General features: G+C 42.9%; 1 protein-coding gene across 3 annotated transcripts; it reads left to right on the forward strand.

Annotated features, from left to right (window-relative positions):
* The first annotated feature begins 23,987 nt into the window (after nt 1-23,987).
* On the forward strand, nt 23,988-76,230 carry LOC105479138 (nerve growth factor). 3 transcript variants are annotated; one of them, XM_011736951.3, is made up of 3 exons: nt 23,988-24,044; nt 68,381-68,504; nt 75,341-76,230. In XM_011736951.3, exon 3 carries the CDS (start codon nt 75,353-75,355, stop codon nt 76,076-76,078), a length of 726 nt encoding a protein of 241 aa, XP_011735253.2. In that variant the 5' UTR covers nt 23,988-24,044; nt 68,381-68,504; nt 75,341-75,352; the 3' UTR covers nt 76,079-76,230. The 3 variants fall into 3 exon arrangements, with proteins under 3 accessions (XP_011735253.2, XP_011735252.2, XP_070928590.1); XM_011736950.3 differs by lacking the exon at nt 23,988-24,044 and adding an exon at nt 24,491-24,537; XM_071072489.1 differs by lacking the exon at nt 23,988-24,044 and having other exon boundaries at nt 57,304-68,504.
* The last annotated feature ends 64,890 nt before the right edge of the window (nt 76,231-141,120 follow it).

Consider the following 141,120-nt stretch of genomic DNA (forward strand, 5'->3'; position numbering starts at 1 on the left):
TTAACAGCTCATGTGAGATTCCACAGAACATGGGCTTAATCCCAAAACCAAAGCGACCCAGAACCCCATCCCAGCCAGCCTGAGGCCATACCCTGTGTGGTTCTCTCATCCCAAAGCTTATCCCAGAATTTCTATCACTCCTTGGTGTTCTCCTTGGTGTTCTTTGGGTTCTCTCATCCCAAAGCTTATCCCAGAATTTCTATCACTCCTTGGTGTTCTCCAAACAGAACAGATGTGCTAAATTCCAGGACCCCTCTCCACGGACCGGCAGCCCAATGGTGGTCAATCAGATGCCAACGAAATGAGCAGTGGCCAGTTAGAAGGTGCTGCTTTTTAATGCAACTTTCTCACAATTGGGTTTTCTTCCTAACATTTAGGAATAGTTAGGTGCTGGAGCTGGGCATGGGAATAGAGCCAAGCATTTGAGAGCCAGGAACAGGGCAGATGTCAGAAACAAGAACCAGCAGACGGTCCAAAGAAGGCATCTGTCTGAAGGCCAGGCCGCAAGGTGAGAGCTGCTGCCAGTCACCAAGACAGACACTGCAGGAGAAGCACAGCCCAGAACGTGGCCTCAGGCACTGGGGTTTAGATGCAGGAACCTCTTTATAGTTGCCTGTGACCACATCTGGGTTCAGGCCCTGATGTCTTTCAGAGCTTGAAGCTTTGAACTGAGTCTGTTAAACTTCCTTAATCCTCTTCACCAGTGTGTTAAGTGTTTTCTCCATTTCAAATCAGCATTAGGTGGAACCTCATTGTATGGGCCATGCTATCAATATATTTGAAAAGAGAATAATATTTTGTTAATCTTTTTTTAAAAATGAGCTTCTGGATTCATTGATTTTTTGAAGGGTTTTTGTGTCTCTATCTCCTTCAGTTCTGCTCTAATCTTAGTTATTTCTCGTTGTCTGCTAGCTTTGGAATTTGTTTGCTCTTGTATCGCTAGTTCTTTTAATTGTGATGTTAGGGCGTTGATATTAGATCTTTCCCACTTTCTCCTGTGGGCATTTAGTGCTATCAATTTCCCTCTAAACACTGCTTTAGCTATGTCCCAGAGATTCTGGTGTGTTGTGTCTTTGTTCTCATTGGTTTGAAAGAACTTATTTATTTCTGTATTAATTTCATTATTTACCCAGTAGTCATTCAGAAGCAAGTTGTTCAGTTTCCATGCAGTTGTGTGGCTTTGAGTGAGTTTCTTAATCCTGAGTTCTAATTTGATTGCACTGTGTTCTGAGAGACTGTTTGTTATGATTTCCATCCCTTTGCATTTGCTGAGGAGTGTTTTACTTCCAATTATGTGGCAAATTTTAGAATAAGTGCTATGTGGTGCTGAGAAGAATGTATATTCTGTTGACTTGGGGTGGAGAGTTCTGCAAATGTCTATTAGGTCCACTTGATCCAGAGCTGAGTTCAAGTCCTGAATATCCTGGTACATTTTCTGTCTCATTGAACTGATATTGACAGTGGGGTGTTAAAATCTCCCACTATTATTGTGTGAAAGTCTAAGTCTCTTTGTAGGTGTCTAAGAACTTGTTTTATGAATCTGAGTGCTCCTGTATTGGGTGCATGTATATTTAGGATAGTTAGCTCTTCTCGTTGCATTGATCCCTTTACCATTATGTAATGGCCTTCTTTGTCTTTTTTGATCATTGTTGGTTTAAAGTCTGTTTTATCAGAGACTAGGATTGCAAACCCTGCTTTTTTGCTTTCCATTTGCTTGGTAAATATTCCTCCATCCCTTTATTTTGAGCCTATGTGTGTCTTTGCACATGAGATGGTTCTCCTGAATACAGCACACTGATGGGTCTTGACTCTTTATCCAATTTGCCAGTCTGTGTCTTTTAATTGGGGCATTTAGTCCATTTACATTTAAGGTTAATATTGTTACATGTGAATTTGATCCTGTCATTATGATGCTAGCTAGTTATTTTGCCCATTAGTTGATGCAGTGTCTTCATAGTGTTGATGGCCTTTACAATTTGGCATATTTTTGCAGTGGCTGGTAATGGTTTTTCCTTTCCATATTTAGTGCTTCCTTCAGGAGCTCTTGTAAAGCAGGCCTGGTGGTGACAAAATCTCTCAGCATTCGCTTCTCTGTAAAGGATTTTATTTCTCCTTTGCTCATGAAGCTTAGTTTGGCTGGATATGAAATTCTTGGTTGAAAATTCTTTTCTTTAAGAATGTTGAATATTGACCCCCACTCTCTTCTGGCTTGTAGAGTTCTGCAGAGAGATCCACTGTTAGTCTGATGGGCTTCCCTTTGTGGGTAACCCAGCCTTTCTTTCTGGCTTCCCTTAACATTTTTGCCTTCATTTCAACCATAGTGAATCTGATGATTATGTGTCTTGGTGTTGTTCTTCTCAAGGAGTATCTTTGTGGTGTTCTCTGTATTTCCTGAATTTGAATGTTGGCCTGTGTGGATAGGCTGGCGAAGTTCTCCTGGAAAATATCCTGAAAAGTGTTTTCCAGCTTGGTTCCATTCTCCCCGTCACTTTCAGGTACACCAATCAAATGGAGGTTTGATCTTCTCACATAGTCGCATATTTCTTGGAGGCTTTGCTCATTCCTTTTCATTCTTTTTTCTGTAATCTTGTCTTCAAGCTTTATTTCATTAAGGTAGTTTATATTTGACTGTGCTTTATACTTGACAAAGCACTTTCACATTTCTTCTCTTTTTTGGACCTGATAATTACTCTGCAAGTTAAAAAGGAAAAACTCTGAGGACCATTACACTCCATGAGGACAGGGATTATTTTGTTCATTGTTGCAACCTAAGCACTTAATATGTTGCCTGGTCTAGAGTACATACTCATATATAAATACTTGCTGAATAAAGGGATGAATGAGTGGGTGGGTAGATGAATGGAATTTGCCTTGATTTTCAAGATGGATTCAATTTCCAATTCCACTTACTAGTGAGAAGCCTTGTCTAAGTCTTTAAAGCTTATTTTCCTCATCTATAAAACAGTGACAATGATGTTGTTTCTGCTACCACAATGGAAAAAAAGGACAAATTTACTTAGTATCATTGTGATTAGGAATAAAGCCAGGGCTTGAACAGGGTCTCCTGATTTCTAGGCCATTGTTTGTCCCAGTGTATATGGCAGAGGGAGGAAGAAAACTGTTGAGTGTTAATTTGTCAGGCACTATTTTATGAACATTAAAATCCTCATAGCAGGGCCAGGTGCAGTGGCTCACACCTGTAATCCCAGCACTTTGGGGGGCCGAGGAAGGCAGATCACTTGAGGTTAGGAGTTCAAGACCATCCTGTCCAACATGGTGAAACCACATCGCTACTAAAAATACAAAAATTAGCCAGGTGTGGTGGTGCATGCCTGTAATCCCAGCTATTCGGGAGGCTGAGGCAGGAGAAATGCTTGAACCTGGGAGGGAGAGGTTGTGGTGAGCTGAGATTGTGCCACTGCATTCCAGCCTGGGCAACAGAACGAGACCCTATCTCAAAAAACAAAAACAAAAACAAAAACAAAACAAACAAAAAAAAACTTACAGCAGCTTTATAGAGTAAGAATTATTATTCCCAATTTACAGATGAAAAAAATTAAAATTTAGAGAAGTAAAGTGACTTGCCCAAGTTTCTGCACAGTTAGGATGGGACTAGAATGCAAGTCTACTGACTTCAAAACCCATTTTCTTTCACCACCTGCCGTATTTTCATATTAGCTCACACTAAATCCAATGTTGGAGGCCTCCCAAGTTCCCCATCCACTTTGGAAACAAGATCTGCAATATCTGCCAGTGACTCCCGTCCTGCAGAGAAACAGCCAGCCGAGTGGTCATCATGATTTTAACTCTCAACCAACAAATAAAAACAATCTTGCAAAGTTGGAGTATTTTGGCAAAAAACATGGCTATCCATTGCCACATTCTAGATCATCAAACCACTTCTGCTTGCCTAAATTTTTAATTCCTGACCATTTGAAGAATAGCAGGTAATCGTGGCCCTTATGAGACTGATTCTATGGAATCATTTATGGTCCCAAATAAACTTATATTTATTGTAAGTATATAAAGATTTACTGTGGAAGTCACGGTGTAGGAAAACCTGCAGGACAATGAAAACAGGGTTTAGTCTAAACCTTTTCATAGCCTTTCTATTATCGTAATTGGCTGAGTTACCTTCCATCCAGGAAGCAGGTATACAAAGCAACTTAAGACTCAAAACTCTGATTCAGAATGTTCCAATGTGGGACACACCTGTGCTCAGGAGGAAGGAAAGAAAAATGGGGTAGAGGAGAAGAAAAAACTTTAATCCTGGAAAAATGGAAACTCTTAACATGCGGGACTCAAACATGCTAGTCTCCAAGATGTGTTTCTCTATTAGTTAAGGCTCAGCTACTAGTGACAAAGAACTCAGCCTAATTAGTCTAAAGCCAAACATTAATTTTATGAGTCCATATAACTTACAAGTCTAAATGTTTGTATGCCCCTCAAAATCAAATATTGACGCCCCCATTGTGATGGTATTTGGAGGTGGGGACTTTGGGATATGATTAGGTATAGGTGAAGGTGGGGCACTCATGGTGGGATTAGTGTTGTTATAAGAAGGACCGAAACTTTCTCTCTGTCTCTTCTCTGGGCAATGTGAAGATGTAGTAAGTAGGCTGCCATCTGCAAGCCAGGAAGAGGGCCCTCACCAGAAGCCAACCATGCTGGCACCCTGATCTTGGACTTCCCAGTCTTCAGAACTGTGAGAAATAATTGTCTGTGGTTTAAGCCACCCAGTCTATGGTATTTTGTTATAGCAATGCCCACAGACTAAGACATATGTCCAGCTTCAGGCACGGCTGGCTAGAGGGAGGAATCAAAGCTGTCCTTATCACCTTGTTAATTTGTCCCCTGTATCTCAGCTCTGCTTACTCACCCAAGGCTTCATTGTCAAGTAAAGCTCATACCTCAGTGCAACCCAAGCAGCTCCAGCTTACATTGCCTCAGGTTCAAGTTGGAAGGAGAGCCTAGGTTGAGGTCTCTCTTTCTGTTTCAGAATTCCCAGCAGAATCTCATTGCATCTCACTGGGCCCACTCCTGAACCAAGCTCTGTAGCCAGGGAACGTGATGTGCTGATTGCCTTAGGCCTAGGCCACAGGTGTCACCCCGACCTGTGGTTGGAGCATCACTCAAAGAACCCAGAATAAGGTGAGGCCACCAGCTCATCAAGGGACATGGCGAGGGTGCTGAAGACACAAAGAGCACAGCCTACCAAGTGGCTTAGCAGAGGCTGGGTGGGGGCCGGGCCAGATCTCAAAAAGAAACCCTCAGGACCAAGAAAAGCATGATACAGCAAATAAACAGATCAACACCAGAAAATAAATAGAGCAACATTGGCAAATAAAAAAACTGACTTTTCCCAATAATCTTGTAACTGAGTTTGTTATTGAGCCTTGAAATACTTTAAACTGAATCATAAGTTAAAAGGGGAAATTTGTAGAGATGAAAATTCATACCTTATGTAGCTCAAGCTTCAAAACCCAGAACATGGGACTCTGTAAAAAGGTTGTTTATCCTAGAGAAATGCTTTCTTATTAAATAACGTACAGGTGTGCCTCACTTTACACTGTGCCTGTATTCCTAAAATACTGTGCGTAAATTGAATTCGTGATTCTTTTTTCAAATCTGGGGTACTGAAAGGGGCATTGCAAAATGCATCTCTGATACGTGAAAAATCTCCCTATTTTCTCCGCATGTTTGAGTTGTGGCTTACTGGTTTTTTGTAAAGTGGAGCCTCTTGGTATCCTTACACACACGCGCGCACACACACACACACACACAGAGAGCGAGAGAGAGAGAGAGAGAGAGATCCACTACCCACTGGATATGGAAAAGTAGTACCTGCAGAAGAAGCTTAAAAGATTTTCTTTTCCTCAATAGTCTTTTTCCATATGAGTCCGCCCTTGAGGGAATAAATCTTTAAATGCACTTCCCCAGAACCTATTCCTCCCCAGGCAACAAATTTCATAAACAAATGGCCCTTCGGCAACTTGACAGCAGAAAGACTCCAGGAGCCAATACTCCCGGAGCCAACAAACAAAATTCTGTTTCAATAACGTCTGTTGCCATCAGATCAAAGTTCAGACTTCTGAACATCTCAGTGGTACCAATTAGCACAGCAGTCTGGCTAAGTTAAACAGATTTCACCAGCAGAATCTAATCCAGAGAGGTGGTGTCACAAGGACAGATGCCAAACTAGGCATATATTGTGGACTGTGCTGATTTGTTGATTTGGAAATTCTGTTTGAACTGTTGATAAAAGCTGATATTCAATCAGCACAAACTAAAGTTGTGCTGATTCGTATTTTTCTCTCAAATAAGCTGGGAACTCAGAGGTTTCCTTCGGCCAGGGGAATGCATGACACTTTTTTTAAAAACAGCCTCTTCCAGCAGCAAAGCTCTAGGATATATGAATATGATAATGATATAAAATTCTAAAAGCAAAATGGCAAAAAGACATATTTTTGGCTTCTGTACCATAAGTCTTTTTTCAAGAGAAAAAGGAGGGAGAGCAGATTGCAAAGGACTTACAAGTGCTTGTCAGACCTTATTTCATCATTGCCTGCAACCTCTCTCAGGAAGAAAGCAGAGAGGGTCGTTCCTAGAAGGAGCAGGTAACTCTCTGTTTAATGTGGTTTCCAGGGGCACTGGAGCCTCAAACCCAGGGAGCACCTTCCTGAACTGCTATCTTGATGCCAAGCCTCCTTCCATGGGGGTCACTCTGCTAAAGGCAGCTGTTCTTGGGAAATGCTGGCTTAAAGCCACTAACATGTAAAGCAGTGATATCAGAACCTCTCCTGAGAGGCAACATTGATGATATCACGCATTCATTATGGGAACCATCTCATTTAATCCTCCAAACAACTTTATAGAAATGCATGTTTTATTAATATCTTTTTACAGATGAAGAAATTGACACACACAAAAACATAAAAAACTTCCTTGGGCTACACAGTTTCAGTTTAAGGCTACATAGGGTTTGAAGAAGCAACAGAGTTGGGAAGCCACAGAGACCAATGAGCACAGGTAAGCTTTATCTGCTTCACCACTGCCCCTGGGGCTAAGCCCCAGACAAGTCACAAGCACAGCTCTCTCTGTTTTCCCAGTAAGAGAAAGGGGACCCAACAGGGATGGGGTAGGGCGGGGGCGGAGAGCTCCCAGCAAGTAACCTGCAAGGCAGGCACTGGTGGTTAAGTAAGTAAATCGGCTGACAAATGCCAAGTCCCAAGGTAAAACAGAAAGCAACCCCCTGATTCTCGCTTCTTAGCTCGTGTCATCTGTGAACAGCTCCCATCCCATGGACCTTTTTCACTTAAGGCCCAAAGGTTAAGAGAAGCAACAAACAGGAAAGGGATTCCCCATGGGCCTTGCACAGAATCAGATGTTGGCAAACAGAATCAAGTCCAGAACTAAGAATTACAGTACCTGATACTCTCCCCGGGCCTCCCCTCACCGCTATACACCTTAAAGACTGCCATATGTAACATATTTAGGAACACGAAACATTCTCAGTGTCCTCACTGCCAGGAATTTTCTCTCAGCGTCTACACTTTGCTTTGTAACCCTAAGCCAGTTCCACCATAGAAAGCTCCTGGGCACCCTGGATGGGACAGACCAGGAAATTGCTGACTTCACCCTGAGCTCCCTCAGGCAGATGACCCACCTGTGAAGGTCTGATATGTTGGACCAGAAAGCACTACAACATCCCAGAAATCCAGATGCCCTCCACTAAGATAGTTCAAGTTTGTGCTGTTAAGTTAATTTGTCCAATTACAAGGAAAACTTTTGACTCTGATAGCTCTCTTTGTAATGTCCCATATTTCGAGGGATTAAAATTCCCCCCAATATACCAGAGAGGGTGTACTTCTCAATGGGTTTGGCTTCTACTCAATGGGTTTCAGAATCCATTGGCTCAGTCATTTAGCAAACTCTTATTGAGCAACTACTATGAGCCTGGCCCAGGGACCGCTGCTGGGTCCTTAGCACTCCCCACAGGAGACAGAGAAATCATGACAATAGCAAGTGGCCATTTTTCAAAACGAACAGGCAAACCCGGCACCATGGGAGCAGACTGCAGGGTTCAAGGCAGTACACTCTGCTCCGCATCGGCGCTGACTTTCTGATGACCCGGAGCCACTCAGGTTTTATCTGCACTCTGGGATCCATTTATACTCAGATTCAAAGTGCATCAGGATGCTTCCTGAGAACATGAGCCCAAGCCACCCATCACACATCATCACATCTAGGGAAGTCCCCTCAGTGACGGAGGCAGGTGCTTCAGGGAACCTGAGCATAGGCAGTCTGGCTGGGTGGGAGGAGCCAGCCCCTCTGCAGTCCGACCCAAGCTGAGGCCCAGAGACCTGGAAGGTCATGAAGGGGCCAGAGGAGAGTGAGTGCAAGGCAGCTTGCCGGATGCACTAGTCATTCAAGCAGTCACACTTTTATGTAATAAATATTTCTGCCGTGCCTATTGTGTGTTAGACATTGCTCTGCAGTTCGGGGCTGAAATAGGACAAATATTACTTCCCTATGGAACTTCCATCCCAGAGCAGCAAGTCATACAACAAATAATAATAGAAAATGCTATTACTGTGTGCCTGCTCTGCCTGCTTCACATATTTCACTTTCACCACCAGTCTGTGAGGTAGGTGCTATTACTAACCCTCTTAACTGACAAGGAAACTGGGGCACAGAGAAGCTAGGTAATTTCCTCAAGGGAGCTAGCTAGGAAGTGAAGGAGCCATGGATGTAACCTCTGTAAGTAATACAGAGCTCAGTCTTCAAACAACTACACTGCCACAAAATAAATCAGTTGCTTATGCATTGTATTACATGATGATAAGTTCAGGAGAAAAAACATAAGGCAGAGAAGCAGGATAAGGAGTGCTGGGGTGTGATGGGGAGAGTGGGGTGTGTATTTTTCATTACAGTGGCTGGGAAAATCCTCAATATGAAGGGTGCACTTGAGCAAAGACTTGGAAGAAGTGAGGGACGTCTTGGGGGAAACATCCTGGGTAAGATGTCATGGGGAAGAGCATTCTAGAGTGCTTAGGGAAGAGCATTGCAGGTGTCTTGGGGAAGGGCATTCCAGAGTAGATAGCGAGTGCAAAGACCCCGAGGGCAGCATAACTGGAGTGTTGAAGGAGTGGAAGTGGAAGGAGAGGGAAGATAGAATGAGGTAGGATCAGACAGGTAATGGGGTTTGGGGATGGGGCACACCATGCAGGACCCTGGAGGACCCTGAGGAGGGTGACATGGGCTATCCTCTGAACAAGATGGGAAACTGGTTGCCATTATGCTTTTGGCCAAACATTTCCATTCCTCCCCTCTGGCCACACGATAGGATTGCCCCTTTTCATCCCTTTGAAGCTATACATGGCCATATGACTTCCTTAGTCAACAAAATGAGAGTGGAGGAGATGTGGTCACTTCAGGCAGAAGCTTTAAGAACCATTGTGTGAACTACCCTGTCAGTGTCGCTGCTTTCAGTGACTTCAGGAGTCTCCTTCAGGCTCAGTTCCTGAGGGACTGTGATGAACAGAGCCCTTCTGCTCTACTTGATGGGACATGTGGTTTGAATGAGAAGTAAACTTTGTTGGGTTAAGTCACTGAGATGTTGATGTTGCTTATCACCTGAACATAATCTAGCTCAAACTGACTGATGCAGAGTCCAAGGGAGGGTTTTGGGAAGAGAAGTTTTAGCAGGGTCAATCTGGCTGGAGCTGGTGTTCAGAATAGACTGAAAGGAGACAAAAGTTGGATGCAGGAGCAGTTAAGAGAGTATTGCTATAATCTAGGTGAGAGATGAAAGGATGGTGTATTGGATCATAGTAACACGGGAGGCAATGAGAGGCAATCATATTCTAGATATTTTAGTGGAACCACTAGGATTTGCAAATGAATCAGATATTGGGTGGAAAAGAAAACTCAAAGATAACCTCAAGTTTTTCAGTGTGGACAACGAGAAGGATAAAAATGCTCTCAAGCCCCCAAACCACCTGCTATACACACACACACACACACACACACACACACACACACACACACACACCTTAAAAAAACAAACCCCAAACCCTGTTCCTTATTTGGCAGGCAAAGAAGTTATTCCTCTCAAATAAACATTGCCCTTAACAACAGTTTATGTCAAAATGAACAGACTCACAATAGAGGTTGGCTTATTGTGGATCAATTTATTTTAGCAACTTTCAATTCAAAGAAACGCTTGAAATCACATAGTACAGTCCAAGCCACTCATTTTATCTGAAGAAACTGGGGTCCAGGGAGATAAATGATCTTGCCCAGGTTCATGTAGAAAATGAGTCGAGTTGATACGAAAATGGGTCGAGTTGATATCCAAAGATTCCCGACTGCTAGCGCAGTGCCTTCCCTCCTGCCTCATGTCCAGTCTGGACAGGGGATGCTCCTAGGTGTGCATAGGCCTTGGAGGGGATGCAGGGAGGAGAGGAGAGACATTTAAAAGGAGTGTTACCTTCTTCACTGTTTTGTATAGACCCATCCTGAGCAGGTCTTAGCAAATATCTTCCCTTAAGGTTGCCATTACTTCCGTCACGCTAACCTTGACTTCATTGGTCCTGATCCAAATACCAAACCTGAGAAGAAAAAGTATTAAAAGAAACTAAAAAAATACATCCTGCTCTCTCTCTCTCTCGCTCTCTCTTTCTCTGTGTTTGTGTGTTTGACACCTACAAAGCATGGAACACATTCAGGTCCCTTCTTCACTTTGTCTTGTTTGGTGTCTTCTCGCCCTGCCAGCTTTGTGCCATTCTTCTTGCAAAGCATTCTTTCAGCTGCTCTCCATGGGTCGGGCACAGCTAAAAACAGACAGTGCCAACACATCTCTTCGTATCCTAGCACAATGTATCCTAGCACACTAACTAGAATCATTTGTATTATGCACTTCTATGTCATACTTTAAATTTGCGAGATGCCTGACTATAATTTTTATTAGATTTTTATTATGAGTTGTACCTTTTAAAACAGCTATTTGAAACCATTAACATTGGAACCCTTTTCTGGCTTTTTGCAAACCTTGGACAATGCCCATTTTTAGTGACTATTGTTGTAGACCTGCTCTGAGGTCTAGGGAAGCCAAACCGGCTTTTTATAGTTAGTGATTGGAGATTTCCCAGGGGTGACAGAGTGGTGAGAGGCAACAAGGAGTTTAGACCTGAATCTCTTCTTCTAAGAAGAAGGCAAAGAATAACCTGAAGCGGAAAATGCTACAAAAGACAGTCACAGCGTTAGAGGCCAAATAGCACTCCTCAGAGCCATCGGCAGCTGACATTATAAGGGACAGCTTATAATGTTTACCAGGCCCTAGTATTGGAAAAATGTGTAGAATAAACTGAAATTGTGTTAACTTTTCTTTCTGAAGTTTAAATGAATATCCGCATTACATAAAAGTGCCAAAAAGTATATCAGAGCCTATAAAAATGTTAACTAAGACAGGATGTTTCCAATGAAAACAAATTCATTGGAAAAGAAATGTCCCCATAAAAAGGCATGCTCTGTGCCTCATTTCTCTATTGAGAGATCTGCAAATGCTGCACTTGATGTGCAGGGTAAACCTCCCTTTCTTCCAGTGCAAACCAATTTTGTCTTTCCCTGCATATGTGCGAGCAGTGTGGTGGAAAGATCACTAAAGCTACATTTGGAACAGTGTGACATTGTCTGTTTCTGGACACGCGACCTGTTTCATATATTAACTGCATTCTAAATTCCATTAACGACAATGCCATATGTGCTTTCTTTAGCTTTTACCTCCATATATATCTTTATTCCACCTTAACGGATCCCAGCTGTTATTAAAGAACATGGTTTAAGTCCCATCACAACAAATATTTCTCTACAACGAATGATCCCAAACAATGGCCCATTTCTTGGAATAATTTTACTCAATTCAGTTTAATGACTATATTTGAAGACAAATTCTTCCAAGTACTATACTCAGTTCAGTTCTGCTGATGCAGAGACAAAAAAGAAAGGCTGAATACTCTACGCCAAAGGGCTCAATATTTGAAATGACAAAACTCCAGCACCACAAAGGAACTGTGGTTATGTCTTGAACTAATACAGGATTCCAAGTGGGAATGGTGGTTTTATCCTATAGATGCTTTAGATTATTATTATTATTTTTCTTCTTCCATTTCTGCAGCTTTTTGTCAGAGGCTTCTGGTTTCTAGGTTCCGTTTCCGGGATAGGAGTTCTTCACCTCCAGCCACTCCTCCACCATAACATAGACTTACTTATTTCCAAGGGAGACTGAGGAGGCCTCCTTGTCATCTGAATCAGGTCAATCAGGTCTGACAGTGTGCTATTAGCATCGATACCAAACAACTGATTTGGGATTTATCTATACCAAAGTACACATCAGATGAAGTGTTTAGATCAAGGCTTTGCCACGTCCTGTGGCCTTGGTGGCAAAGTAACCATTTATTTCATCTCTGTCCAGTGGAACTACGTCACACATAAGAGCTTTTCTCCTTGGGCGTCTTGTGCGAGCATTTTTTCCCTCACCACAAAATGTTTTTCTTTTTAAAAAAATGAACTTGTTGCTCCAACCAGCTTGGTTACTGGCTCTGGGTCCAGAACTTGAGGGTAAATGGTGAGGTTGAAATGTGTTTCTAGATTCTGCGGCTTCAAAGTGGTTACCCTTTCCAAACCAGGGTGGGCCCTCTGCAAAACTGTCAAGTTGGCGAAGTCTGCTTCTCCCCTTCATTGTCCCTAGCTTGGTCTGAGCAAAAGGAAAGGCGTCTGTGGAATCAAAGGACCCCCCTGACTGAGCACTCACCATATGCCAAGAAACATTCCAAAGTCCCTTACCTGCACTGTCACGGTTAAACCTCTCCATCCACATCCTTAGCAGAGTTCTTCCTCCTCTATGGAATCCGCTGCTCAGAGAGGTTAAGTAACTTGCCCAAGGTCATAAAGGTAGGAAGTAGCTGATGCAGGCTGGACTCACATGTAGGATAAAGAAATCTCAAAGGCCACAGGCCCAACTCTGCCTTTTAAAGCCTTCTATCAAACTCCAGCTACATTCTTTAGGCTACATGGTACAAGGACATGCTATTTTTTAAAAAGACAATGAAGAAAAGAATTTTGGCAAAATATGTAATTCAGCTTCACAGTCAATATACACACATATAATTCAAGTTATTCACAGTCCTCCTGTGACAGCAGAAAACCCCAGCTCCCACATGCTCCCTGGGACTTACTTGAGCTCGTTGCTGGAGACGTTGCCATTGTAGGCAGCACAGGGCATACGCTTGCTCGGTGGGGCCAGAGAAGCCTGGCTGTCAGGCAAATGCCTTCCCCTAATGCACTTCCTTCTTAATTAAAATAACATTTTGAAAGTAAAGTTATACAGTGTTTAGAATAAACAGTACAACAATAGGTGTGATTAATCTGTCAGAGATCGTATAATGTGATGCTAATAGGAAGAAATAAACTCCTGCTGAAGATCAAAGTCATCTCTGCACATGGGGAACTTTTAAAATTAGAATGCAGATAAATGAATCTCCAACCTAAGAAAAAGAGCTCTGCACTCTGCAGGCTTAAAAAATGAGGGAGAAAAGACAGCCTGAGGACTTCCCACAGCCCAGAGGAGCTGGGAGCCTGAAGAAGGCGTTCTGGTCTGAATCCTCGCCTTCTGTTTTTCCCAAGCATCTGGCAGTCTCTCTTTCTTTAACCTTGTGACAATCACTCAAGCGTCCCTTAGTCTGCCCAAATACTGCTATAATCCCATCAGGCTCAGCCCATGAAAAGGCACGTGTGCCTCTGTGTGTGTGCTGGGGGGCTGTTTGCTCGGAGCTGGGGGGCTGTATGCGTGGAGCATGTGTGCTGGAGCTGTGGTGGAAGAGGAGAGGCACCCAAGTCTGTGCTGTGTACCCCCTACACAGACCCTCTCATGTGCCTTACGGGCAGGTGTCATTTTCATTTACAAGCATTGGACTCAATGAGCGAAGGGGCTGGAATTAGGAACTCAAATCTTATGGTTCTAAAGCCTAGGCTTTTGTTTTGTTTTGCTTCTCTTGGGGAAAGGTGTGTCCTAAGAAAGTATGATTATCCACAGAAAGGCAAATAAAGAATCTAAGAGTGTGCATGTAAACATATTGTTAGGCAGCAATTAAGAATGGAATACCTACTGCATGCAGTCATGGTGTTAGGTGCTGGGGATGCACGGCCCCTGCCACCCCAGACAGTAGCTTGTAAAGGAGGTGGGGAGGCGAAGGGGGACAAACAAGCAGGTAGGCCTTCGTAATATAGTGTGTAGACTGCAGAGTGTTGTGGAGACCCAGTCAGAGGGGATGATGGGGTCACAGAGGAGGACACGTAACCCAGACTTGGGCAGTAAGAAAGTCACATTTGCACTGAGGCCTCAGAAATGAGGTGGGGTTGGCTTAATGAAGGAAACACAGAACAGAGAAAATTCCCAGGAAGAGGAAGGAGCGTGTTGCAAAGGCCCAGAGACGAGATAGAGCATAATTCATGGAAGTCAATACAGCCTGTCTGTGAGCAATCTTAAAATCTATGCAAAATGATGTCAGGGCCTGCCCATTGACCTTGTATTCTTCCGAATATCTTCTTCACTCAATGTACAAACTATCTCCTCCATCTTTTCTGTTAGCTCTGCTGCCCACTGAAATGCAAATACTCCTGCAAGAACCAGTGGACTCCAGTGGTTTCATCTCAAAGCCAGCGAGTATTCTAGGCCATTTACTGAGGGTAGGATTGAGACCTGAAGATGACCTAAGGTCCCTTAGAGCAAGGCAATTTTTGCCAGACTCAGAATTTGGCAGAAGTTGAAGTCCTGCTCAAAGCAAGCCTTTGTCAAATAAGGGGTGATGCATGTTTCCCATTGGCTATGTAGCAGCTCAACCTGCAATTCCACATGATGGAGGCACATCTTCAGTACCTGAGAGGGGTCCCAGGAACTCCCCACTGGTCCAAAACTGCTGCTTACATAAGAGTAATACGGCTCTGGACTGAGCAAGGCTGAAGGGGCACAGCTAAAGGTCATGGAGGAGTTAAATCAACCAGCACATCTGAGTGATACAGAGAGTCTTCTTAGCTTCCACCATGCTGATAAAAATTGATTTGGTTCTTTAAGAATTTTCCCAAATATTAGTCTGTAAGGTATAGTACTGAGAGCATGAGTTTTGCAGACTGTCTTAGACCATTTGTGTTGCTATAAGGGAATATCCAAGGATGGATAATTTATAAATAAAAGAAATGTATTAGGCTTATGATTTTGCAAGATGCACAGGGAGCACAGAACCAGGATTTGCTTCTGGTGAGGACCTCAGGAAGCTTCCACTCATGGCAGAAGGTGAAGAGGGGCTGGCATCACATGGGGATAGGAAAGATGCAAGAGAGAGGGGAGGGTGGTACCAGACTCTTTCAAACAATCAGAGCTCATGGAAACTAATAGTGAGGCATCACTTATTACCATGAGGACAGCACAGGGCCAGCCATGAGGAATCTGTCCTCATGACTCAAACACCTCCCACCAAGACCCATCTCCAACATTGGGGATCAAATTGCAACATGAGATTTTGAGATGACAAATATCCAATCTATATCACAGACCAACAGACTAAGTTAGCTATTTGCTAGTTTTGTTCAAGATGATTATTAAACCCTCTGAGCTTAATTTATTTATCCATATGAAATGCATTTGTTGAAAACCTATTATATTCCAGGTATTATGATGGGTACTAGAAGTTTAAGGTTCCTGAAAATTTTATAGTTTAGAGGGGATAGCAGATTGTTATCTATTGTACAAATGTGATAAAGAATGCATAGGTATTCTCTTTCACATTTGCCAGTTGTGTGATTTCCCCCCCCCGATTCTGCCGGGGCATATGATTTTCACAGGGTACCCTTGGGACTGCTGCAGCTGGAATGCAAAGGGAAACTGTCCATATACATCTTTAGCAAGACATTTCACAGCAAGACAGTGGTTTTGAAAGTCAGTCATTCTTGTGAAAGAAAAAAAGGGGGAGGGATGCTGAATTTCTTAAGCTCTCACAGATTATAAAGACTTGGAGAGCTTGATCACAGAGTTTTACTATAAGCTATTATGGTAGAGGGAGCTCAGGATGTGACATAAGAGGAGTTCTGGTTGAGAAGAGAAGAAAAAAACACTCTTGTTCAGCCCAGAGAGGAGAAGAGGAAGAAGGAAATGGGAAAGGCAAGGTGGTCATCTGCCAGGGTTCCCAACTGCTCTCACACTTTGGCCTGCACCTCAAGGTAGAGAATGAGTATTATAGAAATAAACAGGTAGGAGGGAACCAGGGAACACTGGAGTGAGTGATCTATTTCCCTGGGTTCTGGCCTCTGGGAGATGCCTCATAGTTGGCATGGTGCCAACATGGTGGACAGTGAGAGTGTAGCTTCATGGGGGGCTAAGTTCTCAGTGGAGACTCTGAGATGATGACACTGGTTGCCTTCAGCCTGTGTGCAGTGTGCAGAAACAGCTAGCCTCAACATCATTCCTGATCTGCAAACCCCATATGTTGCACATACGTCCTTGAGTATTCCATGGGCCCAGCAAAATCTTAAATTGAAGACCCCTGCTTCCCAGGCCACCACATAGGCCCCACCTCTGGATGCTCTATCTCCATAGCCAGCATCATCATTTACCTGTTCAGGCAAATCAGGATTCCAGAGGGCACCCAGGAGACCCTTTCCTCACCCTACCCCTGCATCCAGCCATTCCCCACTCCCTGATGAATTTATACCCTAAGTTTTGTTTGAATCTCTCCTCTGCAGGCTTAGCTCCCAGGGCATGAATCAGCCTGCTGCCATCACTGTCACCCTGACTATGACTACTGGCCCCAGGTGGTCTCTCTGCATTTGATTTCACCCTTCATTATCCATGCCTTCCTCGACCTTCCCAGTGACCGATCCAGCAGTATCTCCTACCACGTCATGTCCCACCAGTTCTGAATCAGCTGCAGTTTCCTGCATGCAACATGCTGTCTCACACTTGCACACCTTAGTTCAAAGTGTTCCCTCTGTCTCAAATGATGCTCTTCCCAGCATTCTTCTCCTGGCTCCTACTCATGCTTCAAAGCTTAACTCAGGTAATATCTTATTTTAAATGATTTATTGAGCATGTGTTTTGTGCAATATGGAGGGCTGCAGAAGCACCTAGAAAGGACACTCAGTCTTAACTTGGGGGATCAGGGAAAACACCTGACTAGAAATGTCATTGAAGATTCTCAGAGCTGAGTTTCAAAGGAAGAGAAAATGGATGGGTGGAAGGAGTTGGGGGAAAGCTAAAAGTTTTTGAAGCACTGAAAACACCATATAGGACCTGTGGGGCTGGCGCTGCTTGTGAAATGAACTAAAATAAATTCACCATGGCAGAGGCTAGAGCAAAGAAAAGAAAGTAGCAAGAAAGGAGGATGAAGGGGGGCTGGAGGAGCCAGATGACACAGAACTTCGTAAGTCTGTTCAAAGAATATGGAATTTATGCAAAGTGCAATGGGATAACAACAAAGGCAAAGGCCTAAGTTGGTTGAATTTCCCATCTCCCCAGCTTCTAGATCCTCTCTTACAGATTTCTTATCAGTTTATGTGCCTGGTGCCCCATTGGATAGTAGGTTCCTATACAGCAGTAATCATTTCTTCTTGATCTTTGTTTCCTTGTACCTAACACAGATTCTGCCCCAGGATAGGATTTTAATAAATGCAATGAGCTCAGTGTCACCATTGAGGGGACAGAGATCTACCCAGGATGTGGCAGAGTTCATTTATCCCAGACTCTTGCATAGGAGCATCACAAATGAAAGTGTGGGGTTCTTGCCTGCCTCAGCACCACAAAACCTTACTTGTCAACATGATACCACGTGACAGGAAGGAGCAGCTGTGATGCTATGCAGGCAAACTTGATCACTGGGGAATCCTGCCCCAGAGGTATCTCTGGGGTGGCCCCAATAGGAATGTACCAACTCCAGGGCCAGGGAGGACTGTATAGTGAAGACCCAGATGGAGGCACACTTGCCTTGGCTGTGGGCTTGTGAGGGACCCTGAGGGTTTGCCCCAGTGGAAGAGGAGTAAGAGAGCCTCAGGGGACTCTGAAGAAAGCACCAGTGAAAGCCACAGGGTCACCAGTGGTTCTTGTGGAGACTGGAGTCAGACCAGTCTGAAAAGGTGGAGGCTCACAGCTGTTTGAATCGGGAGAGCAGAGGAAAGGATCCAGTCCCCAGAGGGCTCACCTGACTCTCCTTGCAGGTACCTAAAGAGATCATTGACTTGGTTGGCACTGCCTGTCTCTGCATCTGTCTCACTCACCTGTCCTGTGCAGATCAAGCTCACCAAAATCACAACTGACTTTTATGGTCCTGGCATACAATGTACATTAAATAATGCACATTTATTAAATAGGTGAAGCAAATTAATAGAATTTAAATTTCATGTGTCTACTGGGTACTACCAGAGCAGGGAGGAAGGAAGTGGGGCAAGGGTTGAAAAACTAACTGTTGGGACTATGCTCACTATCTAGGTGATGAGATCAATCATATCCCAAACCTCAGCATCAGGCAATATACCCCTGCAACAAACCTGCACATGTGCCCCCTGAATCTAAAATAAAGTTGAAATTATTTTTAAAAATTAAAAATAAAATTCTATGTGTTTATAGGCTGTTTTGTTCATTTGCTGAATCCCCAGCACCTAGAATGGGGCTGGCACATAGCGGGTGCTTGAAAATTGTTTAACATATTCACTCCATATAATGAAAAGTAATTATGATTATTACGGCTCAAGGAGGGTCAATCTTTCTCCTAAGAACACACCACCTAAGAGGACAGATGGGCTAAATCTTGCCAGTTCCCGATCATTAAAAAGTCAGGAAACAACAGGTGCTGGAGAGGATGTGGAGAAATAGGAACACTTTTACACTGTTGGTGGGATTGTAAACTAGTTCAACCATTATGGAAAACAGTATGGCGATTCCTCAAGGATCTAGAACTAGATGTACCATATGACCCAGCCATCCCATTACTGGGTATATACCCAAAGGATTATAAATTATGCTGCTATAAAGACACATGCACACGTATGTTTATTGCGGCACTATTCACAATAGCAAAGACTTGGAATCAACCCAAATGTCCATCAGTGACAGATTGGATTAAGAAAATGTGGCACATATACACCATGGAATACTATGCAGCCATCAAAAAGGATGAGTTTGTGTCCTTTGTAGGGACATGGATGCAGCTGGAAACCATCATTCTTAGCAAACTATCACAAGAACAGAAAACCAAACACCGCATGTTCTCACTCATAGGTGGGAACTGAACAATGAGATCACTTGGACTCAGGAAGGGGAACATCACACACCGGGGCCTATCATGGGGAGGGGGGAGGGGGGAGGGATTGCACTGGGAGTTATACCTGATGTAAATGACGAGTTGATGGGTGCAGCACACCAACATGGCACAAGTATACATATGTAACAAACCTGCACGTTATGCACATGTACCCTACAACTTAAAGTATAATAATAATAAATAAATTAAAAAAAAAAAATCTTGCCAGTTCCAAACTGGTGACTTTCCTGGGCAGCAAGAAAAGAGCTGAACTGTCCTGGGCCCACATGGATTTCCTGACCTTTCAAGAAGGGGATCTGTGGGGCACCTGCCTGGCTGAGTTAAGAGCAAGGGTTTGGATGGAGGGGCTGAGAGTCAGAGGAAAGACAGAAACACAGTCCTTGCCAGGGCCTGTGCGGGTTCGCTGAAACAAGAACCTAGGTAGTGCTTTGCATATAACACTCCAAGTGTTGGTGATTAAAGGAGAGGCCAGAGTTGAAACTATGCTTGGAATTATAAAATTAGGAGGAAAAACACCTGGAAGAACTAGAGTGGAGGAGAATGTAAAGCCCCAGGACTGAGCTGTGGGAGGCCCATGAGTGCAGATGGTAGATGAAGAGATCAGAGGTGGCTAGTAAGCCAGGATAGTGCAGTCACAGGGGCTCTGAAAGGAAAGTGGTAGACAAAGGAGGTCATGAATAGAGCGGACTAGGACTGGCAAAGCCAGCTGAGCTTGGTTGAAAGGAGGAGGAGGCATGGCATTTAACAGCAAGGGATTGGGTTCAATTCTCTGCTCAGCCATTTGGCTAGCTATGAGACCTGGAAAGTGACTTACCTCTCAGAGTTTCATCTTTTTTATCTACAAATGAACGGGACCAATTAATAAGGCTAGGAAAAGTGCCTTGCCCAGTATTTGAAATAAGGCAAGCACTAGATAAATGCTGCTGAGATTGTGTTGGTGGTGGTGGTTTTCTTGCAACTAATGACCTTTAAGAAAAAAAAAAAATCATCAGTTCAGTAGGGAGAAAGGAAAGGAAGGGGAGGAAGATGGGAACTATGCTGCAGAAAGTTTGGAGGAGGGGGCAAGGAAATGATGGGTATAGATCAGTTTGCTGAGGAATTTGATAGTGAATGGAAGTTGAGAAATCCAGAGTTTGGGCTAGCAGTTTCTTTAAGAGAGAAAAGGCAAGTGAATGTTCACAAGCAAAAGCGAGGGAACTAGTAGAGATGGAGGAACTGGAGATCTCAAGGAGAAACAGCAAAAGCCAGCAGCAGGACACAGGAGTAGGCAGGAATGGCCAAGAGATGAAAGGGGCACCACTGGCCCTCTCTGCACCCTGGCCTACTTTAGCTCCTTTACCAGCTTTTTACTGTAGCCTGAGTTGGTCAGTTTTTCTCCCAGCCTCTTTCAGGGAGTGTAGTAGAAAGAAGGCTTGCTTAGAAGTCAAAAAGCCTGACACTGGCCACGTGTATTTGGCTGAGCCTTTTTCCTTCCTGAGCCCTTGTTCCTTAATCCATAAATAAGGTGGCTGGATTGATCATTTCTGTGATTCTGTGGCCATGTCATCTCACTAAGCATTATGAAACATATCCTCTTCTGAAGTTCTTCTTCACTCTGATTACAAGGAAGAGGAAAAAAAAATCTTTAAACGGAAGCTATCACTTCCTCCAGCAACTGGGACAATATTTCTGTGTTTCACGTGAAGAAAGAGCAGATCCAGTGATTCCATCCTTGCTGGCAGATCTCTGCTGAGCCTGCTGGTGTTTTAAATAGCACATGCACTTTGTCCTGGCCTCCTGGAATGAAGCAAGGGAGAGGCCAGGGGTTTGTGCTAGCTGACTGTTGCTGTTGATGAGGCACTCAATGGCTGCAGGCTTCTAGATCTTCAGAAATAACAACAATTACTGTACACGCCACAATCTCTCCTCCAAGTCAGCAAATGCATCAGCTGCTGGTTATTTTGATACCCTGGTTTCAAAGCTCTTTCGAGAAAATCTAGTACAGAAAAACATTCTTATCCTCTGCTTGTCTGCACCATTCCTCTGGCCGCTGCCCTCTCAGCTGTTTTTCATTCCTATGAATGTAGCTGGTCCAGGCCTAGAAGTCCTTCTCTCAATGACCCAAAAGAAGGACGTTTCTGCTGGAACCTTCTTGAAAGTGGAAGAGGCAGGGGAAAAGGCACCTGGCTGTGGTCTCTGTGCCAAAGGCAGGCTGATCTGGAACCTGCTGGAAACCAATCCAGTGTTGGTGGGTTGTCTGACAGTCACAAGTGACTCTGACCGTTGTTGGATTCAACAAGTATCAACTGAGCACCTACTACAGGCCAGGTCCTATGCTAGGACCTAGGGAAACTGTGATAAACATGGTCAGGGACTAATAATCAAGCCCCCACTAGAACATAAGCTCTCTGAGAGCAGGTACCACTGCCAGCACACAGTGCCTGGCATATGGTAGGCTCTCAGTCAACAATCTTTGGAGTTTTTTTGTGTTTGTTGTTTACACGTTCTTATTTACTCAAGATCCTTGAAGTCCAGTGACAGAAACAGAGGTAGTTAGGGGCAGAAAGGAGCTCTTATTAAACCAACGTGTGCAATAAGAATATGACCAACAATTTAGGGGATGAGGATGGAGCATATAAGCAAACTTATGCTCTGCTTACATCACTTAAAAATTTCCCCCTTACATACCACATGAAAAAGAACCACAAGTGCCCCAAATCCTTTTGTCCTTCTGAATGATGCCACAAGAACACATACAAAAGCTCTGCATTCAACAATCAAATTCTCTGTTATTCTAAAAGTTTAATTTCATACCCAAATTCTCAGGCAGCTATTATGTAAGGCTTGGGGCTAGTGCTTTCCAAGCAAGTTTATACATGACATGATTGATGGATGAATTCATCCTGTTGTCTGGAAATTCTTTTGTTTAATTGACGATGATAAATTTCCTAATGGATCACCCCGACTATGATACTACTTTTGTAGAAAGGGCCATTCACGGTGTTCCCTGGCCTCTTGCCCTCACTTCCAAAGTGTGTTCATACACCAGCCTGTATCTGAACAAGTTAGAAGTGGACAAGCCTAAGGCTGGGAAACAACGAGGTCACACCAAAGCTAAGGCCCACTTCCAATTGTAGGGCTTTTTGCCTTCTTCGTCCTTCTCAGAGCACGTGTAAATGGAATGAACTTTCTTATGGGAGCAAACGTGAAAATAGAAAGAAGTAAGACTTTAAGACTAATCTGAGCCAAGGGAGTTGGAAATGCCTAGTCAGGGCGTCATCTTGCTCAAGTGCCATCCATTGGGAGTAAAGGACCACCTCAGGACTTAGGACAGGAATCATCTGCTTCACTAAATCCCAGCTCCCCAGAGGGTGCCCTTCTGCTGGGTTGCACTGGCTAGTGTCACCAGCAATAGAGAGATTCTGTGCCTCACCTTCCCTTCCTGTTACTCTCCCCACACCCACTTATCCTCTGTGGCATCCACACCGGGTAGCGGTCCAACCCACCTTTGCTAAAGGAAGAAGTGAAGACACAGACAAGCTCAACACAGGAGGGAATGGGGCTGCAAATTTCCAAAGAGCTGTGAATCCCCTGGAATGCTACAATTAATGGTGCACATTTGGCGACAAATTTGACTTCAGGGGTATTTCTCCCTTGCTAATTTTATGCTGGGGTGGGAACAGCCCTGGCAGAGGGGCAGGGGAAAGTCAGGCAAGCTCCCCTGTCAGGCTGAATCCAGGGAACTCAAGAAATCTTGAAGGGTCAGGAAGGATTTGTGTGGGGCCTGGAGTGTGGAGAGAGGGCCTAAGCAGAAGGTTTGCTGGCTATGTCAGTCTAGGGGTCACAGGCCCGTTGCAAAACTGATGAAAGCTGCAGACCTTCAGCCCAGAAAAGAATATTAGCATTGCACACAGTCGCGCAAATCAGCCTACCGTTTCAGAGGGGCCAGGGACTCCGGGAAGTTCCTGGAACCCAGGGCCTTAAGTTAAGGTCCCTGGTCTAGCTCCTCCTGACTCCTGAAGTCCTCTGCCCCTGTCCTTACGCTGGACTCGCCAGTGCCTGGGGACCTTCTAACTGGTTCTGCAGCCGCCTTCCCTTGTCAGAGGAGCTTGGGCACCTGCCCCTCGCGGAGCTCCCCCTGGGTGCTCACCTATCCTGGGGTGAGGAAGGGTGCCACGAAGAAAAGCTCCCTTAGACGGCGCGGGGAGCAGCCAATGCCTGGGGCACTGAGGGCGACGCCGGGCAGACCAGGGAAGCACTGGCGAAGGGCAACGCGCGGGGGCAGGGCGGAGAGGTGAGGGAAGCTGCGAGGAACTCCGCTTAGCCCCAACCAGTCGGCCCAACGACCCCCGCCGGTGCCCCAGAAAATCCTCCTCCCGGCTTTGCGCGCGCGGCCCCTCAGACCCCAGTGGGTTTCCCTTTGACCTCTGGAAGTTTAAAGTCCTTCTCTGGCTGGGTCTGGCCAGCCCTCCAGGAGCGATCCGACTCTAGTCCTCAGGACCCCCTCCAGCCAGGCACCACCACCCCGCCACAGCAGGTGCGGGGCTGGTGATGGGGAGGGGAGGGATGGGGGCCAGGATTTGGAGCGTGTGACTCAGGAGTACGGGAGGAGGGGCTAAGAATTCAAGAAGCCTGTGTGAGAGCAGCTCGGCGCTCCGGCACAGCAGAGAGCGCTGGGAGCCGGAGGGGAGCGCAGCGGTGAGTCAGGCTGCCCCGAGCCGATCCCGAGAGGGGCGCAGCGCGGGCGCGGGCCGGGGTGGCTGGGCTTCGCGGGAGAGTATGCAAGGATACCGGTCTGGCGAGCTCTCTGGTTACCCCCGAGGCTCCCGCGGACCCAAGAGCAGCCCTGAGAAATGTCCCGAGTGGGTGTGGGGTCGCGGGACCCTCGCGGGAGGACGAGTCGGACCGCGGGAACAGCGTTCGTTCTCGTCGTGGAGTTCCTAGTCCCGGGATGGCCGGCGGTCCAGGGAGCAGCCTTGGCGCCTGCAGAAGCCCACGGCCATGGCAGAGTCTAGCTCGAGGGCTAGAAGTGGATAACGCGCAAGTGAGGGAGAGCGAATGGGCACCGAGAGGGATGCGCCGGCAGCTGGCGCGCCGGGGCGGGAGGAGTGGCGGCCAGCACCGCGGGGGGAGCGCAGAGCGCGCTGGCTGAGGTGAGCGCCGAGTCAGGAAAGTGCTGCGCTGCTCCCAGGTAGGGGGACGAGCGGAACAGGGCGCGCTAGACCTAGGGCAGTTCCCTCAGCGCGTCTCGGAAGGGCTGGGAGTCGTGACTGAGGGCCCCGGGGGTTAACCCAGGAAGTCTGCGAGCCAATACCGGGGTCCGTCCGGCGTACCGGGGCCCTCCACGGAGCCGCGTTGGACAACCTCAGGTCGAGGTCGCCAAGGTTCAGCCGTGCCACTTGGGTCACACGCTTCATCTCCAGCTGTCTGCTGCCAGGTGTGGGAGAAGCGGGCGTGGAAGGTTGGGGCGGGCATCGCCTTGGGTTCAGGCGAGGAGGATCTAGGGGAGGAAGAGAGGACTCGGGGGTCAGGGAGCTGCAACTTTGAGCCAGCAGAAACAAGCAGCTTAGCTCCCTCTAATTACAGACCTCCTTCTTAAAAAAAAGAAAAAGAAAAGAAAAAAAAAAAAACTCCGAGATTCTTAAGGAAGGTGTTTCGTGCTTGAACTTTTTCTTCTGTTGTGATTTGAGAGATTAAAAAAGAGCCTGCTTGCTAGGCTGGTTTTTCCAAGTTGTTCCAGGTTGGAAGTTGTAACAGTTCGAAGGATAATTTATGAGTGTTTCATGCATTAAAGTGTATTACAGCAAAGCCTTTTGGGTGCTGTGGGTATTAAGGAAAACTTAGTGCACGTTCCCAGCTGGAAACCAAAATAGTGCTCTCCTGGGTGCCTCTGCCCCATCTGTCATCCAAGGCCAATGGAAATCCTGTAGAAAAGGCACTTGATTAATTGTCCTGGCTCCATCCTCTGGGCACACCCACTACCAGTGCCAGTCCCCTCCTCCCCAACCCATGCACAGCCAGCTGCACTCTGCAAATGCAGAAATGACAGTGGAGGCCCCATCGGTAACTTCTCTCCAGGGTCTTCAAACTCTTGAAGCTGTCAGTTAAGTCTACTGGAGGGGAATCTTTCCCCTTCTCTAGGCAGTGCAGAAGGGCAGCAGCCATTGGCCCCTGCCAGCCCTTCTTACCCTGTGTTTACAGTTTTCTCCTGAATGTCTGAAACTTTCTCCCTCTGCAGAGTCACAGAAGAAAGGCTATATCAAACCTGATGGGTCTCTTTTGTTGAATAAGTCATATGTCAACCTGAGCAACCCAAATGTTAATTCATGATGGGCAATGTTCCCAGAGGGTCAGAGGAGACGGGCGGGTCTGGGGGCTGAGACTGGCCTAGCTGGAATTGACTCACACAAAAAGTGAACATTCCTCTTGTTGAAGGGGGATAGGGTTAATGCCACATGTTGCCAAACTCCTACCCCACTCTTTCCCCAACATCTTTATGCAGGTAAAGGGAAAAAAGAAGCACCAAAAATGGGAAGCCAAGATCACTGGGGCATGAGAACACTAATTTGGCAGAAGTATAGGAGCACCTCAGAGGATTTTAGAACCAGCTGCTGGCACCACTGCATTTCCAACAGCAGCCCAGGCCCATCAGAGAAATGAACTGGGCCCACTCAGGGCAGTCATCCTAGTGTTGGTGGCTCTTTCCCTACTTTTAACCCTTGCCAAGGAATGGGGTTCTCGCCTTCTCCTATTGCCCACCCCACAACTCCCCTGCCCCAAGGGCCAGTGGGAGCAAGGGATGAGGCTTCACACTCTCATTCTCTTTCAGGGAGAAATCCGTGCCTTGGACAAGAAGGGGGCCCTGGCTGCCGACATCAGCAGGGAGAGTAGGGTAGGGCAGGGCAGGGCTGGAGCCCGAGGGAAGTTTCTCATCATTACCGAGATTAAACTGATGAAAAAAGTCACACAACTTTACTTTTTAAAGAGTGCTGAGCACTCCTGCTGCTCATTCATAGAGTGCTTTACTGCAGCACCCTGCGTCAGAGCAGCAGGGAAACTACGCAGAGATTCAGCCACTGCTCTTCTCTACCGGGCATGGAGCAGGGCCAAGGCCCAGATCCCCAAGCAGATGTCAGTGCCAGACCCGGGACCAGAGACCCAGCCATTTACCTTTTCCCAGTAAGAACTTTCACGGACTTCAGAGTCTAAAACAAGCCTTAGAGACCTTTGCTGGCAGCAAATTCTCTGCTCTCAGGAAGCAATGGAAGGTTTGCTGAGGTCTTGCGCAAAATCTCTGGATATCTGTGTGCAAACAACCCATGCTCCCAGAAAACACCTTTCTGTGAGACAGAAAGAGTTCCTGTGTGTTTCTTTGACTAGCACCTCTGATCTCACAAACCATCAGCTCTCAGGCTTAGCCAGTTCCGAGAAATCAATTCTGTGGTGGACCATTTTGAGCAAACAGTGTCCGCTGGCATCGGGTAAATAAATGAGGATGAAAGACCCTTCCCCAATCCATTCCCATGAGACCTCATTTGATAACAGTGGGGAAACAGTTAAGATCCTAACTCCAAATAGCAGTCAGACCAGGATGATCCTGAGGCTGATATGTGAATGGAGAAATTGAGGCTTTGGGGTCCTCGGTCTTTTATTAGGGTGTGCAGAAGCATGGAAATGTCACTATTTGAGCCAAGGAGAATAAACCTTCAGCCACAAAGTTTAGCGAAGACCAGAAGAATGAAAACATGCAATGGAGAAGACTTTCTGGTGGTTGGTGATGTTTTCATTGCTCCTCTCTGGGCTACTTTACATGCTTTTGAGGCCTCAGACTATGACACAGTAGGAATCAGATTAAAATGTTAGGATGATCCCTTGATTTTCTTCTCCTATATTTTGGGTAAACTTGCTGTTATAGTTTCCTCACTTGGGAGAAGGGAAGGGAAGTAGCTTTGTGACCTTGAGCAAGTCGCTAAACTTCTCAGGCCTCACTTTCCCAACTCACTAGGCAAGCATATGGATTAATATTGTTTCTGAATGGAGCTGTCAGCATTTTGGGACAATTCTTGGTTAAGTGTGACCAATCTGCACAGTGCAGATAGTTTAGTATCCCTGCCTTACCTCCTAAATGTCAGAAGTCATTGTGACAACCCCAAATGCCCCTCATAGAGGGCTAAGTGTATTCAAAGATAATGTTGCTCCCAGTTGAGAAGTCTTTTGGAAATTACCAACAAGGGCCCTATTGTTGGGGTTTCTGTGGTTAATCATCAAATTGGGGCTTCAGAAGTCAATCCCTGGGCTTCATCCTCCAGGAGCCAACAAATCAGACTCTAGGCCACCATCGGCAGGGTCCTCAGTGCTGTAGTCCCACCAGGTGTTATCCTTTGCCTTTTGTGAGTGAAGTGGACTACAAATGACCCATGGGAAAAGAAAACCAGAAAGAGTAAGGTGAAGGGACAGGTGCTATTAGAGCATGGCAGCTTCCTTCTCTGCCATATGTTATTAAAAACACAGGCAGACTGCCTGCCTGTGGAGTCTGTAGCACTGGGAGGAAATCCTTCCCTCCTTTGCTAAGTGGATCACACTCTGGCACCAGGAGGTTCCTTCCCTGAAGCAGAAGCCCCCAGCACTGACCGCACTTCATACAACATGAGTGCATGTTGACATCAAATTAATACAACTGTGCCCAAGCTGCAAAAATAAATGAGAATTGATAATGTGACATTTCATTGAAAAAAAGGCTAGCGACACTACACTCGTTGGATGGTGCTTGTGGCACTGAGTTTATTCTCAAGTAGAATAGCTCGTTATTCTCACCTCTGCCTCAAGGTCTCATTGGGGGACAGAAAATAGAACTATTAGTTTATTTATAGTACATAGGGTTAAAATGAATAATGTCTTCAGAGGACAGGAGGGTATTATAGGAACACGTGCTTTCTGCTCATGCCCAACTCATTACAAGTAGGAGTGAAAATGAACTGCAGAGCTTGGCGCTGATTTCAAATGAGCAAAATAAAAGAAAGAAACAAAAAAAGAAAGAGAGAGAAGGAGGGAGGGAGGAAGGGAGGAAGGAAGGAAGGAAGGAAAGAAGGAAGGAAGGAAGGAAGGAAGGAAGGAAGGAAGGAAGGAAGGAAGGAAGGAAGGAAGTGAGGGAAGGAGGGAGGGAAAGAGAAAGAGAGAAAGAGAGAGTCTTAAGAGGCTCCCTCCCCAAATGAGGTTGATCTGATGATGAAATCTGTCAGGTGGAACTGGCAACAATGCTTTTGAATTGCCTAAGACTGTAGCGAACGCATTCACGTGCGGGAAGTCCTTTTTTTTTTTTTTTTTTTTTTTTTTTTTTTAATTAGTAGTACTATTAGTCAGAGTCAGACAGTCAGGATTTCCCTGAAAATCCACCACTAGGCTAAGCAGATTGAGATGTTTTGGCACTTTTGGCACCGCCTGTGGTGGCTTCTGCAGGTGGAGAGCCCTGCAAATGAAAGAAGCTGGCTATGAAGTCAGTGGGAATGAACCGCCCAAGTGTCACACAGAAGCCCTTCCACAATGGGCAGTGTCAATCCACTACTACAGAAATAGTTTCCCAATAACCACGAAGTATTTGCTATCAGTACAGAAGGGCTGATTTTCCCATCTCCTTTGGCTGTTCCTTCAGTAGTCAGAGTTGGTGGTACAGGTCACCTCCCCTCTGTGTGCCGTTGCTAAGTGAGCCCAGAGAGGATGGTCTCAAGAGCTCAGCCCTTGCCCACGTTAGGGGGTGGAGGAGACTGTCCTGTCTTCAGTTCTTCATCAGTACAGATGGATTACAACCCTCATTAGTAATAGAGTGACTTGCATGTCTCACTTACTCAGTCTAGTGAAATGCCAACCCATTTTTGGATCTGAACAGACCTGGCTGAGAGGTCAACAGATTGAGGTAGTGCCTCATCACTATGGATAACTGTGTATTGAACCCCCATTGTGTATGGGTGATGCCAAGCGGGACAGGCTCCCTTTGGATTATGGAGAACACTTTCAGAAAAAGAAGTTCGACCAATGAACATGAGCTTCCTCCCCTTACCTTCTCCCTTGGAAGGGCTGATCTGAGGGGAGCCCCCACTGCATGGTTGTTTTTTTTTTTTTTTTTAATTTCAGGTAGGATAACATCTTTTTTGTATTTATTTTTATGTATCTGTGCATATAAAGCTTTTCTGCATTGGGAGGAGAAATCTTTTTGGTTGCATTGAAGACTTGTCTAAGAATTTACTCACTGATATTTTAACCTTCTGTAATTAACATTCTCATTTTGATAGAATTTTAACCAAACATTTCATCTTGCGAATTATCTTCACCTCATAATGGCTGGGTAAGAGAAGACTCAACGGAGGTTCTCCTGTAATTTTCTTTCAGAGGCAAACTTCTCCTCAGACTTTTATTTCAGAAATGTTATGCAATACTCTCTAAATAAGGCATTTCTTGAGAATGACCATTTTTGCTGGCAGCTTTAAGAGTGTTTTGCTTCCTTACTCCACATAACAACTCCTCTGTGTCTTTAGGATTTTAAGTGTCTTAGGAATTCTTCAAATTTACAAGGAAAGAAAGAGAAAGTGAATTTTGCTATGGCAGTGGGGCATGTGTGCTCTCCCAGACCAAGAGCCAAGGGTTAAGCAGCTGTTGCTGAATTACATAGAACCCATGGTTAAACGGGAAGATAGTCCTCGCCCCACAGGGGAGGGGGCCCACCATATATCAGGGTACTGGATAGATTTCCTTCTCTCAATTAGCGATCTTATGAATATGCTACCTGGGACACTGGGCACTGTGGGGACTCAAAATAAATATAAATCATGATCCTGCCCCAAGGAGCTTGCTCAGGAGTCATGACTAAAAGGCTTAGTGGCTCATCAGAGAATATAAATGAGCTGAGGCCAGAGATTGCTGGGGCTGTGAAAAACCAGAGAGGCTATGCCTCATTGTTAAGGGACAGGCCAACCATGGCTCTAAAGGATTGTAGGTCCAATATTGCCAGATATTTTCAAGAACTTTTCAAGAAAAGCCAAAACTTTGAGATTGAAAAGCCAAAACTTTGAAATTTCTTCCCTTTCCACACATCAGTACAGACCAAACAAAACTTGTCTGCAGGCTTTTTTATCTTCTTATCTAAATTAACACACGGAGCAATTGCAAGCAGTATCAAAACTGGAACTAGTAGAAGTACGAATTCCGTGACTATATGACCTCCAAGAGGGAAGGGGTCTGGATGTCAAGAAGACTTTTTCAGGGAGGCTTCTCGGAGGGGAGTGAGGGGTTGTCCCATAGGCAGGTAGGATTTTACAGGAGTCCTGGCACGTAGTCAGATAGAACCGGATTTAGGTCCAAGTTCACTTCTCATTAGCTCTGTGAGCACATAACTTCACCCCTATAAGCCTCAGTTTCTTCATCTGTAAAATGGAATCATGATGCCTACTGATTTTTGAGGGCAATTGTGAAGGGGAAAGGAAAGAGTACTGGAAAGTTCTTACTGCTGAGTCCGGAATGTAGCCAATGTCCAGTAAGCTGAGGCCCCCTTCCCGATGAGGACCCCCTCATTGAGTATTGCAGACAATTGCTTTTCAAGGATTTCGAATTGCTTTTTCTGACCCAGGAAAAGCACAGGAGGTCTGGGTTATTTTTCTCCTCTCCTGCCCTCTTCTTGCTTCTCCCTGAGGCCTGTGGCTGCTTGCCCACTTGCCCTTTGTCAGAATCCCAACCTTTAAAACCCTGACCTGGGCCACAGCAGAAAAACACAACCCTACTCAGTAAGGAGGAGAAGTACTCCAGGAGGCTGTATAGACACGCACGGCAAATATTTAAGGAATTCTTAGGAATAAAAAAAAAATTCGTAAATCTGGATTTTTGCATGAGGCCATCACAAGAACATGTTTTCTCAATTAGCGTGCACATTGCTTGGAGTGAAGTCACCACGTCCACAGCCCATCAGGGCTGACTCGAGCTGAGCCACCTGATCAGACTTCACTTTCCGTGACCTAAATGTGATTCAGCCAACCCTGCCACTGCCCCTAGCTGCTGAAACAAAATCATTCCTGAAATCCTAAACCAGGGTGGAGATGTACATGCTCCTCTGAAAAGCAATCTAATTTCAGATCCTGGTTGTATTCACCCCAAATTGAGAAAGACAGCACTACTTTGGAGGGTGGATTGATAGAGTCCCCACAACACCTTGCATGTTTCTTTTCTGTTACCATTTATTGTTAGATGGCGACTGTGTGTAGCCTTTCAGAACAGATGAGTTCTTTAGGTTCTGAAATCAGAGAAAATAGTTTCTTTTGCTAAAGCATACATCAATTGCCTAAAATATTAGCAGTCAGTGCCTGAGATCAGTGATTATATATTCTGGAAGGTTTCCTGGACTGACTCTTTTCCAAGCAAATGGCTTTGTCAGATATTTGTAATTTCTGAAATATTTTATTAATGATGTCCTCTTGCCAGAGGGATGGTCCAGAGTATACAATTAGCTGCATGCCTCAGGAGCGAGATGCTGCCCAGCATCCACCAAGATCAAGCAAGAGTTCAAGGACACTTCTAATCAACTGCCATAGAGCAGAGAAAAGAAAATGTTTTCACAAGTTGAAGGCCGGGTGTGTGGCTCATGCCTAGCACTTAGGGGGCTGAGGCGGGAAAGTCACTTGAGGCCAGGAGTTTAAGGTCATCCTGAGCAACATAGTGAGACCCCATGTCTACAAAAATAAAAATAAAAAAATTAGCCAGGCGTGGTGACATACACTTGTAGTCCTATCTACAAGGGGGGTCAGGTGGGAGAATCACTTGAACCCAGAAGGTTGAGACTGCAGTGAGCCATGATCATACAAGTACACTGTAGCGTGGGCAACATAAGTGAGACCCTGCCGAAAGAAAGAAAGAAAGAAAGAAAGAAAGAAAGAAAGAAAGAAAGAAAGAAAGAAAGAAAGAAAGAAAGAAAGAAAGAAAGAAAGAAAGAAAGAAAGAGAGAGAGAGAGAGAGAGAGAGAGGGGAAGGAAGGAAGGAAGGAAGGAAGGAAGGAAGGAAGGAAGGAAGGAAGGAGAGAGAGAGAGAGATGGAGGGAAGGGGAGGGGAGGGGAGGGGGAAGGAAGGAAGGAAGAAAGAAAGAAAGAAAGAAAGGGAAAGAAGGAAGGAAGGAAAGAAAGAAAAGAAAGGAGGGAAGGAGGGAAGGAAGGAAGGAAGGAAGGAAGGAAGGAAGGAAGGAAGGAAGGAAGGGAGGGAGGGAGGGAGGGAGGGAGGGAGGGAGGGAGGGAGGGAGGGAGGGAGGGAGGAAAGAAAACAAAATACAGGTTGAGACCCATCATCAGGTTACGCAATCAACTTAGTGTGCAACTCTCATTAGGGAAAAAAAAATGAAAGAGAATAGAGTAACATTTTCAAAAATTAATATGCATTGCATATAGCAAGGGAAAATGTTTATGACACTTTTGTTTTAGTTATACTGTATATATGTACATATACATATATATGCAAACTGGCTCATAATAGAAAATGTGTTTTTTTTACTATAAGTCATAGTCAAAAAAAGTGTGAAAGCCACTGGCATAGACAACAGCATGATTCCGAACAGTGGATGCCTCTGAAGCCAGGCAAGCTTGGGGTTAAGTCCCAAGTCTGTGATTTGCAGTTGTGTGATCTTGGGTAACTTTCTCTAAGCATCAGTGTCCTCATCTGTAAGGTGTCCTCAGCTGTAATTCTTGTACAGCTGTTGTGTACATTAAATGACAAAGATGTATGAAGTACCAGGTTCTGTGACTGCCACCAAGGACACCCTCAGTAAGTGAGAGCTGCTGTCATTATCTGCCTTCCCCTTGCCTGTTCCTCCTCCTCTTCTTCCTCTCCTTCTCTTCCTCTTCCTCCTCCTCTTCTTTTCCCTTCCCCTCTTCCTCCTTCTACATCCTTCTCCTCTTCTTTTCCTTTTCTACCTCTTCCTCCTCCCTCTTTCTTATCTTCTTTGTAACTACTCAACCTCATCAGAACTATTGACAATGTTTTTATACCTAAGGTTTGCTTTTTCTCTAGCAAACACAGCAAAGAAGCAACAATAATCATATATTGTCTTTGGCCCTACATTCTGCACTGTCTTTCTCCCATTTCATGCTTGCAAAGCCATCGTTCTGTGATTCTTTTCCCCAAGCATGACCATAACAGTAATTGTCCAAGGGGCACAGGACATCCTCCTCCCTGTCACTGGGCACTGACAGGGAGTAGCATGGCCTTTCCTGGCCTTGCCACTGGAATAAACGCTTTGGTCCTAGTGTGGGTTCAGTGACTTTGGAAGGAGCTTTTGTTCCCAAAAAATCATATCCTTCCCCTTTAGTATATTTTTATAAGAACAACAGGGCTAAGATACCATTAAAATGTTGATATTGTCAAAATTCTAAAGAAGTTTCCGCCCAGAGCAGAGAGTCTAACATTTTCCCCTGAGTGAGGCTCCAGGCTGCCACAATGCGGAAGGTTTACATTTCTCCCGTGGTATAAACAGTTTAAAGGCTCTTAATGTGAATGTTGGAGCTGACACCTTCAGGTAAACCCTGATCCTAACTCCAGCCCTCAACCCAATGAGCAATCTATCACTGACCTCAGACCTTTGGTTCCCAGTGGAGGGCACATGAAAGAGTGACTCACACCAAGATTCTACCTTAGGGCCACAAAGGTGACGTGTCCCAATTTTCTTGAGAGCCTGGCTAATGTAGCCTCTGAGAACAGATCAGTGATGACAAACTGCCTACCTCTTAGTTCTCACGTAGGCTTAGCCTGCCCCCATTCTGTATTCACCCTTGTTCTCCCAGGGCTCATTCCAACTCTCTCCTAGTAAAATGCCCTCCCACTGGGCCCCATTTTCACCACTAGTACTCATAGAGGATTATTAGTGACATCTCCTCTCAAATGCTGAATTCCTGTCCAGACTAAAGATTTAATGCTGCTTTTTAGGCGGCTAAGATATCTCTATTTGAGGTTTGCAAGATAGTGGGACAGAAGGCAAGAAAAGAGACCTGCTTCTAGAGATAATTTTCATCTCTTTAAGTGTATCCTCTTCTCTCCACCGCTCATTCCACTATTGCCTGTAAAATGAATGTCACCAAGCCAGTTGCACCTTTTAAATAACATTTATGGCAGAAGAGAGACATTTGTCACATCATGCCCTGCCCCACCTCCCAAGCAGGTGGATGATATTCAGCCAAGCACCAGGGAGCTGGAGTGAACTGCAAACAAGCCAGCAGAGAGATGTTTAAATTCATTGCTGTTGCACCTGTTTTTAAAGGAAAAAGCAAATGCTGACTTACTTTTATTGTGCTCAAAAGGCGGAGGTGAGGAGTGTATTTCCATCCTTTCTGAAACTTGAAATGACAAATGGAATCAATTGCCCCTGAAATGACATGCCACTAAGAATGTTTCTTACTCATGAAACGAATTACCTTTATTTTCACCTGGGTTTAAGAGTGTTGTGTTTGTGTTTTCACAGGGAAAGTGTGAACACTAGAAATGTTTTCATTTTCTATTTTGAAGAGGTCAGACTCCAAAGCCTGACTTCAGATTTCATGCCCATGTGTCAGCATCTCTGTGTCTTGGAAATGAAAGAAAATATTTTGGGGGTGGGGTTTTCAAGTGCTGTTGTTTTTGAACTTTTCCAAAAAAGAGCAGGAGATGTCAGAAAGCAGAGAGCTTAATAAAGCAACACAAATATGTTTCAAAGGTTCTTTTTAAAGCATCTTTATGATTAAGCCAAAAAATAATAATTTTAAGTTGACACAGTGCACAAAATATTCATCTTCCAGTCATTTTGACTTCTTAAATGACTATGAACCTATTACAGAATTCTGACCGGCAATACTGGTGTCTAGAAAAATCTGTTTGTATCTTCTTTCTTTTGTGGTTTGGGAAAGTTATTATGTAAGAAATAAAAACAAATGGCTAAGTCAGGGGTAGATTATTTCAATTCACTAATACCTAGATTTAAGAGATGAGGAATTTATTCCTGATTCAGAATCTTACTAGTGGTATCATTTAGGCAAATTACAGAACCTCTCTGAGCCTCTGTTTCTTAATCTGGAAAATGAGAATAATGCTACTTCCCCTGCATATCTGTTAGAGCTGTTGCATTGGATATGGTTGATGGATGGGGAAACAACTTGGTTGTAGACACAGAAGGTAAGATGGGAAAACCTGGACCAGGAGTGTGAAACTCCAGGTGCTAATGCTGGCTCTGGTCTTAGTTGCATGAGGGATCTTGACAGTCACTTGCTTTGGTATTGAGCAGTTCTGGCTCCTGCTGGTCCATTCCAAATGCAGTAGCAGATGTAGATGCACTCACATAAACCTGGGCAGAGATGAGGTATTCCTGCCATGGTCAGAATGGAGGCCTGTGCCAGGCATTGAGCAGAACCTTGTGAGGCAGAGGCCAAGAGCACCACAGAAAAAGCATGAGTGTGGAAACAGGCTTTCCAGGGTTCTAGTCCCAGGAGTCGTGCTTAAAATGCATGTGATGGAAAGCAAGTTGCTATAGTGCTCTGATTTTCAGTTTGTTCAGCTGTAAAGTGGGATCAGTAGCACTTATTTCCTAAAGATTAACCAAGGTGGCTTTTGCTCAATCATTTTGTTGTCTAAAACTTGGATATAGTACCATTGCCACCACCATTGAACACAAACGAGTGCCTGAGGAGCTCCCCAACTACTCAGTCTAAGGCAGATGTGACAACAGTGCCAGGATGCCTCGGGGATACACATGTCCCTGTTTCTTCTCCTAATGTCCCTTCTCCCTCATTAGTCCTCCTCCCTGGCCTCTTTGCTGGCTTGTCCTTATTCTCTGGACCTCTAAATATGGAGTGCCCTGGAGCTTAGCTTTCCTTTCTAGATCACCCTCTTCCTGGATGATCTCATCCTCCCCAGGCATGAGCTACGGTCTACGACTTCCGGATGTTCATTTCTAGTCTGGACCTCTCCCCTGGGCCCCAGACTCTTATATTCTACTGGCATGTCCACTTGGATGTCTAAAGGGCATCTCAAATTTAGAATTTCTTTTTATCCCCAAACTACTTTTCTCCTAGTCGTCTTTGCTTTAGATAATGACATAATTATTCCCACAGAATAATCTAGAAACCATCCTTGATTCTGCCTTCCCTCTCACCTTTTATAACCAATTCACCAGCAAGTTTGTTGGCTTCACCCTCAAAATGTAGTCAGAATCCAACCACTTCTTACAGTCCCACTGCTGCCTCCTTAATCTGGGCCAGGGTTGCCTCTCACCTAGACCTCTTCCTGCATCTCCTGCCTCTGTTGTCGTTTTTCTTTTAGGCCAATAGCAGCCAGAGTGCCCTTTAAAAATGTAAATTGCAATGGTGTTTCCCAGCTCTGAGCCTCCCATGGATTTCCATTATATGTAGAATAAAATTATCTTGCCATGGCTTTTTTCAGTGGTTCTTAAACCGGGGTGATTTTTCTCCTAGGGGATATTTGGCAATATCTGTGACCACCTCATTTCTGGTGGTCATAAAGAGGGTGGTGGAGGCTTGAGGGGTGTTACTGGCAGCCAGTGGGTAGAGGCCAGGGGTGCAGCAAAACAACATGCACAGGACAAGCACCTGCAACAAAAAAATCATGTGACTCAAAATGTTGATAGTTCTGGGGTGGAGGAAACCTGCCTTATGCGATCTGGACCCTGACCATCTCCAGCATCTTAATCGCTACTCCCCTTGTGGTTGTGTGGTGACCATACTGACCTTTTTGCAATGTCTTCAACATGCCTAACTTTTTACTGTCTTGGGGCCTTTGTACTCGCTGTTTGCTCTATTTGGGACACTCCTACCCACAGATCTTCACATGGTTAGCTTCTGATCAACATTTAGTTCTGCTATCACCTCTTGATCATCCTAATCTAAAATATCTATCCTACCCCCACCAAGCCCTGCCATTCTATTCTCCCACCCTGCCTTACTTATTTTTTAATACTTAATTTTATGATTTGTTTTCTTATTTTACTATCTGTCTCCTCCACAAGAACATAAGATTGAGGGCAGGAACTTTGCTGTGTTCATCAAGGGATCCATTCATCACATAGTAGGAGCTCTATAAGTCTTTGTCAAATGAGTAATTCAGCAAATAACTGACAAGGATAGCACAGACATGGCCTATGACAGAAGGTTAGGAGAAGAGATCAGCAGGATCTAGCATTTCACGGAATGTTTTCCGGAGGAGACCTGCCATGGGCTACCCTGTGAGTTTCCGGAGTACACCATCCCTCCAGATGAGCTGGCCCTAAAATGGAGAAGGGCTTCCTCTCAAGCATATATGCACCCAGCATAGCCTTCTTGTAGGTTAGAGACAGCTGTGGATTTTAACCCGTGATAGGACAGAGACCCAAGCTGTAGGGCTCAGGGGTCCAGGCTCTGATGGAAGAGAGGAATCAGGAAAGAAAGTGAGTATGAGAGAAGCAGGTCCAGGAAAGAGAAGCCGAAGCTCAGGTTGGCTCAGGTCAGGAATGGAGCCCAGTATAGAGGGAAGGGAGGGGCCAGGGAAGGACAAGCAGACAGCTCCAGAGGAAAATCTCTGGGTTGGCTCATCCTGTGGTGGGGAATCAATTGAGGAAGCTATGAAATGGAAAGCAGATAAGGGACAAAATCAAACCTTTCATGTAGCTTGGCAGAGACAGAGTCCTGTTTAGACTTAGTGACCCATATAGAGCTTGTACCACACGAGAAACATGACATTATGACAAACACAGTTAATTCCAGAACAGTCTTGATTTCAAATGCTCTGGCCCATCATCAGACATTGATCTTGTTCTTCAGTTTCAGAAAGTCATGACAGTAACACCACATGTAACAGTGCTTAGCAATGCCAGGTGATGGGTGGATGTTCACTTCCATCCAGGTAAGCCCCTGTGCCATCTCAAAATAATGATATTGATGTCCAGTTCTTAAGGGAGATGAAGTGAGCAGGGCAGGTCATAGATCATATTTCCAAGGTCCCAGGGTTCCAGGTCCCAGGGTTCCAGGTTATACAAATTCTGGAGTTTGCAGATCACAGAGTCTCCCACGGGAGAGGGATGCCTGGTGGCATGTACACAGCTCTGGCCATCCTGGTATTGTCTCCAAGAGAAAGGGTATGGTCAGGGTCTGTGCCCTCAGGGCCACCTCAGGACACTTACTCATAACTCTGGTTCATTTTGCTGCCTGGATCCTTCTAAGGAGATGACTACATGTGATTAGCTGGCCAACACCTCATTTTATTAGTCTGTTAATGTAGTTTTAAAGTAACACACCTAAGATGCAGACAGCTTACTCCAACCTAACAAAAATGTCATTATGAAAATTTACAAGGTCTACAGAGTGATATAATGGTGATGAAATTCAGATGTGTCAAATTACCCTCATGTTTAATTTAGCCTGACTCAGTCCGTAGAAATATGGATTTTCCCACAGACGTAGTCTCATAGCTGCCTGGGCACTGTGTGCTTTGCAGGGCTGAGGCTATGATAAGATTGCCTGTCCCACAGCCTCAAAAGTCATAAAACAGCCTGTGCTGACCATCTTCTCCTGCTTCCTCAGATTGCTGCTGACAGGCCACTTTATCTTTTCATTCACAAAACCCATCTGCCAACTGGTCTTTGGGATCCCCTTCCATCGTTAGGTCCTCTTCTTGGTAGACACAGATTTGATACTCTCAAACTTCTGCTCCATTGAAGCATGATTTCTGGATCTTCATTCCTACTAAGAAATACAGGGCTGATGAAGGCTTAGACCCATACTCATCCCAGGGGCAGATTCTAAGCAGCTGTCATGTTCTCTCAGTTAGAAAGTTAATAAACCCCACTCAGCAACAATGGAACAAGCAAAAGCCTGACCCGGTTCCTTCCTTCCTGCTAACAATGTGACTTGCAATAGCTTGTATAAACTCCCTCTGATTCTCAGCTTCCTGAACTGTAAAACCAGAATAATAATAATACTCCCTTATAAAGTAGTGATTGTAAGAAGAGAGCACATGTAACACTTAGCACTGTGCTTGGTACATAAAAGCTGTTCAACAAATGGCAGCTACCCTCATTATATTATTAAAATCTTGGAAAGTAAGATTTCAGACATCAGTCAATGACTCATGGAAATGTTTTGGAGCTTGAGGTCTTTGTAAAGTGAGAGGGCAGGAGAGTGGAGCCTAAAACATGGGGAGGAAATCCCCATGCAAGGAATGCAGAAGGTCGTTGCCATGGCATCATGGTGACTGACCACTCATTTGTGGGCTAAACCCCATTAAGCCAGCTGCAAAATGGGGGTAATAATAATGTTGCTATAATTATTAAATATGGCAATGCTTATAAAATGGTTAACATAGCTCCAGGCACACGAGCCTCAAAAAATTTAGAGCTGTTGTTATCACAACCAGTCTTCCCTTGCTAGCTCCTCTGTCACCTATTTACGCTGGTCAAGCCACTATTTAGAAAAGTCCAACCTGGGTTCCTAAGGCACTATTTCACAGTTTAGGGGGGGACAGTGCAGCCCCCACCCCAAAGGTCTCTTAGTGTCACAGGGCATTTATAGCCTCCAAAAATCACTCCCACAGATTTCTAGGGCCCACTCCTTGTAGCCTCCAGGTGGCTTTGTCACATGTAAAGGCAATGTCATGCTATGCACAGAAAGTGAATAGCCCCTTTCCTTTCTTACCATGGGCCTGGAGTTGGTCCCACCTGGCTGTCACCCTTCATTCCTGGGATGGTCATGAAAGCAAGGGATCTGTACCCCCGAAAGGAATTTATTCAGCACCAGCAAAGGGCAAGGCGCCCAGACTTAGCTTTTGCCATGGGCCCTGCCAGAAAGTGCTGGGCAGGAACAGAAAAGAAATTCCAGAGACAAGGTTTCTCTAGTGTCCTTGGACTTGGGGAGAAGTAAATTGTAGGGTTGTCTCATTTATGATCAAAGGTACCAAAACTTTATAAAATGCCTTGAGGATATTTTGTCCGTGTTCCTAAGCAAACAGAAAAATGGAGAAACATTTTGGGTCCACCAAAATTGGTAGTTAGGATGAACTCTTACTGCAAGGGCCATGTCTATCTTAAGCTAATTATGCAGCAAGTATGGCTGTGTCCTCACTGTGTGCATGCACTGCTCTGGGCTTTTGGGGGCTGTAAGAACACTTAAGATTTACACCTGCCCATAAGGGGCTTGCCATCTGTTTGGTGCTTCTTATTTCGGTTTTAATTACAAGGAAGACGTTAGCCTTTTGGAAAAAGAATCACTGGGATGAATCTAATACTACTGGGCTGGCTGTCATGCAGATTCTTTTATGGCCCTGTGGCCTTGGACGTGAAAAGGTAATGAAAACATTTCATTATAAGGTTTCTTCTCCCCTCCTGCATGCTCTACCATCTGCCCTTGGCTATGACACACACACACACCTCACACACACATCATGCAAAAGTGGAGCCATTTCTGAGGCAACTGCAAACATTAAAGAACCACAGTCCTTTCAGACTCAAAAATCCATAAAATCCTAGTGTTGAAAGAATAATGAGAAATAATTCAGTCCTTTCATTTACAATAAATGCAAAAAAGAAGGAAAAAAAAAACCCAAAAAGCTGGTGGATGAAGTTCCTTGATTACAAATCACAGTGTTAGTAACAGCCCACCCAGCTCAGGGCTCAGTTCATTTCTTCCTTCCATTCTTTCATCAACTATTTATGAAGCACCAACATTGTACCAGGAGCTGTGCTCCTGGTGATACAATGTACCACTGGTGATACAATGGTAGAAAAAAACCATACATAATTCTCTCCCTCCTGAAGGGTCTTACAGACTAGCCAGGAAGATAATCAGTTGGCATGCAAAGAAATGGCCATTTCCACCTGCTAAGTGTCATGAAGGAGAGTTCCACGTGCTGGTCCATGCTGCATCTTAGTGGGCAGAGCAGGCTTCTTGGAAGAAGGCATGACTCATCTGAGGTCTGAAAAGTGGGCAGGAAAAGGAGAGGAAGGATGCTCCAAAGACAAAGAGAAGTCCTCCAGGAAAATGTCTCACACAGTGGCGGGCTGAAGCCAGCTCACAGAGGCTCACCCCTGCTCCACCATAAGCTTCTCTTCCCAACTCCACTCCCAGTGAGGCCACACTGCTAACCTGGAATTGGCCAAACTGGGGATAATCGCATGGCAGAAAGCAGCAGATGCTCCAAGTTAGGGCTTCCACCCACCTCTGCTTTGTAGAGCCATTTTTTACCAACACTTCATGGGCTTCATATACAGTGGTGCCTGCTTAGCTGTGGTTTCGCTTTCCAAGGTTTCAGTTACCTGGGATCATTTGTGGTCCGAAAATATTAAGTGGTAAATTCCAGAAATAAACAGTTTATGTTTTAAATTGTGCATCATTCTGAACAGTGTAATGATATATTGCGCCATCCCACTCTTTTCTGCCCGGAACGTGAATCATCCCTTTGTCTGCTCTCTAGGCTACCTGCCTCTTAGTCACTTAGTAGCCTGTTTGGTTGTCAGATTGGCTGTCACTCATTACCCACTTAGTCGCTGGTTTGGTTGTCAGATGGACTGTTTCAGTATGGCAGTGCTGGTATTCAAGTAGACCTTATTTTGCTTGATAATGGCCCCAAAGCAGAAGAGTAGGGATGCTGGCATTTTCTCATAATTGTTCTATTTTATTGTCACTGTTGTTTATCTCTTACTGTGCCTAAGGTATAAATTTTATCACAGGTTATGTAGGTTTGGGGAAAAAACATAGTGTTTATAGGATTTGGCACTATTTATACTGGGGGTCTTGGAACATATCCCCTGCAGATAAAGAGGGACTATTGTATTCCACCTGTTTTCAGGCTGAGGGCGACACAAACACTGCCCTTTAAGCCACCATAGGCCTGGTCCTGCTCCTGCAAAAACTCTACCAAATGCCTGTTCCCAGAAAGGCATTGTCAACAAGTGACTTGGACCTTGGGGCTGTTTATTTCAGACCCTGGGCCATCTGGCTTCTCCCAGGATCCAGAACATCCCAGCAAGTTAATACCAGGCAGCTAAGAAAGAGCCTGTTCTTGTGGTCTTCGCCACCCCCTTGTCATCTAATGATATTTATCAACCACCCACGCCTGCTCAGTGCTGTATAAGACACTTGGCCAGGCAGATCTCAAGTCAGGCTTTGACCCCTCAGGAATTCAGGGCCTGGCTGAGGCTGCTAGGCTGACATTGTTCTTCCTTAATATAAGGAAGAACTCAGGCTGTCGGGGGCACAAGAACCAGGGCTGGGTGCCCAGCTGAGGGCGTGGTTTAGGAGATGGTACTGCTGCCATTTTTTGTTTGTTTCGAGGCACCAGAAATGCCAGGTGAGTAGGGGTTAGAGTTCATACTATGTATGATTTGGTCAAGTTTTAAAAACAACTGACGCTACCACCCTTGTACCCCCACTACGATTCCACTTCTCCAAAGAAATTTGCCAAAAGAAAAGGTGAGTTTTGAGTTCTTACTAAGTCTGTTAGGAAGCAAGGGTGAGCGGCAATCCCAGAGGTGGGGGTTTTGCAGTAGCAGTGTCTTTGTTTCCAAACCGTGTGTGTACAGGTGTGTACATTAGTATGTGTCTATGAGTACATGTACACATGTGTGTGTGCTTGTGTGTGTGTAAGCATGTGTTTGTGGGTGTGTGTCTGCAGTGCCGACAGAATGTGGAGAGCAACAGTGTCTGCAGTGATGCAGGGTGCAAAGGAAGCAGCCAGACAGGGCTATGAGATGGAGAATCTTGAAGAAGGCCAGTCACCGGGTCTGGTTAAGAAAAGAAACCAGGCATCCTGGATGGACAGAATTCCCTTCCCTCTGGTCATCTCTCGGCTCTGGAAGGGATTGAGTGACTCCCATTCTTGGCCCATGCTGGAGAAGACACCCCCTGCATTGTGGAACTCAACCATTTACTATCTTGACCTTTAGTCAGACTCAAATGCTGGATACGACCTGTGTGTCTCCCTGCCAGGACTCTAGTGAGAGCCAGGCAGGAATGTGCAGAGTATGAATCTGGAGAGTCTCATGAAGCCATTCAACAGCATCTGGCCGTAGCCCTGCTGTAAGTGACACTTGGACTGACAGTGTGTCTCCAGGAGGCTTCCACCCAAAAGCAAGAATGAGAAGTGATCCAGGTGGCATTGCCAGCTATTGATGGCTAGTCTTGAATTCATTCTGCTTGTCAGCTGCATCTTTGGGAGTGGGGAGCAGGTAGGAGTGGGCTGAGGGGAAAGGCTCTCGGAAGGGCGTACTGTTGGGAGAGTAGGGACCAGCAGGTGGGCTGCCAGGGAGGTAGGGATGTGGTAATGCAGAAAGTTGCTATTTGAAGGCTCTAACAACAAAGAAGAGAGGATGGTTGGAGATCACAGAGTATATAGGGGTGGAGGCTGGTGCAGGGTGAGCAGACAGACTGTTGGAAAGTAGGTGGACATGAAGATGGCCCTTGGCTGCTTTGCAGAGAAGCTTTGCCCCTCTCCCAGGTCTTGCTTCCTCCTTTGCCCTATGCTGTGGCCTGTCGGCACAGCTCACATGCTACTCCTTTTCCTGACACTGCCTTGGAGCCTGGGATTGTCCACTGACCCTGTCCCCACCACTGGCAAAGTATAATTTGAGGGTCCTGGCCCAGACAGTGAGAGTCAGTGAGAAAGCCTGGAGGGGAAGCACTGTCCAGTTCTCGGTAGAGGGACTGTGGGCAGAGTCACCATTAAAGCTGTGCAGTTTGTGTCCTGTCTAGGGCATCTAGCTAAGGGGATGAGTAGGGGCTCAGCTCACCAAACCATGCCCCTGGCAAGGAGCGGCCTCTACCTGAGAAAGGGACATTTCTTCTAATTCACACAAAGCTTACTCAGGGCCTAGCTGCAGCCCCCATTCTGGGAGCCCCTGCAGGCCATGGAAGGGAGGCCCCAAGAGAGAATAGAAATGCCAGAAAAGGAGAGAGAGCATATACAGTGGGGTCCCAGTGGAGGGGGCAGCCTTCGGAACAGGGAAAGGTGAAGACCAATATTAGCCACTTTACAAGTCACCGAGAGCCAGCCTGGGGCTATCATTTTACTACACTGAAATGCTTGTGGTCTGAAGATGAAGGGATGTTTTCCTTATTAACATTGAAATAATTAACTTGTTTATGTTATTATGCTCATTGTCTAAACATTGTTCAATAAAACATCTTATTGCTGATAATTTTCCAAATGTTACAGTAAACACGGGACTCCTGCCAGTGGCAGGAATGCATTTCGAGTTACACAGTGAGCACGGTGTTTGCTTTGCTGCCAGTCACTTGACTAAGGTCTCCTGACTGTAGCTTGGCTGCAACTTCTTATCAATCCCAGGTGAAGAGCACTCTGATAAAGAGCAAATTATTCTCTGTGGTCGGATCCCCAAATACGTGGGTGACAAACACAGTGGCATTGTTTCCTTGACTGAGTCTTGTTTTCCATGTGTGGGAGGAATTCCAGACTTGAGAATTCTGCATCCAGACTTCATAGATTTCTTTTTCCTAATTGAGACAACACAACTAATGATAAAGAACAATACCAGCCTGGCTTTCAACTCCAAAAGGCTCTGGGTCAAAACCTGACCTCCATAGGGATTGGAGAGGGTCCAACAGCAACTACTCTCTTCTGTTGTCAAGCTAGACCACGGGCTCCTTGAGACTAACTTTCCGTTGGCTTCTGGAGCATGGAAACGGAGCAGATGTGCCTGCCTGCTAATGCACTGTAGGATGGAACTGCTCGCCCAGCTTATTGAAATCAGATGCACAACACTCGAGCTGCCCTGCAAACAGATGGTGGCTCCACGCAAGTGCCATCACATTGGAAAATTACAAGAGCCATGACTCCATCCCCTCTCCACCATGCAAAACTGCATTTTTTTTTTTTTACCAACTGGGTAAGAGAAAGTCCTTCTCTTCTCCATACATCCACTCTAAGGGGCCAGGCCCTTGTGAAATATAGCACTCCTAGATTGCTAAAGTAGTAAGAAAATTTGAATACAATGGACAATTCTGGAAGGATGTACCCTAAATATTAACATTCATTATCTCTGAGTAGGAGGGAATTGAAATTAAAAAGCAGCATGGCATATATGGACTTGTACATACTATTTTTAGAAAATTACACCCAATTCCCAAATAGTATTCAACTTGTCAGAAACAAATTCTGAGATTGTTTAGAAATTGTTTTTAATATGCAATATCCTTTAAGAAAATTTTGCCTTAAATTCTAGATAATCAACTATTTCAATTGGTCTGAATTTTAAGTTTAATCTAAATTACATTGAATTTCTTTGAGAATTTCTAGGTTAAAACTGTAATCTGAGTAAAACATTAAGTTAGAGTGAGTTTGTTGGTTGATTTTGGATATTTACACAGGCAAACATATATATATAGCTTCACTTTCCTCCTCTGTGCAAAAATTAAACAGCTCTATTCATAGGGCTATTATGAGCATTAAGTGAGATCATCCATTTAAAATATTTACCACAATACCTGACTATACAAGATATATAATAAATTGTAGCTATCATTAGCTATATAATTTTCATTTTTCTTTTAAAGATGACACCAATTTCTGCAAGAAAACAAGTGGACAATCAACAAGGAGATATCAATTGGCTTATTTTCTGAATAGATGTGAGTGAGAAACAAATATCCAGGGCCCCCACTCAAGTCCTCCAGCCTGCATTGGCTCTTAGATCTCTTCTCAGCCAGCCCTAGAGGTAATGAATGCTTAATTTGGTGTGGCAGGAGTTTAGGACTAGAAAGAACTTAGAGATAACCAGTCTGGGTCATTTAACAGATAGTGAGATTGAGCCCAGATGGGTGATGACTTCCCCATGTCACAGAGCAGCAAAGACAAGACTCTAGGGCCTTGACCGCTCCTCTTTTCACTTTGACAGATGGGCTCTCTGGTTAATATATAATGATATATAATGACATTGACTCCTGCTAGTGCCTTTTACTACACTGCGATATCACACAGTGCATAGCACAGCCCTGGATGCATAGTAGGTACATGATGAATGGTTTGCTTAATCTGCTGATGTGCCAGGTGTATACTTGACAATCTAAGAGACAGGAAGTCAACTAAGACAGAATCCCTTCAGGAAGGTTCAAGAGACTGACAAGGAAAGTTACAGCAGGGGAAGAGGGGGTCTTAGAAAGGGGAAATTTGTTTAACTTCCTCGACAGGAGAATGAGTCAGAAGTTGAATCACGTAATGAACCTCAGCGAGTTCATTCTCCAGACTCCCTATGCCAGACAAGTCCCAATGCTACATATTTACCAAATGTACATTTACAGCTTTTGACTTCTCCCCTAACTCTACATGTCTATATCAACTGCCTATTCCAATTTTCCATGTGTATGTCCAATAAAAGGTATCTCAAATATAGCTATCTCAGTATATAGGTATCTCAGATTTGACACTTTCAAACCTAAACTCTTGATTCTGCCTTCAATCCTGCTCCTGCTTCAGTGTTCTCCATCTCAGTAAATCTCACGTCCTTTCAGCTGGGTGCCAAAAAGCTTGGAATCATCCTCGATCCCCCCGTTTCCTCACTCCTGCACATCACTGTCCATCAGGAAGTCCTTTTGACCCTATTCCTCCAATGTATCCCACTTACATTGTCTTCTCTCCTCCCTTACATTGCCATGAGGCCCCAGACCATCACCTCCCACCTGGATAATTGCAGGAACTGCCTTAACTGATTTTCCAGTTTCTTTTCTTGGTCCCCATTGTGTGTGCTCTGCCAGAGTGCTCCTCTTAAAATATATCCAGTCATATTGTTTTCTGCTAAAAATCTTCTAATCACTTCCCATCTCCTTAGAAATAAAGTCCAAACTCCCCAGGGTCCATAAAGCCCTACAAAAGCTAGTTCCAGTTGCCCCTCAGCTGTCATCTCCTAACACTCTGCCCCAGCCACAGGGGCAGGTTTGCTGTTTTCAGCCAAGCAGGTTCTTGCCTCAGGACCTCACACTGACCATACACTCTGCCTCAAATGTCCTTCCCACATTTCTGCATAGCTTTCTCCCACACTTCATTCAGGTCTCTTTGTAAACATTGCCTCATCAGAAAGACCTTTCCTGACCAAACTAGCGCTTCAACTTATAATTCCAAAACACTTACTGTGCTTTATTTCTTCCAGAACTTATCACCAACGGACATTTCCTAGTAATTTGTTATTTGTCTTCTGTCCACCTCTAGGAGAATTTAAGCTCCCTGAGAGCAAGAATTTTTCTGTTCTGTTCACGACTATATCCCCAGTATCTAGAATAGTGTTTTGGTGCATAATAGTTGCTCAATATCTAGTTGCTAAACAAGCAAGTCAACAATAAACTTTCATTCTGTATTTTAGCTTAGTTGTTTGTGTGCTTATCTATTCCCCCTACTAGACTGGTCTTCTTCACCTGTAATTCCTGCAGTTCCAGGCATGGTGCACCTGCACAGAACAGGTGCTCATTATGTGTGTGTTGAATTAAGTTGAGCAATTACCAAGCACTAGCCACAGATTTTGTGACTTAAATCCAGTTCGTATCATCTACAAGAAGCATGCCCAAAGGGTTTGTTAATTTTTCTGAGAGATAGTCCCAATGTTTCATTAGAACTTAGGCAGCAGCTCTGGGAAGAAGGAGCTACACAAATAGAGCTTTGTGTGATGGGGAAAACAGGGAGGTGCAGTCCCAGTCAGAGCTGTTAGCAGCAACCCTTTGCCAGGCCTGAACATGCAAAGCCAAGCTCTGGGGAGAGTAACAAAAGGGTTGATTGGATCCAAGCCACTAGGTCACAGAGTCCGTCTTGGAGGGGAAGGGTATGCCATGTGTCGGCCACAGAACCATGTAGACAAACTACAGCGAGTCAGACACACCAAGATTTTTGCTCCTGTTTGTTTCTGCTACACTTCTACAGAATCAAACCACTTTGTTCCTTGACTTTGGAATCATGTCCATTTGTTTAAGGTAATGGACTGGGGTCTTCCACCATGCCACCCCCAGGACCCGCACCCTGAAGTCCTGGTATAGGCTGTGCTATAATGTGGTCTTTTTAATAACTAGCTTCTTTGGAAGGAGTTCAGGTGCAGCCAAGTTGTACAAATTTCAGGGTTATAAGTGGGGCTAGAACATGACACAATGTACTCGGAATTATTTTACAAATTTATCTTCAAATCAAAGCTACTTGCAAAAATGGATTCAGCTCTGCCCTCAACTGTTTCCTCAGGCTCAAATGTTTAAATAGAAATAATTTGCAAAATATGTCACTGTCTGCTTATATTTTATCCTCATGGCAATAGAATGTTACTCAACTCCCCAGGTCACTATCAATTATTTTTAAACTGCTTTGCCTTTTACTAAAAACTCTTTAGTATCCGGAAGATTTGTTTCAAAAGCTGATCAGAAAACAAACAAACAATTATGCATTTCAAAGATTTATTAAAGTAAAAAAGAAAAAGCTTTTAATAAAGAAACTTAATATGATGAGTATTTCGCTTTTACCTTTTTAGTGGGTTGTTGCCCATAAGTGATCCTTGTCATTGTAAACTATGCCAGGAAACCCTCCAAAATTAAAGCAAGTGAGGATTTACAGAAAAACAAACAGCAGCTGTCCCAGTTCATCTAAGGGTCTGGGCCAGCAGCCTGCTGAGAATTCATCAAGCCCAATTGAGCAGTTCAAGGCAAAAGACATTTAAAAAATAAAGTACAAACCCCTTGGGAATATTAAGAAAGACTCATCCAAAGTTTTCCAAAGACGTGCATCCGAGGCTCAAACCGTTACAACAGACCAAAGCAGTACTCTCTAAACCAGAACTGCAAAACGGCCACTTATGAAAGCTACTACGTGAGACATCAAAAGTATTCAGGTCTTTCCTTCACACAGAACTAGCTTAGAGGGACAGAACTTTCTTTTTCCTCTCTCTAGAAAATTCCCAAACCACAGTTTTATGGGCTCTATTATACCGATTTTGAAAACATTGGTCAACTCAAAATGCCATTTCCTTTGGATGGTTTAGATTATTCTCAATAAATTTTTGGTATATTGATTCAAATAAATGTTACCAAATCCTCAGTAAAAAATGTGTCCATGGTGAAATAAGTATGACCTCAAATGAAATCTTAGAGATTCCCAATGCATATGGAGAGCTCTGAGTAAAGAAAGCTGTTTCTAATCCAATAGTTCCCAAATATGTTTGACCATGGAACCTTCTTTTTACTAACCCCTTTTGACATTCCAGGGTTGAGAAACACTGGTTTAAACATTTCTGTGACTTCAAGGTCAAGATTAAGGTCTATTTCCTATTGGGATCATTCATTCACCTATTAAGTAGACATTTTGATAGTTGGCTTGTACGGGCCAGGCCCTCTACCTAGACCCCAAGGCAAATAAAAAGAAAGTGCTCAGATCCAGCAACTCTGGTATCTGTCAAGGTTAAGCAAAAGACAAAAATGTACATAAATATCAGCATTTTCATGTGATACAGGCTTCTGTGAACCCCTTCATTGCTGACAGTATGTACAGCACAATTTATATCCCAAGTTGTTCACTAAATATTTCCTGTGCCTTTGTCATGTCTCTTCTGCTATATTGTTCATTACTTAAAAGCAAAGCTCATGCCTTATACTTGTCTAGTATTCTCTGTGGTACCGGGCATGGGATTGGACATGTAGTAGGTCATCCAGTAAATACTGGTTGATTGACTGATTGAGGACTAAACTAGATAATCACTTGAGTCTTTTTCAATTTTGCAGTTCTAAGAGTCCTTTTCAAATACTGGTACAATCTTGAGCCTACAAAATTACGGTGAACCACAAAAGCATTGAATAATTCATTAGCTCTAGTTTACCAAGAGATGTCTTAATGCCACAAAAGTCACAAAATTAATGCATGCTGCCCCACCAAATAGACAAGCAACAGCAAACTAAAGCAATTTACTCGCTACTTATGGACACAACTTAAGTGTTAACTTAAAATTTAGTGATTTGACCTTGTAATCAGAGAACAGTCAAGTTCTGATTTTACATATGGGAATCCTGGAAATCAAGTGAACATTTAGCTATTCATTGTAGAATTTAATACAGATCAGGGTTAGCCACAATTGGTAACACTTGGGGAGTTGTTAATTTCTTGCTGGCAATTTCACTGTAACTTCCCTTCATAAATTTCAGATTTAAGCTTGGCGTTGTCATCCAGACCTTATGCACATTTATTTGATTTACATATGATGAGTGGCTCCTAATAGTATATTCAGTAAACAAACATCACCTCTGATGCTTTATGTATTTGAGAATTCTTCAGAGCCACAGAAATTTAATTTCATAAGTGAACAAGGAAGTGAATTTAGTGAGAATAAATTACATTAGGCTTTATTATGATACAGCAGGATTTCCCAACCTCTGTACTACTGGCATATTGGGCCAGACGATTCTGTGCTGTGGGAGGCAGACGTGTGCATTATGGCAAGTGTGCATCATCCTTAGCCTCTACCCACTGGATGCCAGTAGCACCCCTCCTACTCCCTTACCAAAGATGGCTCTAGACATTGCCAAATGTCCCTTGTGGGAGGAGTGGGAGTGGGAGAAGCCTCTCCTGGTTGAGAGCCACTGATGATAAAAGAACCCCTGGTGACTAAAGTCAGTTTTAAGACTAATGGTAAGTGAATTTTCAATTTAGTGGAGTATCGGTTAGTATGTTCCCAGAGAATGAAAATCAATGCTTATTGTGCTTTGGAACTAGATAAATCTGTCTTCTTTCTAGCCTGCGTGGCTTGGGACAAGTTATCTAGCCTCTCAGAGTCTCAATTCGCTTGTTTGCCCAAAATAGAGTACCTACTTTGCATGTGGTCTCAAGCATAAGTGAGCTATACACTGACAAGCTTCTAGTGTAATGCCTGGCAAGTACCAGGCATGTATTAAATATTTGTGTTCCCCTTCCTCCTCCCCCCACCCCGCCTGTTACTCCTCCCATGACCCCTTCCCCACACCCCACACCCCTTGCCCCAGTGCCTGGGATAAACACAACCAACATATATGCTTGGTGGATTCTTTCCTATTTTTCTTTCCATGGCACAAATAATCAAAAACTGTCATATATACAAACCTTATGCGAGCTTTGGAGAACAGAACAGCCTAAGTCAACAATAAATAAAGGAGAATCTGAGTTCTCAACCCTTAATATTTCATGCCTAAGAACTTCCAATTACAGGGAATATGTCCACACACATTGGACTAATTTATCAGCTTCTTATTCTCTGTCCAACATGGTAAGACTGTAACTTGACCAAACACAGGGGCTGCTCACAGGTTGACCATGTTTCTTACCGACACCCCCAAGCCATCCAATAGACCAGGTTTCTTTCTCAGCAACACTGACTGGAGCCATTGCCCCTGAAAAGGCCCAGGCTTGGCACCATGGTGGGAACAGTAACATGGAAATGTATCTGGTATAGTCCTAAACCTGAAGGATTTACAGAAAGGACACATGGAAGGGCTTATGGACCTTATGTTCATTATAAAGGCATTATAATAACATTACCAGTCATTTGGAAAATGGGAAAGAGAAGAAGGAGATCACCCAAAGTTGTAGCACTCAATACAACTGTTTTCATTTTACATATTTACTTCCAGGCCTGGTTCCCACACACATGTGTTTTCCCTTGGCTGCAACAATTTCACACATATTCTTCTCAACCTGTTTTGCCCCCAAACTGTACTAGATCACAGCATTGTCCCTGATTCTTACTGTCTTCACAGTTTTCACATTTGATGACTGCATAGAAATTCTTGCAGAAGATTTTCCATAAAGCAACTAATTAATTATCCCTTTTTTGAGGAACACTTGATTTCTGACTTTGCAATTATAAATCATTTAGTAGCAGGAAAAAAGTCGTAAATATAGCTTTTTCCCTCTTAGGACGTTTTCTTAGGATAAAACCTCAAAAGTAAGATTAGTAGGTTAAAAACTATGGGCATTTCTACAGTTTTAAGTATAATATTGTCAAATTATTTTAAAATACATGATTCTGTTTACAAAAGCTATTCATAGTTTGCCTAGAATGATGGTTTCCAGCTTCATCCATGTCCCTGCAAAGGAACATGAACTCATCCTTTCTTATGGGTGCATAGTATTCCATGGTGTATATGTGCCACATTTTCTTTATTTAGTCTGTCACTGATGTTCTCACTCATAAGTGGGAGTTGAACAAGGAGGACACAGGGACACAGGGAGGGGAACATCACACACCGGGGCCTTTCGGGGAGTCGGGGGCTAGGGGAGGGATAGCATTAGGAGAAATGCTTAACGTAGGTGACAGATTGACGAGTGCAGCAAACCACCATGGCATGTGTATACCTAGATAACAAAACTGCCATTCTGCATATGTATCCCAGAATTTAAAGTATAATAATTATTTAAAAAGCTATTCATAGTTTATTTCAAAATATTTACAAAATATAGAACAGTATAAAGAATAAAACAAAAATCACCCATAATCTCGTAATTCAACTACTGCCAACACATATTGTATTTCCTTCTAGTCTTTATTCCCTGTGTCTGTCTTTAATATATGCATCTATCTAAAATTAGTTTTATTATAATATTATCAAGTCCTGGCTTCCTAAATGAGCAGGTATGACTGCTCTAAGGCATAACAAAGGGGTCTTATTAGAGTGCAAAGGATGGCTCAAAGGCTACCTGATTGCTTCAGGTATCCCAGTAGCCTTCTCCACTCATTCTGCTAAAGATCACTTATCTTCCCTCCTTGCCAATAGGACTGTCTAGCATTCCTGTTAAATGGAGCCTAACTGATCACATACAGGGACTGCATTCTAAAATCAATGTCTGAAAGGCCTTTGAACTGTAACCGACTTTACCTTTGAAAATCCCTGAGGAAGGAGCCGTGTTGGAGAACCATTAGTGTCTCTCAATAAGTTCAACCAGCTAGTTATTCCTCCAGTGAGAACTAGTTGCTCTTTCTTGGGTTGAGCACAAGACAAAGTAGTTGGCTTACAAGGGGCTATATTTTTTTTTAAAACACCAATCTTTAACACCAATATCATGCAGAATGAAAGTTGAATGGGAAGCAACTCTGACTGAAGAATGGTATATTCAAATCTCAGCCTCACATAGTCATTTGTGGAATGACACTAAGAATCACCCTTACTTTTTAAGTGGTTCATCATTTTCACTCTTTCTTTCTCTCACTTTCTGTCTTCTTTCCTCCCTTCCTTCCTTTCTTCTTTACCTCTTTCATTGCTTCCTTTTTCTCTCCTCCTTTTAATCTTTTTCTGATTACATATAACTGAATCTACACAAGTTTAATGCTCTTATAACAAAAGGCCATGACAGTCATTCATACTGAATTGGACACTGCTCATAACAGGGAATTCCACCACAACTGGCAGCCCATTTCTTTAGTTGAATATCTTTAGAAACCTCATGTTGAAGTAGCACTTGCCTCTCTTCCAGTTCTGCCCGCTGTGTTTCCTGGAATGATGGAGAGCAGCTCTTCTCAGACTCCCTGTGAAAGCCTTCCTGAAGTTCTAACATCCGTACTTCATCCAACCCATTTTTGTTATGGTGTGGTTTTTCAGGTGCCTCACCTTCCTGGTTTGCCTTTAACACCTGCCACTCTGGGAAGAGAATGACTGTGGGTCTTGGGCAAAGCCTATAGCCTTCATCAGCCTGTTCACTGACCAACTGCACAGCAGTGACAGGGGCATGGCAGTGGCACAGAGCAATGGTGGAAGCACATCCCTGAGACAGCCTCTCTGTGGCCCCAGCTCCAGCAGCCTGCATCCCAGATTTATGGATGGCACCTGGTAAAGCATGATGCAAACTCAATGTGAAATCCAAGTACATCATCATCTATCTCTGTATTTGGTTTGGGGTTTTATTAATGACAGAGGATGTGATTAAACAAAGTTTACACTGTAACTAACTCCAGCTGGATCCAAGCATCAATGGGAAACCCCAATTCCCTTGATGTTGTCCTTGTGTCCTTTCTACTCACAATTTCTTTTCCAAGGCATTTTCTCTGAATCTGATAATGGTGAGGTCATATAATCTCATTTATTTTAAGAGACAGTCTGGCACGCCCAGTCCAGTGGCCCTGCAATGAAGGACTTTTGTGTTGAAGATGCTGTGAGCCCTTGGATATGGCCTTATCCTAACCTATGAGATGAAATCACTGTTTCATTCTGCCAAGGCAATGTTATCATTGGGTTTGGGATTATATTTGAAATTTTTCCAGCAGAAATCATATTCTAATAGACTCTAAACTGAAACATCATCATGCATAATCTTGTAAGATTACCAGAAGCCGGTTCAATGAAATTTGGGTTCTTTCGGTAGAGTTGTTGCTTATTATAAAATGGCTATGATTACCTATTCCTTGGACTTTTTCTCTAGGGAAATTCAGGAATCACATCTCACCAGCACAAGCTGAGTACATCACTGTAAGTCTGCTTGTGATTTGTGCAGTGATTTCTTCCTCCTCACCAGAGCTGAGGTTGAGATTATCTTCAAAGTCTTTCCTCAGTCTCTGTCTCTCTGATCTTTCTCTCAGCTTCTCTCTCTCTTGCTGGCATTGCTCCTTTGCCCTTTGGATCTCCCTCCACACCCTCCTTTGCTTTCTCCACTCCCCTCTGTTACTTTCCTGCTTCCCCTTCTTCTCATTTACTCTTTGCTCTCATTCTCTTACTCCCCTCCTCTCTCAATTGCGTCCTACTATAGCGCCAATGTTCTCTTTCTACTATTTCAGTTTTCCTCTACAATAACATCAGGTTTCCTAAGGGTAAGACAAATCCCAGCTCACTTAGTTTGTTCCAGTGCCTATAGGTGTTGGGGTGATCTCATTCCATCTGTTCAGGATTCATCCATTCATGCCACCACATTCAACAAGCTCCAGGATGATGGGAAATGAGACAGCCATTTCTCCCTCTGTCCCTGACCTGGGCTTAGCCCCAGGATGGCTCCTAACTGGAATCAGCAGATCCAGCACCAGGGCCAGGGCCACCAATCATCAGTACCAACATTGTCAGATATCCCATAGTGCCCAGTGGTGACAGGACCAAACTGCATAATTAATGGCCATGTTGTGCTCTTCTGATGTGCCTGCCAAAATGTCACTGTTACCCTGTAGGTGACAGCCATTGTTCACTGATGAAGAGCCTTCCTCTAATTTGCACCATCATACTCACTATTCTTGAGAAGCTAAAAGAAGATGGTGGCTTTATCTCTTTTAAAGAGAGTTTCTAGAGGCAATGGGCTGGTGGGCTAGAGCAACTTCCAGAGTTTCACCCAGTGCTTGTAATGAAAACCACCAATTTGCTGTATACATAGCAATGTAATTCCTAATATTAAGCTATCGACTGAACTCACTATGGCAAATCAGAAGATGGTTCTTTCTCTTCTGGTTATGTTTTTTGTAGTGCGAGATTTTTATTATTCTAGAAAAAGGCCATTTCACCTGCTAACAATGAAAGCAAATGTCTTGCCTAAAACAAACAAACAAACAACATACCGCTGATGGTAACTCAACCTCCTCTTTTTTTGCCTTATGATTTACTTCTGTTATATGAAACACTCACTGCTGAGAGCATGAAGGCTGGACAATTGAATCCTGATTGAGCAACTCACATGAATTCTGGGAAATAAAGTCAACAATTCACAAATTGAATCCACTTCTGAATGTTCATCCACCAAGGACTCTTGACATTCGATCTCTTTGCATTTCTGCTCAATGTTTATTGCTTTCCACTCGTCCCTCAAACCAAAGTCTTTGCTTGGTAATTTCTTGTTTTAGAAAGTGACAAACAGACCAAGCAGAGAAAACACTGTATGTTTTGGACTAAAAATGAAATCATTAGGGTAAGTTTCTATTCTTGTCGACTGGAATTTTACTCTGGTTTTGATTAAGCTCAACAAAGATATTATATTTGATGCTTTCCTGTAAATGTATGAGATGGTTTGCTATTGCATGTCCATGAATGGAAATATTAACAGTCTCCACTTGGCTCCATCAGCCTCTGGCTTGGTCTTCACACCCAAAAAGCCAACCAAGAGAATCACATCCTCAGCCCAGAGTGAGTAGTTTCTGTCTTGCCTGCAGTTTTTCTTCACAGTCTCAGAATTAAGAGTAAGTCTTATCCAAAATACATAAAATTAAATGGAATAGCCACATTCTATTTCTATAAATTTCTCAGTAAGGAACAACTTCACATGTCTAAACATCTATCTTCGATTGCTACATTTCTATCAGATTAGTGAGTCCTTCCAAAATCTGTTCCTTGTTGGTTAGATTACTTCAGTGAGGAGAGAGTATGGGTTATGGGCTCCCTCAAGGGTATAAACAAAGAGAATGTCATGACAGATAAGTAGAGAAGCCAAGGTATTTTACAAACTCAAAAGTGTGTGCTAATTTTTTAAAAGCAATTAGGTATATTCAAGCATAGAAGATGCACAGAATCCCACCTATACATTATCCGTATCATGGAAGCGGAAATCGACACTCAGAACAAAATCCAGAGGACAGAACTCTTGCTCCCTTGAATTGATCAGTGTTGTGAGCAGTGCGGAGTAGGGTTAAAAAGGAGTGAACCACAGAGCAAGGGACCTGGGCTATCGTCCATCATGCCACCCACTCAACAGTGTGACCTTCTACTTCCCCACTGTATTACTGAGGTGAAGTTTCCTCATCTGTCAAATGAAGTTTGACAGAAGTTTCCTTATCTGTCAAATACTAACCTCAAAAGATTTTAATGAGTATTTTAAAAGGAAATAAATATATATAAAGTGCTTAGTATAGTGTCTGGTACATAATACATAATACATGTTATTGATTTTTAGTGGTAGTAGTTGTATTCATTTCTAACCCACAGTTTATGCTAAAGGAGTAATTAACATATTTTAACACATAATATTATATTACATTTAATTTCACACATAAAATATAGGTCATTCTATCCTTATTAATACAGCCTAAGCTGTAGGCCAAAGAAGACTCTTGGGGATTTCTATCCTATCCCTGCCTTTTCTTCCTACAAACCCAAACTCAAACTCACAATTTTGGCATACTCACCCTAGTGACCCAGCAGTCACTAGGAGCTCCCCATTCAGTCTGAACCAGTGACTGAGGAAAAAAGAAGCTGTCTAGGCCTCCTCCTCAGACAGCTGTCCTGCCACTTCTCCCGCTGCGTGGAAGGGCCAGGAGACAGCCATGCTCAGGGCCTGTCCTTTAACTCCCAGAACACCTCTCTTAGAAGTGGGAGTCGTTGCTGTCATGGAATTGGACTAACCAGAGGAGTGCCTCCTTCTGGAGGCTGAGAGGAGAGGTCAGAGAGGGTGTTCCCTTCTTTTAGAGGCCTAAGCACAAAGTCCACTTGTCTTCAGATGTGAAGAAATGGAAAAACTCAACATGGTCTGCAAAAATTGTGTACCTGCCTTTAATAGATTGCATCAGGCAAATGGAAGAGCCTTTCTCATGTTGGAGGACCAAGATACGTAATCCCTTACCTGCTTTTAAAAATATGGCCAGGCGCAGTGGCTCATGTCTATAAACCCAGCACTTTGGGAGGCTGAGGTGGGCAGATCACCTGAGGTTAGCAGTTTGAGACCAGCCTGGCCAACATGGTGAAACCTCATCTCTACTAAAAATACAAAAAAAGAAAAAGAAAAAATCAGCCAGGCATGGTGGTGTACTCCTGTAATCCCAGCTACTTGGGAGGCTGAGGCAGGAGAATTGCTTGAACCCAGGAGGCGGAGGTTGCAGTGAACCGAGATGATGCCACTGCAGTCCAGCCTGGGTGACACAGCAAAACTACATCTCGAAGAAGTAAAATATACTTGTGTGTGTATGTGCACATGTCTATATATAAATGTTCTTGTGACCATTACAGGTATTGCTCTTTTGAGATAATTCTAAGATTTATCAAGGTCTAAACTGAAAAATGTTATAACCAACATTATTGGAAATACAAAGCTGACAAAAGAAAAGAAAAATCTCAGGAGAAAGAAAGGAAAAAACAGCCCCAGAATGAGTGCTAGAAAATAGTATAATGAAATTTATGGAGAATCAGGAATATTGATTTCTAGATCTAACTCTATTCACCAGTCAGTTGGAGGTTATATGGACCTACACAATTCATTTAATTACTCTGGAAGAGACTAAATGACCTCAAGGTTCAGCTATCTTCTGCCTCTGGTGATTCTACTTATGGCCTATGAGGAGGTCTTGGAGAACACTGGTAAAACTTCCATGACTCCAAAGTTCTTCAACCCTTTAGAGGTGATGGGGATGGTGACGATGGTAGTAATATTAATGGCAGTGTTGATGGTGGGGGTGGTAATCGTGGCAAAATGTTGGAAGTGATAGTGCTGGTGGTAGCGATAGGATGTTGGTGGTGAGGAAGTGTTGGGGAAGATGGTGGTGGTGATAATGATGGAGGAGGTGATAGTCGTGATGGTGATGGAGAAAGTAGTGGTGATGATGGTGTTGGAGGAGGTGATAGTAGTGATGGTAATGGAAGAAGTGGAGGCAGTGATGGTGGTAGGGGTGGTGGTGGTTGTTGAAGATAATGCTGCCATGCTTTGTGGATCTAAATTCTATACTTGACCTATCTAAATGCTGTGATAGATTTCAGAAGTGGGCAGAGAGGGAAAGCACTTAGGTCCTGGGACTTAATGAATACAGGTGCACAAAGAGCATTGGTACTGGTCTCTGCCCATAACCATCATATGTGCCTTTTGAAGTTATTCTTCTGTTTGGGACAATGCAGGCAAAACATACATGCTCAGGCAGATACACAGTGTTCTACTGGTTGTGAAATTTTCGGTGTTTGTTTGTTGAGGTTTTTTGTTTTATTTATTAAATTTTAATTTATTTTTGCTTTTTATTCCTCCAAAGTTTGAATCCTTATTTTGAGAATACAGGAATCAGGTCTGTGGAAAGAAGGAAAAGTTGAAATAGCCAAAAAGAAAGCAGGGCTGAAAGTGCTGGACACAGATGAGGGGACACAATACAGGGAGATGACAAAGGGGAAAAGCATCCTCACACGCATGAGATCAAACTGTGGTTTAGGCAGAGCTTAAAAGTAACCACCAGTGTGCAACCACACAGGATAGGTACATGGCCCTGGGACAAAAGGTGAGAGCTGGAGCCAGTCCTGGTGGCTGCAGTGCAGAGGGAGCTGGGGCAGTCAGTCTAGCGCCTACCTTCCTGGGGACAAAAGGCGACACTCTCTAGACCAGACAAGGCAGAAAGAGTCCCTGGAGGGCCTTTGAGGTGCAGCTTCCTTTACAGACAGAGGCCTGGTGCCAGAAACTCGGCTGATTCACAAAGAAGTGAAATGCTAACAAATGGTTTTCATTATCATCATGCAGTCTCCACCCTCATTCTGTATGTGTACTGTGTTTTTTTCTTTCTTTTTTTCATCTTTTCATGGGTTGTAACTAAACAATGAGGTGATTGCCATCCCAGTGGATTGCACAACATAACCAGCGGCTGGGTTGGAGCATAGCCTTCTCCAAGGAAATTCTAGACAAGAAAAATGAACAAGCTGGAAGTAAGGAGGGTGTTTGTTTTGCACAACACCTGTGTACACTTAGGGCTCATAAAGAAGGGTCTTAGATTCTTAGTTCCTCTGAGGCCCACCTGTCAGGCCACCAATGTGGCACTCTCCTTCTTAAATAAAACACTAAATAGCCAAAGTAAAAGGGAGGCTCGCCCAGTTATCCAAGAAGGTGAATTGGGACCACTTGTTATTTCCCAGTATAACATGAAATAATGATTTACTTGGGTTGAATAAACTGGCGCAGCTGTGGGAAGAGTCTTCAATTCCGTTCAATAAACATTCATTAAGTGCCTACACTGGGACAGCCCCACAGATAGAAATACACTTAAGACCTCAAGAAGTTAATCCAGCAGATGCCTAAACTTGTCCCAAATCCCTGGATAACCAAGTATAAATGTGATCATGAGGATATCTTCCACGTTGTATTCTCCTTGTGATTCACTTTTCCTGCAAGGCAGCAATTACTTAAGAAAAGATGCTATTAACTTTACAGTGCCTGGCAAGTTTTAGTGACAGCTAAACATCGCAGCGCTCCGATGAACACAGCCATAGCTGGAGCAGCTTCCTCCCTCTGACTGCGACATGGCTGAAGAAAATGTATCATTTCAAAAACAAATGTTTCAGTTTGTTACTCAGCATCTTTGTTGGCAAATGATTGCAGATAATCGCCCCACAGCTGCAGGCTGAGCAGTCTACAATTGCTCGGTTCCACTGAGCATGTGCATGGCCAGCCATTCCAATCACAACTGGGACACAAAGTGGTGATTTCTTCCTGCCAGAGAGGGCCAGATGGGGGCATGGGATGAACAGGAGGCATCACTTTCTCTTCTGCACCCAGATCTGCCACTAACTAGCTGCCTGATTCTGGCCAAATGTCTTTAATGATATTAATAAGAGTAGCTGATATTTATGTAGCACCAACTAGGTGTCAGGCACTGGGCTAAATGCTTATTCAATTTAACCCTCTCAATAACCCAATATGGAGGGTATAATTGTTCTGATTTTTGAGAGAAGATGTTGAGGGGCAGAGAGGTTAAGTCTCTTGCTGAAGATTGAGAAGTGTGGTGATTGAGAAGGAAAACTGTCTGCTCTCATCTCTGGAATTTCTAATTACCCACAATGTTCTGGGTCTCTAGAGACAGATGCTCTCTGTGAGTCTCTCGTTAGCTCCGGAGTAAATTTCCCCAATGCAGAGTTTTTATTTTGTTCATGTTGTCATTATCAAATAAATCTTAAAAGAAGAAACACTAGAAGACTGGGAATATTCTGAAATATAATTATATGAGAAGCAAGTGACTTTAGAAAGGACAGCAGGTTTTCATCTCTCCTGACCTTTCATCCCGAGATAATGAAAGAGCTAGATGAAACTCCTTAACCTAAGTTCAAAAATCCCTGTCAAATAGCCCTTCATTAGAGGTAACCACCCTGATGGTATTCCAGCATTCCCCATAAGTCATATGTGTTACTGTATAATAGGAGCCCATATGGGACTAAGATAGTTAAAGCCATGCACAGGAAGTAGCTAAAGCCCCCTGACAAACACACACATGGAAGTAAATTCTTCATTTCCAGCTCTTATCTTCGCCTCAGGTTACCTAGGATTTGCATGTGCTGCATGCCTGGGCAAAGCTGGGCTGAGTTATCTCTTTCATGCCTTGAGTCAGATTTTCTGGATGTGAAGTCAGCAGACAAGCCAGGAAATGTCAGTGCAGAAGAGCAAGGGAGCTCAAGACACGATGGCAGCTGTCACTACAGAGTGGTGTGGAGTGGGACGGTATCTGATGTGTCCTCGGACTCAGTTTCCCTTGGGATGTGTTTGGTGCTGACTGCTTGTGATCCATGTTTTCTTGGATGCAGGTTGGTTGAGGTGCAGTGATTTTTGCAGTGAAACTGAAGTCCAGCTGCTCAAACAGAAATGGCCTCATCTAATGGACACTTTAATGAGTAAGGGTGGCATTTTACTTGAATCCTTACATTCAAGTGCCATGACTCATCCCTTATCCCTCCTTAATCCCGGACTGCCTGCCTTTTTTAAAGCACCGGAATCCCATGTGTCAGTTAAGCCAGTATAGTTCCTGGTCTTTTTCAGGGCTATGAATCTTTACCTCGTCTTAATTTCTGAAGTTACATCTGAATCGCATTATAGACTTCTGTGTTGTAACATTTCTTGACCTATTGCTTAGAAAACATACCACACACTGAGAGGAAAAGGCTAGCTCAAGAAGAGCCGAGGACATTTAATCCTATAAAGCAAGTAGAATAAAGGGCTTGGATCTGAGTTAACATTCACTGGCACCGTTTTGCTTTCCTTCGTGTGTTCAATCCTAGGTGGTCATTCAAGGTCTGCAGTAGCCTGGAGACTCCATAGGTGCTGTTATGATTATATGCGAACCTTGACTGCAACCAACCTGAGAGTCGTTGCTCCCAGTACCACTGTCTGCTATTAGTCCCAAGTATGGAAACAACGGACCAGGGAAAGGACAAAAGCATCACTGAAATGAAGTTTTTTGTGTGTGGTTTAAGGATTAGCCAGTTGGAACAAAGGAGATGTTTTCTTAGGATCTCAGAAAAGTTTGAAAAATTATTGGATTGTTTTTGGCACTCAAATATAGATTATAGATATATTACTAGTATTACTAAGCTGATGGGCTATACTACAAGGACTATTATTTAGCCATACATTCTTGCAAAAATATTCTGCCCTCAACTCTGTAACGGAAGGCTGCTGTGTGTTTAGATGTCTTATCTTCTACCACAATAATGTTGTTGTAATTACCCACACTTTGAAAACCTCCCTGGGGTGTGGGACGTTATACAGCTCATGAATTCCTCCAGTCAGGTAAACATGCGGATTGTGTTTCGCCACACACAATAGAAGGCCACTCTCATTCATAGCAAGTGCCCTTTGATTCTGAAGCTGAGGTCAGCCAACCACAACTTCTTCCTACCTATAGCTGTCTCACTCTCCGGGGAAGTGCTAGAAAGGGTTTTGTAATTTACCCACAAATTTCCCAAAGAGCCATAGGACCATTTTTCTTTCAGGAAAATGTGCCAGGGTACTTTAGAATTGTCAGCATTGAAACTTTTCATCAAAAAGAACAGCAATTTCACCGAACCTTAATGTCTTCCTAAGTCGTTGGTATTAATTTCCTATTGGATGTGCCAAAACCACTGGATAGTTAAAACGCATCAAATCATCTTAAAATGGCCAAAGTTGATTTTTCCCTCAAAAAAGAGCTCCTTCTCAGCAAACCTCATATTATATTTCATACTAGAAAAGATTTCAAATTCCTTTTCCCATTGTGGACAGACTCAGGGTAAGGACTAACAGAGGGAGGGGAGAATTGAGGGGAATGGCTACAGCCAGGAAGATCACAGCAGTCACATCAACAATTATTCTTATTTCCTCAACAACATGTCCTTAATGTAAGACATTCCTAGTGAGTTTCCCTATGCACAGAGCTCTCCTTGGTGGAAACTAGCAGCGAGGGGGCTGAAGCTGCCCTGGCATCTTTGATGCAGTGATCAATTTGGCTATTACCAAATAGTGGGTTGGACTATTATTAAGTCCAAGGACCATGTGCTGAAATTTTGAATACCAAAGATTTGGGGACACCTGGCCAAAAAGCAATGGCTAGTCCTCCCATGTGCTCCAAAGCAATGGCTAGTCCCAAGAGCAGCTTGCACTACATTAAAGATGTCAGGGCGACTGCAGCCCCCTTTCTCCTAGTTTCCGCCCAGGAGAGCTCGGTGAGTAGGGATACTCACTAGGAATGTCTTAGATGAAGGACATGTTGTTGAGGGTATAAGAATGATTGTTGGTGCGATTGCTATAGGCTGTAACTATTCCCCTTAATCCTCCCCTCTCTCTGTTAGTCCCTACTTGGAGTCTGTCCACAATGGGAAAAGGAATCTGAAATCTTTTCTAGTATGGAATACAACCATGAAGTTTGCTGACTGAGAGCTCTTTTGGGGGAAAAAAATCAACTTTGGCCATTTTGACATGATTTGATGTGCTTGGTAATGGCCTTAATAATGGTCAATAATAGGCATCACCAGAGAAGATTTTAAGTGGCATGAAAGGAGTAAAACAAACAAAAAGCTTCCAATTCACAAATGTCAGTTATATCTAGACAACTGGGCATTGGTCAGGCAGGAGAGACGGGGGCAACATTCCCCGGAGAGTTTGTCAACTATATTCTTAGACCTTCTTGTGGCTTATAATGTGACCACACATGAACTTTATGTTTTCTGAGATATATTAATTTCTTGATAATGTCTCACAATTACTAGCTTATCAAAGACAATTCCAAACTTCCCATTCATCCTATGCAGCAGGGGTTCCCAGCCCTGGCTTTATATTGGGATCACTTAGGGAGCTTTACAAATTCCCGAGGCCCAGGCAGCACTCCAGGTCAATGAAACCAGAATCTCTGAAGGTGAGACACAGGCAGCAGGAGTGCAAAAAGCTGCCCAGGAGATTCCAAACTACAGACAAAGTTGAGAACCACTGCTATAGAGGATTCAGGGACAGTAGAAACGGGGAGCCAGTGAGATAGATAGAATGTCCCACAAAATCTGAGTGTGGAAGGATTAAGGGGATGGAGATTGACAGTTATCGGGTTTCAATAGCTGCGGCTAAGGCCCATTAGTCCCTGACAAACGATCAGCAGAGGCACAGTTTCCTTAAACTATATATTGATTGGATTTTGGACAGTTTGCCATTAATCTAAGTTTCATGACTGAAATTGACCAAAATATTATCGATTAACCTCAGGGGTCTTAAGAAGAGCCCTCTCTCCCCTAGCTCTACCAGGCTTAGGGTTGGTTGGACATTGGGTTCTGAGATAAGTCCTAAGAGTATGGTCCAGAAGAGGGAAGAAGCCCACAACATACCTTTGACTGTTATATGGAAAGTTACATTCAAGCGGTGGTCTACAGAGTGGAATGGCTCTGGGTTGGTGCTTCGTCTTTGCACTGGATCCTTTACCCCATGAGGAGGAACAAGGTGGAAGCCCTAAAGCAATGGTTCTTAAACTTATGTGACTATCAGAATCACCTGCAGGGTTGGTTAAACCACAGATTGCTGTGTTTCATTCCCAGAGTTTCTGATTCCGTAGGTTTGTGGTAAAACCCAAGAATTCGCATTTCTAACGTGTTCTAAGATATTACTACAATACTGCTATGGAACCACACTTTGAGAACCACTGCTTCAAAGCATAAAACCCAGGACAGGACAAGCTCTAGAAGAGGTACACCAGACTTTATTAGGATTCCTTTGTGCCCTGTAAGAAGGAATAGAATATGATCCTGAAATGAGCTGAGATTTATTTCCATGCATTTATCAAAAGTGTGAGAGCTGATTTCTGTTTAAGTGATTACTCTATGAAAACAGACAGGGTTTTAAAAATAGATATGCATTTGGGTTGTTTGTCCCAATGCCTTGCATTAGAAATTTGTAATATTTAAATTGGATTTAATTTTAGAGCCTCAACCTTCATTAGCATGAGACTAAAAACAATGACAACAATATCTACAAAAATATTTTAGAGTTTCATTATTGTGGACAGAGAATTTCTCTCTGCAGTAATAAACTGCTTATATCAACACAGAATAAGACAAGGCCAAAGGCATAGGAAATGCTGGACACAATTCCAAATATAGCAATCAGATATCCAGATGAGATTGGCAGGAGACCCTGACCCTGGCATGCACCAAGGTGACTTGGTCCAGAAATTGCAGATACAGGGCCAGGGAATCTATTGTGGTTGGCTTACAGTAGATACCCTAAGAATGCAGATCTTCCTAGGAATTGTGGAATTTTTTATTTAAACCAAACGTCCCTCTTCTTCTAGTCATCCAGATTGGAGGCCATCCTAGCTTGTAGTAGAATATCCAGAATATTTCCAGAGAAAGTCACTATTCCTTCTCTGGTTGCTCTACTGATTAAAAGCGGAGGCTTTTTGTGTCCGATAGGAAGAAGTTCAGTAGGCAGGCCCCAGAAGGGTACTGCAAGTCTCTTAGCACCTTCTGATGTGTAAGGCCCATTCTATACTCCTCTCCTCTCCCCTACTCTTGCAATGCCATGGTGGACCTCCACCCAGTTCTTGAACTCTGGGACCTTTCCTTCCCTTCTTCCCTAATGAGCTCTTATTCATCCTTAAGAACCCTGCTCAGATGTTATCTCCTCTATGAATATGTCTCTAACCAGTCTGGCCAGATAAAACCAATTTCTCCTTCCACTATGTTTCCATATCATGTCACATATACATCATACTTAACTCACTGTACTTTAAATGTTTGTTTATATGTGTGCCTTTTCCTATCTCTAGATTACTTGCTCTAGGAAGTTAAGTATTATGTCTTATTCTTCTTTGTATCCCTAGCACCTGACACCTAACACAGTGGCCAGCACAGGACCTGCAAGTTTAAGTGTTTAATCAATGAAATAAATGAATCCCAATTTTGGGGTGAGAGAAAGCACTACTTAAGCATCTAGTAGCAATGCAGCCTGGAAAACATTCAAAGTCATGGAATCTCAGATGATCAGAGCCAAAGGGGACCTTAGCTCTTATCTGTGCCAGCTTCTCATCCTATAGAGGAGAAAGCTCAGAGTGAACTGAATCAGAATGCAGGTGTATGGGTTCCAGCCTGCAACCTTTCAGGTTTAGCCAAACACCCAGATGAAGGGTTTATGGACTAGATGAAACCGTCTTCCCATGACTAATGGGACCAGATAATGTCCACCTCTTACCCTGGGGACATGCCATTCTCCCTCTCCCATGCTAGGTCCAACTCTGGGAGAGCATGAAAATGTTCTTTGTCACAGAATGTAACCTTTTAAAGAGTGTCTGAGTACGCATTTTCATCACTAGCCTTCAACCCCAATTGAGTATTGAAAGATTTTTCTGGTTCTTTCTGGGGTAAGAAGACTATTTTGAGCAGGATGGGAAAGGAAGAAGAATGGAGACATCCCAGGGCTTAATTTCATGATTTCTAGTGGCTTGAAGACCACTTCAGAGGCCCTTGCTACCTCCCCTGTTCTCCAGCTCCTCTTCGTGGTTGGAGTTTGGGGAGCCGTGGTGGCTTCTCTGACATTCGCTTTCATAGCACAAGCTGAGACGGAGTTGGATGAAGGTATGTGGTGGGGATCCACGCTGGACAAAGATACCACAGGGAGGGGAGTTTTTTGGAGTTGAAAAGAGAATATGGACAGGAAGGTTAAGATGTCATTCTAGAACTTTATTGGGAGGGCTTCTCCACCCTACAACAAATTCTGTCATAGACATTCATTCATTTACCCATAAATATCACCCTCCTGTTCAAAGCCCTCTACTCCCTTCCTAATGTCCTGAGGATAAAACCATAACTCCGTGCTGTGTCTCTGTAGACCTGGCTCTTTCTGGCTCTCCAGCTCGTTTTCTAGGTCTCATTCCTTCATGCTCAGAACCTTTGTCTTGTTTCTATCTCAGGGCCTTTGCACTTGTTCCTGCTGCCTGGAATGTTCTCTCCCTCATTCCTTCTCGTCCTCCAGGTCTCAGCTTGAAGGCCATCTCCTCAGAGGACTCCTCGCTGAAGGTCCCGTCTACAGTGGCCCCTCGATACCTCCTGCAGTTTCCCTCTATCATCAGACCCTGTAATTGCCTTCATGGCATATAACGAATCTGGAGATATCTTGCTTATTTACACAAGACTGTAAGCCCCCTGAGAGCAGAGGCCTTGTTTGTCTTATTTACTGCTGCTCGACACCAAAAACAGTGCTTGGTACATAGTCGGTGCCCAGAAAATATTGTGAATGAATGAAGCGCCTACATAGATTAGGTAATAGAGGGGACAGGAGAATAGAAAGCTTACATTGTTTTTAGAAACTACAGCCTAAAATTGATTTTTTAAAATTGTATCAGCTCCATAGCTTCCAATTCTAAAACCTGCTTTTCATTGTGGTACTCTGAGATTCCTGCCTGATTCTGTGAGAGCTCCATGCTCTCTCTCAAATGGTCAGTCTGTCTTATTCGTCACCATTACTCATCTGCATTTTTATCAAAGCACCAACTTGCCCTGGATTGTCAGAGATTTTGCATCTGTATAATGTATTTTAGGCTGGTTCAGAGTTGGATCTACTACGTCTGCATGTGTCAGGTACTGAACAATTTCCATTTTGATTCCAGATTAGGGATCTGCTGGGGCAAGACTTTGGCATGTGTCTAGAAACACCTGCACTAGGTGCAAGATCAGCCATGGATGGTGTCCAGGCTGAAACGAAAAGGTATGGCGCAAGAGTGAGAGGCAAGTGCCACTACAGGACCATGAGAGGCCAGGCCCCGGTAAATTTTGGTAGCCAAATTCTAGCTCCTTCCTGGGCCCTGATGCTGGTAAAATCCCAGAACTCAAGGAAATGGAATTTGTCCTATTGGCACATGCCTCCCCACTGTGTAGGGCACAGGGAATGTGGTGAGGTACCAGTCTAATGCCAGCTCTCCCCCTCCACAGAGTTTTGGTCAGTGGTCGTGCAGTCCAAGGGGCTGGATGGCATGCTGGACCCAAGCTCAGCTCAGCGTCCGGACCCAATAACAGTTTTACCAAGGGAGCAGCTTTCTATCCTGGCCACACTGAGGTAAGTGCCTAAGGGGCCTTGGCCTTGCCAAGGTCCTGCCTCTGCAGCTGCCAGAAGCACGGGTCCCAAGTGACAGAACCTGAGAGGGCAAGTCAGATTGAACTGCTGAGCAGCAAGGGCCTGGAGAAGCTCTCAGTGATGCAGCAAACGCAGCCTGCCTAGCCCAGGAGAGGAAATCTTTTGTGCCCTCAGGTTGGCCCCATGGCCCCCAGGGACATATCAGGAGTCTGAGCTGCATCAAGGGTCTAAAGTCACCAAACACAGGACCTCGAATAGCCAGTGTCAATCAGACCCTCCACACAACTCTCTGGTCCGACTGAGCAGGGAGCTTGTGAAATGGAAGGTTCACAGCCACTCTTTGTGCCCTTGGCTAGTGGAGTGGAGGGGTGTGGAAGAGTTCCAGATCTGTACACAGGAGGTCTGGCTCTGAGTTCCATTTCTGTTTGGCGTGTACCTGTGATGCAATTACTTAATCTTACTACATCTCTGGCTTCTCATTGTTAAAACAGGAATGATATGGCCAACCTCCCAGGTTTGTGTAATGGTTAATTAGAAAATTATACCCAATAAATAATAATTATTACTATCTCAGCTCATTCATGTCAAGGTATGTCTCTAAGAATTCAGATCAGTTGATTTGGTTCCCATTCATGTATCCAGCACACCTGCCCTCCAAGAACCCAGTGACCCCACAGGTGCCGGTACCTGCTAGTGCTTTCTGGTTGCATATTTCTATCATGGGCATTTTAAGAGCTTTTGGATAAAGTCTATATGGTGCCCAGAAATCCAACAAAGCAGATATGAAACAATTCAATATCTAAATATTCCCTAATATCTGGATTTGTGGCATCAGGAAGGTAAAACTTATAATCTGTTGGAATTTTGAAATGGAATTTTCATTTCGATGTTGGGGGATGAGTAAACTCACCCCAGCACCTATCAGTTACAGTGTGCATATGGCTTCAGGCCTCTCTCCTCTAAAAGATAGCAAGGCTGAGCTCAAGTCAGGTGTCCACAGACTGGCCCTGCCACTCACTGGCTGCAAAAGCCCAAGTCACTTAGCCTCTCCAAGGCTCATTTTCGTCTTCTACAAAGTTAAAGAATTAGGCTAGACTTGTGGCTCTCAAAATGTGGTCCCCAGACCAACTGCATCAGCATCATCTGGAAACTTATTAGAAATGTAGATTCTTAGTGTCCTCCTACCAGAGCTATAGAATCGAGCGTTCTGGAGATGGGGCACAGCAGTCTGTAGTGTAACAAACGCTGCAGGTGATTCTGATGCCCTGAAGTTTGAGAGCCTCTGGACTTGAATCTCTGATGTACCTTCCAAGCCATGCCTCCTCCCAATAAATCCTGTCTGGGAGATACTAACGGAGGCTCTGGATTTTACTCTGTCGATGCCTCTCTCTGTTCAGCCCAGCCCAGGACACCTCTGAAGTACCTTGCTGGGGAAATGAGAAGTCACAGAATTCCTCTCACCCCGACCCCCAAGAGCATTCAAGCCTTTACAACTGAAGACAGCAGCCAGTTAACATTTAGAGTGAAGGTCAAGCGTAAAACAAGAAACGACCCTTGACCCACTCTCGGAATGTGGCGAATGAGATGGAGGAGGAGGAGGCTGGATTTCCTTGGCCACAAGAATTTCATCTCTCGCCAACTGTTAGTGACCCGGGTTCACGTATACCATCTCTAGCCCGAGAATCGCTCGCAGCTCTTGGCATGGCTCTCTCCAAGGCAGGAATTCTCTCACTCCCTTCTACAACACATCTCCCCAGGCACGGTTGCCAAGCCTCCCAGTGCCGTCAGCCCTCCTAACCACAAATATTTGGGCCAGTTGCTTAGCTCTGTCCAGCAGCTTCATCACCCATTTAGGTGAGGCCAGAATCTTTGAAGATCATTCACCTAGTGCAAGAAATGTATCCTATTACTGGAGTGTGTGAACCACTGGAAATCCACAGAATGTACCGCTGGTTCAGAAGAGGGCAAGAGAGCGGGGCACCCCATCAGTGGCTGGTTGTAAAGGCATCCCGATGGGCCACCCCACTCTTAGTCATGGATCTTCCATTCTAGGTAGGAGGAAGACAATTAAAGACCATTCTTACATTAAATAGAACATGTTCATTCATGTGAGCCCCTAATTGCATTCTCCCCATCTGATCATTCAGCTTGCAGAGCTCTGCTTAGTAAAGCCACACAGAAGGCTGTCATCTGTTCAGGAGAAAGGCTTCAAAGGGTGTTTTAAAAAATAAATAAATAAAACTTCTCCTCTGGTTCACATCAAAAATAAAAAGAATGTTCTTTTCTAAACGGTGCATTATATCACTAGAATAGAGAATGCACTCAATTTTTCTTTTATCTACTGATCATTTTTTAAAAGAGAGTTTTTGTTTAAAAACTTAAAAGTTTATCGGAACACACTCTCATGAGTGAATTAAATATATATATTTTTAAAACTTTAAACCTAAAATCTAAATGAGAGATATATTTGAGACATATTCAAGTCTTAATGAAACAATCTGCCTGTGATACAAATCTCCATTGTGATTAAATGTGATACCATTTGGTATCTTGACTGTGAGTGGAAAGGTAGTGTTAGAGTTTAGGAACTTTGTGAAGTCAGTTCAGTCAAACCAGCAGATGCAAGGCAGAGTAGAAAACTTCGTAAGTGCCTAAAATGAAAGAATATACTAGTTGGAAGATACCTTAAACATCATCACACAGATGGAGAATTAAGGAACACTGGAGGCAGGAGACTTGTCTAGGTACTCACAGGTTCTTAGAGGTGGAGTTACCTGGGAGTTCTAGGTCACCTGGAGGCAACAAAGATGAGTAGGACACTTTGCTGCCTACAGGGAGTTTGTCCTCTAGAAGGGAGGATAAGAGAATACAACTGCCCTAAGAGAATATAAAGGGAAGGCTTTAAGAGATAGAGAAGGAGCCAGGCATGGTGGCTCACGCCAGTAATCCCGACCCTTTGGGAGGCCGAGGGGGGCAGATCACGAGGTCAGAGATCAAGACTATCCTGGCCAACATGGTGAAACCCCGCCTCTACAAAAAAATACAAAAATTAGCCAGGTGTGGCGGCGTGTGCCTGTAGTCCCAGCTACTCAGGAGGCTGAGGCAGGAGACTTGTTTGAACCTGGGAGGCGGAGGCTGCAGCTAGCCGAGATCGAACCAGTGCACTTCAGCCTGGGCAACAGAGTGAGACTCCATCTCAAAAACAAAACAAAACAAAACAAAAAAGAGACAGAGAGAGAGAGAGAGAAGGTAGTTTGTCTTGGAATTAGAAAAAACTCCCCAGGGGAGGCAGCATTGAAGTTGTTGAAGGACAACAGGAGGATTCCACCAGCAGAGGTGGAGAGCAGAAAAGGCCCTAGGAGGGTAGGGGAGCATACCTGGAAGGGAAGAGTCTGAAAAAGGGCAGTGGTGGGGAAACCCAAGCAGGAACTGCCCCCAGGAGTTTTGTGCGCCCGGAATGCAAACTATGTGAGGGGAGTAGAAGGAGGCAGGATCCCATTGCCAGGCAGAGCAGTCCCTACTGACTTATAGACAAGGGACTTGGCACCAGTTCCTTTGAGCAGGGTGATATGAATCAGAGCAGATTTTAAGAAGCTAAATGGGGCAGCCAGGGATAGAAGGCATTGGAAGAAGAGAGATGAGGGTACAGGACGTCAGGTGGGGAACTGTTCCCATGACCTGAACTAGGGGCCCAGAGATGAGAATGGAAGGGAAAATACAGTTTCGAGAGAATGCTACCAAAACAAAACCAAAAAGGCTGGATGGAGGTCAGGGATGAAAAAGCAGAGGGATAAGCAGAGGTATAGAGCTAATGGATGAATGAATGATGGTTCCAGTAACAGAAAAAGGAAACTGTGAAGAAGCCTGTTTAGGGAGATGAGGAGAGAGGATCAAAAGAGATGGTAGCTGTGAAACTAATAATCAAATGATCCAAAATGGGTCTGTTGCTGTTGTATGCAGAGAAGGAAGATGGGGAGAAGATGGTCCTAATTAGGATTATGAGTATGGAGATTTTCATTTTAGATGTCTTGCATTTAAAATGCCAGTATCTATGGAGAATTGCCTTCAAGAAGCTGGAAGGCAGAACTAGCTTCAAAAGACTAGTTGATTAGAGATCCAGGTATGGGAGTCGATTGCACAGAAATTTCAATGGGCTCCTTAGGAGAGGATGAGCCCACCAAAGGGGAGACCATGAATGAAGTGGGAACTTCGGGTAATGGGGAATAGGGAGAAGTATGTCCCTTATGTCCATCGAAACCTTTTTATTTAGTTATTTTCATTTTCCCCTCAAAATTCTAACAAGTGTTACTAATTTGGATATAAGGGGATGAATTTCAGTTTTCTTTCTTCTCCTTTAATCTATCTAATAAGAGATATTATGTACCGAGAAGAACAAAGAAATGAAACATGAAAAGGAGCAAAAGTAAAGGGTTTAGATTTGCTGCCAACTGAATATTCAGTCCTCTAAGAGTTGTCCAGACATTTATCTGCAAGACCATTAGCCAACAGATCTGGTAATGGTCAAAACCCCAGATATGCCATTGCCTCCTTTGCATGGTCAGCTGGAGAATTGGAGCAAACAGAAGCATTCTTCAAAGAAACCAAAGAGAAAAGAATTTGGTGATTTCCTTCTTGATATCTCACCAAAGAGCTGTCTATTTCCAGCTGAATAAAAGCACAGTATGGAGGAGAAGAATGCGTTGCCTTAAAACAGATTAGAAAAGCAGTGTGTAGCCATATGCACAAAGGCCAAAAGAAACCACGCACTGTGATGGAAAGAAGGCAGATGGTGAGCTTCTCTTGCCACTCCCATTCATTCTTTCATTCATTCTCCTTAATTTTTGAGTACCTACTACATGCCAGACACGGCAACTGGCCCTGGAAATATTGAAATGCAAAATGTGCAGCTTCCAAAGCACTCTCAGGGAGACAGACAAGTCAATGATTATCCACAACCCTAGGAGAGGTGATAGGGTTATGCACAAACTGTTGTGGAATACAAGGGATGGAGTGCCCAGATACACAAGTGGATGAGACACAGCTCCACCCTCCAGTACCTCACAGTCACGGTGAGACAATAAAAATGGCTTTGAAGGAGGTCTGAGAGAGGTAAACCCAGCAGTAGAAAACACAAAAGACAAAGTCCTTGACACAAGAAGACGGAAATAACTCATAATTTACACAAATTTTGTGAGAACCTACTTCATCCTAACAATGACTCTGGGAAATAGTGTTTCTTGCCCACCTCCGATCAATGAGAACACTAAGGCTCTGGGAAATTAAATGGGTTTCTTCTGCTAACAAGTAGTGGAGTAGGAATCCGAACAAGGTTTTCTAACCCCCAGACCCAATGCAGAATTCTTGTCATTGCACTGATTTAGTAGAAGAGAACACACCACACACACACACACACACACACACATGCACACACACATATGCACATACAATTATGCTATTCTGAAGTGCAGAATGGAAAGATATCATTTTTGGTTAGAGTGGTCTGAAAAGGCTTCGAGGACTAGGTGGTATCTGTGTGGAAAGGAAGTAGAATGATCCATGAGAGTGGGAAGGAGAGATGGGAGAAAGGATAGAATTGGAAGTTTGCAGAACACTCTTACAGGAGATATTTCTAATCCAACCAAGAAGATCTATGGAAGCTTTACAGAGGAGCTGATGTTTGCTACACATCTACAAGTATGCACAGGAGAGCCACAGAGGCCAGTGAGAGGCCCTCTAGGAGAACTAATTCTACAACTACTTGACCAAGTGGGGGGATTATTTGTGGGGTAACTGCAGTGCAGTACAGAGTCCTCTTGGGGACAGATAGATCCATACCATTTGATCTATAGTCACATAAGAACAAATAATAAAAAGAAAAGACATGTTTAAGAGTGAAAGAGAAAGGCAGGGAGAAAAGAAGGAAGGGTGGATGGAAGGACAGACTGGCTTAGTAAGGGGTCGACTTTGGATTCTATTTCTGGTTCAGTTTTCATTTATGACTTCAATGCTTTAGTGTTAGTTCATTTTCTGTGAATCAGTTTCCTTATATGTGAAATAAATATGATAAATCCTAATCGAACTCACAGACTCATGAGAAGATAGAAGTGAAAACATTTTAAAAACATTACACAAAGAGGAACTATTATGTGGTCCACAGTTATATATGTGGGGTAGTGTCTGAAGAGGTGCCTGGACTAAGTTGGTCCCAGAGCCACAAGGTTTTTGCCAAACATGATGCTTTGTGAATTCATAACAAGGGCTCCGAGTCACCAGATCTTAGAGCTGACCCAGTGCACTGTCTGAAAGGGGGTACCCAGTGCTGAGGCTTCAAGACATGTCCCCAGCAGATCTCCCCAGTGCCTTCCCAGAGGATTCAGAACTGCTGAGCAGGACAGCACCATCACATCAAGGCACAAGTGCCAGGGAGAGGTGTCAAACTCTCCCCACCGGCCTCCCTGGTACACACATGGACACTTACCACCTCCCTCAGCCTCCTTAAGTGTCAGAGAACTCAAAGGATTCTGTTGGATATTTCCAAGCTCATACTGAACTACTGGGCAAAATTCCAGGGGCTCTGTCCCTTCCTGGAGAAGCCTGGATGGGGAGACCACACATCCATACTGCCTGAGTCAGCCCGGCTTATGCCTGTTGTCCCGGTGTAACCATTGCTAGCACACCCTTTCCCTCTCAGAAATGCCCCAGTTTGAATGAAATCTCTTTGTGATCCCCGTGGGAGGTCAACTCTGAGGGACCCAGAAACTGCCTTTTGACTGCATTTAGTACTCCATGGAGTCACCCTCATTTCTTTTTCTTTCCAGGTGCATAGCGTAATGTCCATGTTGTTCTACACTCTGATCACAGCTTTTCTGATCGGCATACAGGCAGAACCACACTCAGAGAGCAATGTCCCTGCAGGACACACCATCCCCCAAGCCCACTGGACTAAACTTCAGCATTCCCTTGACACGGCCCTTCGCAGAGTCCGCAGCACCCCGGCAGTGGCGATAGCTGCACGAGTGGCAGGGCAGACCCGCAACATTACTGTGGACCCCAGGCTGTTTAAAAAGCGGCGACTCCGTTCACCCCGTGTGCTGTTTAGCACTCAGCCCCCACCTGAAGCTGCAGACACTCAGGATCTGGACTTTGAGGTCGGTGGTGCTGCCCCCTTCAACAGGACTCACAGGAGCAAGCGGTCATCGTCCCACCCCATCTTCCACAGGGGCGAGTTCTCGGTGTGTGACAGTGTCAGCGTGTGGGTTGGGGATAAGACCACCGCCACAGACATCAAGGGCAAGGAGGTGATGGTGTTGGGAGAGGTGAACATTAACAACAGTGTATTCAAACAGTACTTTTTTGAGACCAAGTGCCGGGACCCAAATCCCGTTGACAGCGGGTGCCGGGGCATTGACTCAAAGCATTGGAACTCATATTGTACCACGACTCACACCTTTGTCAAGGCGCTGACCATGGATGGCAAGCAGGCTGCCTGGCGATTTATCCGGATCGACACGGCCTGTGTGTGTGTGCTCAGCAGGAAGGCTGTGAGAAGAGCCTGACCTGCCGACATGCTCCCTCCCCTGCCCCTTCCACACTCTCCTGGGCCCCTCCCTACCTCAACCTGTAAATTATTTTAAATTATAAGGACTGCATGGTAATTTATAGTTTATACAGTTTTAAAGAATCATTATTTATTAAATTTTTGGAAGCATCCTGTGTGCTGACACTGGTTATTTTTCCCAGTAAAATCATCTGCAAGTCTCAGGAAGATGCAGGGGGGAATTGTCTGAATTGTCCAAAGTACTCCCTGGCTCCTTCTAAGGCCCACCTGTAACCCTTACCCCACCCCCAGCCAGTGCTGCAACTTCAGGAAAGGCTAACTGGTTTCAGATATTAGAATAAGTCAGGCACGATTAGCAAAGGAAGACTGCTGGATTGCAATTTTGTTCTACATTCCAGAGCCAAAGCTACCTAATCATTGGATTACCTGCCCACCGCCTGGAAGCATGGGCTCTGGTCTCCTCCCTTGGGGAAGTTAGTGGAGCCTCATCAGGAGGCAGATCACCACTGGGCACGGGGCTGCCCTGGCCTCAGAGGCACAGTCTCAGTTCTGGGGGCACTCGATAGATAGGACGAGGCTTGCACCAAAGATCTGTGCGCTGCTCATTTGTAGGGGAAGATGTGCCGTCTGGAAGAGTTGTAACAGAGTAATCTCATGAGGCCTGTCAAAGTAGATCTGGTTTCATGTTCAGCTGGCCTTAGTACTCATGGCCACTCCTCGGTTTATCCCTCAGCAGCCTCCTGCAGAAAGACTTCATTACCCCAAGAAAACATTAGTGCCTCTGACACTCTTACAACCTACTAACAGCCACAGTAGCAACTTCCAGGGGCCCCAACATTGGCCCACAGCCAAGGAAGCCAGAGATGGGAAAGAACTTCTGAAAACTTCTTTATTCTTAATTGGATGATTTCCATAAGTGACCAAAGGTGACTGGGGCCGTGAGACCTGCAGAGAAGTGGGCGGGGCAGAAAGACTAAGTAAATGGAGTGAGAACCAAATAAACCGGGAGATGTGGAAGACAGGTGGGCCGGCAGGGAACAACGGCTTTCTGCTTCTCCCCAACAGGGGAAATGAAACAAGCAGGACAAAGAGAAGGCCAGAGAGGGGTGTGAGGAAGGGGAGGGGAGGACAGAGCAGCAGGAGGAGGAAGGTGTGATCTCTCATCTTTACCAGCACTCTCCAGCCTCCAGGAAAGTTAGCAACCTGGGTGGTTCTCGTGGGGCTTTGTGAATGTGTTCATCAACACTGATTCCATCCAGAGCATCTTAGACAGGAGTGAAGGTCACAGAGGGACTCCAGGGTTCGCTCCACCTAGCCTCACACAACCCCCTTCCCCTGCAACTTTCATTTTGTATTTTCCCTGAAGCCACAGTTTTGCCCCAGACAGAGCAGTTGTAGTAAGACAGACATTTTCCCCTCCTAGCCGTCCTGTCTCCCCCCGAGGATGAAATGCCTACACTGGTTTTCAAGAGAACAGGCCCAAATTGTCCATCCGAGAAAAGAGCAAATGGTCTTATTCATTCCCTCTGTAACTCTCGCTGTCCTGCCCCACCCCCAACCCCATCCAAATAGGGCAAATTAGAACCGTAGGGAGCTTTGGCATGAGAACCATTTGATTAGGGTCGAAGCATGATGAAATGTGCCCTGTTTTTTTCTGTCACAGCTACTGCAGTTGGAATAAAGATTTATGTTCAAGAAACACCAGCTAGAACATTCTGTGCTGAGATTCTCGGTGAGATACAGGGCTCCGGAGGGAGCCCTCCCAGTGATCTATGTCTGTGACTTTTTACTGGGGTCCAATGCCAGTGGCCTCGCCTATCCTAGGTGCCCCTACAAACAATTTCTGGGTGCCTCTCTTTGTCTTAGAACTGGACTTTGGACCTGGGATGTGGGGAGAGAGGAGTGGAGAGGGAGGCCTTCAGGAAGCTCCCCATCAGGAAGGTGGGCTTGTGAGCAGCTACACCAACAAAGAGGGTCCTGGAGTGCTGCCCGCAGCACTGTAAGACATTGGGACATCTAAAAAATGTCTTTGGCTCCCCTGGGCCGCCAAGAGGGAGGACCCTCTGAGGGAGCCCGGAGGCTGAGGCCCTCACTTTCATGTAGGTTGCTCTCCTGGGTGTCCGGTAAGAGGAGGGCCCCTCACCCCAGGAACACCACCACCTACCCAAAGGCAAAATCTGCTCTAGGCGGAAACACTGGAGTCCCAGCCTGGGAGCCAATGTTTTCACACAATATAAGGGATATCAGTTTGGCTGATCAGTGTCGGAGCCTTCCAAAAACAACCCAGCGCCCGGTGGTTTCCGCAGCTTGGGCTCTGCTCCCACACGCGGGGGAGCTCTGGCTTTCAGACCCACCCGGGCTGTCCCAGAGAGGCTGACCCGGGTCGCCAGGGCCCCAGCCACTTGAACACTTGGAGAAAACAGCTTCAAACCGCCCACTATCCTCTGCTGAGGAGCGGCAGCGGCACATTTTGCAAAAGTTTCCTTCCCGTGCCTCACTGAGATTTTTCTGCCTGGGTTCCCCAAAAGCCCAAAAGGTGAGAGCAGATCCGTCTCCCCTCGGCAGCTTCCTTTGGTGGAAGGCATCCTCCACCATGCTCAAGAAAACTAGCACCCGCCCTGGCTGTCCGCCCTGCTAGCAAGGCTCAGGCCCCGGCCTGGGAGACCGCGGGGTGCCTGGCTCTGGGGTACACTCAGTCGTCCCTCTGACGCCCTCCCCCAACCAGAGGGCCAGCCTCCCCAGCCTGACCCCCTTCCCTGCTAATAGAAAGCCCACCATGGGGACAGAGTTTCAGCAACAACGCAGCAGCTATTTTCATTTCCGTGAAACAGCAGTGTTCCTCCTAAAAGCCTTACCACTTTCTCCTCAGCATCATCCACATCATGGGAGGAGGATCCGCCCAGAGCTAGAGTAGAGGACAAAAGGGCACCCGGGTCTTGTGTCTGCTCCTTGGAGGAGAGACAGCTGGGCAAGAGAAGCGGAACCGAGTGGAAGTGTGGGCTATGGAGAACCCAGGGGCCTGGGAGTCTTTCTTGCGCAGGCCTGAACGGAACAGTGGGAGGCAACGGGTGCTCAGAGTCGAGGTCACCAGCCAAACCCAGTGCCGAGGGAGCAGGCCAGTGTCATGGTACAAACTCTGGGCTTGGTGTCAGCAGAGCTGGGTTCTGGCCCCAGCTCCCCCATTTCTATCTGTGAAACTTTGGCAAGCAACAGTTCCTCTTTGAGCTCAGTTCTTGCAGCTGTGAAATGAAAATAATCATTCCTATATCCCAGAGTTGTGAGCAAGAAGCAAAACCAAGTATCTGAAAGCAAACAGTCAAGTCCTATACAAGTGTTAGGCAAAGTAATTTATTCCAAACTTAACAATTCCTGTGTTGATTATAGGAGAGAAGCAGCCATGTTGGTGCTCACTGAATATTTGTTTATTGGCACATGTATGGACTGGAGAAGGGAAACCCTCTGGTCAGTGGACATCATGGAATATAGATGTGGCATAGCCAGGCCATTATAGATAATAGATAGATAGATAGATAGATAGATAGATAGATAGATAGATAAGGCATAGCCTGCTTTTACCAGGAGGGTAAAAGCAAGAACAGCAGCTATTCAGCTTCAGATGCCTGAATCCGAGTTCAGGTAGGCCACCTGGATTCTAGTGATCCCAGCATAGTGGTAGGCTTTGGATTCAAACAAGTATTTCTGCTAAGGCTGTGTAACCTTAAGCAAGTTGCTTAACATCTCTGACAATTGACATATAGAAACTCTGATGATTTCTTCACCTGTGAAATATGGATGATAATAGTGCTTTTCTCAGAGGGCTGAGAGATAATTTAATGAAATAATATATATAAATATACAAAACTAGCTAACACTTACGAAGTGTATAATACATTTTCGTTTTGAAAAGTAGATTAGCTGAGACCCCTAAAAGCATGTTAGAATAGAGTGGAACAACTTTCCACAAGGCAAGGAAGCTTATGGACAGTTTTATAGATGTATCCTAGGTTTATTCTGTGACAAGCAATGCTAATAGTGACCTTAGCATTTATTAAGAGCTTGGTATGCGCCAGGCACCACACTAAGCACTTTATGTGGATTAGCTCTGAGCAAGCCTCTGGGTTCTAAGACTGAAGACTATCTTAAGGCAAGCGGCGGGGAAGGCTGTGCTTTCTGCTTATGTGTATCAATGCCAGAGAAGTGCTCCACTGTTCTCTGGGATGTGTTTACTCCCCCAGCCCTTGGCAAGTTTATAAACCATTGGCTTTGAAAGTTTCCACGTGTCAAGCACGTGGGATCTGTTTTGCTCTAATTCACTTGGGTTTGCAACTGAAAAGCTCTGACCTTCCCAAAGTTCACCTGGGTGTGTGAAGATGGCTCAGGGGGCCCAGGGCCAAGAGTAAGTTGTGCAAATCTTCCCTCTACCACAGCAGCCTGCAGAGAATCCCTCCAACCCAGGGCTGCTCCTTAAAGTCAAGGATGCAGCACATCTGTGTTTCTTCAGCACCTGGACCCACTCTTGCATGTGGCAGGCAGTCAATGTCTTAAGGAAGGGAAGACAGAACTTAGTTTCCATCTTTTTCTCTATCCCCAGCATCCCCACCCTGTCTCCTCCTATCCCCTGCACGTACCTTGTGTCAGCCATACATGCGTTAATGGTCTCAGTTGAAAACAGGGTCCTCCCTGAGGCATGTGAGGCATCTGGGTAGTTTTCAGAGGCTGGTGTCAAGAGCAAGATCAGACCATCAGGGATAAAGCCTGGCCTCACCCATGGCTTGGCTGAGTGACACTGGACAAATTACTTCTCTCTCTGCACTGCAGTTTTCTTATATGTAAAATGTAGGTGATAATAAGAGAACCTACTTCATTGTATTGTAAGGCATTTGATTCAATGTTTGGTACATAAGAAATCACTGTATATTGAAACATATGTAAATACACAGTACACACAGCTATATACACATATTTGCACAGATATAGACACAATATACAAACGTACACACACAAGGATAGCGTGTATGCATATGTGTGTGTGTATGTGTGAATAATCCCTGGAAGCTGAGAAGCAGCCAGGAAGTGCTCGTTCTACACTCACATGCATCCACACACTGACTTAAAAACACAGTGTAACATACAAATCCATCCAATAAGCATTCTAAATGATGACTACTGTAATAAGAAGTAGCCCAATGGAAAGAGTAAGCCAGGAAAGACTTCCTGGAGGAAACAACTTCAAACTGCGCATGGAAAATAAGTTGAGTGAAATTATTGTCCTATGCTGAGACTTACTCCAGAATTAAGAACAGGGTAAAATCCAACCAAGAGGCTGCCCAGCCTCAATGGGAGAGAGATCACTAATAGAAGTGAGAGTCTCTGTCTATTCTTTCACTTCGTTCTGAGCTACAACTGGCAGAGGAGTTAGCTTCTCCTGCAATTCCAGACCTTAGAAAAATTCAGAGAATAATCCTGTGAAATCCTGTAGGAAAACGCAGTTAAAGTCCCCATATGGTTTTCACAAAATCTTGTCTCTGTTAAGACCAAACACCAAAAAGCTGGTCAAATATCTTCCTGAAGATGGGGCCTCCTCTAGCCGTATCAGCTGGGTTTCCTTGATCCCCAAAGCAAGAAGAAAAAAAAGGCTCTCAGAGTAGGTACCGTGCACCCCTGGCTCCAGGGGGAGACTTGGGTTGGAGAGGCCAGCCAGGCGCCTTGGCTAACATTTGGTGCCACAGCTAAGTGCAGTCTCCAGCTTAGCAGCCTCTCCCCCTTTATCTCGCCCCCACTGTTCCTTTCACTTTGACATAATGAAAGTGCAACTTGCACACTGTCTCGAGATTGCATATGATAATTGGAAACATGTGTCTTAGCTGGCATACCTTCAAAGGGCTTTGGAACTCTGACTTGGGCCGTCTTCTGATTGCAATAGCAATCCCCCAAGCTGGCTTTCCAGTCTTCACATTCCTTCAGCTGCACCTTAGTATTAACTCTTGCCAGGAGAAGGCTGTTGCAAGCAGAGCTCATTCCTGAGGGTCTGTAGAGGCTGGCAATAATGGTTTCCTGAGTGCACAGCAAGGTTCTAGGCTTGGCATCTGGGCACTGACTTTTCAGAAAATAACAGCAAGAAACAGCAGGTCCATTTTCCTTTTTGCAGAAATGGCACATTGATGAGTTGTCACCGAGGCAGAGGCCTGGGTCTTTTAGAGTATTGCTTGGACTCTCAAGGGTTGTGATGCTGAACCCTATGTAATCCAGCAGTATGCTTTTTTCCTGAAGAAAATATCAAAATGTCATTATGTCACCAGGAGACTCGGCGGGAAGTATAGAATCAATGGTGACTCCACTATAATCACCCCAAGCTGTGTGATGGACAGGTAAGGCCAAAGGGACCTTATTCAGTTCAGCAGACACTGACTGCACATCTGTGATATGCAAGGTGCCATGCTAAGCCCAAAGTAGACAGAGGAGTAAGATGGGGCCCCTGTCCTCTGGGCCCTTACATCCCAGTTGGAGATTGAATAGAGGATTGGGTGTTACTTTCAACTTTCAGTCTGGATATACCCAGAGACCACATATCCACAGCACATACAGGTAGCCCCCAACTCCCTCTGGTGTAGGCAGCAATCACCTGGCCCACCCCCACATACACCTTGGCCTCCACCTACTTATTGATGACTTGCTCCCACTCCTGTCTCAAACCTACTGAGTTCCAAACTCTCAGCTGGCCGTGCACCCCTAACCCTAATCCTGCCTTGAGTTCTCTATGGAAGTGTTTCTCAAACTTTCAGGTTCACGTGAATCAGGTCTGATTCAGTAGGTGATGGATGGGGGACTAAGATCCTGCATGTCTAACAAACCCCCAGGTGACATACACAGTGCTGCTCTGGGGACCGCACTTTGAACAGCGAGGTCCTACACCACACATGGCTCCCCAGTGGTCTCAATCTGTTCTTGCTTAGGAACTCTGACAAGGCTCATTTCTTTGGTTCTCAGGCCAACTGGCCTTAGACAGAGCAGTCCTGGCTTGAGCTCCACCAATGGGAATCCAACCTCTGCCTTTGGTAAGGAGAAGTCAGAAAGAGGCCCATCTGACTAACATCATACTGGGGAAAACGTGGTGTGGATGACAACCAAGTCCTAAGAAGGTAGGAACCTATCCCAAAAGGAAGCTGGAGGTGGAGACGCGGGTAGGAAGGAGAGGGTGTGTGTCAGGCCTTGAAGGTATATTTGACAGAGAGGCAGAAAGAGCAAGGCACCTGCCACACAGCACCAGCCTTGGTCCCATTCGTAGAAAAAAGACATGGTGGCAAGCAAAGCACTGCAATGGAGACCTGAGGCGGAGTTTTTCCTTCTTGAAATAAATCTGAGCAAGCATCCTCTCTTCTCTTATCCTCAGTTTCTTCTTCTTCTTGATAGCAAAAGATAGAGTCCTCCTCCTCGGTGTCAGACATCTGGGACTGTCCTAAGGCTTCCCAGAGGGGCTGTTTTTACTGCACCCAGGACAGTTTACATAACACTTACATCAGCAATGGTTGTAAAAATGAAAAATGTCACAGTTCAATGTGTAAAACAAGTAGCTCCCATCAGTTTCAGAGTTTGTCTTCCTTCATCTTTAAGTAGATGAATTCCGTAGTCAAACCATGTCAGGAGTCATTTGAAGCATTTGAAAACCCCAAACCAGGCCTCCTGATGGCCATGTGTGGAGTTTCCACCTCAGGCTCTTACCCTCAAAGGGCAATATACAGTTTATTTACAGTTTGTCATATTTGAAGAATGTCCTTTAAAAATAACAACCAGTTATATTCCTTCTTTCTTAAGTTGGCTCCTTTCTCAGCCCATAACAGTTGTTGCTGTAATCACAATCTCTCTTTTATCCATTAAATAAAAATATCACTATTTTGGGCAAAAGATCATGAACACAATAAAAATGAGGCTTATGATTGTCATAAGAGAAGTTTAGCTAGAAAAAATATTGCAAAGAATTCAAACCACCAGAAGTTTATCAGAACAGATGGCCAGCAAGTTCTCTTAATTAATAGTTGCTCTAAGCAATAAAATCAAAGTAAATGTTGCCTGTGTATACAAGAAATCACATATTCAGATCACCCAGTGAAGTTCTTTGGTTTACATTTAGGTATCTCGTGCCACAGATATGCACAGATATGCACTGGTGGTAAATATAAATTTATCTCTGGAAAATATGTTGTTTCAGAGACTGTTTGAAGTTTTCGTTTTTTGTTTTTTTGCTTTTTTTTTTTTTTACTTTTATTTTACAACATGATTCTACACAGAGCAATAGCCAGAAGACCAAAATCTGGGCAAAACTCCCCCTAAATCAGTCTTGCTCAGTTTTTCCAGCAGCCTCTGGATTCAGCACAGGCAGGGATTCCAGCTGGGAAAGCTATCAGTTTGCTGCTGATTTTCTTCTTCTGTGCTTACCTTTCACTTGGGTCATTTTCCTGATTTTTCTACACATGTTCCAGGAAGCCTTCCCTCAGCCTCCTGTCAGACAAGACTTCTTCCCATTGAGCAATCACACAGGATAAGATTCATGGCTGGGGAAAGTGATGATAGGACTGAGGTCTATGAGCAAGAGGGCCCAACATACATCAAGGGGCTTGGATGACTCGTGGTAACAAAAAGCAAAACTCTATTCATTGAGAGATTTATTCTACATAGACTTTAATCATGGCTTTATTCAGCTGTGGTTTGTGTGTATTTGGTGAGTCACAGAGGCTTTTAAGAGGAAGAGGCTTTTCAATATTTTTCTTCATTATAAAAGCTTTATCTTATGTAAAGCAATAAAAACACAATTAAAATGGAATATCCAGATTCCAGTGGAATGAGGGGAGAGTGTCAGAAAAAGAAGGTGAGGAAGACAGGCTCAACCCATTGACATATACAGACCATCTGGAGCATGAGGTAAATCTCAGTGCTATTTTCTTTTAACAAAGACACTGCAGAGTTCAGGTGGCAAATAGTGGCAGGCTGAGGAGAACACAGTGAGCACTACTGCCCTCAACACACCCACACCAGCTATGTGTTTATATCTGCCCATTATTGGCTGGGGGTAAAAAAAATAAAAATAAAAAATCTTGCTCCATCTACTCCATTAGCCCATATTGGCCCAAACTACAAATTCACCTGTTTGTTGTTTTTTAGATTTTTATGAATTTATGTTTAGTGAGGGAGAGGCAAGTATGGCAGAGAGGTTAGGAGAATAAGGTACAAGAGCAGAATTCCTCAGTTCAAATCCTAGCTTCCTTGCTTAATAACTATGTGACCCAGAGCAAGTTACCTAAGCTGTGCTTCTTTATCTGTGAAATGGAGATGATCCTTTGCCTCAGGGTTTAATATCATCTCTGTAAAGTGCCCAGAATATTGTTAGTTGACAACGTTACCTTTCTCTCACACAGGAATGAACTCTATGGCTTCATTCCATTAGGGAAGCCAAGAAGGACTAGAGAAAGAAAAGGTAACCTACACATCATCAGTTCCAACCCTGAGAAGGAGAGGTAGTTTAGTCCATGCTGAACTAAACATCTTTCCTCAACATTTCCACCTTTCACCCAAAGTGTTGTTTCTGGAACAATACATGGAGTTGGCCCATGCCCTTTTCTATGTGACAGATCTTTGAAAATAGCTATTACGTCCCCACCTAAGTCTTTTATTTCCCAGGCTAAGCATTCCCGAGTCCTTCGATTATCCCTGGATGACGGAGTTTCCAGGCCCCTTCCCATCATGGCCAGCCTTCTCTGGACACACTTTAATTTTTCCATGTTCCTCTTAAAATGTGGTGTCCAGAAGGAAACACAATACTCTAGATGTGGACTGACCAAACACTAATTACAATGGGACTATTAACTCCTTTGATCCACATAGTATATTTCTATTAATGGAGCCTAAAATTACACAAATGTTTTCGGTGGCCACATCACACTACGTTTTCATTTTGAGTTTATGGTAAATTATAGCCCCTTGGTTTTTTGTTTTGTTGCATTGTGTTTATTTTTTACTACTGTATTATTGAACCAGGACTCTTCTATCTTGCATTTTGCCAGTAATTATTTCGGTTAAACACAGAAGTCTGACTGACTAAATGGTGAGAGTTAAGGTCTTTGTGGGCAGGAACTATGTCTAGCTCATCATGGCATTCCCGAGTCTAGCACATTGCCTGGTTTATCCATGTGGTAGCTGTATCTTCTACCTCTTGCCTCCCATCGTGATGACAGCTTAAGGAATAAAGGCACAAAGAATGTACCAGGCAGAAGCTCAACCTTTACACTTAATTCTAGCATTAACCCCAAATCCCTATGACATCTCCCACCCTGGCAACCCAGAGTAGAGCACCTTTGTAGGACTTTTATGCCCTTACTTGAATCTGCCTATATGATGGCAAACTCAACAGGGAAGAAAGAGGAAAGGAAAAAAGCAAATCGAAAACAGGGGGTGAATAAAAGAGTGTTTGCTCAGTCCAGCTCCATGTCTATTTGCCTGTCCTTCCCACCAAGAACTCTACCACTTCAATTTGGGGCATCCTGTGAGAGGAGGGGGGATCCTTGAGCTCCCCCTAGAGGTTAGAGTATGGGACTAATAAGAGATGTTCAATACTTAAATGATCACTGATGTTGCATTCTTTCTGAATCTTAGATCCAGTATTCCAACATATTGATCAGTCCTCTCAACTATCAGATAATTGTGAGTTTAAGAAGGATTGGGCCAACCTGGGGCTTCTAAATGAAATACTATTGCATGTGACCTTGGTCCAAGGAAGTCACTGCAAACTCATTTTGCCTGAACATGAACTTCCTTACCTTGTTTGCTTGCTCCTGTCAGCTTTGGACCCCAGGCAGCCTCCCACTCACTTCCAGGCTTTGTATTTGCTTAACTTGGACTTCAGATTTATTACTCATTCACTTGGTCATCCAAGTCCAGGGCTGCATAGGCGCTGGGAATACACTAGAGAGATAAATCAGGCATGGGAATTATAATCTAGTGAAAGAGGAAAGTAACCCACAAATAAGTGAAGTTGTAGCCAAAAGAATCACATAGGGTCCTGAGCACCACGATAAGGGGCTCTGACCTTATCGAGGAGGAGAAAGTGATGTGTGAGATGAGAAATGAACACAGTCAGCTAGTTAAGGATGGGACTAAAGTGAAGGAATTTCCAAGTAGAGGAAATGGCCTTCTGCAAAAAAAACCTGGTACATAAGGGAGCCCAGAAAGTACCAGAAGCTGAAAAGAGGCCAGCATAGCTAGAACAGAATGCAGAGAGGAAGCTCACAGGAAGATAAGGCTACAGAAGAGAACTGCTTGGCTTGTCACCAAGACCTGCCTCCAGATTAACTGTGACCATGACCCATGCCTTTTGAGCATGACTGTCACATCATTCTTTTTTTTTTCTTTGAGACAAAGTCTTGCTCTGTCACTGAGGCTGGAGTGCAGTGGCGTGATCTCAGCTCACTGCAACCTCTGCCTTCCGGGTTCAATAGATTTTCCTATCTTAGCCTCCTGAGTAGCTGGGATTACCGGCATGCACCACCATGCCTGGCTAATTTTTGTATTTTTAATAGAGGTGGGGTTTCACCACGTTGGCCAGGCTAGTCTTGAACTCCTGATCTCAAGTGATAGCCTGCCTTGGCCTCCCAAATTGCTGAGATTACAGGCATGAGCCACCATGCCCGGCCAACTGTCACATAATTCCTAATCTTCCTTTTCCACTCTATCTGCCAGAATTTCATGAAATACACTGTCAAATACTTCAAGGCAATCAAAATACACTATGTGCATATCATGACCTTGATAGAGCTGTGATTCCATTACAGACCATAGCCATAGTATATCAAGGATGATTGAAGATTGTTTGTTTGCTCTTCTTATTTAACAGGGAATGTTTGGACATGCTTAAAAACATAGGAAGAAGTCAAACAGGGAGAAACAATGGGTGCTAGAGAAGATGGTAAATAGAGGAAAAACAGATTCCTTCATGAGGAGACACTAGGTGCCTCCCTAATATCTTCCTATGAATAGTTTCACTTATGTCTTTAAAATCATATCATTCGGCAATACTTTTTATTTGTTCAATGTTTTTTCTTGTAGGTAAGAAATATCAACTGGTGACCAAGCAAACAGAAGCCTATTTTTCTCCATTCCAGGATTATTGAATACCAGCTACACATCTGTAACCAAGCAGTAGCACCCTCTACTTTTATTGTTCATTCGTCTAATCACCCGTTCTTTCAGCAAATATGTATTAAGTTCTGTCTATGTGCTAGATATTGGAGCTAAAAATATTAATAAAACAGAGTATTTGTCCTCAGAAGGCTCACCAACAAGTGGGAAAACTATACAGGACACAATTAATGAGTGATGAGTAGATGCAAATGTAAACAAATTTTAACATGAGGTGAGAGAAAGCTCTTAATTCTGTGTATGGAGGAAAGGAAGGCCTTTCGTGGAGGGGTATTTGAGCTAAGACTTGGAGGATGAGTGGGAGCATATTACCAGTGCAAGAGGAAGTCCGAGGTAGAGGAGACAACATTTGCAGAGTCCTGGAGACAAAGAAAAATGTGGAGTAATCAGTAGCTGAAAAAAGGTAGTGTGGATAGAGTCTGAGGTGGCCTTAGGAGTCCAGAGAAGATGAGGCTGGAAGAGCAGGTAGGATTCACTCATGATAGGCAATGAACTCTGTTTTCTACAATTTAGATTTTATTGGCTAGGCAAATGGTGAAGCTCCAGTTGGCATTTTAGAAAGACTGCTCAGGCAACCATGTAAAAGATAAGTTCAACCATAACGACCTGAAGAGAATTTTAACTGAACTTGACATCAATAACTGGTTGGTTCATCTACATTTGGCAGTATACCCACAGTGCTGCCTTGATTTGTTTGGAAGAATATCTAAACCTTAATTAGAATCCAGAATCTCTGAAAAAGATGGCTGCGGTTAGCTCAGTTTTTTCTTAATTGTGTTCTACAGAATGCTAGTTCTATGGAGTATTAGTAGGTGCTAAGGGGTATGGGGGTAGAGGAATGTCTACCAGTTACATTTTAGGAAATTATACTTAAGGTTATTACCCTTAGGGGATAGAGTGGCATTATGGGTAACCCAGAAAAGATAAAGCAGAGAAAATGCTTCTATGTTTCTTCAGAAAGCATCAAAGAAGACATATTGCAGGAAGCTATAGACACAAACATAACCTCTTGCTTCCTTCTCTGTGCTTACTTTCCTTGGGCTAGTGCTAAAATGGGCTGATATTGATATTCTCTGAGCACACAAGTACTTGTTGCAGTTTTAACTTCAGCTGGGTGGCAGGGAAAAAATTAATTTATGATTTGAGAATTTGTTGTGCAGCTGACTAACCCTCCCCTAGAGAAAGGGCCAGGGTGTGTAGATGGTATCAGCCAGGCTGATCAAGGTGAGGAGAAGACTCAAGGGGTCAGGATAAGTCAGAGAGAGGAGGGACCAGGGAAGAGATGAGAGAAGAGATCCAGAACTTGAGTGTTAAGCTGTGACCATGGGAGAATGTTTGAGTATCAAGATAGAGATGTTGAATCTGACATTAGACCTGGGCCTGAAAAAATCAGTAGGATATTCGGTCCCAATTAATGTAGAGACATAATAGGAAGCTGGGAACAATATGTGAATGAAACAAGAAGGTCTAGGCCTTTCTCCGTGAATGGAGACGGGTAGCTCGCAGCATCTTTTTATGAGGCGCTGTCTGTGTGATATGGAAGTGCGGGGCGGGTCACTGTGCATTAAAGGCACAGCACCTGGGTAGGCAAGGTCATACCCCTGGACTATAAGTTACTGGGCAGGAATCATTTGATTAATTTTAGTTCCTGTAGCATCCAATACAGAACTTGACACAACAGTAGATGCTCAGTTAAGATTTATTGAACAGATGGCTAAATAAATTCTATAATTTAAGCTTTCCTCCACATCACCAACCTATCCCTACCTCTGTGTTCCAAAGGAGATTCTACTTTGACACGGTGTTTCTTTGTAGAATGACCCTCTGAGTCTTTATCCCAACAGAAAGATACGAAAACCTTCATTAAGATGTAGGCTTCCTATTTCATTAGAAAAATGACACCAGTTGGCAGACCTATTTCTGGTGGAACACCGAAAGTGGCACAGGGTCTGAATGTTTGTGTCTCCTCAAAATGTATATGTTGAAATCTAAACTCCCAAAGTGATGCTATTAGGAGGTAGGGCCTCTAGAAGATGATCAGGTAATAAGGACAGAGCCCTCATGAGTGGAACTAGTGCCCTTATTTAAAAAGCCAGAAAGAGCTGCCTTGCCCCTTCCACCCTGTGAGGGAACCGCAAGAAGGCACCGTCTGGAAGGAAGCAGGCCCTCACCAGACACTGAATTTGCCAGAACCTTGATGTTGGGCTTCTCAGCCTCCTGAACTGTGAGAAATAAATTTCTATTGCTTATTAGACATGTGTGTTAAGGTATTTTGTTATAGCAGGCCAGACAGACTAAGAGTCTTGCTAACCACTCCTCTCCCTCTTTTTACTTCATTCCAACACTAGGCTGGACTTCTGGGAAATGTACACTTAACAATGATTAAACAAGTGATTAAAATGGTAAAGCTAGGTAAGCAGGAAACATGGGCCCAGAAGACAGCTTACTGAAGAGGGACCGTGGGAAAAGTTTAGCAGTGCTACCAACTTAGGCTTATTAAGATCAATAATTTTGTTAGGCAAGTCAAAACCATAGAAATGGTAATATTGTGTTATTTTGTTAATTTTTGCTTTTTCCTAGCTTCTATAATCATGAGAAGAATTTGAGCATGGTTGTCTTTTCACAGAAAGGGAGGAAAGGGGGTGTAGGTCTTGAATGGTGTGTGGTTCACACTGTGGCCAATCACTACGCCAAGTGCCCAGGCGTAGAGTCATATAACTCACAGGCAAAATGCCAGTGGGTCGAGAGCATAAGAAATCTGATAATACCCGCTTCCTACAGAGCAGCAAATGGCATTTCAGAGCAATGTTCATGGTGTCATCTTTTCCAAGGTTTATGTACTCAGGGAAGATGGAGGGAACTGCTAGATATATTTGCAGGAATATGAAAAAGACAGAAACAAGGGTGGCTGGCACTCAACGCAAAAGCAAGTTGATTCTGTTACATAACATTGTAAAACTACTTAATGCGAATGCACTTAATGCCCTAAAATGTACACTTAACAATGATTAAACAAGTGATTAAAATGGTAAATTTTATCTCATATGTATTTTACCATAATAATTTATTTAATGAGCAAAGAGAATGAGGGGAGCAACTTGATTCTTTATAACCTGCATAGAGGGAAGGGATCTATGGTGCAGTTGGTTCAAAAACATCTTTATTTGGTTTTGGATGGCAACATAGGAGTCTGCGTATGTGGCTGGTAATGTTCCTATATGTTCACCTTTCTCTTGGGCACACGCTATCTGATAACAAGAGAAGAAAGTGCTGCAGTGCACTGAGTATCATGAAAGGAGGAGCAAAAGCTACTCCTGGCCATGTGTGATCTGCAGAGTGATGGGCAGTAACTGTACCACCACTGGGCAAAAAGGCCCAGCTATTTATGCACTGCCCACACAGCTGATACTCAGCCGAGCCAATGTCCATTTTCCTCCCCTGGTCCATAGCATGTGTGTGGGGTCCAGCTAGGGCTGTCCTGGAACACAGTAATAGGCAGAGACTTCCGCATGCTCACACCCAAGGTCTTGTCCTCAGAAGCTCTGTCAGTCTCTGCCTCGGAAAGGCTGGCCAAGGAATGTTCAATTCAGAGGCACTCCCTGTCCTGCTCAAAGATGAAACAGTGACAAAAGTGACAACACTTTATGTCTGCAGGGTAATTTATAAGAATAGCCTTGCAAAATTATCCAGCTTCAGTTGGTGTTTGTCACTTGCTGCCTAATGTCTTCAGTCCAACATTAGTGATAGGACAATATCAGGTCTGGCCAGGAAAGGGGCTTTGTAGCCTCTCCCTTCTTCGTAAAGGGGGCCTCCCTTCCAACTTAAGAAACATTAGTCAAGCATCGACTGTGTATTCTATGCTAGATCCTGGGACCACACAGAGAAATTAGATAAGACCCTGAGGTCAGGGCATTGCCCTCCCTCAAACCTCAAGCCTCATGCTTCCTAGTTGTAACCTTCCCTAGAGATCTGGAGCCCAAAAGATGATTGGTTCCCAGTCAGTCCCTTGGCAAGTATTCACCCTTTGCCTCCTCAGGAAATCTCATTCCATTGCACTGTCTCCCTCTGGCCTTAGCAGAAACTAACACTTCTTGAGGACACTGCTCCCCTGCCTCAGTCAGTTTGGGCTGCTGTAACAAAAATACCATAAACTAGGTAATTCATAAACAACAGAAATTTATTGCTCAGTTTGGGAGCCTGGGAAATCCAAGATCAAGGTGCCAGCAGATTCACTTTCTGGTGAGGGCTTGCTCTCTGCTTCATAGATGACACCTTCTCTTGGTGTTTTCACATGACAAAGGGGCAAACAAGCACCCTCAGGCCTCTTTTTTAAGGGCGCAGTCCTATTTATGAGGGCACAACCCTCATGACTGAATCACCTCCTAATTACCTCAGCTTTTAATATCAGCACATTGGGGATTAGGTTTCAACATGTGAATTTTGAGGAGATACAAACATTTACCATAGCACCCCCCTACCACTCTCTCTGTGGTTTCTCATTCTTCCATTCCTCATTTACCTCAAGCTGAGGTAGGGGTAGAGAGGCAGTAGCACTGGGCACCCATTGCTGCTTCCAGGCCATCAGTCCTCCTGCCTCCTGTGAGAGTCTCTTCTCCTTTACGACTTTACTGTGGTGCCCCACTCCTCCTCATGCCACCAACTGTGAACCTCCAAGGTACTGAAGAGAACTTAAGTAACATTAAAAAAAAAAAAATTCACTATCATCAAGTCCTGGAAATTTAAGCTCTTAATTTTCTTAGATCTGATCCCTCTCTTTCTGCAACCACTGCCCTGTTCAGGCCTTCATCATCTCTTGCCTGGAACACTGCTATAGCTTCCTTACTACTGTATCTGTAGCCAGTCTTGTTGCCCTAGTATCTACCTCCTCTCCTTTCTAAAACAGAAATATACCCATCGTACTTCCCAACTGATTGTGACCTCATGGTGATACTAACATGTATTAAGGGCTGACGTCGTGTGAGACACTGGGCTAAGTGTTTGATATGTTACTATTATTGACCCATTTTACAGAAGAAGAAACCACAGATGAGAAATAGTCAAGATCACATAGCAATAAACATCTCAGATGAAATTCGCAGACATAACTCTCCAACTCTAGAGCCTAAGCACTCAAATATCATGTGTCATTAATGTCTCTGCTCCCACCAAGCACAAGGGAGGATTTAAGGAAGTCACTGCCTGGCCTCCATAATGTTAGAAGCAGCCATGTTAGCTGCTTTGGTCAATGAGAAGTGAGTGGAAGTGATGTGGCTCATGTCCCGGTGGAAGCATTTCAGCCTGTGTGTAATTCTCCATGCTCTCCTTCTCTGCTGTGGTGAACCCCAAAACTTTGTGTTGAGATGATGGAATCATACAATGATAGAGCCCTTTTCTGCCTGGGTCCTGAGAGACCAATATGAGTTGAATTTTCCATCAAGCCACAGGATTAAAGCATAAACTACAAATAAGCTTTTGTTTGGTAAACCTTTAGGCAATTGAGATTTGGTTATGCTAAAGAGAAAAAAATATATACTCACAGTGTAACTTAGCCTATCTAAATGAATACAAATATACCACCTCACCTCGGTTCTAATAACCAGGCTCTTGTCTTCTTGCAAACTCCTTCTCACACTTCAGTTTTTAAGTAATTGGACTTACTAGCTCTGCAAATTCAAGTAAGTCACTTACTTCTCACGATCTTAGTTTCTTCCGCTACGGGGAAGTAGAAGGTTGAATTAAATTTTAGGTAACAAACACTAACAGAGAGTTGGCAGGTACCAGGCACCATGCTGGATGCTAGTTGATACCAAACCCCCGCTCCTATATCTGGTAGATAGCATGAATCTGTCCTGACCAGCTGCCTAGGACGGTCCTCCAGAGACAGTCTGCTGGAAACAAACCTGGAGCAAGTCCTGGCTCTGCTACTAGCCATGACACCTTGGGCAAGTTATTACTTAACCTGTCTGTGTCCATTGCCTCATTTAGTCAAACAAGTATATTTTTTGTTACCTATCAGGTCCGTTGGGAGTGTTAAATAAAATAAAGAGTGTGTGTATAACTCCATGGTTAAGTCTGTTGGTGATAGAAGCAGACAGATCTGGTTCTAGTTATAGCAGTCACCTCTTACTTGCTATGAGACGTTGACCATGTTACTTAGCCTCTTTGTACCTCAGTTTCCCCATCTATGAGGAGAGAATAATAATGGGTCCCTCTACCTCATTGGGTTTTCGTGAGAAATATTGAGCTCTTGGCACATAGTGGCACTCAACAAAAGTTATTTTTTCTTAAGAAAGCTGCTTTACACATGCTAGGTTGCTACATATCTATATATCAAAACTCACCACAATTATTTATTGAATGGGTTTTTCTTCTACCTTGAAGACAGGGGCTGAGTCTTGTTCCTCTTGACCTCTACAGTGCCTGGAAAGTAGACGAACTAAATAATTGTTTCAGGATTCAGCCCGAATACATTCATCATGTTTTCTATTCTGCTCTTTCTATCATCCTGAAGAAAACTCAATCTCTTGGCCTTAGAAAGTCACAGACTCATCTGGGGGACTGTTCAGTTGTCAAAGAAATCAGTCTTCAAAATGAAAGGGGAAGGAGCGAAAGGGGAGGGAGCAAAAGAGTGACGAGCTCCCCAAATTGCCTATGTCTCTGGGTTGTGTTTTTCTGCAGTCTGAGAGGTTTTGTTTTTGATTTAAAGAAACAAAACAGTTTCCAAGAAAAACTCCTTTTGCTATGATTCAAAACCATTTAATTTGTGATATTATTTCCTCTGCTGAGCTTTCAACTTTCTACACCCCTCTGGGGCTGAATAGCTCAGGGGCTGAGCGTGCTCTTGCGTATGTAACATGGTGCTTCTCTGCAGGCCACCACTGGCTGCAGAGCCCTGAGACGCAGTTCACGGAAATAAATCACAGTCCCTACGGGCTTTATCCAGATGGACGTCAACAGCATCCTTGCAAGTGGACCCTCCCACGCCTCTTAATCATGGGTTTTTCCCTGGGGAAAGTGTAGGGTCATCTGTGACTAGAGTCAGCACAGCCAAGCTCAGGGCTGTCAGATGAGTGTCTCTGCATGGTTTTGTGGCAACAGTTGGGATTGCCTTATAACATCTCAGGGAAAAATCCCTGGAATCCCAGATAGAGTGTCTTTGTCCTCACAGTTCACAACCATAGAGAGCACCTGCCTTTCCTCAAAGCCCCTCCATGCTTCAAGGTGGCCAAAAGAAAGCTTTTCCTTCACCCGCTGGCCATGTCCCATGTCTGAAAACTGTTCCACAAGTGGCCTGGTGCCTTTTAAGGCTTTTCTTGAATGGAGGGAAAATTCTACCTGGATCATGGAATTCACTGATGTAAATTCTTCCAGGCGGGAGAAAACCGCCCCCTTCTCCACACCAGCACAGCGAGGAGCAGGGCTCAGGCACCAGCATTTTCCTCACTACTTGAGAGCCTCTTCAGACCAAGGGAAGGATGCTACATGAAAAATCGTTTTAAAAAATCTACATGAGGCTGAAATTTCTAGAATAATTTTCTAAAAAATGGACTATTTGACTTGGAATGGAATGAAATTGTCACTGGAATTGTTTGAACACCAGGCAGAAAATATATAGAGAAGATTCAGACAAACAAATATTGACATTAGTTGGTTCGTTATCCCTTTCAATCCCAATATGCTATAATCGAAGGAAAATATTTTCGCTTACCAACAAATACTAAAAGCCTGGTAAGTGCACTGTACTCCTTGAGGTACCATGAGACATGAGGGGATGAGAAGACACAGTCCTTGTACTTAGCCTTACTCAGGAGGTAAGATACCTATATCAGGCAGGATCACTTAACTGATGCTAATTTCAGAAACTTAAAACTATAAATGCCTAAATTCCCATGTATGTGAGGTGTCTTTCATAAGTCATGGAGGAGGCAGGGCTCTGCTCCACATCCTCTTGGTTCGGGGACCCGGGCTAACAGAGGCTTAGCTTTGGGGAATGCCCCGGGTTACTGCAACAACCGAACAACAATATAGGGCAGTATGTAATCAAGGACTCAGTGAAGAAAGTGCCACATTACAGTTTGATGAATGAATGAATGAATGGGAAATTCAAGTGAGTTCAACATTAAAAAGAAAGACTTAGGATGTGGCTACACCACTGAAAGGGGAGAAGTAAGTAAATGGGAGGCACAGAGAGGAAAATACCATCTCCAGAAGAAGTGAAAATGACAGAGCAAAGTGGGAAGGAAACTAAAATTTATAAATCACCTATTATGCTCCAAGGGCTCTGTAGAAAAGTTTACATTTTATGATCCTCATTTTACAGATGACATTGGGTCTCAGAGAAATCATAAAGCTTATTCTCCTATACACATACTTCTAATAAATACAGAACTGGCTTTCAAATATAAGTATCCTTGGCTCCAAAGTGTGTGAAATTTTCTACACCACAAGAATGTAATAAGCGTTATATTTTTCCAGGACCATGAGGAGGCTGGATTGTCTAAAGCAGCCCTAGGGAACAGTGAAAGATAAACTCAGAGAATTTTGGCTGTGGGCTGAGTTTGGAACTGATCAGTAATCAATAAGGCATCACTGACATTCAATTTGTGTATATATTACATGCCCCTATTACTGTAACATTGCAGGAGTTTTCAGTATTAATAAAGTATTTCCTCCCTTCTAGGACCATACAAAGCCTTAGGAAATAAGAGTTACCCTGTAATACAGGCAGAATCTGCTGCTTCATAGCACAAACAGAAGTACAAAGGGTAAAGATGGGAAACACACTCTACATGCAGGTGTAAGTGGCAAGGGAAGAAAAGGAGACAGGTGGTCCTGTTGTTCCCAGGAAGCTAAGGAGAATGGCCAAACCCTTAAGTGTAACTGTGCCTTCCCCAAGCCACACTGGCCGCAGTAGGACCCAATACAAGAATAACACTTCTCACCAGATATTCTCTATGATTTATTGCATCACTAGGGTGTATTTCACCCATGCTCTGAAACCGAGCCTTCTTATCTACCACAGAAATGGCCCATCATCTTTTTCCTTGCATTCACTCCTTCCTCCCTGCATTTTCTTCTTCCTCTAACTGAATTACAGTGTCGATTGACCTGGCTCATTAACAATGATAATGATAACAGTAACTTCTAACAATTACAAAATACCAAAGATATGGATCAGATACATTGTTTCATTTACATCTTGCAACACCAGATGAAGAACCCAAGACTCAAAAAGATATGCATCTTATCCAAGATCACACAGGTAGTAAACATCAGAGCCAAGATTCAAACCCAGATCTTTCATTCTGCACAGTACTGCCTGGAGACTGAGGGCTATTTCTTAGAGCGAACAGAGCACAATGCCTGGCACAGAGAAAGAAAAACAACCAATGTTTATTGAAAGGGTTAAAGGAATAAAAAATCAGACATTGAAATCACATTCCGGTAGTGACAAATATATTTTCAAGAGTGAGGAATGCATGTTAATGAATTAGGAGATCTGAGTTGGTGAGACAGGGGTGTAAGAAATGTCGATGGTAGGCACTGGAGTCCAGAAAGTGGAGGTGGGATTTGCTGGCATCTGTAGCAGGCAGCACAGTAATTCTTTAAACAGTGGGGCAGGACCTTCACTCCAGTTGTGTGTAAGAAGGCAAGAGGTGGATGGGGCGGGAGATATGGTGGTAAAATGAGAACCTGGACTGGGGTGGAGACAGTGGGAAGAAAAGTATCAGATACTGCAGTGCAAATCAGTGGGATCTGGTGGAAGATTAGACATAGGTGATGAAGGAGGAGGAGTAAAGGATGACTCCAAGTTTTCTAGGTGGTATAAATTTGGCAAGAAATTTCTTGCCATTGAAATATTCCATGGGGCATATTCTATAATATTGCTGTGTAATTTTTTTTTTCTTTTTTGAGACAGAGTCTCACACTGTCACCCAGGCTGGAGTGCAGTGGCGCGTTCTCAGCTCACTGAAACCTCCGCCTCCCAGGTTAAAGCGATTCACCTGCCTCAGCCTCCTGAATAGCTAGGATTACAGGCGCCCACCACCAGGCCCGACTAATTTTTTGTATTTTTAGTAGAGATGGGGTTTCACCATATTGGCCAGGCTGGTCTCGATGTCCTGACCTCATGATTCACCCACCTCAGCCTCCCAAAGTGCTGGGATTACAGCTGTGAGCCACCACGCCTGGACAATACCGTGTAATTTTACAGATCTTTACCATTTATAAAGAACCCCTGCACCCACTGCTTTACCTCAATCTATTTTACAAATGAAACAAGTAAGACTCAAAGCATCTCAAATAGGAATTACCCGCCCCAAAGCCCTCCTTTCACTTTGGTAACCAATTCTTTTTGTACAGACAAATGGTTAGGAACAAAGATATCCATGTAGCATGTATAACTCATTAAAGGACTTAAAGGAACTTAGTTCTGGAACTTAAAGGAAAAAAGTTCTGGAAGAAGGAACCAGACAGTGTGTGTGCCCTGTTGAAGACTGAATGAGAGGTCAATGCACACTCAGCATTCAGTTGGATGGTTTCCTGTAGGATACAGACAGACTTGTAGACTCTAGGAGAAGGACGTGTGTCTAGCCTGAAACCAGGGACTATGGTCTCAACACCTCTGAAGAAATGAAAGTCATGAGATAAAAAAATCCTGACAGGAGGGGAAAGGGCTGCATAATGTTGCAATCTTTAACAAAATAAAATAATCATACGTGGTTGGTTAGCCAAACTCAACATCCTTTCTGCAAACCCTGTCTTTCAAGCAAGGGACACAGAAGGAAGCCTTCAGGATTAAGAGGGTGAATCTTAAGTCCAGCTTCTATGTGGAGAGCACTGTTGTTCATGAGGTTTGTGAAGGTTGGACAAATAATGACATAATCCCTTCAGATGGATAATAACTAGCAGAAAAATAAGAGACATATTCTTCATACTCCCAACCCTAAATGAAACACAGTGTTTATCAATTCCTGTCAATGTTTTTTTTAATTCTTTTTTCTTCCTTTTTTGTTTAATCACTGTGTATGAGAAGTTAAAAAATAAAGACACTTTTAAGGTTTAATTTAGAACACTTGGTATGCAAAGCCGTCCCAAAGAATTCATTCTGACCTGTGGCTGGAAAACAGGGTGCCTTGGTTAGTTCTTTGTATCTAACATATTGGAAAGTTTGTTCACGAGTCTGTCTTTTCTACAAGAATAAGATCTCTCTGGTAGTCAGGTACCACACACTTAGCAGATAGCAGCCCATAAATATAAAAACTCAAAAACTTAATGTGGAATGACAAAATATTTTAATTCATCTGTGGAACAGAAATTAACCAGGGTTACTATATGCAGTTATCAAAACTATTCTTTCTGTTCCTGCTCAAAGCCAAGTGGAAGATACACACATTCTATGCCAGCAAGTTCCTACCAAGTTCCTCCTCGATACTCTCTTCTAAGTTGCCTCCCGAAGAACAGGGGCCAACTAGAGCATCATGCTTGCGAGGGCATTGAGATTATGTAACTTTGCAACTATCCCTCTCCGTAAGTGTGTTCCCCAAGAAGCTGCCATAATATGAGTTTTTCTACACACACAAAAAGCACTGTGGCACGGGCGGTGGTGAGTATGGCCTATCTCCACCCTTGCCATGGCCAGACCTGTTAATTGCCTTGCAATTATCCTCAAGTCATTTCATATGGGTCAAATTATTTCCTACTCTAGATGTTAAGCTTCCTGAAGATGTGGGCCTTGTTTTACTGTTTAAATGTATTATCAGGGTCAGGAACACAGAAGCCTTAATTAAATGTACCCTGAAATAAGAGAAGGTAGGGGCGGAGAAAAGGCCCCCGTGGGTGGAGACAAAGAGTTGGGTCGAGGGTGGGCATTCTCCTTTGTGGTAGAATCAGTTGTCTGTGGCCCTGGATTTCAATAGCACAGGAGTTCTGGTGATCTCCACGAAGAAGTTAGGGTCAGGCCATGGAATTAAAACTGTTCTTTACACAAACACAAGAACCTTTTAAAATATTTAATTGAAATGGATTGCCACATTTGTTGAAAACAGTTCTTCACTTAAAAAAAGCAGCTTCAGACAGCCTGTTTAGATTTCCAAAACATCTGTGCCTGTAATGCTTGGAAACTCACACTCCAGCGCATGGAAGCTGTCTCCAACACGTCTGCTGCCAAGCTGCTTAGAAAATAACTAAAGAAGAAGAATCAAACAAACTCTCCAAGTAAGTGTTCCCTTTCTACAGCATGCACACTTGCTTGCTTTCGCTTTTATTTTATTTTCTCCCCAAATGGCTTTGTTTGCAAGGCCTTCTTCATGCTGTGAAAAGAGATGGGCTAGAGGTGAGTGGACTGGGGTGTGACAATGGGTGGCAGCCTCTCTCACTGCCCTCTTTCCAGGAATCAGTAGACCAACTCCCAAATGCTCCTATGCATTTTCCTCCAGACATAACATAAATTCTTGAGAAATTTTCTTCAAAGAAATAATTCTCCCAAACCTCCCAGACCCACGGAATGGCAAATCTCAGAGTCAGCAGGGGCCTTTGAAGGCATATACAAAGACACCCCTCCCCACGCAGGGATTTTCTTGTCACCAGGCTGGCCTGGCTAGGGGCATCTCCCCTCCGTGGGGGACCCTCCAATAACAGGAGCTCACCACTTCCCAGGAAGTCCAGGTCTCTTATTCGTGGTCACTTCTCTACATTCACCCAAATTGCTTCCCTGTAACTCAAATCATCAGACCTGCTCTACCCTGTGAAACTTCAAAGGATAAATCAAATCAATTCCTCTTTTCCATGGCAGACATTCAAATATGTTAAAAGAATTGTCAGGCCTCCTTGGAGTCTTCCCTTCTTGGGGCTAAATAGTCCCCATTTTCTGAAACCAGCCTGCACGTGATGGGATTGTGGGGCCGTTCCCTAGTCATTCATGCAGCCCCACCAGATATGCTCCCACTTGAAGATAGTTTGCAGACAGGCAGGACACTCCCTCAAAGGAATGAAATCCTCTGAATGTGGTCTGCTGACTACAGAAAACACTCAAACCATTACTTCCCCTAACCTCTGTTCTTTAGAAAACCATAGCATTCTGTGGTTTATCCGTGGGTTTCTCCCATGTTCCCCTCCATGTATTAACTGCTTTTAACTCACCTTCACCCTGTCCTGGACTTTGTAGATTTGTTGAGGCATAGAGCTGAACTTGAAATTTTTTTAGAGCTTTACCTCTGAAATTTTTATCTTCACAATTTAAACGCTTCATTTAGTCTGTTGAAATTTTTTTGTACCTTGACTTTGTCGTCTAATATGTCATCCATCCCTCCCATCTTTGGGAAGAAAGTGACTTCTGTGTCTTAATCCAAGCCCAAGATTTTTTTAAAAAGGTGTATATATGGTAGGTTCCAAAACAGAACATATAATAATTACCAACATTTATTGTTTTATTGTTTACCATAGGCAGGCACTATTAAATCCTTCTCATGAATTTACACATTTAATCTTCATATCAATACTAACATATAGGTATCATTAGTAGCCCTCATTTATTGATGAGGAAACTGAAGCATGGAGAGGTTAAGCAACTTGCCCACAGTCATCCAGCTAGTAAATGGCAGAGGCAGGATTTGAGGCCAGGCAGTCCAAGTTCAGAGCCTTTGGTGTTAGCCACGTTTCTATATTGCCCCTGCTCGCAGACATCAAGAGACTTCCCTCCACCTTGACAGCAGTAGTCCAACAACCAATGCTCTTTAGGAATAACTGGGTTGACCAGCTAAAAGGCCAATATTTGTACTATAATTTAACCTATTTTTGTTCATCCTTCCGTAAGTATATTATAAGAAACTCCATCACATGGTTTCCTGAAGTCAAAATGTACTGTCTATAGCATTACCTGGATATGCAGGTTCAACCACTTGTCAAAGAAAATGAGTTTAGTTTGGAATGATTTGTTCTTAGAGAGCTTGTGCATGTACTAGTACTTGTCTGCTTTCTGGCCCTTTAAGCCTGCCTAGCTTGCCCCACATCACCACCCCCGCTGTTCCTGGTTATTGCAGAGGGCTATTCTTGCTTATTCTAGTCTAGTCCATTCTTGCTCCAAAACCCTCTGATGCCTAGTTTAATTACTTGGTGTTTGAATCCCACCTTTGATCCTTTCTTCTCATATGGTGTATCTATGTTTTTATTTTATTTTATTTTATAAGTTCCAGGATACATCTGCAAGTTTATTACATAGGTAAATGTGTGCCATCATGGTTTTCTGTGCCTACCTACCCATCACCTAGTTATTGAGCCCATCTCGCATTAGCTATTTATCTTGATGCTCTTCTTCCCCTTGTTCCCATAAGTATGTTTTATAAAACATTCTTTCTACCAGATAATAGGTTTTGGGTTTTTTTAAGGAGTATTCTTGGGTTAAATAAAATTAAACTATTTTATTTACTGCAGAGCCTTTCGTATGCTAATGTGCATTGTGAATTTCTGGCTAGAGTGACATTCTGTGAAGAATTTCAAATTAGTTGGCCGGGGAATCTGTGCTCTCTCTCCCTCTCTCTCTCTTGCTCTCACTCTCACTCTTTCTCATTCTTTTTCACACACACACACACACACACACACACACACACATACACACACACACACCCTGTGTAGAGATATTAGGAGTATGTTATATAATATGGGTATATTTGAACACCAATAACTACTTCCTTGTCTAAATGCACACAAATCACCTGTTTGTGAATGTGTTCTAGAATTCTGTCAAGGAAACAGAGAAATCTAACCAAGTGGTATTAGAATCTATATTTTCCTATTTTCTGAAAGAACACACTATTTATTTGTCTCCATGTGAGTGGGAATAAACTCCTATGCAGCTTTTTAGGTCCTCTAGGATACATTTTTTACTGAGCCTGGAAGTTTGAACTGAAAGTGACTGAGTGATCTCTTATTTCTTCTTTCCTAAATCAGGCCTCAATGTCCTCTTAACAGTCTCTGTGCTTCCCTTTGTAGATTGATTTTTTTCTTGCTCCCATTTCAAGTGTTGCTCAAGCATCATGTTCTCAAGGAAATAAAGCCTTTGCTGACCACCTTATTTTAATTTTCAACACCCTCCCAGTGGATTCTTCTTGCCTGCTGCACAGATAAAACCAATTTACTGAGATAGCAGTCTTGCAATAGAGAAAGAGTTTAATAAATGCGGAACTAGCCAAGTTACAGAACAGAAGTTATTCCTGAAATCAGCCTCCCCAAGAACTCAGAGGCTAGGGTTTTTATGGATAATCTGGTGGGCACGGGGCTACGGAATGAGCACTGCTGATTGGTTGGGGATGAAATCACAGGAGTGTAGAAAATGGACCTTGTGTGCTGAGTCAGCCTCTGGGTGTGCTGAGTCATCCTCTGGGTGTGCTGAGTCAGCCTCTGGGTGGGGGCCATGGAACCAGTTGAGTTACAAGTCACAGGTCTGGGTGAAGTCAGTCAGTTGCCAGAACGTGCAAGTCTGAAAAACCAATCTTAGGTTCTAAAATAGTGATGTTATCTATGGGAGAAATTGGGAAAGTCACAAATCTTGTGACTTCTGGCCCTGAGCAGTAAGGGATTATAGAAAAGCAAGCTGGAGAACAATGGCTGCTTGTCATTTAACTATGCCTACATCTTAGCAGAATTTGGGCGCCCCCTCCCCCATAATCCTAGTCTTGTCAGCTTTTATTAGTTTTACAGAGGCAGTTTCAGTCTCCAAACAAGGAGGGATTCGGTTTTAGAGAGGGACTATTATCATCCTTACTTCAAAGCTAAACTCTAAATTCCTTGCACTAAGGCAAGTGAGCATAGTACCAGGGTCTTGAGCAGAACTCAGCAGGATGGAGCAAGGAGTTGCCTGGCTGCCTCATCTCATTAGCACAACAGAGTGGAAGTACTAGGGGGGGTGGGTTAGACAAAGCAAGGAAGAGAGTCTTCCAGTGCCTAGAGCTACTTGCTACAGAAATTTTAGGCAGAAGCAGCAGTCAGTTCTCTTCCTTTCATCAGCCTTGTAGTAGAAGCAAAAAGTGCATCACTATGGAACAGGAGTGGAATTTCTAAGATTTGAGATCCTAAGAGAGAGGCAGACCATACCATTAGTTCTTTGGTCTAGGCAAATTCCCTAGAATTTGATGACTCTTCAGTATCCCTCCTACTCCTTCAGATGTGGAAGAGCCAAAGTCTTTGTTGTGGTCTGAATTTTTTCCCCAAAACAATCATATGCTGAAGTCCTAACCCCAGTACCTCAGAATGTGACTATATTTGGAGATAGCGTCTTTAAGGAAGAAACTAAATAACATGAGGTCATTCACTAGGGTAGATCCTAATCCAATAAAACTGGTGTCCTTGTAAGAAGAGGAAATTAGGATACAGATAGGTACAGAGGAAAAGACCATGTGAAGACACAGGAAGAACATGACCATCTACAAGCCAAAGAGAGAGGCCTCAGAGGAAACCAACCCTGCCAACAACTTGATCTCAGACTTCTAGCCTCCAGAACTGAGACAATACATTTCTGTTACTTAAGCCACCCAGTATGTGGAACTTGTTATGGCAGCCCTAGCAAACTAATACAGGCTTTCTTCTCTTAGAATAGTACTCCCCAACCTTGACTGCATATTCTAATCACTTGGGGAGCTTTAAAAAGATTGCTGTGTCTGGGTCTCACCCCAAAACAAATCAGAACTGCTGGAATGGGATCAAGCATTGATATTTTTATCAGGGCTCTGGAGCACTGCCCTAGATGGCTCTAGATTTATAGTACCACCCATTATTACACACTGATTTTCAGTTGGGGTAGAAGAAGGAAGCCAGGGACATGCCTCCCAGGGCAATAAAGACACTTTCACAGACTCCCTGGTTGAGAGTTACTGCCCTACCATCTGGCAAATAGCAGATATCAGATTCTTTATACCATGGCCTCACCATTATTGAACACTTAATTTTTCTTCATCCTTAGTAAGAGTACATCTTTAGAAATTATTTTTTCTAGAAGGTATAAATAGGTATATTTTCTGAGTCCTTGCATGTCAGAAAATAGCTTTCTTTTACCTTCACACATGGAAGACAACTTGGCTGTGAAAATGCACTTGAGTCACAGCTTTTTGGTGTTTACATACGTATACATTGCTCCACTATCTTCCGGTAATTAATGTTGAAGAGTACACATCTAAGGACAGCTTGATCTCAGTTCATTTGCAGTATATTGTTTTTTCATATTGTCACTTGGGGAATTCTTTTCTTATTCTATAATTCAAAATTTTGGTCAGAAAAATCTAGCCAAGAATCTCTTTTCATTGATGTTGTTTTCCCTGGAGCACAATAAATATTTGTAATCTATATACACCAGCCCTTGTTCAGAGCAGAAAAAGGTTATTCTATTTTTTCTATTGCAACCTTAATTATTTCTTCTGCTCATTTTCCCCTTGACTCTTCAGAAGCATCAGTTATCCAAAATGTTAGAGCTTTTATTGGTAATTACTTCATTCAACAAACATTTATTGAGTGTTATGGCATCCACTATTGATTGCCTATCTAAAAGCCATTTCCCTTTTCCTAAATGCTCATGGAACCCCAATTTTTTTCCCAGTATTTGTTCTTTTTCCAAATGACTTAGGTTAATCCTGCTTGATACAGGCTAATCATGGTGTCTCTGCAAATTTTGTCAGTTACTGATTTAGGGAGTAGGTTAGGTGGTGGTTTATGGACTCAGTTTTTGCCAATCATGAGAGAAAGTCTCCTTGAGGGGCTTTTGGAACATATGTGATAATTTCATAAAAGAGACACAAGAAAAAGCCAGTTCTTTTTTGTTTCTGGATACCCATCAGGGACCAGGGAATGTAGCCAACTTGCCAATAATGGCGGTGTGAAAAGGTGTAGAGAATCTGAGCTTTTAATGATGTCATTGAGCCACTCAATCAATCTTGGGCCCACAGTACCTCTGAAATTCATGATATATAAGATTTAAAAAAATCTTATTGTTGTCTAAGCTAAGGTTTGGCAACTTTGCATAAACATTGTGTCCTTTACAGGCCATATTTTCTCTGTAGCAACTACTCAACTCTGCCATGGCAGCATAAAAGCAGCCATAGACAAGACATAAAGGAGTGGCTGTGTGCCAATAAAACATTGTCTTAGTCCATTCAGGCTGCTATAACAAAATACCATAGACCAGATGGCTTATAAACAACAAAACTTTATTTCTCACAGTTCTGGAGGCTGGGAAGTTCAAAATCAAGGTACTAGCAGAGTTGGTGCCTGTTGAGGGCCCAATTCCTCACTCATGGACAGCTAGCTCTCTTTTTGCTATAGCCTCACATGGCAGAAGGGGTGAGGGTCTCTCTAAGGTCTCTTTTATAAGGGCACTAATCCTGTTCATGAGGACTCCATCTTCAAAACCTAATCACCTCCCAAAGCCCCACCTACTAATACCATCATCTTGGATTTCGAAGTATGAATTTTGGGAGGCAATAAACATTCAATCCATTGCAAACATCATTTACACAACAAGTAACAGCCTGGATTTGACCTGTGGGCTGTGATTTGCTGACCACTGGTCTAAGATATTTTGAATAGGACTTTCTGCTAGACACAACTGACTCTACCCTGAAGGATGCAAATACTATGTTGCAAACCCTGCCTATACTCTGAGTGATACATCACGAATCAGATAGAGTTTATGAATATTACAAACTAACCTCCAAGGCAAGAGAGGGAGAAAAGCAAGCAGGTAGTCACACCAGAATGTGATAAATACTCCAATAGGGTAATGCAGGTTGCTGTGGGAACACAAGAGAAAGGTACCAACCCTAGTTCTGGAGATGTCCAGGAAGGATTGAAAGAGAAAACTGGACCTATCCACATCTTTCATCTTCTCACATGAGTTTTATGTCTTTGTCTCTTTTATCTATCTTTTGGAAAATCTTCTTAAATTTGTTCTTCACATTATTGATACAATTTTCTAAACTATAAAATCATCTTCCTTTTGCTCCCAATATGGATTTAAACTCTACTCTTATATATTAATTTTCCATAATTTAAAAATTATCTCAGGCCCTCCAAATTGATTCTATGCTCTTTTTTTGTTTCTCAACCTGCTGATTTTTCATCCCAGCCTGTTGTCTCCTTAGAATTTTCTGCTCCTCTGCTATAGAAACTACGTCTTCTTGCATTTCACTGAAGATCCCAAATAATTTGCTAGAGTTTTATTCTGAACCTTTCAATATATCATTTTCAGAGGAATGTTCTTTCACTCTTCAAATAAAATACATTGTACCATATGTTAATATATAGTATGTGTGATTTATGTCTACTATACAAAAGTATGTATTAAATAAGTACACATGCAGGCACCTCTTTGTTTTAAACATAGAATATGATAATGTCTTAGTTTGTTCCTGCTGCTATAACAAAATATCTTAGACTGGGCAACTTATAAACAACAGAATTTATTGTTCACAGTTCTGGAGGAAGTTCAAGATCAAGGTGCCAGCAGATCTGGTGTCTGGGGAGGACCTGTTCCTCATAGATGGTGACTTGTAAGTGTCCTTACATGGCAGAAAGGGTAAACAGTCTCCCTCACTTTCATAATGGTATTAATCCCATTCATGGGGCTCTGCCTTTATCACTTAATCACCACCTAAAAGCCTTATGTATTAATACTATCACATTGGAAATGAAGTTCCAACATATAAATTTTGAGGGAACAACAACATTTAGGTCATAGCAATCAGTGTATTTGAAAGTCCATGTAAGCCTTTCCTCTTATCCCTGTCCCTGAAATAACTGAATTTGCTGTTAATTATGCTCTTGCTTTCCTTTATATGTTTACCATAATTAATATATCCCCCAAAATAAGTTTGTTTGCCTTTTTAGATTTATATAAATTGAATCATACTACATGTATTCTTTCATGATTTTTTAATTTTTTATTCAATATGAGGTTCATCTCTATTGGTGCGTATAATTGTCGTTCACTCATTTTTACTTTTGTATAATATTTCATTACATAAATGTACTATGATTTATTTACCCATTCTAGTGTTGATGGACTGGCATTATTTCCGTTTTTGCTGTTGCAAACAATGCTGCAATCATAGTCTTGTTCATGTTTCCTGGGGCACCCGTGCAAGTTCTCTAGGAAAGACACCTTGGTGTAGAATTCCTCTATCACAGGACATTCACATCTTCAACTATACCAAGGAATGCCAGATGGTTTTCCCATGTGCTTAAGGCAATTTATACTCCAGCCAGCAGTGTAGGAATATTTTTCTTGTTCCACATTCTTAAAATACTTAGTATTATAAGATTCTTTAGTTTTGGAAAATATAGCAGATACAAGTGCTACCCAGTTGTGATATTACTTATGTAATTGAACATCTTTTCACATTTATTAACCAGTCCTATTTCTTCTCTGTGAAAGGCTTGTGCATACGTTTTGCCCATGTTTCTTTGTCTTATTAAATCACAGAATTTTGTTATATAATAGATATTAATTATTTATTAGTGAGTATGTTGCAACTATTTTCTAACAATTTGGGGCTTATCTTTTTTCTTTATGGTGTGTTTTGAAAGAAAGAAGTTTTTGATTATGATGCAGTCAAATTTATAATCTAATTTTATAAGGTTTTCCTCCTATGAATATTGTTTAAGGCATTCTTTCCCACTCCCAAAATTAAAAGATATTTTCTACATTTTTCACTAAACATTTTGTAGTTTTCCTTTTTCAGTGGAATCCTTACACTTATTTAGAGTGTGTGTCTGTGGCATGGATCCAGTTCTTTCCCCACATAGATGAGCAGTTGTCTTAATGTCATCTGGTAAATGGTTACTCTTTTCCCAGTTTATTGTCAATGCCAGCTCTTCATGTAATGGCTTTTATCAGTTATGTATGCATCTGTCTTTGGGCTCTATTCTGTTCCATTGGGCTTTCTTCCTATCTCTGCACTCAAACCACACTTCTAATTATGATAACTTGAAATAAGGCTTGATTTGGTAGAGCAAGTCTTCCTATCTAACATTTTTCTCTGGGAGTATATTGTGTACCGCATTTTGATCATCCATATAAACTTTAAAAATTGTCAAATTCTTCACAATCCTACTTCAGAATTTTATTAGAATTACATTGATCCTGTGGATCGATTTGGGGAAAATTAATAACTTTTACAATGGTCAGTCTTCCTGTCTGTGACCATGATATATCTCTATTTATTTAGGTTGTCTTTAATATCTTTCAATAAATTTTTATACCTCTCTCCATAAAAATCTTGCATATGTTTTTTAAAATCTATTCTTAGGGGCCAGCCTTTTTGAGAGGGAGTGATATTATACATTCTTTTTTGACTAGGATGTAAGGAATCCTTCTCTACTCTGATACTCTCTTCCACGTGGAGGGAGCTTCACCCTTGAAACAATCCTGGTTGTCTCTGCCCCTCACTCACTCTGGCCCTGGGGGAGAAGAAGCGGCATAATCTGATTAACAATTTGAAAGGATAAACTTGGCTTTCATTCCCAGGCCCTTCCTCTTTCCTTCCTCTTAGGAGATGCTCTGTCTGTGAGAATATGTGGTCTTGATTACTCTAAGTCATGCAGAAAGCCTAACAGAAACAGCCCCTCCTTTACAGGAGATACAGGAACACCAGCATCTGGTGTTCATATGCTGCTGGTGACTCACTGGATAAGGCTGTCTGGTTCTGGAATTCAGGATTATGAATCTCTCTTTTGCATAAATATTAGCGACGTTCTCCAAAATCGATGTTTGCGGTAATAAAAGGATTTCAGCCTCTATCTATCTACCTGTTCTTTTTTTTTTCCAGCTTTATTGAGGTAAGATTGACAAATAAAAATTGTATATACTTAGGGTATAAAATGTGACATTTTAGTATATGTATCCATTGTCAAATGATTACTACAATCAAGCTAATTAACATACCCATCACATCACATAGTTACCATTGTGTGTGTGTCTGTGTGTGTGTGTGTGAGTGGTAAGAACACTTAAGATCTATTCTTCTAGCAAATTTCATGTACATGACACATTTTAGTAATTATAGTCACCACGTTTCCTGCATTAGGTCTCCAGTACTTACTTAACTTATAACTGAAGGTTTGTATTCTTTAATCAATACCTTTAATCAATACCCCTTTTCCCCCACCCTACAGCTCCTGGTAACCACCATTCTACTCTCTGTTACTATGAGCTCAAATTATTTTTAGTTTCCACATGTTAAGTGAGGTCATGCAGTATTTGTCTTTCTGTGTCTGGCTTATTTCACTTAGCATAATGTCCTCAAGCTTCATCCATGTTGTTACAAACAGTACAATACCCTTTTTTTTTTTTTTTTTTTTTTGAGAGGGAGTCTTACTCTGTCTTCAGGCTGGAGTGCAGTGGCACGATCTCAGCTCAGGGAAACCTCCGCCTCCTGGGTTCAAGTGATTCTCCTGCCTCAGCCTCCTGAGTAGCTGGGACTACAGGCACGTGCCACCGCACCTGGCTAATTTTTGTATTTTTAGTAGAGACAGGGTTTCACCATGTTGGCCAGGATGGTCTCGATCTCTTGACCTCGTGATCCACCCACCTCGGCTACCCAAAATGCTGGGATTACAGGCGTGAGCCACTGTGCCCGGCCAACAATATATTTTTTTCAAGTCTGAAGTGTGTGTGTGTGTGTGTGTGTGAGACATTTTCTTTATCCAGTCATCTATTGATGGACATTTAGGTTGTTTCCATATGTTGGCTATTGTGAATAATGCTGCAAAGAACATGAAAGGGCAGATATATCTTCAAGATAGCGATTTATTTCCTTTGGATAGATACCCAGAAGTGGGATTGCTGGATTATAAAGTAGTTCTATATTTAATTTTTTGAGGAATGTTACTGTTTTCATAATGCCTGTATCAATGTACATTCTGACTAACAGTACACAAGGGTTCACTTTTTTCCACATTCTCACCAACACGTACTATCTTTTGACTTTTAACAATAGCCATCCTAACAGGTGTGACATGATATCTCACTGTGGCTTACATTTAGTTTCCCAGATAATTAGTGATATTGAGTATCTTTTATATACCTGTTGGCCATTTGTATGTTTTCTTTAAAAAAAAAAATGTTTATTCAAGTCCTTTGTCCATGTTTTAATTGGGTTGTTTAGTTTTTCTGAATCCCTATCTTTTGTCTGGTTCAGAACTCAGGCTGGGGAAATAGGTGCTATTAATTGGAATCCCTCAAACTCAATATAAATGTGTTCTCTAAGTAAATGCTGCCATTATACAGACACACCATAGACTTTTCTATTTATGTATTTTCTATTTGTATTTATACATTGATATCTGACAAACATGAATCTCTAAATTCTAGTTATTTATTTGCAGATTATTTTAATTTTTTGTATTGATAATGACATTATCTATAAACTACACTTTTATTTTTTCATTTATTTTCCTATTCAAATCTTGTAAATTTCATTTATAATTCTTGTTTTATTTGCTAGGTATATCATCTAGAAAAATGTTAAATAGAAGTGTGATAGAAGGTATTCTTATAAGACTTGCTTATAAAACAGTCTGGGCATGGTGTTTTCTCTTTAGGAAGCTCTTTCAATACTTAATTCCTTAAATGTTCACACAAACATTCATCTTTTCTAATTTTTCTTGGATTAGGTTTGAAAAGATTTTATAATGTTGAGTCCAGGAATTTTTCCCTCTCACCTATGTTTTCCAATTTTATTGGTATAAAGTTTTTCATTGTATTCTCTTGTCTTTTAAATATTTCCTGTTTCTATAGATATGTTATGATCTATATATGTCATACCTCCTTCTTTTCTTGATCAATCTTATAATTGATTTTATAATTTATATCAGTGTCTGCACTCAGGCTTCATTGGTCTTTTGTCTTAGTTTTTTAATGCATTAATTTCAGTTCCTATCTTCTTGATTTCCCTTATTCTACTTTGTTTGACTTGGTTTTGCTTTTTTCTAACTTAATTTACTAATTATGACCTAACTTCTCTTCTAATGTAAACATTTGAGACTGTAAATTTTCCTCTGGGTACAGCTTTAACCAACTTCAAAAGTTGCTGTTTTATTGTTACTACTTTTTAAAAATGTTTAGCCATTTTATTGTAAAATGAAACACATATACATAAAACAGCATAAACAAATGTATAGACTAGTGAAATATTTTAGTCAACATTCCTGAACCATCACTATGGTAGAAAAAGAAAATAGAATTTTGCCAGCCACCCAGGAGCCCTCCATTTCTCTTGGCCCAATCTCAACTGCCTATTTCTACAAAAGTAACCGTATCCTGATTTTTATGGTAATCACATAAGAATATGTTTTAATGTTTTTTTTCCTCACCTAAGTATGCATCGTTAGATACCATAGTGTTTTGTCACGTCCATTTGACAAATATTGTTATGTCTAATATTTCTTTTACTCTACAGTTTTTCATCCATTTCTTTCTTTTTCTTATAATTTAGCTGTTGAAACCCAAGACTTTTGACTCCCAGAGTTTCCTACAGTCCGGATTTTGCTTATTGCATACCCATGGTGGAGTTCAACACATTCCTCTGTTCTGTTCCCCGGATTTTTTTAAAAAATGGCAGCTGCATCTAGAGGTTCAATCAGATTTAGGCTTGATCTCTTTCACAATACTACAGGTGGTGTCATGTTTATTCATCAGGAGGCATATAATGCCTGGTTGTCTCTCTTCTTATGATATTGTTGCTTATCGTCCAGATCCAATAATTAATTAGCAGTTGGATTATGGTGATATTTCTAATTTTATAATTTTGTTTTTATCATTAGCTGGGAGAACTTTATAAAGAAATGATTCCCTCATTTTGCTATTTTGTTACCCAGTAGTTCCGTTCATTTAGGAAGGCAGAATAAATGCTTATTCTTTCTCTTTACTAATTTTAAGAAAATGAATTGATTTTCTATCATCACCCAATTAGTTTTTAAAATACCATTATAAACACAAGAATTTAAATATATTTCAATTTTCTTATCCTTATTGATTCTTTATCCCTTCTTGCCAAAAGGAGTCTCTTCAAGTTGGTTCCTTAGTCCTTCTGCTATGATTTGAATAGTCTTTGTTACTTTCTTTGCTATTTTGCATGACAAAATATTCTAGTTTAATCTAATACATTCCTTTGCCAAATGTTGAATCAGTCATTTCTCCAAAAAGCCCTGGTTTCTTTTAGAAGAAAATGATAATTCAATATTACATTCTAGGTTCTAGCAATGTTCATTGCTACTGGCCTAGTCTTTCTCTAGGCCTTTCAGTAGATATACATATATAAAAATTGTTTTTATCCTCAAGGACATGAAGGGTAATAGAATTAAAATATCCATTACTACTCATTTGCTTTAATCCACATTTCACACATATCTGTCTGAGCATAATACTACTACTGCCACCACCAACCATGATTATAAAATATATTTGCATATGCTATTCCTATTCAAGCCCAATTTTTATGCTAATACTAAGCATACATTGTCAAATGTATGCCATTACATATTGTGTGCCACAGAGATGAGTTACCAAATTCTCCTTCACAGAGGGACTTCCTGCCCAGTTTCAAGAAGTTGGAGCAGTAGAGAGCCTATACCTGGAAGCTACTTCAGAGTCTACCTCAGCTGCAAAGAGATACTTTCCTGAGATTATGCTTTTCTTACTGCAGTCTTCATCTAGTGATTAAGAGAGGAAGGGTTTAAAGACCTGGCCTTTTTCAGACGTAGATTTGGTCTTTTTACATAATCCCATACTTCTTGCAGGCTTTGTTGATTTCTTTTTCTTCTTTTTTCTTTTGGTTTCTCTTCTCGCTTCATTTCGTTCATTTGATCCTCAATCGCTGATACTCTTTCTGCCAGTTGATCTAGTCAGTTACTGAAGCTTGTGCATTTGTCACGTATTTCTCGTGTCATGGTTTTCATCTCTTTCATTTCGTTTATGACCTTCTCTGCATTAATTACTCTAGCCATCAATTCTTCCACTTTTTTTTCAAGATTTTTAGTTTCTTTGCGCTGGGTACATAATTCCACCTTTAGCTCTGAGAAGTTTGATGGACTGAAGCCTTCTTCTCTCATCTCGTCAAAGTCATTCTCCGTCAAGCTTTGATCCGTTGCTGGCGATGAGCTGCGCTCCTTTGCCGGGGGAGATGAGCTCTTATTTTTTTAATTTCCAGCTTTTCTGTCCTGCTTTTTCCCCATCTTTGTGGTTTTATCTGCCTCTGGTCTTTGATGATGATGGTGACGTACTGATGGGGTTTTGGTGTAGGTGTCCTTCTTGTTTGATAGTTTTCCTTCTAACAGTCAGGACCCTCAGCTGTAGGTCTGTTGGAGATTGCTTGAGGTCCACTCCAGACCCTGTTTGCCTAGGAATCCAACTTACAAGGGATGTAAAGGACCTCTTCAAGGAGAACTACAAACCGCTGCTCAGTGAAATAAAACAGAACACAAACAAATGGAAGAACATACCATGCTCATGGATAGGAAGAATCAATATCGTGAAAATGGCCATACTGCCCAAGGTTATTTATAGATTCAATGCCATCCCCATCGAACTACCAACGAGTTTCTTCACAGAATTGGAAAAAACTGCTTTAAAGTTCATATGGAACCAAAAAAGAGCCCACATCTCCAAGACAATCCTAAGTCAAAAGAACAAAGCTGGAGGCATCATGCTACCTGACTTCAAACTACACTACAAGGCTACAGTAACCAAAACAGCATGGTACTGGTACCAAAACAGAGATATAGACCAATGGAACAGAACAGAGTCCTCAGAAATAATACCACACATCTACAGCCATCTGATCTTTGACAAACCTGAGAGAAACAAGAAATGGGGAAAGGATTCCCTATTTAATAAATGGTGCTGGGAAAATTGGCTAGCCATAAGTAGAAAGCTGAAACTGGATCCTTTCCTTACTCCTTACACGAAAATTAATTCAAGATGGATTAGAGACTTAAATGTCAGACCTAATACCATAAAAACCCTAGAGGAAAACCTAGGTAGTACCATTCAGGACATAGGCATGGGCAAAGACTTCATGTCTAAAACACCAAAAGCAACGGCAGCAAAAGCCAAAATTGACAAATGGGATCTCATTAAACTAAAGAGCTTCTTCACAGCAAAAGAAACTACCATCAGAGTGAACAGGCAACCTACAGAATGGGAGAAAATTTTTGCAATCTACTCATCTGACAAAGGGCTAATATCCAGAACCTATAAAGAACTCAAACAAATTTACAAGAAAAAAACAAACAACCCCATCAAAAAGTGGGCAAAGGATATGAACAGACATTTCTCAAAAGAAGACATTCATACAGCCAACAGACACCTGAAAAAATGCTCATCATCACTGGCCATCAGAGAAATGCAAATCAAAACCACAATGAGATACCATCTCACACCAGTTAGAATGACGATCATTAAAAAGTCAGGAAACAACAGGTGCTGGAGAGGATGTGGAGAAATAGGAACACTTTTACACTGTTGGTGGGATTGTAAACTAGTTCAACCATTATGGAAAACAGTATGGCGATTCCTCAAGGATCTAGAACTAGATGTACCATATGACCCAGTCATCCCATTACTGGGTATATACCCAAAGGATTATAAATCATGCTGCTATAAAGACACATGCACACGTATGTTTATTGCAGCACTATTCACAATAGCAAAGACTTGGAATCAACCCAAATGTCCATCAGTGACAGACTGGATTAAGAAAATGTGGCACATATACACCATGGAATACTATGCAGCCATAAAAAAGGATGAGTTTGTGTCCTTTGTAGGGACATGGATGCAGCTGGAAACCATCATTCTTAGCAAACTATCACAAGAACAGAAAACCAAACACCACATGTTCTCACTCATAGGTGGGAACTGAACAATGAGATCACTTGGACTCAGGAAGGGGAACATCACACACCGGGACCTATCATGGGGAGGGGGAAGGGGGGAGGGATTGCATTGGGAGTTATACCTGATGTAAATGACAAGTTGATGGGTGCTGACGAGTTGATGGGTGCAGCACAGCAACATGGCACAAATATACATATGTAACAAACCTGCACGTTATGCACATGTACCCTAGAACTTAAAGTATAATAATAATAAAAAATAAAAATAAAAAAAAAAGACCTGGCCTTTTTGTGCTAATAGCAGATACTCTGATAGTCAATACTTGCTCCAGAGCTTCTTGCCAAGTTGGCTAAGACTTTGTTGGGTTTGTATGATAACCCAACAATCCTGCTTTCTCTCCCTTTCTTTCACAGGTGTTGATTCCCTAATAAACATCTTAAGCCCCAAACTCCGTCTCAATGTCTGCATCTAAAGAATCCAAACTACAACAGTTAGTACCACAAATGGTGTGAGAAAACAGGCAATAAAATGATATTTTGAAGCTGGATTGCTCAATGCTTAGTTGGCAATGAGAACCCCGTCACTGATGATAAGACAGTATAACAATGGCCTCTGGCACGAGGTGGTGGTTCAGTCATTAAAACCGTTAAGTGATGAATTGGGAGAATATCCTAGGGAAAGAGAATGTAGTACAGGTGATGTATCAGTTGTTTGATATGTATAGAGAAAATAGGACAGGATTAGATGGCTATAAATAAGCACCACTGATGCACTACAAAAAGGCAAGGAATAACTAAGTGTAACATGCAATTGAAAATCTGCTGTGAAAGCCAGAGAGCCTCTTTAGGTGCTTACAAAGAATCTCTCATTGCCTATTGTCACCTAATAGAATGGCTAAACATCAAACATGGTTAAATGCACAATAAAGTAGGTCTGTTTTAACAAGATCAGGCCCCTATTTGAGAAATCTGGAACTTCAAAACATGAGATAGGGATATCTGGATATCTAGGCCCTGAGTATTTTGACTACCAAAACTCCTCCAAAGTTTCTTAGGTTGCATATGCAGCCCCACTCCTAAAAACCAGCATGGTCTCCCTTACCTTCCTCCCATCCTCTTGCTGGAAAAGAGCCTGGAATCTTATTCTCTGGAAAGTAGCATGTGTTCCTTTTAGTAACCATTCCCACCTCCTCTCCTAGCCATTCACTAGCCCTATATCTACGGTTCAGTTGCAACAAATCCCAGTGGGGGATGTGCTGGAACTAGTAAGAGAGAAAGTGGTCTATATACCAAAGGAACTTTAACAACTAACCAGCATATTTCAGGAGGAGTCAGTCAAGCTTTCCTGGGACTGGATTCTGAGAGTGATTAGTCAAGAGGCCTCAAGATATAATTGGATAGAAAAGGGTTCATTGACTTGGGAACATTCTCATAAGACACAGGATTTAAAATACTGGCAAGGCCCCCAGAGATGATTCAAATTTCCTAATAGGAGGGCTTAACGGAGCACTGAAAAACCAGTGGCTCACACTGAGTAGAGTTGAAAATGCCAGACTTGCCATGACATATGGTAGATGAAGAGGTTTTTTTGTTTGTTTTTTTTTGTTTGTTTGTTTGTTTGTTTTTTAATATCCAATTGGATGGGGAGGTAGGGGCAGGAAATCTCAAGAAATTGGGAATACTGGAATATACTATGTACTACTAGGAGATCTGCCAGATGATTATTTTCCACTTGAACATAGTTACACATTATTTACAGAAACAATAAAGAATGTGCTGGTGAAATAGCCAGCAAAGAAATGAAGACTCCCCTCTGTAGGCCATGGCGGATAGTAAAAGAGGCTGTTAGAGGACTTAACTTGCTGACAACAATGAAGATAATAGGATCCTGAAATAGAGGCCAGGTGGCAGCATTTCTGTTAATGTCTCTCTAATCATTTAAGTTTTTCTCTATTAGATTTCTCAGGAAAAGCTCATGAGAACAATGTTCCACGAGTTGTTGTGTGTTGACAGTTTTTGTTGCTTTTACTTAAAAGTCAGTTTTGCTGAATATAAAAGTTTTTGTTTTTTATTTTCTTTCCCAGGCTATCTTAAATGATATTCCTTTTTTCTTCCAACATAAAATTTTACTGTGAAAAATTCTGATGTTACCATAATTTTCTTTTCTTTATAAATCACAGGATTTTTTTGTCTGGATCCCAAAAGGATTTTCTCTTTTTCTTTAAAGTCCAATTTTAGTATAAGAAGTCTATATTTGTATATGTCTTGGTATTGGTTATACTGGGTGAGTATTCTCAAATGCATGTGTGTTTTTCCCATTTGTATTTTAATTTTTTGTCAGAAAAGTTTTATTCATTTATAGTTTTTAGTGTTTGTTCTGTTTCTTTTAGTATTTGTTGAGTTTCTCCTTTTGAAACTACTATTATTCATGTGTTGCATCTTCTTTGCTTGGCTTCAATATTTGTCATTTTATTGGAAATTCTTTTTCTTCTTTCTTCTTTTTTTAAAAGATATTTTTTATTTTTAAACAATTACAAACTTATAGAAAAGCTGTGTGAGGTACAAATAACTTTTTTCTGAACTATTTAAAAATAAATTGCCAATCTGATGCTCTCATCATGCCTAAACACATTAATTTGTATCTCCTTATTCTCCTACATAACCACAATACAACCATGAAAATCAGCAAATTAAGATCTTTAAATTAATTTGTTGTAATTTTTTCCTTTTGACAATTATAAACAGCGTGAAACTAGATGTTGCTTTTGTTTTTGTTTTTTTTTTTTTTTTGAGACTTGAGTCTGGCTCTGTCGCCCAGGCTGGAGTGCAGTGGCCGGATCTCAGCTCACTGCAAGCTCCGCCTCCCGGGTTTACGCCATTCTCCTGCCTCAGCCTCCGGAGTAGCTGGGACCACAGGTGCCCGCCACCTCGCCCGGCTAGTTTTTTGTATTTTTTAGTAGAGACGGGGTTTCACCGTGTTAGCCAGGATGGTCTCGATCTCCTGACCTTGTGATCCGCCCGTCTCAGCCTCCCAAAGTGCTGGGATTACAGGCTTGAGCCACCGTGCCCGGCTGCTTTTGTTTTTATCTTCTGAAATCCAGCCTTTTACTTTTTTCACTGGGGAATTTAGTCCACTGACATTTATTGTAATTCATAATATAGTTTTACTTACTTAAAATTTTATATTTTGTGCTTCCATTTATTATATTTCATATATGCTCATTTGATTTTTTGCCTTCTTTTAGATTAATTAGATTTTGTAGGGGCTTTTTCTTATTTCTTATATTTTTTCCGTCACCTAATTTAAAACTTTTACAATTTCTATACTTTTATTGGTCATCCTAGACTTTTAACATACACATATAACCTAACAAAGTCAAAGTTAAGCAAAAGTTTTTACTATCTCCCTGAAAATAGAGCTTAGAACAGTTCATTGCTAAATCACAGCAACCTTCCACCCCCAGTCATATTTACATGTATTTTTCTCCATGATTTTAATTTTATGTTGTTTTTTCTCCAAAATTGGATTTTATTGTAACTTTGATTTAGTTAATGATTATATTTTCCCACATTTACCATTTTCTTTGCTCACTGTTTCTTCTTGCATTTTATATCTTCTTTTTCAGTTTTCTTTTTCTACCTTAAGTATACCCTTTATAATTTTCTTTAATAAGAATAAATTGGTTGTAAACTCTCAGTTTTTATTTCTGTGGAAGTTTTTATTTTACTCTTATTGTTGTCAGAAATTTTTCCTGGGTGTATACTTCTAGATTTACAATTATAAGGCATTATACTATTGCCTTCTGATTTCCATTGTTCCTCTTTAAAAGTCTATTGTGAATCTAACTGGCATTCTTTTGCAGGTTATTGATTTTTTTCTCTTTTGACGACTTTTATGATCTTTATGATTTTTATGATCTTTATGCTTTTTATGAACTTTCTTGTTCTGCACTTTACAATGATGTGTCTAGGTGTGGATTTCCTTTTGTTTATTCTACTTTGGCTTCCTGGTATAAGGATTGTTTTATTTTTTAATGATGGAAAATTCTCAGCCATTCTCTCTTTGAATATTGTCCATTACAACCACTCATTCTCTATAATATTTCCTTGTGCAAGTCTGATTAAGGTAATGGCATACCTTATGCTAACCTCCGTGCTTTCCAATATTCCATTTCTGTTTTTCTTTTCCTTGTGTCTCTCCGCTAAAATCTGGATAATATTTCAGTCTGTCTTTCAACTCACTGATTTTTTCTTTTGGTGATTCTAAACTGTTATTTAACCTCTTTGATCCATATGCTGAATTTCTAATTCTATTTGATTCCTTTTCAAATCTTTTAGTCACTCATAATCTCCTCTTTTATATTTCTAAATGCCCTATTTACTTCCATTTTTAACAATTCTAATGCATTGTGCATCTGATTCTGCAGTTTATTGTGTGTTCTGATTCTAGCACATGATGGCTGTGTGTGTGTGTGTGTGTGTGTGTGTGTGTGTTGAAAATATTCCTACAGAGGATTTTCATTTGATTCTTCCATGGATCTGGGTAGACTACCAATCCTGACACCTCTGTAAAGTAAATATTCAGCTTGGAGGTTGGTTTTTAAGTTTTAGAGTTGTTGGGGAGTTTGGTCCCAGATACCTGTGAAGGCAAACTTGAGGTGAAGACTTCTTGCAGAAGGCTTTTACCTTATTTCACTCCACCCAGAATCAAAGCCAAACAGGCAAGGTTCCCCACAATCTTGATGGTGTGAAGTTTTATTCTAACTGACCACTGAGGATTCTGCCTTACAGTGATGCCAGCTTCATGTAGTAGTTGCAGATCTAACTACACTCCCACCTTACATGGGCTTTATCTTCTGCCTAATTAAAGTCTAGGCTCTAGGCCATGAGGGATCCACATATGCTCCATGACAAATGCAGGCCATAACTCTCTTGTCATTTTCAGGCTTTGAAGATGTATTCTACTTTCCCACCAACTTAGAAAAGCATTTAAATAAATTATCCAGCATTTTTAGGTGTTCTAAACTTGGAGGATTTCTCCAGTCTCTTTCATGTCATTAGAAATAGAAATTCTTTCCTCTGAGTTTTCACAGTGATGTTAAATTTTCTTTGTCATGTAGTATTTTTTGGTGCTCTCCATGGACAATTTTTCCTCTTCATTCATCCTCTTATGAGGCAGGAACTATATACTATGAGTCTTTGCCAACACCAGGGTATATGAATTGCCCTTGAGTCTACTCTAACTCCTAGTCTAATGGATGGCTCCTCCATTCAACAGATAAAGGGTGGGTTGATATTCACAGCTCAAGTTACTACTATGTTTAACAGACTTTCATCTAGTTCAACTTCAGTGGCATTTTTTCCTAAACTCATTGTTTGAGTCTCTAATACCTTTAACAAACATGGTTCCAGGAAATCTATAGTTTCCAGCATATATTGTTATCAATGTTGTTGTTCTCTCTGACTCTACCTACTTTACCCATGAGAACTACACCTATTTAAATGAAATGTTCAACCACTAGTTTCTCCAGCTCTTCCCTCCATCTTTTCTCCAATTTCTGTTCATTTTTGTCATCAGAATTATTTTCTAGAAGTACAGTGACTTTTCCCAATACAATGATACTCTTTTCGTAACTGACCAGACTATATCTGTCTACAAATAGAGGAAGATAAATGAGTGGTGGAAGAACAGTTTTCAGGTAGATCAAAATGCTCTATCCCATTCCCTAAATGAATGTTCTCCTGTTTTATGCTTTGTAAACATCCTCAGCCTCTGGTCAATGAAGCAGACATCAAGGAATTATGAAATTACTTCCCCCCGCACCTTAGGTGTTTTGTTTCATGAAGTTAAATAAATAAAACCTGGCTGTATCATAAAGAGAAACCTATGCAAGTTTTATTCCTCTAATTTAGCTCCATCTTTCTTATATTAAGGAGATTCTTCTTAGATTATAGCACGAGATTGCCCATTAATACTAATTTTTAGTGTTACAGGGTTTTGTTTTGTTTTTTTCTGGTCCTTCAGGAATATTTATAGCTTTCGGATATTTTGAGAAACTGTATCAGAAACTGCAAGCCATATGCCATTTAAACAAGAAGACCCTTCCTTGGCCTTCACAAATTACATGAAAATATGATGCTTTCACCCAAAGTTTGTGTCTTCCACATCCCTGATAGGTTGGCAAATGTTTCCATAGGAGGCTGGTATGCTGAGGGATTCCAAATATCTTGGATCAAACTTGAGAGTGATGACTGCTTCATGCTCATCCCCCTACAAGAATATATACCAGTTGATAGAGGCAAAAACCAACCCAGATGACCAAGCTAAGCCTATGGTCTCAGGAAAATATTTATATAAACAACCCCTTCCTCCCTCTGACCTATCCCTGATACCAGGCCTCACTCCCAGGTCCACTCCTCTCACCATAGAGGCCAATGTTCAAAGCTTCCTTTGCCAAGTTTTAGGTTTCCTCCTAATGACAATAATTCCTCCTTCCCCAATCACCAAATCCTTGATTTTCTTAGCAGTTCCTCACAACAGCAGAAGCTGCTCATGTAATTGCTGATGAAAGGAACAAAGTGAAAACAGAGAATCCCTTGAAGATTGGACATCCTTGGGTGGGTGAGGAATCCTTTTACTAGCAGAATTAGGTCTAGTCAGCTCTTCCTTAATGTTCTGAGACATCAAGACAAGTCAATAATTTCTCATGTGCATTTCCCGATGTTCCTCATAGTCAACGAATGAATATTTTGCCCCTGGGTTAGAATAATAATTTCTGCATCACTCCACCTGGGTAAGTGGCATTGTAGGCATCCAGAAACCTCATACCAATTAACATTTTCTGCCAAGTATATGCATTTTAAGAACCCCACCCAGATTAACAAATAAACTTTCACTTACTAACTGAATGACTGGAAATGGCCAAGCTTGGGAATTCTCAAGGTTGTAGCCTCAATGAGAGAACTATTAAATAATTTTGCAGTTCAGCAATCTTACTCAGGGATGATGGATATGTGCCAGTTTTAATAAAGCCTTTAGTGTTGGGCTGAAGGGCTCTGTCATTGGACCTGCTTAGTTAAAATTATAGATGACACAAAGCTGGGAGGAACCACTAGTGGGTGGATTGACAAGTTAAGATCCAGTAAACAGACAAAGCAATGGCCTGAAACAAATGGGGAAAGAGAGAGAGCTTTTAACTAAGAATAAAATTATCTGCATTTAGAACTAAAACATTAAATTGCTTAATATAATAGTCTAATCAGGGGAATGCATAAGTTGATAGCAACTCCTATAGAAATATCTTGAGGTATTAATTTATTAGACACTAAATATTAAACAACCATGTAATCTGATTAGACAAACAAACAAAAACCCTCTGTAATACTATCAGCCTAAATCCAGACCAAGGGAGATTATAACCTCTCATTCACTACACTGTCAGAACCATCCTGGGGTAGTGTTCAGGTGCCATAAGTTGAGAATGCTGGAAAACGTGGGCATCCTCAGAGAAGAGCGACTGGGATTATAAAGGATCTAAAAGATCTAGAAACTCTATTACATGAGAAAAAAATCAGATAAACCAAGTGATGGAGGCTGAAAAAGAGAAGATCACTATTTTTAATGATTTAAAGTGCTGTCAGATGAATGAGGCAGCAGATTTACCTCTGCTTGGTCTATTTTACAGAACTCAGACCAAAGACAGAAAATTTTGAGAAGGGAGATTTATTTCAACTTAAAAAAGAATATCTAATCAACTTCAGCTGTACCACAATGAATGGGCTGTCTCATAAAGTAGTGAGCTCTTTATCACTGGAATCATTCAAGAAGAGTCTAGATGACTATCAGGAAACTTACCAAAATAATTCTTTGAGGGGGGTGGTGAGAGTTAGACAAAATGATCTCCAACCTTAAGAAGCTCTGATTTTAAAATTATTCTATACTAAGGTTTTAATGACTAATATGTATAATATGACCATCTGACACACACAATGACTAATGGTACCACATTAGGCATTATCACAGACATTATCACAGGACTTGGGAGATAAAATTTTTGTCTAGGGTAGGGCAAGGAGGGTCTTCTTAATGCATTTTCACTGGCAACTTCACTGTTGCACAAAACTGGTTTCGGTTTATTATGCTTGCCTGCATCAGTCTCCTTCTGAGTTATTGAGGACCGAGAGCACAGAGAGGAAGGAAGAGAACACATTTTATGTTTATTAAGCCTCTGTGAATTTTAACCATGCACTTTTATATTACTTCACATAGTTTTCAAGACAACCTAGAGCAGTAGAAAAGTATTAGGCCTATTTTACGTTTGAAGATAGGACATCCAGAAAAGGCAAGAGCCAAAGGTCACCCACCTAGTAAATGAGACCGATAACATCATGACAAAGAAAAAGCAGAGGATACATGGGCTCTTTCAAAGTCCGTCTTATGGAATTATTCAGATGAAAAGAGCTTTAGAGGCTCTATATTCCAACCCACCTATCAGTAACATGAAGTCCTTCTTAGTTTTGGAAAATTGGCTTTGTGCACTTAGGTCAACCTAATAAGAGAATAATAAAGCTGACTTTTCAAAACCTAATGACTCTCATGGCTCTGTCCTTCCCAACTTTACCTACTTCAGACCAGGCTCCTGTTGCAGATACCCAGTACAGATTAATGAGTGCCTGGCCTTGGTGGCAGAGCCCACAGCAGACTATCCCCACAGGATCCTGGAGCTCACCACTGGAATCTGGAACCTGGTGTAGTCTCAGGCCAAATTTCAGTTCTTGCCAGTCTAGGCACCCAGAGAGCTGCCTCTGTTACAAACCACCCCATAGGCCTGCACTCCAGGGAGCAAGGCTCAGTGGGAAAGAATGTGTTCCTAATATCCGTGTCATTGGTTTCGTTTCTTTCTCTGAATTTCCTCACTGGGCTGTGGATGCTTCCATGCTGTCTCAGAGAGAAGGCCCCAAGATGCAATGCTTTCCACCCCATAACTTCCTTTCATTCCTGCAGGCAGCCTTGGGTGCAGTCCAGCCTCAGAGCCAGTGCAAGGGGTGGAAACTCACGGCTTCCTGGTGTGATTCATTGGCCTTTCTGTTCCCAGCTTGTGATATATCCTGGCTCCAAAGTTCATTAAATCTTTGAAGAGGAGCCCAGGAGAATTGAGTGATGTGAGGGAAAAAAGAGAGAGAGAGAGAGAGAAGGAGAGGAAGGAGAAAGGAAAATGTATTGGTCCCTAGCATCCTTCAGAGCAGAGATCAAGAACAGGTTTAGCTAGTTCTCTAAATTCTAAAACAGTAAGCTCTGCTGAGGTCTCAGCTCACTCTCCTGGCTTCTAGCATGCTGTTCCAGACCGGAAAAAATACCAAGTTGTGTCAGGTATTCTCCCTGCCCTTGGAAAGTTCATGCCTCCTGGTAAAGTCTTTTTGGACCCTCAAACTCACAATGCTCCCTTCCACTGTGATCTCATAGCACTCTACCTATTCTGTGAGTCTGCTTAAGTCCCTCATGGCATTAGAAGCACACTAAATCCAAGAACAAGATTTTAATCATCTTTATATTCACAAAGCATCTAGCACAGTGCCTGGCACACATTAAATGATCAATCAATGTAAAATGAATGCAGTCTTACTGGGGAGATAAAAGATATATAAGTACAGATTAAAAGTACATGCTAGGCAGTACAAGTGGGGAATAAATGGGGGAACCCCAGGTGGTACGTCATCTCACATGGCTCTAATCCCAGCTTGGCCATTAATAGCTGTGTAAACTTGGACAGTTTGCTTCTACCCTCCAGACCTTGCCAATCCAGGCACCCAAGCTTTCATGTCTGTAAAATCAAGGGGCTGATAAAGGATTTAGAGGAAGACCCAAAAAGAAGGTTCAGAGGTGGGAGACATCTAAAGGACTGGACTGAAAAGGCCATGTAAACTCAATACTTTCTGGTAGTTCCCGCCCTCAACTTCTCCCTTGGAGGTAGGGCTGCCCTCACCGAATTGCATCTCCTGATTCTTTTGCCACCAGGAAGTGAAGGGCCTCAGGTGGAGGAATCCTCTTGTGAATATCTGCTTTTACGGGCTTCTGTCCATACCACTTGCCCATTCTGTTTCAAAATGGAAGCAAACTTTCTGGTGTCTGAATTCCTGAATATACTTTCTCCCACCATTTTGAATGCTGAGGCATCTGCCCATCCCCAATTTTGAAGCACTTAATATTCCATAATTACATCTGCAATTGCATCTGGCCCCTGGGATGCAATTTATCTGCTTTGGGAATTGCAATTCATTGAAAGACTATGTTGCGGGCCCTCTCACCAGCTCCTTACCTCTCTCAGGCCTCTACCCATTTTTATCACTGGTCCACACCTTTCCTATGTGGAAGATATTCTCCTTTATGGAGACAATGGATACAAAATTAGTTTGAGTAGTTCTGGTTTCTTTCATTGTCCATTAACATTTCACCAGCCATCCAAAAAGTAGACCTGTGTCTCCTTTGATCATCTTCGGCAGTTTGGGAATTCTGACACTCTTCTTACATGTCTCTGTTAACCTTGGGTAGGTCTTCCCTCCATGTGTTAGATACGAGTTCTAAATTTCTCTTCAAAGACTCAATATGTCAGCATGTTCAATTCTTTGCCTTCTACTTTTAAACTTAACTTCCTCCTAAAGCAGCCTTCACACACACACACACACACACACACACACACACACACACACACGTCTTTGGATATTATTTATATGAAACATATAAAATATGTTATGGAGATTATAAATATATCCACAGTTTATTGTGTGTGTATGTATGTATGTATAATCTCCAAAGACACATATATCCAACAGCACCACACTATCTTCTGTCTTCCTCCCTGGGCTGAAGTCTTTCTTTTATTTATGCAATCAATCCCGGGCACCCACTTCGATCCCCATCTCGTTCCTCAAGACACATTTCCTTCTGACATCTTCTATCCTGCTTTATTCCTTCTACCTTGGCTGAGTGTCCAGGACTCATTTATTACCTAATAATTTGAAGCATAATGGTGCAGTGCTCAGGTTCTTTTGCCTTTTCTTCCTGAAAGGACATGATTTTACCTAGAGCCTACATTGGGGGTGACTACCTTTTCTCTGTGACAGCTAGCTGAGAGTTTATTTTACAAGAAAAGCTGCCATAAACTGCAGACTGTTATCTGAAAGAGGCTGCATGAGCCCACAGGCTACCTGAATGAGTGACCGTTGATCCTCGTCCCGTGCCAGGGAAGAAAGGGACAGAAAAGGAAAGGCCCGGGAGAACGAAAACTCACCTCCCTCTTTTGTGTTTTCTTAATGTTAATTCTGTGTAGGACAGACAATAAAATAGAGGTCATTAAGCCAAAGTAGGAACCACATTAACAAAATTTACAAATGAAGTTTTGCGTGCAAGATGTGCAGCAGATATGAAATTGTTAAACGACAAAAGCTCAGCCTACTTCAGCAGGTGGAGAGGAAGAGTTTGAGAGTGCACCAGAAGTAACCATATGTGATGAAGGATGATGAAGTTAGCATCATCAGTCCTAAATTTGTTCTCTTATGGAATCTTATAAATTCTCAACTGCCATAGGCCAAAGAAAGCAGGGATTCTGTAATACACTACAAAACTTACAAAAAAAGACAAAGAAAGTCCAGCATTGCACACAATTTATTGCACACAATAAATAGCAAGATCAGAATAAATATTGAAGTAATCAGAGGGATGACAATTCTGTACCTTAAACCATTCATAAGGCCAGGCGTGGTGGCTTACACTTACATTCCCAGCACTTTGGGAAGCTGAAGTGGGAGGATTACTTGAGGCCAGGAGTTTGAGATCAACATAGTGAGATCCTGAGGACCGTTTTATATAAAAAATTTGAAAATTAGCCAGGTGTGGTGGTGCACGTCTATAGTCCTAGCTACTCAGGAGGCTGAGATGGGAGGATCACTGCACTCCAGCCTTGGCAACAGAGCAAATAAATAAATAAATAAATAAACAAACCACTCATAGGTAGAGAATGAGCCTTCTCCACAGTCAGTGTGAAGCTCTGTGATTAATCAAAGAAAGAAAGTGACGTATGTACTGTTCTGAATCAACTTGACACCCAGAAGAGGACAACAGAGGTAGAGGCCTAAAACTCAATTCGCTAGAAAAACTCTCCTTAATCACGCCTGGCTCAGGATCTCACTAATACTCTATAGAGCATGTTTTTTTGGTAATAAATGCCAGAATCAGAACTATTCTACTACTTTGGTTTTCTTTTATCTAACATGTATGATTTCGGTATATACACACACACATATATACTCACCATGCTCTTGAGTTAGCTGCTTGAAAAATTCTACCTGGTTCTTTCCATGGTGGGGGTTCAGTTCCTATCAACTCATTTTCTTGTATCCCTTATTGTATTCAATTCAGCATAAAGTGATTTTTCTTGAAAGTTGTTAATAAATACTTGAAATGGACTCCACTGACATTTCCTGTGAAAGCTCTGTGCCAAGAATGGGAAGCTTGGGAAAGTTGCCCCCTTTAAAGAATTCTTAACCTAGGCAAGCCACATGTGACACCAGACAGGATCTAGAAATGGTTTAAAATTCAGTTTCCACCAGGATGGCACTTATAATACAATTGAAAAAGAAAGTATTATTATTACATGAAATGTTAAATAACAATAAGAGTTCAAGTTAATAGTTTAGATAACATGAAACAATACACCATTTGTTGCTACGTGAATGTGAGCAATCACAGTTACTACGGTGTATCAGAGAGGGACAGATACATTTCATAGATGGACAGTGAAGTATTTGCATTGCACAGGAAGCTATATACATGCATTTAAATAACTGTAAGTTTACATTAGTTTACATGGTTTTAGGACTTTAGAGCTTCCAACACCAATTTACATGCCTTTCATCTGATCTTTACAACATCCATGTACATCAGGCAAGGTCAGTATTACCTCCTTTTAGAGATGAGAAAGATAATGCTTAGAACCGCATTATTTTGCTCCTTCAAGGGCAAAAGAACCAAAGTAATTTGACAAGTATTTGAAAACTTTAGCCTTTATTGAAAACTGTAATATTTATAGTTGAAAAGACTCACAGACTTTGGCTCAGGAAACTTAAGAACCAATCAGGAGCTACAGGCACGAGGTATAAAGCACAAATGCTCCATAAATTATAAAACTACAACATGTTAGTGGCGATGGCTGTTTTCTTTTAGACACGATTTCTGAGCCCAGAGATGTAAATGCCATTTCAGTCCTAACTACAGCACAGTCTGTGAAACATCCCAGACCCTGCTGAGCGAGGAGTCAAGACCTGCTGGAGTGTCCCCTTCCTCCATCAATTCCTGATGCCGCCAGAGCCAGGACTGAAGAGAGGAAATTGCAACCCTCCGTTTTACGACCTTGATGCTGTGGCTGAAGGGTTTAGGACAGCCAGCCTGACTAATCAGGGAGGCTGGACGCCTTGGGAAGCCTTCTCTTCATGTTTTGTTTGCTCCTAACATGTCGCAGTCCCCGTGGGAGTGATGAAGACAAGCCCTTCCTGGCAGCTGGCCCTGGCAGGCCTGTCAGCCTCCTCTAGATCTAAGTCAGGGAGGTTGGGGGTAGCGGGCTGGGTGGACTTACAGTAGACTTTCCACAGAGCTTTATATATTGTGTGTCATGCAAACTACAGTGGCTAAGAGAGGGGCTGTGGGACCAGCCAAATCTAAGTTCATATCCAAGCTCTGCTGCTAGCTAGCTTTGCAATCCTGTGAATTACTTCACTTCTCTAAGCCTTGGTTACCTCTTCTGTTAATATGAGCATAGTAATAATCCCTATTCTAAGAATCTCTAATTCTGTAAAGATTTAATGAGATAATGTGGGTATTTAGCATAGCACCTTGCACAAAACAATCATTGTTAACTATTGCTTTTTTTTTTTTTTTAAGAGATGGAGTCTCACTATTTTGCCCAGGTTGGTCTCCAACTCCTGGGTTCAAATGATCCTCTCACCTTGGCCTCCCAAGTAGCTGGAACTACAGGGCTGTGCCACTGTTTCCAGCTATAACTATTATTGTTGTAACAACTATTACCAATTATTATTACTTAGTATGCCAGTAAACTGGTTAGAGCTGAATGAAGTGAAAGATCTAAGTAACTTTGGGTCCAGGATCTGTGGTCAATAGACCAGAGTGCTCACTGTTCTTCCCTATTTGGAGTGGCTGGAAGAGATGAGAGGAAGGAGGTTCAGTAAGCAACCCTGATATGTGGGAGATTTACTTCTACTATTTATGCAATCCTCACCCCCACTGTCATACTACTACCTTCATGTTATAGATGATCCACGTGAGGTTCAGGCAGAGCCCAAGGTCATGGTGCCAGTCAGTGACTAATCAAACACAGGTGTGGGTGACTGTAAAACCCAGCTCCATCTAAAATGCCCCAAGGTGTTGCCCAGATCCAAGACAGAGGTCATGAGTCTGAAAGTCTGGAAAGTGAATTCTAGTTACTATTTTGTCCCAAACCAACTGGGTGCCCTTGGACAAGCATCTTGCTTCTGAGGGCCCAAGATGCCACATCTGTAAAATGAGACATGGCCTTGATGACACATTAGAACCCACCATATCTGCATTCTCGGAGTGTCTGATCCAGGGCAGTCATTACAGGCTTACTGCACTGGGAGAGAGCTATCCCTACCCTGAGGACCCCTCACCCATGGAGCACTGGAGCTCTATCTACACAATTTGTTTCCCTTCCATTGATCTTTCCTGTCCCCTCCTACCCTAGACACACAGTCCCACCAGCCATCCCTCTGTGCACATCCCTCTGCTCTAAGCCACACAGTCGACAACACTTAAGTGGACACTACTGCATTTGATAGTGTCCCAGAGTAATATTAAATAAGGTTGTTATTTATTTCCTTTGAGATTGTGTTATTAACAGTTCTTGTCCTCAAAGCATAAGGGATGTCCAATCTTTAAATGTTCTGGGGACCAAAAAGGCATAACCTGATGTTTGGCCTAGAGAAAGCTATGGCCCTTTCCCTCTTTCCATCTGCCCAGCTACATAAAGAGCCAAGAGACTCTAGGACCACACTCACCCTGATGTCCTCATAGATGGACAACTACAGCCTCTGGGTTTCTCCATGAAACTCTGAACAAATTCAAAACCTGGGGTCCCAGCTTTGCTGGGAGGAGCAAAGGGTCAAAGTACTAGGGAGACTCATACACAATTGTTAACAGTTTATCATCTGAGACCACTCCACCAGCATCCCAGACATTGATGTGGGAAATAGAGCTGGGTGGTATTTACTGTTCTAATGCCAAGAGTAACCCTTGGGGAAGGGAGAGAGAAAGGAGGCATTCACCCCAAGAATGTGTTCTTAGGGAGGCAGATGTGACATTTTAAGCTGACAGAGGGATGCTGAATGATGTGGAAGCTGAAGGCATGACCCTGAAGTGGCACAGTTCTGATTCATAACCTGTGTGACCTCAGGAGAGTTATTCAACCTCTGTTTCCTGATCCGTAAAATGAGTCTGATCACTGGTCATATAGAGTCTTTTTAAAAATTAAATGAAATAGCGCAAAGATCTTTCCACTTAATAAGCACTCATTAGATTATAACTACTATTTTTGGCAACTGGTGGGTGAGTCCTGCCACAATGTCTACGTTCTTTTGTTTGACAAATTCAGATTATCTTATATCAAGTTTTCTTAAATAAATCTTGAGACTATCAGAAGAAAATGTGCTTTCTTTCTAATGGGCAAGACAGGCACATTAGAGAGGAACTATATAAAATATATAGTAACTATATAAAATAAATAGGTAGTATGGAGTCCCACAGGTCCCCAAAGGCTAGTGGCTGGTCCTTCTCCTCAGCACTCCCCTCTGTCTGGGGAGCAGGACCTGGGGGCAGGGACCCTGAGAGCACTTGGGTTAAAGTTCTGGGTTAGGGGAGTGGGGTACAAAGACAAATGCTGCTGTACAGAGAGCATCCTCTCTACAGCACCTTTCCGGCTAAAGAGCAAAAGTCACTGTGACCATGCAGTGGGGGCTCTGCACCTCTTACTCACAGTGTTCCCTGACTCCGCGTTCCTTGCTGCTGTTGCTGAATGGCTCACTGGCCTGGAGAGAGCTGAGAGCCAGCCTGTCACTTCTTAAGAGGGACAAAAAGTAAAGGCAGCCACAGCTAGTCATCATCACTTAACTGCCCTATCCTAACTTTGATAGTCCTTGAAGATTTTGAAGCACATTTAGGAGTGGCAAAGTGAAAAGCATGTAGCAGGGTGGGCAGATGGGTGACAGTTGTTGGTCATCGCGCAGCATGCAGCTTGCTCTGGGATGGTTCTCACCCAGAAAATGGCAACCATCAGGAAAACAGACCAAAAATGTGATACAATACTCTGGGGAAGATGGGAACAGGCAAGACCAGGAGGAAGTAAGAACTGATTCTTCCCCACAAGGGACAATCAGAAATTAACAGGTAGAACTTTCATGAATGAAAGAAGCAATGTATCAATGAATTAATGAATTGCAATTATCCCAGCTGGTTCTTCAGTGGATTGATGCCAGAGGTCTATTAGGAAAAGAGCAAAAGGAAGCCAGGATGGAGGCTCTAGGGACCTATATGGGCTTGTCTCAGACCCACTTCAGCCTCACAACAGGAGCCATAGTATTTGAACATATGAAAAGTCCCACAGTGAGAAAACCTCCAAATACAAAGTCCTGTTGAGCCATTAGGCTTCAGGACAATATATGCCAGAATTACTTCCTGCACTGCCCTGTGTTCAGCAAATACAAAAATGTGTTTGTTCTGTGAGGCTGGCTCATTAAAGTGACATGAGCTAATCTTACCATATCGAGAGATGTCTGAAATAAAACAAAAACCACAGTTGGTGCCAAATAACTTTAAACACTCAGAATGTTTAATCCCAAGATTTTCATCCACTGGTGGGCAGCAGGGCATTTAGCAAAACCTCCTCCTTGTGACTGAACTTGTCGCCCTCATCTTCTCCCTCCAGCCTCATGAGCTGAAAGCTTTGCAAGCATTTTTGACTCCTTTCTTTCCATCCTTCCTGATCCTAACAGTCATTATGTCCTGCCATTTCTTCTTTTGAAAAACATTTACATCTGCTCTTAGTTTTCCATCCAGATGGCTACAACCCCAGCCTGGGCCTTCATCCCCTTGTGATTGTTTTAAGACCCTCTTGGGAGGACACCTCCATATACTGTCAGCATGTTAGTGTCCCACCAATCTTCCTAAACACAGATTTTTCATGTCATGCCCTTAATGTCATGCCAGTGGCACCTCATTCCTACCAAGTCTTGTCTTCCCTTAATCGCATTGAGTTTGTCATCCTTTGAATCTTGTATTAGGGTTCTCTAGAAAGAACCAATAGGATGGAGAGAAGGGAGGGAGGTGAGGGGGAGAGAGGGAGAGAGAGACGAAAGGGGACATATTAGGGGAAGTGGTTCCCAAGATTATGGAGACCAAGAGGTTCCACAACAGGCCGCCTGCAAGCTGGAGAATCTGGGATGCTAGTAGTGTGGCTCAGACCAACTCAAAACCAGGAAAGCTGATAGTGTAACTCTCAGTCCAAGGCTGAGGCTTGAGAACCTGAGGGGTCACTGGTGTAAGTCCTACAGTCCCAAGACTAGATAGCCTGGAGTGCTGATGTCCCAGGGCAGGAGAATAAGAGTGTCCCAGCTTCAGGAAAAGAAAAAATTCACCTTTCCTCTGCCTTTTTGTTCTATTCATGCCCCTGCCAATTAGACGGCACCTGCCCACATTGAAGATGGATCTTCTTCCCCACTCTGTCCACCAACTCACACACCAGTCTACTCTGGCAACACCCTCACAAACACACCCAGAAATCATGCTTACCACGTTAATCCAGTCAGATTGACACCTCCATTCACAGATCTGTTCCATCATCAAAGTTTTGAATCCTGAAGCCCTCTATCATTCCCTGGCAGAGCCCTGCCCAGTCTTCATAGCTGCTCAAGGCCACCTCTATTGTGAAGCCTTCCCTGACTCTGCAGAACAAATGTTCTATGTTACTTTACTCCTTCCTTTTATGTAACACTTATCACATTTTATCTTTTAAGTGTACTTACAAAGTTAACTATGAGCTATTTATCCATCTCAACCAACCCCGTTGCTGCCAGCTCCGTGCATGAAACCTCACAATAGTGAACACTGGATAAATATTGTTAAATGTATCCTAACCATTCCCATCATGTCTACACTTGCCTGTAGTCCATTGCTCATGCTTACCCCAACCAGTTCACAATCCTTTTTATGATCCCCTCCACTTTTTAAATCCTACCCTCTCATCAAGGCTCACCTGTGTTTCTAAACTCCTGCACAGGACCCTGAAGTACAAAGTCCTGCCCTATCAATTTCGTCTCCTGCTTCAACAAGATGGGTCTAGACTGGTAGATTACGGAATCTAACTTTGTAGTGAATCTGATTGCAGCAAAGCATTTGACAAGCATTTCAAGATAGCCTCATGGGCAAGCATAGAGAAACATGGACTGAATATTAGTGTGATTAGGACAATTAATAGCTAATTGAATTACCATGTCCAAAGGGTGTAGGCCTCAGTCCTGTACTTAAATTATTCAACAAATATTTATGAGGTTTCATTTTTATTAAGGGCTTAAATAAAGGCATGCTTAATACATAAGTGATGAATATCAAATAGCAACTGCCCAAACAAAGGGAAGAAGGGTGAAGGACTTCACACGTGATTTATCAGCAATAGGTTTGAAAAATATGTAGGAGGTTTGACTGACACTAAAATCAATATGTAATGATAGTGTGATAGAAGAAGGAAGAAAAGGGAGAAAAGGAAGGAAAGAGGAAAAAAATAAATGATTTCAGGTGGCATAAATGGAAGTTGAACAGTGCCACCCAAAGCTTCATGGCACACTAGGGAGGTTAATGAGTAATACTTTAACAAATGGCTCAGTGGTCAAATAATTCGGGAAAAATTAGGTGAAGTAAAGGTAGACAGGACTACTCAGATCCTTTAGTACTCTAACATACATTCTGAAATCTCCAAGAGGGATATTAGTCTGCAGGATTTCCTGAACATATTTGACTGTGAAACTAAGTGATCACCCACCCTTGACCTCCAGAGCATGTCACAGGGGCTGGGATTGATGGGACACACTTTGGGAAACATCAATTTAAGGCAAAGGAATTCAATTCCCTGGGTTGATTGGAGCCTATCTAGAGTATTGCGTGCAGCTGCAGGCACCTCAAAGGAAGAGGAATAGAAATCAGTTGAACTGGATTAGGAAGAGCCATCACGTTGGCAAAAGGATTCAGAACTGAAATATCTGAGGAATGCTAGAGAAATTGACATGTTTTGCCTAGAGAAGAACTGACTTGGCAGGAGAGGGGGTGGTCACCAAAGGCTGGGGACTTGGTCATTATACTTAAATATGTGAAGATGTATCATATGAGAAGGAATTCGGCTTGTTCATGTGTGACCTCAAAGGAAAAATCTAAGACTAAGAGTTGGAATTCTCAGTGAGTCATATTTTAGCTCGATCTAACATGGTTTCTTTTATACATATTCCTTTTGGCTAAAATTCTGGTGCAATACTTACTGCCGAGCAAGGAGTATTATACTGTAAATCTTCCAATTCCCTTGCCTTTCTTTTTTCTTTGTCCAGCAACAGAAATTGAGTCACAAGAGATCAAACAGGACATTCAAATCCTATCTGAAGTAGTTTGAAAAAAGGAAAGATGAGTCCATGGATGGGTTCCAGCCAAGACCTTGAGGGAAAACTGAGAATCAAGACAGGAAGAGAAAAGAGCAACCCTAAGTCCAAAGGACAGAGAACAGCCAAGGCCAAGGGTCAGGCCAAGACAGTGAAGCACTGACAGGGGTACAGGTCAAGAGCCTGGCCCTGATGATTGCTGTGAACAGCAACTCCTCTGCAGGGAGTTGTGATGCGACATGTCAGGCTAGCAGGGTTCACAAAGGGATACACCAGGCAGCAAAAGGGTCTTTCTTAGCTACTCCAGGGACATCATTTGCCATAGACAAGAAGCAGTTAAGTGTCACTCATACAAAACACCAATATTTGATTCACTTCCATGAATCTCCTTCAATTAACCTTTTAGGACTAATATTTTAAGACTCTTCCTCTTATGCTGAATTTCTTCAGAATTCATATTCCTTGGTCCAAGCTCCTCATTTGACAAATGAGGAGGCAGAGGCCCAGGGAGGGGAAATGATTTGTCCCAGTGACAGAACTTGATAGACAACGGAAGGAAATGGCTTGAACCAAGACCTTCTGGATTGCCCATCTCATATCTGTCCCTTTGTGCTCATAATGATGCCCAATACAATGACCAGTTCCCAGTCTGTGCCCCATACATGTCGGTTGAAGTAAATTAGGGGGACGTCAGTGTATCAAGGAATAGTTTGACTTCTCTATTTAAATGGCAAAAATGGAAGACTCAGGAACAAATGCCGTTTCTGCTCTGGATGTAGGCTGATGTCTTTATTTGGCACTGGGGAGTGAGGCGTATCTTTTCCACAGAGTGCTGGCATGAGCTGTAAGGGTTGCCCCAAGGAAGGGCCTGTGAGCCCAGACACACCACACTGAGGTGACGCTGGAGAAGTGTTCTGGGGAGACTTTTCTCCCTGGCTGCCTATAAATAAAGCATAATTTTCAGTTGAAATATGGTCTATGGGTTTCTTCTTTCCTGGCATTTGGGAATTCCCTGAGGCCCCCAGAGTTGTGCCGCCAGAAAAGGCCATTAACTCCCACAAACTCAGGGGTAAGTGCTGCTTCCCAGCCAAGGCTCATAAAATTTCAAACGAAACCCTTCCGAACCCAGGAAGATCGGCCTGGTTGACAAGAAACACATGGGCAGGGCCAACACATGGAATGCATTTTGCTCAGAACAGCTTCTTTTGATGATGTTTCCAAGGACTGAGACCACAGCTCTCGGCACCTTCATGGCAAGTACTCAGCTCTTGTCTCTCTGGGCCTTGGCATCTTGTTAGGACACCTAGTCTCGGGGACTGCTGACTCTCAATACCTTCATTGTGCCACAGCGTGGTCCCTGGCCCTTCAGGCACAAACACAAAGCACATTGTCACTATCTTAACCAGACCGTTTCCTCCTCCACATGGATTCAGAGCCACAAGTGTGGGCTCTCCTTGTGGGCGGACAGCCTGATGTGGAACGTGCATCTTCACTTGCACCAAGGACCACTTCCCTGCTTGTTCCACCTCCCCAGGAAGCCCCAGGCTCACAGTGAGTGCCTTCTCCATGGGATGCTCATTGCACCCTGACAGGGCCCTCCTACCTCATCTATTCCTCTAGCCCTGCCTCAGATGCCATCACTGCTTTCACTGACAGAGTGCCCTACCCACAGATGGCCCATGGAACATGTTTGTCAGTCCCTTCATCCCCACCCTCAGGCATCCCCTAGGTCTTCCTCACAACCTAGAATGCTTGGTCTCCTCCCTATCCTTTCTTTTCTACCTCATGCACTTTTCTAGGAAAGTTTCCTGAATTGGCCTCTCCTCTTTTTTTTTTTTTTTTTTTTGGATGTTGTTTATTTTGTTGTGGATTTTGAAGGAGGAAGAATACGTCTGTCATTGTTACACTTTCATTCTGTTTAAAACCCTTCCAGATGCTTTACTGGGGCTCTGTCAGCAGGATCCCCATGTCTGCTTCCCAAATACAGGGGCTCAGATAATTGCCTTTCTCCTTTCATTTCCAGTCCTCCAGTCCTCCGGGCACATCACAGTTACTTGAATGCAAGTGGATAAAACTTTAGGACATTTGACCACATTTATCTTCTAAAAATTTCTTCTGTTTCACTGCAGTTAGTAATTGTGAATGGATGGATCAGTGGATGGACAGATGGATGGCTAGATGAATGGATGGCTGGTTTAAATAAATAGATACTTCTACCAGGCCCTAGATCTTGTCTAGCCCTAACTTCCTACATTGGGTACAAGAACCACAAATAACAAAGAAAGTAGTTGGTACCTTTCTCTGGCCATGAGGCCAGTCAGTTTTTCTACCACAGGAAACTGCCCAGCCTCTAGGTTCAAATAATAATGTCTTTTCTGTTCTGAGAAAAGCAATCAGAGGTCCTGGCCTTGTTCCTTGTCCTTGACTGTGTCTGGCCACCACTCCCAGCAAAACCCAGGAGACCCTTCCTTAACTAACTCAGCTCTTCTCCCTGTCAATCACCAACTGCTTCCAGGCCTCCACCAACACGCACCCAAAGCCTCCAGTGCCTCGGTTTTGCCCTCCTATTTTTACATACAGCAGCAATCATTTTAAATATTTTTCTGTTGGCATTTTCTTAAGAATGAGGAGGAGTTAGGGTGGAGAAGTTAAACATCAGTCGTAAGCAGAGAAGAGCAGATAATTTTTAAAAAAGAAAAAAAAAAAAAGAGCCACTGCCCAGAGAGCTTGCAGGGTAAATTAGATACACAGAGAAAGTGTGACAAGATGGGGCAGGCACTCACTGGGAGACAGGCGGCAGCCAGGGATAACTGTCTTTGTTCTGGACAAGCCAGCCTGTCACCTGCCACCTTCGAGGGATCTCAGGGGAAGGCTCAAGGAAAAGATGAAAAGAGAGTACAAAAGTAGTAATGAATGACTTTAGATAATAAGTGGAAAAGAAAGCATGACTGAGAGAGGCCCAGACACTTTGCTTCTGGTTCCTTTCCTCCTTATATTGTTACAGGTGAGAAAGGAGGATGCCAAAGAGTTTCCCACTCCCACAAGAATAAGAGAAAAAGGCAAGCATGAGGACCTGGCAGGGATATCCAGAATTTAACACTGACTTTGCTCTCTCTCTTTCTCTCTCTCACTCTCTCACACTGTGTGTGTGTGTGTGTGTGTGTGTGTGTGTGTGTGTGTGTGTGTGTATTTATTGTTCCAATGTTAGTTTATTCGTCTAACATATGTTGGTGTGCTGAAGTTTTGTGAGTGGGTAACATCTTCCAGCCTCACCCCCGCCATAACCCTGCAGTATTCTCTTTTTGTAAATTCCAGGACTAGAGCCCAAAGGCATCTCAGTCCAACACATCTTGTCACATCAAAATAAAAGCAAAATTAAAGCCAAGACATCATGGAACGCCTCATAAAGCTCTCCCAACAGCCAGTCCATGCTCAAATCTCCCAACACAAAATTGCTGCTGCTAAGACAATTCTCTTGATATGCATGTTGAATAGGAAGGTCAAGAAGGGGGGGGGGGTTAATTTTTTTGCTACAAGAAATTACATCAGTTCGAGGAGCGATATTGGAGGAGAGTGTCTTTAAATAGGTTTATAAAAGTTGGCAAAGTCTTTCCAATGTGGGACTCAATCCTGGGTCCATTGAAGACACAACAGGTCCTGCGCTGAAGACCCACAACGCCCACCTCTCTCATGTGAATGCCACACATGAACAGCACCCCTGCCACCTTGTGGCAATTGTGAAATAGAGAAGAAACGTGGCAGGCTGTGAGTGCCCAAGTCCTGGGCCATGGGCTCACCTGCCCACTGTACTTGCATCCTTTTCTTAGAGAGTCGCCCACACCATCACTTACTGAACGGTGATTACCTCAACTATGCAGCAGAACATGACAATGTTATTTGGAATTGAGTTCTTTGTACTTCTACCTTTCTTCAGTGATTTAAAACTTGTTTAAGATGCGTGTTTTAGAGAGAGTGAGCCAGAGAAAAAGAGAAGAGATTCACCAGGTTTGACAATTCTGATGAAGGGGCAATTGAAGCATCAGAGGCTGATTCTTCAGGAGCTATGGAAATAGCAGGACCCAGAGGGCAGCAAAAGCCATTCTTAGAGAGAAGAGATCCTCTCTCTGATTTGTAGGAAGGTGACAGCCTTCAGCTCCTTCCAAGCTCCTCCTTTGACATGGGGGATGGGAAGTGGCAAGACAAGGGCAAAGAAAGCAGCCTCCCTGGGGTGCCCAGGTCCAGGTTGCCAGCATCCAGAGCTGAGCCCAGGCTGGACACTAGACCCAAATCCTCCCTTCCTAACTGTTTTGGGGGAAGCAAGGCAGAGGCACCTTAAGCCGATGGTTCACACCCCAGCATCTCCCACTGTGAGTAGGGAAAATTTGGGACAAGCCCTGATGTGTGCAGTGAAAGTTGTCTTTCTGGATTTGCAAGTAGATGAATAAGGTTGAGTTTTACAGAAAACATGTTTCCAAACACATTTGCCACAGGCCAAACATCGCTTCAGAGGAGCTTTATTTTTAGAAGAGCTTTAAAAGAATTTTCTTTATGGTACTTGAGACTAAATTCAGTCCCTGTGATGACTTGAAATCCCATTTACATAGACCTTCTGAGACTGGAGAGTCATTTAACAACTTCTCACCACAGCGGTGCTGCACGCTTCATGAGCACCAGAGGAAACGCACGTGGAAACTGGGAGTGGAGACGCTGGGAAACCTCCGGCAGCTACACTCATCCAATTCCTGCTTTCAATGTCTGACGGAAACTGCAAGTTCAGAGAACCAAGTTCCTATTTGGCTTTGTCACAATCTTGAGCATGTCACAACTTTTCTAAATCTCAGTTTTCCTATTTATATAAGAAAGAATTGCAAAAGTCCATTTACTTCCTAACCCAGAAACCACAGACACACCTGAGACATATTTCGTGGATCAGTAAGTCTGGGATTGCTCGAACATGAGTAAGGATGGAGTGAGGATTTAGCCCCATGCTGTGCCACCTTCTTCCCCATGAGTAGGAGAGAAAGCATTCCATCAGGGGACCCTTTGGAAGTCACATGACCTTCCTAAATATCCCTGGGGTCTCAGGAACTTCAAGTCAGGGTGCCACTATCAGGACCAAATCTTTAAAACTCACCCAAATCGATATGCTGTTGGCTGTGGGACATCCAGAAGACATGGTAACTACCTCAGTGTCTTCCATGGAGACGTCTCACATGATCTGAAAACTCAGTCATGTTCCGAGGAAGTCCAGACCTTACT

Source organism: Macaca nemestrina, chromosome 1, assembly GCF_043159975.1.
Source record: "Macaca nemestrina isolate mMacNem1 chromosome 1, mMacNem.hap1, whole genome shotgun sequence".
In the NCBI taxonomy this organism is placed as follows: Eukaryota; Metazoa; Chordata; class Mammalia; order Primates; family Cercopithecidae; genus Macaca; species Macaca nemestrina.

What these genes read in the sequence shown, in the direction of transcription:
- LOC105479138 (XM_071072489.1), top strand. Translation starts at nt 68,358, where the DNA reads ATGCCAGCTCTCCCCCTCCACAGAGTTTTGGTCAGTGGTCGTGCAGTC. An exon ending in TCTATCCTGGCCACACTGAG is followed by an intron (nt 68,505 to 75,340) that starts GTAAGTGCCTAA and finishes TTTTCTTTCCAG; the next exon opens with GTGCATAGCGTAATGTCCAT.